The sequence below is a fragment of the Fringilla coelebs genome (genome assembly GCF_963513975.1).
Source record: "Fringilla coelebs genome assembly, chromosome: 5".
In the NCBI taxonomy this organism is placed as follows: domain Eukaryota; kingdom Metazoa; phylum Chordata; class Aves; order Passeriformes; family Fringillidae; genus Fringilla; species Fringilla coelebs.
In genome coordinates this window covers 40,748,229-40,892,407 of record NC_140033.1, presented here as the reverse complement: position 1 = coordinate 40,892,407, position 144,179 = coordinate 40,748,229, and the positions used below count along the sequence as shown (strand labels likewise).

Here is a 144,179-nt window from a genome sequence, read left to right as displayed (position 1 = left end):
AGGCTGCTTACAATATGGATTAATTATATATCAACTGTATGATACAGTTAAATAAAATATTTCATATTTTGAAAAATACTATTTAAAAATTTGTGTATCTTAGGGGGAAAAAATAATTTGCCTTATAACTAAGCCCCAGTAAAGTCACTCACTTAAAAAAATACACATTTCACAAAAAAGCTTCACAGAGCAACAAACTGAATGTTGAGACTATGAGAAGGACCACATAGAGTGGTGGTTTATTATCAAGAAAAAATAAAAGTGCAGTGCATAAGCTACTTTGTGTGGAACAGACACCACCCAGAAAGATTAGAAGTGTCACTCCCCTCTTGTTGGAAGATCAGCTGCAGCAGGGCAGGTGAGCACACTTGCAGTGAGACACACACCATGCAGGTGGTGGCTCAGCCCCAGCTCCTTGCTGTCACAGCCAGCATGAGTGTGGGATAAACTTCTCTGAAGCCAGCTCAGAGATGTCTGCCACATCTACTCATGCTCAATCAGTGTGCCCGTAGCCTTAATGAACTATTGTGATTAACTGTCATTTATGTGTCTACTACAGTTAAAAGAAATTTTAAGTCATATAACATGTGGCGTCTAATGCATTCCATATGAACATTTAATTGGAGCGCGTAACTTTGATTATTGCTAATGAGGATTAGCCACATGTACTAAGGCTAGAGCAAACGATAACGATGATCCAAGGACTTAGTACTTGACACATGTATGCAGATACCACTTCTACACTCTTTGCCAACACACCACGTGATGCCATGCTGTTCAACATATTAATTTGATTTATCATTCTGGTGGATGGAATGCAAATTTCAGCCTCTTCCTTCTATTTATGAGATTTCAACATTTTCCTTTCTTTCTACACCTTCTATATCATTCCTGTTCCCATACTGAAAAGCTTTTGTTGTCTTAGGATTTCCACCTGCACTAGATTGGGCTTTTTCAACTGAAACAAAAAAATTAAATTCTGTCCTATCCAAGTCTTGCCTGCATTTTCAAGAAAATTTTAAAAATACCCAAACATTTTGCATGTGATATTGAGGGAAAGTAGAGTGGTGTGACAAAATTAATACTTTTAAAAGAACTTAGAAGAAAAACAAACAAATGAACATGATTCAAATAACAAGTAAGGAGGAAGGATGCAAAGAAAGAAAAGAGCCTAGAGGGGAGAAAAATGTTGACCTTTTTTATCTGCTTTTCAATTACACAATTTAATGTTTATTCACATACTGATGCACTTATTTATCAATTTGATTCACACAGGGAAACCTGGGGGTCTGTGTGATAATAGTATAGGCTCTTGTGTGCGTAAATAAGGGGGAGGGAGGGTAAAATGGAATTTTGTCTCATGTTTTCTTGTTAGTTCTCGCAGGTAATCATTGAAACTGATGAGATCAAGTACTTTTGTAACAGGAGCCCTCCCACTAACATAGGGTGGCAGAGGAAGTCAAATAAAGACCAATAAGGTAAGAGAAGAACAAAGCTAAAGAGGCTTTTTTATTGTCCCTCTTCTAACATATTTATACATCTGTGTAGATAACTAAAAATGACCACAGCTGAACCAGGAATCAGAATAAAATAATGTTGACAGATCATCTTATCTATTTTACACCTTATGTTTTAGGAATAAAAAATTTCATTGATCAGATTATTGGCAGCTGTAAAGGGAACTCATGTCTGGCATAAAAGTCACTTTGGTTAAGTTTCTTAAACACAAATGTGTAATACTTATCTGGCCACGGCTGCCTAAAATGAAGGATGGATCCTTCTTTTAAATCCTGTTCATCAATGCTTCAACGGTGTCTCAGATATCCTGAGATATATTTAATAACGCTCTACACTGTATATAAGTGACCAAATTAAGTATGGCTTTTTTACTAACATTCACTCTGGTGAAATGAAGTAAACTTCCCCATGAAGGGAATCTGCATTCATTTCCCCACTGATGTTAAGATGTTCCATCTTCACTTTCATATCATCAGTAGGATATTGCTAGTTAAGCTAAAAATGTCTGACATGTGTTTTCCTGGGTGCATTTAAGATTACTTAGACCCCAATATGTTGTTATCTACAAGAAGAAATTGAAGTTCAAACACTGGAAGTAGTGAAATGGAAAACTTTTACTAAAATTAATGAAAATCACCGTCCATAAAATTTTTCTAGAAAAATCTGATTTTCAGCATAATGTTGTTAGAGCTTTGAAAGAAAATCTGAATAACAGATGATTTTTCTAGAATGTTGTACAAACTGCCCTTCTCTGTATCCCAGGTATTGATAGTATAATTAATGGAAGATATATGCATGCAGAATTTGGCCAGTTTAGGAGATATTCAATTTCTTGGCAGGTTCAATTCAGGACATATTCAATTTCTCAGAAAAGCAACTAAAAAAAACCAAAACAAAAAATCTAAAGTCAATATACTGTAAAAATAATTAAAATTAGACTGAAAGAGCAAAGCAAAGAATTATGATCTACCCAAAAAACATCTAAATTGTTATTATGGTGAAAATAAAGACATGGAATTTAATAGCAAAATTAGACTGGATTGTAGAGAAAGGTGTTGGACCAGATCACTTTCAGAGGTCACTTCCAAACTCAACCTTTCTCTGATTCAGAGCCAACCTTCTGTCTTTCAAAACAAAAGATTCATTTTCTCACCAAAAAAACCTTTCAGGTTTATGAAGTCACACAATGCACAGCATCATTATGTTCTTAATTTGTATTTGATGAAGATAATTGGTGAAGAGACTAAGCAGAAGTCTCCACAACACCCTCTGTTGACTGCAAGAAACTGACGCTTCTGCTGGAATGCAACTGAGATGTGTTTTCTCATCATATCCATTCTTGGACTCAAAACAGAAAAATCTGCAGGCTGCAAATCCTTATAATGCACACCAGAAATTCATATTTGTTCCTGCTCTTTCTGCTATAAAGCTGTAAACTTCTCAGCTTGATTTCATCCTTTTTCAACATTCAACCTATATTTTCTTCCAGCAACAGGGAGTCTGTTTTTCTCCATGTTGTTTCTTAAATAAACTCTAGTGATCTGTGTTCCACAATGCACAAGAAAAAATTTGCTTATTTAAAAGTACATTTAAAAATTATTTATTTAAAAGTACGGCAAAGCTTGTCTAATATTTGCTTATTTCATTGTCACAAGAGAAGTGCCTGTGGTGGTCGTGATGTGGGAATAAAAGCAAAGGAAAAAAGGTTATTTGTTTTCTTCTCTTACATTAACTACAACGAAATAAAGGAATTGTTGGGGAAATCAATTTATAACATTAAAATGAAAGCATTTTAAATACTTTTTCTGACTGAGTTGTGGGATAGATTGATGAATTTATAGCAAGTCAGGAGCTGTGTATTTATTGCCCAGAAGTGAAACACTTAATAATGGACATCTAGTTCAAAAGATTTGAATGCAGTGAAGTTAGTAGTCGTGTTTTTAAAACAGATTTTCATTGTCTCACTCATTCTCACTGGAAATGTTATATATATCATAGAGATGTGGTTTTACCGAAGGACAGGATTTCAGAATGTGAAAACTACGAAGAATTACCACCAGGTTAGCAAGAATATGAATTTTTATTGAATGTTCTGTGATAATTGCCTGGATACCTACTCATATACAGAAAAGTAGCCAAATTTTTCTCTGAGGAGAGGGCTACCTTGTTTTTAACATGTAGCCAAGCTATGTGTGCAAACCCTCAGCTGAAACAGCCAAAGCAAAGGGCAGTCACACCTTCATTCAGCTCCTTGTTCCTGAACAGCAAGAGCAGCAGAACAGCTCAAGGCAGCATTCTCATGCAGGTGAGCAGACCTAATTACACATTGTGCCTCCCTGCTTACCTGCAGTCTGTTAGTCTGTGCTTGTAGGTGAGCACGTGGCATTTGCACTTGTGAATGAGTACACATTTTGCATTTCTGCACACCAGAGGTGCTTGATATAAGATGATGGGAGGAGCATTTGCACTTGTCTTCTGTTTTTAAGAATCTATTAATTAGTGTTGGAAATATTAGTCAGGCTGAAGCTTAGTTGTGTCATCTGTCTAGCAGATATTTTTTGACAAAAATATGAACAGAAATGCAGAAAATTAATCTTTTAATAATCTGAAAGTACAGAATAGATCTTTTATTGGGTTGGAATTTTATAGATCATATTATCTATAGTTAAAAAATTTGGGATTAATTTTAACATTAATTTTAGGACAATCATTTTAAGTGCTTACCAATGACTTATATTAATCCGTTATCTTATACTAATGAAATTTGGTCATTTAGGAAAACGTGTAGATGGAATCCTACTAAAAATACAAGAAAAGCCGGCAGACACAAATTTAGTCTAGAAATCCCAAAGCTTCAGCACTGTTCCTTGTATCACTTGCTGTGATGCTGTAGGTAAGTCAGAAAGACCTTGAAAGGTGAGCTGACCACCTTGAATGAGATCTGTGAGTGACTGCAAATCTATGGCTGTGTGAATCTACCTGGGGCTACCTAAGATTGCGTCCACCTGCCTAAACACAGTCATGTAGTGGTTGCTAATGCAATTTGGGTTATTGCCCTGCTGTATTTTAAAATAAAAACCAGACAGCCTTACAAGTGCCACCACAGCTGAAATGGTTGTGTTCATGGTCTGAGCTGCAGGAGCACGGGGCAGCTCTGGCCCAGACACCAAACCCAGCAATATGTAACCTCTTCATAGGTAAATCACGTTCAACTGAGTAGATGACACATCAGCCAAAGACCCCTGGTTCATTATTAATCACATTCATAGAATGATAGAATCACTAAGGTTGGAAAAGGCCTCCAAGATCATCAGGTCCAACATTCGACCAAACACTGCCATGTCAACTAAAGCATAGCACTAATTGCCATTTCCAGTCAATTCTTGAACACTTTCAGGGATGGTGACTCCAGCACTCGACCACCATTTCAGTGAAAAAATTCTCCCTGATATCTGATCTGAACCTCCCCCGGCTCAGCTTGAGGCCATGTCCTCTTAACCTCTCACTAGTTCCCTGGGAGAAGAGACCATCTTGCTACAATCTTATTTAATGCAGTTGTAGAGAGTGATGAGGTCTCCCCTGCACCTCCTTTTCTCCAGGCAAAAAAGCCCAGCTCCCTCAGCTGCTCCTCACAGGACTTGTGCTCGAGACCCCTCCCCAGCCCCATTGTCTGCTCTGAACATTCTCCAGACTCTCAGTGTTATTCTCCCAGTGAGGGGCCCAGAACAGGACATGGAATTTGAAGTGCAGCCTCACCAGTGCCAAGGACAGGGACACAATCCCTGCCCAGCTCCTGCTGGCCACACTGGTGCTGATCCAGGCCAGGATGCCATTGGCCTTCTCGGCCACCTGGGCACACGCTGGCTCATGTTCAGCTGCTGTCAACCAGCTGCCACAGACCCTTCTCTGCTGAGTCAATTTCCAGCCACTCTTCCCCAACCCTGAGGACCTCTTCGCTCAGCCAATTTAGAGCATGACCAAAGCAAGCTCACATAGAATCTGAGTATTTTCTTAAGGTTGGCAGAGACCCTGCTACCTAATGAAGCTCAAGAGCACCAAAACACCAGTAGTGGAAGAGAACCGTGAAAGATTTTTTGCTTTGCATGGTGCTTTTTTTTTTTTTTAATTAATTATGTGGTAAAAGCAATGTGAAGCCGGAGACATGAAAAAAATTGGCTCCAGAATAGAAATATTCAACGTGCTAAAACAAGCAAGAAGACAAACAAAAGCAGAGTGAGGCAAAGCAGTAAACCAAAGGACTGGAGAACAGAGACAGAAGATTACGACCTTATTATGCAGTATACCTTACTATTTACTAGCAATAGTACTAGCACTGAAAAAGACAAAAAAAAAAAAATTAAAGCAACTACAATGATCTGAGAGAGCTTTCCTGTCCCTCTGCCACTCTCCCCCTGTGATATACATTCAGTTCTGATTCTGCACGGCTATATTACAATTTTATGCTAGTAGGACACTTGTTCTATTTAATGGTCTGTTGAGGTCTATAAGGAAATGGTGCAAGTTTAGCACATCAAGAGGAAGCTGTCTAGGGATCAGAGAGTTTATACTTTATCTTAGCAAAGTATACAAAACCAGAGTTGTTAGGATGGCTGCCAAATGTAGAACCAAAGAAAGTACTGCTTGGTCTTTACCATACCTGAGGGTAGCTGTCAGTCCTTGGAAGAACAGATATATCATAGGTGGCAGCAAAGTGGCTCTTGGCTTGCTGGATCTGGCCATAGCGTTCTCTTTTTCTCCATTTTGCTCTTCGATTCTGGAACCAAACCTAGAGTACACAGCAAAAGAGTCATCGGGGTAATTATATACTGCGAAGGGGTTTTTGGAAAATAAGAGATTTTGGACATTGGCTTTGAAAATTTCTGTTTATCTTAAAAAGAGGAGTTCTCCACATGAAAATTAATTTTTCACTGTTTCAATCTTGTAAATGTCACACCTGCTTAACTTATTGCTGGCTATTTTGAATATACATATTGTTTCATTTATATTCCTCAAAACAAACAAACAAAACAAACAAGCAAAACAAACAAACAAAAACAAAGACAACCTGAGAAAGATCAGTCTGTAGCAAGTAAAGAAACATTCTCTTAAATTCCCATGCCCACTGACTTGCTATGATTGCCTGTAATCTGTCTCCTAGAGAGGTGTCCATAATCTTTATCAAGTGCCGTAACAAAAAGGCAGGAAAAATTGGCACACGGACAGTAGTCTACACAGCAGGAAAGGCTTCTATAAGGAATGCTAGCTAAAAGGCCAGGAAGATAATAAAAAGTTACCATGTCACAGACAGCTTTTTAACTACTGTGATTTTAGTTTTCACTTTGGTGTTAGGTGATACCTGTTTCTTATAATGGAAGACAAAAGAATTGCATTTTCAGCTATAGAATAATTTAGATTTTATGCTTAAATTTATTCATACACATTGGTCTGTTCTCTAACATTTTGAGTGTCAAGTATTGTATCAAAAACCCTTTATATGACAATTTCTCTCTGTTACTGATAACTGTCATTGTGCCATGATCTTAATAATTTATTCTTGTCTTTCGGACAGTTTAGTTTGGACAGGTTAGGAATTATCTTGATGAATAAAGGATTGCCAAGAAAAGTAACACTGTATAAGAGTAATATCCAACTAGTCATTGTTGTTCTGGTGTAAGCAAGCTCACTGAGACTTTTTTAAGAAGTCACACTTTTTACTGAATCTTTTTTTTTTTAAGGAAACAATGGCATTGGTTAATTATCCTGCTAAAGTGATCATTAATTCATTTTGATATATACATACATGAATAGCGGGGGTTTTTATAGATATTTCCTGTATTTTGGGGTATATTTTCTGATTCCATGTTGTGGGATATTTAAAATAACACTGGTTTATTCTTGCATTGGTCTTTGGAGAACTCAACTTTCTTTTGATACTGCTTAAGCAACCAGGGCACAATTTTGCTCATTTTGATTCCCAAGGGCTTGTGGCAGATGTGCCATCTTTTAAAAGATTCAGCAATCAAAGCAAGGCTCATGCATATAACTCCTGAGTATATATTGTTAGGAACCTCGGTGGTAAATTTGTGTTATTTAAGATGCCTGAGGTTCAGCAAAAAGAAAAGGGAAGGCAAAAAAAATCTCCTGTCTCCACATCAAGGACACGATAAGGAAATTTAGACATGAAGTTCTTTCCTTGAAAAAAGACCTTGACAATCTTCTTGAAATGGGTACCAATTACTGGACTGACATGCAGCAGGAAAGAGAACAACTTAGATAAATTAGGTTCAGGTTGGCTCTCTCTGCATGTGTGCAGGACAAATATTAAATTGGATGTTGATGAAATGGTGGTGAAGGGAACTGTGGGTAAGGTATCCAGCTGATCACTACACTACACTAAATCAAACAATTTGCTTGAATTCATAGAAGTAAATGAGAAAAAGCACTTTTTTTTTTTCCTTTGACAATCCCCCAAAATGTTTCTGTTTACACCACTTTACTAGAAACTTACTCTTGGCAGAGATAAAGTAACCATTTGCCTCCACAAAGCAATGTAGAAATCTGCTGCTTGTTATCCTTGAATTGCCAGATGCTTGCCTTTAATGACGTAAGGCCTTGCAAATTGCTTAATCTTGTGATGGAATACTCTTGCTACTCTGGATAGAAATTATCAACATGTCCTTCCATATTTAGCATATGAGAATGCAAAGATCAGTTATCTTTTAAGAAAGGTAAGAATGGTAAGAAAGGTAAGAATTTATTTCTATGTTTAAATAAAATAGAAATAAATACTCTGTGAAAACCTCATATAGACATATATTTTTAATTTACTGTCTTCTTTTTAATACTCTTACCATGTGAAGCCTCTAAATCTTAGAAAAAAATGTGATAAAAAAAGTAAGAGGATACACTTGAGTATAATTTTCCCCTCCCTATTCTAGCTATTAATTTGTTCTTGAGGTAGTTCTCCACATTCCAGAATTATACATTTGTTAGAACGGTGTTTTAACAGTATGCTATCTTCTTTGTTTTAAGTCAGGACTAAATCCCAATGAGTGGAAGTCATACTTGGAAAGCTGTAGCAAATTCAGGAGAGGAATTGCGTAGAGCCTAAAGAGTTAAAAACCAAATTCCATCGGCATTGCTGGTATCACATCAATGTAACTGAACGCACAGTTTTGGAGTCTATTTGCTGATGACAATGGCAAATGTGATGGCTGCTTGAAAAGACATGAAAAGAACACTTCTTTATAAAATTAATTAACTGACTTTTTCTGAAAGTGTTTCTGATTTAATTTCAGTTTGCATGCATGTGCACTGACGTCTATTTCTCTACATGCGTGTGGGAGTATGTGTTTAATTACAAGTTGTGAAGTTGTTATCATATTCAAGTCACTAAATTAAAAAAATTAATCCCAGTCTGTAAGAATCAACAGGACAGTTATTCTCTAAATTGAAATAATGCTTATTACCACAACAGGAAAGATATCTAAAATGAACATAAACTTGCAAAGTGTGGCTCACACCCTTTTCTAACAGAAGACCTCTAAACAAGGGAAAGGCTGCATTTCCTGGATATTTAGCTTCTTTTCTCACCATTGCACATCAAAAGCCATAAATATGATTGGGATTACTCTACAAGCACATACTGAATGGATCATATTTGTACGCAGTTACGATACACGATAATAATATACTAAGTGGTCGCCAGTATGTTTTGTTACAAAAACTCAAATAACATTATTATTAAGTTATGGAAGCTTAAAAACCATAAATTTTACCTCCTAGTTTTGTGATTTCTAAGATCATTCCGTACAGAAAAGATGAATAGATTATGTCCTTGTTTTATACAGGCACAAAACTCACACACAAACATATCTATATAAATATAGGTATGTAGATATATAGACACTTATACACATTTATGTATGCCCTGTTTCACTGCACAGTCTTTGGATAGGAACAAGGAATTTGGTCACTTTTTAGACTGTAATTTTCATGCCATGACACACACAGAATCCTCTGCATCTGAGTTCTGCATTGCCATCAGTCTGAACTACATGCAACAAGTCTTTAGTGGGATCTTGACACGCAACAATTTATGTTTTCACTGCCTGGAATACTACAAGAGATCAAGACAGTTTTACTATTGATTATGTTTTCTCATCCTTTAAACAAGTGTTCAGAACTGTAACACAAGCTATTAAAAAAAAAAACAAGTTATTTTAGCACTACAGCATAACAGCTCATGTCCATAAAGAAATGGGGCAAAACGAGCTGTTTACTTTTGCTTTATGGGTTTTTGTACAATCCCCAAGAGTGTAATTTACTCATTGCTACAAAGCACAATTTGTCATAGAAAGGCTGAAATCTGGTTCCTACCTGGACTCTGGCCTCAGTGAGCTCTGTTCTCAGAGCTAGCTGTTCTCTTACATAGACATCGGGGTAGTGAGTTTTCTGGAATACTTTCTCCAGTTCCTCCAGCTGCAAACTGGTGAAAGTTGTTCTGTGTCTCCTCTTCTTACTGCTGGAGACATTGCTGTCACACTTATCACCAAGTTCATCCAGGTCCCCCTTCTCCTGCAGCCCTTTCACAGGAGACATCCTGAGATTGTTGCAATTGTCCATGGGCCTGCTCAGCTCTGTGTGAAGAGGCTGTCCTTCCACTTTAGTAATCCCGTAGTTCACTGTATACAAGGTGGGTTAACAGCTGGTTAATAAATGATCAAGGGGGAAGGAGAGGTGTTTAAACTCAGGAGTTCATATAAAACAGTTTCACAAGGAACCAGATTCCATCGTGGCAGTGTTATTTCTTTATGAGATCACTGAAGAAGAATTTGTAATATTAACTACAGATAGAATAAAAGTGCTAAGTCACACTGAATTTTAACCGAGAATGATATCTGAAAATATCATCTGAAAACGTACAGAGTGAGGAGACTGTGCAAGAGACTTGGATATTTTCACCCTACCACTACTGCTGCTAAAGTAGTTAACAATGCATGAAATCAGCCTCAGCTAGAGTTGTACAGATAAGGAATCTTAGCCCAAAACAGATTTTCATAATAGAGACACAAAGCTATTGACAAATGTGCCTTTAAACTTGGAAGCAAATGCAAAAAAAACCTCTATTTCTATGAAAATACAAGCTGACAGTGAAGTAAACTTAATAGTTGTGAACTGACACATCAAGAAGCAAATGAAACCAAAAATTAAATTCACTTTTAAAATTCAATAAATTCCATATACCTTCTTTTGCATTTGTGAAGTGGAATTGTTTCCAATGAGGTTTGTTTTGGTTACAAAATACAGGGCATTTCTGCAAAATGTTAACTCATTAAATGTTAACTCATATAATTTGTAAAAGGATCGCAGGAACTATTTGTCTTTAGGTAAAACTTGAGTGGTAGAGATAAGAAATAGTCCACAGAAGCTTCTTAATAAGAAATGAAAACATTTCTTACTTTTCAATATTTTTACTTATCGCACATTATTGGAAAAGTAATGAGATAAGTCAAAGAATTTTAAAAACCTTTTTTTTCCTAAGAAAAAGGTGGGAAAAAAGATTCAAACTGTAGAAATTAAAACTTACAACCATGCTATGTAACATAATAAGCTTGCTTTGAGATTGCCTCGCGTTCTCAAAAATTTCTTTTCTTTCAATTCGAGCTGATTGCAATGAAACACAATTTTCAGATACTTACCATCAACACAAACATAGATAGGAAATGCCCCAAAGCCCTCGAGGCATACAATAAATTAGCTAATTAAGAAAAACTTCAATGTATAAATCAATTTCCTATAGGTTTTTGTTTTTAAATTAGACTTGAAGGAATCTATCAATTTCTCACCTTTTTTTTCGTAAAAATGAAAGAACTTTCTCAAAAAAATATATATACTTCAATGACTATAAGAAGTAAAAAAGCATATCATATTGTTAGCCTTACTGCAGCTGATTTTAACCACGTTTTCCAATTTTCCTATGAAATTAGTTTTAAAATATTTTCTGTAGCGATTTTCATCATGTTGGAATAATGAGGAAGATTTTAAATGTTTTAAAAATAAAATATTCCTCATTCTCCTTGCTTATAAGCTAGAAAATTTTAATACTTGATAAAATGTTTAACAGTATTCTTTGGGGTTTTCGGGGACTGACGGGTTTTTCGGAAAAAACACCTTCACGCATCGATTGGGAGAACCCCGCTACCGTCGCAGGACGGTGTTTGAAGGAAGCAGAGATGACCAAGCTGCCTTCCGTTCCCTGCCTGGATCGGCACCGGAGAGCCGGCCGTGACCGGGCTCCCTCCGGCACCGGCACGCCGGCGATGCTTTTCCCGGGAGTTCGCGGGGTGAAAACGCCGCGGCTCGCAGCGGGGGCGGCAGCGCCCGGGGAGCGGCCGGAGGGCGACCAGAGGCCGGTCGGGGGGTGCCGGGGGTGGCCAGGCTGCGCCGGAAGGGACCGGGGGGCGGCCGTGTCCTACAGCACCCTCCGGGACCCTCCGGCCCGTCGGTCCCCCGGGCGGGCTGCCCCGGCACGGGCGGGCTGTGCCGGCGTGCTCGGAGCTGCGTTCTCGGCAAGCCGGGGGACCCGGGCCGGGGCCGGTGGGGAAGGCAGCAGCTGAAAAACTGCACTGAAAGGAAAAGAGCTCTTCAAAGCAGCCGTCTGCCTTCTCCCGGATTTCTTTTTTTTTTTTTTTTAATAGTAGCATTATAACAGTAGTATTGTTACTGTTGTTATTTTACTACGACCTGACAGCCCTCGCATGCCCACATCCGAAGGCTGCGCAGCTGCCTTTGGTCTCCCTGGGCGGGAGAATCCCTGCCCTCCCCCGCACATCTGCAGGAGGGGGAATAACCCTGGGATGACGACTCACCGTTGCTGTCCTGGCAGGGTGATGTCCTCTCCAGCCTCACATGATGCTCAGCTCTTTGCAGAGGGTTGAAGGCCTGTACGCATTTGCTGCCTGACGTTTTGCTATAAAAGGACTCATTGTCCAAAGTTTCCATAACGTGCTCCAAACTGCCTCCTGCTCCCATATAAAAGTCACTGTTCTTGCTCGGCTGGCTCTTCAGGGCAAACTTCTCGCTCAGAAAATCCATAATCATCTAAGGCTGCTTGAGAGCCTCTTCCCTAGACAGAGGCTGGACTGTGAGCAAGGGAGGGAGAGTGAGTGGATGGGAGGGAAGGAAGGAGGGAGGGAGGAAGAGGCGTTCAGCGCTTAGAGAGCTGTTTTGCCTCTGAGCCTTTGATTTGTCTTGTCTTGAAAGGGGAACCCGAAGTTGCTCTTATATCTTGAAGCTCAGCAGGACTTCTTGTGCAACCTCCCATTTCTAATGAATATGAAAATAAGCAAGCAGTATAACTCCACCCCAGGTCCCCCAAGACCTAATCCCAACACAGGAGGGAGTTCCAGGCCCATTTTCCACAGACGGATCTGTTTCAGACAGACACACACAAGCATTTGGGGAGGGTGAGGGGAGAAAGGGAGGGAGGGAGGGTGGGGAGGGAGGGAGGACAAATAAAAAGGACATTTCCCCTCTGCAACCTATTCGCATTTCTCCAGGGATCCTGGAAAGAGTAATCCCTCGCTTCCCTCCCTCTCCCCCCAGCTCTCTGAGAGGCTTAGAGCGAGGTAATTTCAGGGGCACATACCCTTAAGTAAAGGATCTTCTTTAATTGATTTGACTGATACGTCGGTAGCTGCAGTCCTGTTCTCTGAAGCTGTAAAATTAAGAACCGGTGTTCCTTCTTTATTAAACAGATCAGAAGTTTTGTCCTAGAGTTAAACAGAGAAAGAAATGTTGTAGGCAGTTGTTTGTGTAGAGGGAATGTAAACCAGCAAAACTTAAAACTAGAACTCTCTCACATCAGAAAACTGGCCTAAAAGAGAATTTGTCTGCTATGAAACAGATCTCAGTTGTTGTGTGTGTGTTTGGGGTTGGGGGTGTGCGTGCGCCTGTGCAAAGTGGTTAAAACGGACTTTTATTTCAAATCTCCTGAAATATTATCATTAAAAAACAATACTGTTTCTAAACGAAAGTATTTATTAAAGTCTTAGGCAATAAAAAGAAAACGAAATGAGTCATATACGCATGCATTCCTATGGATATTGGGAAAGCGGGTGGTTTCCACCCAATGTGTGAGCTTTGAAGTGTTGAATTCCTTGGCCTTTTCGCACATTGATAAGATTTAAACACAGGCGAGAGAGATAGTGGACTATTTCGAAGAGGCACGAATTACGGAAAAGATCTTCCGTGCTTCCTCGTGAAAGGAGTACTCTGTGAAGTAAAGCAAACCCGAGATTGCAATCACTTCAGATGAGGATTTCAGCATCGTGGGCCCGCGCTTGTCTTTTCTGCTGAGGCTGTTTTAGAACCCAGTTCGGTGGGCCCTTCCCTCGCTGGGGCGGGGAGGGGAGAAGCAGCGAGGCTTTAGTGAGTGGCTGAAGTACTGGTGCAGCACTGGCCGGCCGGAGCAGCTTAGAGACCTTTCCTGTGAACCCAGTCAAAGGTGAAGGGAAGGCCAGTTCGGGTCCAGCATATTTCCCGGCAGGCAGCTTCCCTTCCTTCTTCAGCCGGTCTCTAACTTGGTATTTTCCCGGAGAAAGGGGTTGGGGGATGTTTTTTTCAGCTACCACGGTCGAGCAGCTGTGGGCACCATCCGCTACACGCACAATCTGTCCTTCCCTGCTGCCTGTCAGGACCGGGCTGCTACCCCCACCCTCCGTCCCAGTTCCCGGCGTTACCTGCCGCCATCGCCCAGCTGGGGCTGCGGGGGGCGCGGAGCCCCGTCGCGACAGAGCGCAGAGGTGGTGCTCGGGGACTCGGGGCGGGACGGGCTTTTTTGTGGCGTGGGGGTGTCGCTTTGGCGGGGAGGGAGAAGTGGAAGCGGTTTCCGTAAGACCCGGGAGAAGAGGAATTGAAGCGGCGCGGAGGACGAGCGGCGGTGGCCGCGGTGAGCGGCCAGGTGCGGCGGAGGCCGGCTCGCTGCTGCCCCGGGAGAGAGGCTGCAGCCTGCCCCAGGGGCCGCTCCAAGAGCAGCTCCCGTCCCCGCATTTCTCATGAAAAACGACACGTTTCCTCCTTGCACCTTCTGGAACAACGCCGGCTCCGGACCCTCCGAATCCTCTCCCTGCCCCCGCATCTCCCGCGCTGGCACTTCGGCAGCGTGTTTATCACTGTGCCTTAAAAGCGCTAAATGCCCTGGGGAAGGGGGAAAAAAGAAAGGGGGGGAGCAGGGGGGAAGAGAGACAGAGAGAGGGAGAGGGAAAAAATGGAGCTCTGGATGTCTTTTAAATGAAAGACACATGCAAAGTTTTTGCAGACTGCAATCGACTTTTATCCCAATAAATGTCTCTCTTTAAAGACAACTATTAAACTCCAGGAAAGCCGAGGACAAGGAGCATCTCCTATGAACGTAAACCCCCCAAGAGCTGCCAGCAGCAGCAGGGCTCTCTCTCTAGGCTGGAGGGAGCGCGGTTGCCTCCGCGGGGATGCGCGTGTCCCGCTGGCGGCGAGGAGCCGCCTCGGCGGCGGCAGTCCTCGCTCCGCACCGAGCTGCTCCGCACCCCGACAGCCCTTCCACCCCTTCCCTCCCGGGAGGATCGGGCCACCCCGGCGGCGGCTGACCCGCGGGGCCGTGGAAGAGCCGGCCTCGTCTGGGGACCGAGATGGGGACGGGCTGCGGCGTCCTCTGTGCTCTTTACTCCCGCTCCTCTGAGAAAACAAGACCCTCCTGCAGCATCTTCCCCGCAGCAGGGACTCCTCTCCCTTATCGCCCCGTCTTTGCGAAGCTCTCCCCGCCGAGATTAGCGCCGACATTTATGTATATGAATATATATATTTGCAATATCTGAGTATTAAATATAGAGCGAGATTCCAGCTCTAACCGGGTCTTAAAATCCGTCCTTCCTCAACAGGAAACAATAAATAAATAAATAAAAATCATAGTGATTCTACATCACTGTTAGCTCCAGGGACCAAATTCTACTCTCATTTACCTCTGTGCAACCCAAAGGACTTCAAAGGGAAGGAGAGATGTAACCTAGGGGAGAATTGGCGCCACGTATGGCATTCGTTCTCCTTAAAACTTGAAAACAGAAAGCTGACTTCAGCGGGCTAAAACCATTTGAGAGGGGTTGGACAGATCCCGGGGGAGAAGGCGGCAAAGGGAAAACAAATTCTGCGCTGAGGTGAGACGGCTTTGAAAAGCATCTTTCTTCAGGGACCTACTCCCTCCGCCGGGCAGCCCCGTTATTAAGAGCTGCATGCAGATGTGCCGCTGTGTTTCCAGAGATGGAGTATCTCCCAAACCTTCTGTGAAAGGGTGTTATGTGTGATGGAGAGACGTTTCGTGACCAGAGGTGGTGTGAAGGAGCTCGCCCCTGCAGCGCATAGGAGCTCCTTGGGGAAAGCCTGTCCGCTGGGACGAGCCGGGCGCGCAAACCGCGGGACCCTGCGCGGTACCGCTGGGCTCTCCTGCGGGACGGCAGGCTGCCTTACCCCCGCCGTCCTGGAATTCCTTCCCTTCCTGAGATCCAAGCGTAGGAACGCGGATCCCGCATACATTTCAAACGTCTCGCTGCCGTCCCAGAATTTGGGAAAAGAAATGCGTGAGTGCGGTTCGGACCTCCGTTTCTGGGTCCGCAGCCCCTGCCGTTCGTGATGGCAGTTTCCAGCCGAAACAGGGCTACTGCGTGTTGAAGGCATCTCCTCACACCCTTGCGTTTGTTTAAATAAAGTGAGAACGGCAGCAATACGGGCGATGATCTCCCTTTCTAATGTCCAGGAATCCCTATCCCCTCCCGAACCTCCTCCCCATTTCTAATATCGGGTTTTAACTAAGGATGGTAGCACAAAAAAAAGATTTTTTTTTTTTTTTTTACACCGACACTTCTCTTCCCTCCAGAAGACTTAAAGCAGGAAATTTATTTAAATATTGGACGGGAGGAAATTCGCTCTACCTGGGACTCGGCTAAACGAATTTTGGGGGTATTATTCAATTCCGTTCACATACGCACACTCCAGCTGTCTGGGAAAATGGACGGTGAAGCTATGGAGATAAGGGCTGGGTGTTCCCGCGGGAGGGCTGGCCCCGCACTGAGGGGCGGCTGAGCAATGTTATAGGGGAAGAAGGGAAGTGCATATGTTTTCTTGAATGGGATCAAGCACCCCAATAGCCGCCGGGAGGGAGGGGGGAGGTGTGTGAAACACGAAGAGAACTGTCTGTCTTGAAAAACAGGTGCTCAAATAGTTCAGCATTTCCACAAGCCTTCTGTCTTCTTTGCTGAGGCTTTACCTAGGAGCTCATTTCATGTTCAGACACGGAGATTTTATTGTATGAGATGGGCGTAGGCTCCAGAGATACCCTCTGAGAAATTAGCCCCTCGGTCTCTGCCTCTCGGCCCTGCCACTGGTGTGAAGCAAAAAAAAAAAAGGTGTAAAAAGACAGTCTGTGCCTCGCTCCATATCTCTCTCCCTGTGGAATGCGGCGAATTGCAAGTTACAATCCAAAACCTAGCTTGGCTGAGTAATAATTTTCCACACATCCTGTTTGTGAGAAGAATCATGTGAAATGTTCTTATTGCCAGCAAGAAGAAGTGCATTGCTTCTCAAAGAACACTGAAAGAAGTTGAGTTTTGGGGACTGTTGGATTTCCTCCTCTTTGTGTTTTTGGTGGTGTTTTTTTTTTTTTTTGGTTGGTTGTTGTTGTTTTTTATTTTTTTTTAGGGGGGTGGGTTTTTCTTTGTTGGGTTTTTTGTTTGATTGTTTTTTGTTGTTGTTGTTTTGTTGTTTTTTTATTTGGGGGGGGGGTGGGTGGGTGGTATTTGGAGCATCACTATTTTAATCCCTGAAAATAAAGATTTTGTTGCAGATTTCCGCAGCCAGGCGGCAAAAGGTCCCAATCCAAGCCCCCTTTAACGAACTTTCTTCCTAACAGGCAGGTTTTGTTCACCTGAGCAAACACAAATCGGTTCTGGTGTACGTGGACAGCTTTAAGATTTTCCGTTCGGAGAGGAAATGTTTAATTGACACTGTTTGGAGTGACTTTACCAGAAACCTGGGATCTGTAGGTTCAGGGATCAGTGGAAGTGTAGGAGCAAATCGACTGCACTTCTACTCGGTAACTTAATTCTGCGTGGGCAGCGGAAAGGTCTATCGAGCCCCGCTCACCCCGCACAGGGAACGTGGTGTCACCTCTCATTAGGCTGGGCCCGAGCCTGGAGCTTTTCCCACTTTCCCAGCCAGGCTCGAGGTTCAGACGTTTCCAGGTCTAGTCCACAAAACAGCCCGAACGTAACGACAGCAACCATTTCACGGTTCCTGCAGTTTGGCGCTTTGACAGTACCTCAGCTGTTAGGGAGATATCCCGTATGACACCTGCACAGATAAAATGAAGATTCCATGCGCCTCAAAGGCATATTCAGGGGACAGACCAGAAATTTGGTGAATGGGAAAGTTAGGGAAGCAGGATTGCTGATTGCTGTCAGGGCTGGAGAAAATTCGACAATTTTCTTCTTGCAACAGGTAGTGACGCTTCTACAACATTTCTCTTTTTTTAAACGCAAAATGGAATGAGATAATATTTTGTGTGTTGATTTAATCTTAGCCCCATAGGAAATCTAGCAGAGATGCTCTATAAAAGCATTAATCTCTTATCTTGATCTAGTTCAAATTATAATGAATCCTACTTACATATGTGTTATAAAAACAAATCCTACACGAATTTAATCTATGCTTCATCGGACTGCTATTGTAGCTCTTTATCAAGTTTAGAAAGGATTTGAAAGTCGGGTCGTGGAACTCAAAGCCCCGTGCAGTTTGGCACCACCATAAAGAAGAGATTTGCTCCTAAAGATGCTTCTCAGCATATACGTATTTATTCCCCTCCATTCCCCCCCGCCGCCGCCGCACTTCGGGTAGGATCTGGCTCCTGCTCGGGATGTTAGGTAAGGCAAGCACAGAGCTGCTCTGTCTGCAGCCCGGAGGAGGCGGCTGTCCCCCCGCCCTTACCGGGGGACAAAGCTTCTGGCGGCTTCGGCCGAGCCGGGCTCCAGCAGCCGGAGCGGCTCTTCAGAAGCCAAATCCTCGCCCCTTCCCCCTCTGCCAAGCTTTCCAACAAATTATAGACATATTCCCAAGGCAAAAGACAAACACCGTTCTTCATATCACAGAAAGAGACGCCTTAGAAGAAAATCTAGACGTGGAAAAGCACGTTATTAGGTTTTTACGAGTGAACATTCGCTTCTCCTCCCACCCTTACCCCTGGAATTTATTCCCAAGGAGCGGGCCGTGCCCCAAAGGAGCTGAGAGCGAGTTTGTAATGAACAATTCTAAATTATCCCTTTCGCTCTCCTATCGCGACCCCACGCTGGGCTGTAGGGCGCTGAGCATCAGCGTACCTGTGCAAGGGAGCAAATAAAAAGGAAAGCCGTCCTCTGCAAGTTACCCAGCCTTCCCTGACGGCAGCTGGCTCCTGCGACAATTCCGAAAATGTAAGGGCTACATTACCGGAGCGACCCGAGGCTCTGAATGTATCGAGAGGCCTGGAGAATGTGTCGGGGGCTGCCTTGTCATCTCAGATGAATTGATTTCTTCTAAGGCATGAAATATGGGTCGACATTGTGGTTTCTAAGCACGAAGGTAAAGGAAGGTGTGAGACAGAAGGGGCAGGGTCAAAGAAATAGATCCCTGTTCAAGTTGGAGGTACTAACAAATGGATGCATTGAGCGGCTTTGACAAGGACTGCCGGTTTTCAAGGCTACCTCGTTTGAAAGAACCCTTGCTTTTTTTTGCATTTTTTCCTCCAATGCGATGTGTGCTAGATGCGATTAAAAACGTGTAATTCAGCGATGCTGAAAGCCACAGAGCAATTTTATTCCGGTCTTTCAGCACCGCCTCTGTACAGTCTCAGCCTTATTTTGTCACTTGCTGAGAGCTGCCTGTATCTTTTGAAACGCTAGCCTGCATTAAGGAGCATCTATCCCCGAGCCTTTAGACTCTCTTCCCTCCTTACCAGAAACGGCTAGATGGATACAAAAAAGAACTTAGTGGTTAACCGATACGCTGCTAATATTTCATCCACGGGCCTCCTTCCCCTCCTTATCCCCCTCCCCTTCCCCATCCCCCCCCCCCCCCCCAAAAAAAAAAACTTCAACTCTTGGAAAAACATCATATTTTAAGCTTTCCACACAAATATTGATATTGGCAAATAAAGCCAGCCCCCAGCCTTTGGTTAGAGACAGTCTTCTTTTTGTTTCTACCCTGGGCAATCCAAATTAATCCACTGTATTACAAATTGCCTCGAAATATTTAACTTTTCCTGACAAAACCCATACCCGGCATGTGTCAGTCACCATGAGAGACATTTTTCCTAGTCCGTTTGAGCGCTGGCTCTTTCTAGACTGCATCAGACAGCGATGGGCAGCGAGATGACATGACCCAGCAGGAAATTCTCTTATTTCTGTTTGCATTTCTGCTGCGGCAAGGCACAAAATGTTTAATGCTATCAAGTAATCAGGTAAAGCAAAACTGCGTAAGCCTGAATCTTTGCCTCGCCTCCTGTTCGCAGGGCAAGAGGTGCCACCAGGTGAAAGCAGGTCCCCCACTTCGACCATTTGCCATCACAGCCAGGGCATCTCTCCTGAGCAGGGACAAGTCCTTCCCACATCGCCCTGGCCCAGGCACACGGCCAGACTGCACATTACATGAAAGGCAACAACTTCGCGAGTCATTACCTGAAATTAAATACGAATGCAACCGGCGCAAACTTGAAGGGGCTGTGTAAAATGCAGGTCTTTGTTTTTCTTTTCTTTTGTTTTGTTTGTTTGGTGCTTTAAAAAAAAATTATTTTCGGCCAAATGTCGCATAGAAGTCCATGGGTGTGGACCCGCACTGGGAAATGAGGCAGTGGCTCGTGGAATGGAAGCCAGGATCTGTGCCCGTTCCCCGGACACAGCCCCTCGGTGCCGCTCCGGAGCGGGGCGCACGCAGCCGCTCCCAGCTGGCACCGGCCGCAGCCGCACCTCTCACAGAACCTGCAAATCAGAAAGTGAACTGCGGGGCAAGAGAAAAAGCCACCACAAACTGCCGCTTCTAGAGACTGCGAGGCCGATATTTTTGTTCTCCGATCTCCTAGCCGTGCTTTCCTAATCCCGCAACAATCCCTCTTTTTTTCATGTACAGGACACCATCGTTTCAAGAAAAACTGTTGGAGAACTGTATTCAATCGCACGAATAGCAAGGTATCAGACAAGCCTACGGCTGACCTGTGTTCTTGCAATGAATAACCTCTCGAACGCTCCCTACCCGGTAATGGTGACAAAACCCACACTATTTGGAGAGGACAGCTCTCATCTCATAATCGGAATGTAGCAGGAATATACAGCCCATTTTATTTCTGTACGTTCCTCTTTTTTTTCAGATCACGGCTCACAAGCACAGCAAATTGTGCCGATTTGAAACAGAGGTATTTATCCTGTATTAGAATTTAACTAGCTGTAGCACTCTCTCCTAAAAAGCTGTCTTCCATCTCAGGATATATGTGGAACACCTTGGCTATGGCTCAACTATTTGGTGGTGCTTATTTGCATTCAGGATTGAAGTAGTGCCTCATAAAAAAAAAAAAAAATTGCTAACCTCCGGTTTCTTTGTATAAGCGTAATTTAACAAATGAGTAAGTTAGGAATAAAGAAAACCCGACGCTTAGCTATTGACAAACGTGGGTTTTAGCACTTCTTAACTTTGTGAATCGCCATTTGTTGTTACCCACATAAAATGCTCTTACCTGCATTAAAGGTAATTAATTGCATTAATGCTCTTACCTGCATTACCTGTTAAAGAGCTATCAATTGCATCTCAGCCAGAAGTAATTTTTTATCTTAGATATTTGGCTTATTTAATGTTTAGCGAAAAAAACCCCCAACCGCTATATAAGCAGCAATCAATCAACTATGAAATTAAGAAAAGGTTACTAACTCCAAACAAATCTATTTAACACTGGAAGGAAGACCAGGGGAGGAACAAATGCTAGTCTTTGGCAGCTAGTTAGGCACTAACTTGTGGCAGCACCTCTCACCAAAATAACGGAGAAAGCGACCATAAGGGACAATCCACTTGTGTAAGTGACCTGTAAATAACAGTGTAGCTCACAGTGTCATTAATTTCAACTTCCAGTCCTTGTAAGGATGGTCAGTCCGGCGAAGTCAGTCAATATTTCCAGTAATAATCTCTTCAGAAATCCAGTCTCTGTTCATTTGGCATCATGGAACTCCATGACCATCTCTCCAACAAGTATTTTATTGCTAACAAACCTTCAGCATAACTTGGCACCAGAAAGTGCCTTCAGAGTGTAGCCAAGGGCGTGTGGTCAGCATTTTCCTGTCCACCTACCTTGAAAACCAGGAGAGCAGTTGTCCACAAGACCCAACCCTACTTTACTTTATGTATACTGTTATTTGCAGGCAGGCCATACCTGCCTCCTTCCCTACACTTGGCATATTTTTCTGACTTTGTGTGAGAAGAGGTGTCCCATTCCTACTTAACCACACCTGCATCCATGACCAGTTGACATCCCAATCTCATATATATATATATATATATATATGAAAGTATATGCAAAAGTGTGTATGAAATGCTATATGAATGTATAGATATATATTTCTCACACAGGCTCTAAAAACTGCAGCGACTGACACAGATTAACATTCAAACACAACAATTTCAAAATTGCCATAAAAAATTAGTTAATTTTTCACTTATGACTGTAGAAAAAAATAAACAAAACATTAAAACCCCAAGTTGCTGGGAGTTGGTTTGTTTGGTTGTTTTTTTCTCCAGCTAATACAGCTAAGTACAAACTGCTTGGAACTCAGACGTAACATCAGGCAGCTCAATATTTTATAATATAATTAAGAGTTCTTTTCCTGCTTTTTTGGGGCCATGTGGTAATAACTACTTTTCATATGTGTTTTTCTGTCAAAAGAAAAGCATTATTAAGATATCACAGTATCCCACGATATTAGTCTGGCTTCCATGAATGCTAATAGAAGGAATTTCAGTATGCAACAAGGAAAGACTGTTCCTTCATAAACATGCATTGCTGTTATCATGAGAATCCGAAATTAAAATCAAAGAGATACTAATCCAATATATTCCTCATTGCTTTCAACAATTGCAACGGAAGACCAAGAGACAGTTTTGCAGCCATGTGTCTGAGGCCAGATTTGGATGCCACCTGTGGCAAGGTTTTAAAAAATGTAAACACTATGTACAGTGGACACACCTTTAATGAATGCATGTGAGAATAATAGGGTTATTAATAATTAGAGATAACGATTTACTTAGCCACAATGTAACACTAATTCACCCTGCACCAAAACAATGTCAGTCTTATACATTGGCTATTTATACATCTGTTAAAACACGAAATGCCTTTCAGCAATTATCTTTTGAGACAGCACGGGTACTGTGTTTGAAGTAGGTACACCTGCCCTTTATTCAGCGTGAAACATTTCCTCACAGACTATTGTCATTCAGGTGTGGTGATCTGACATTAGCACCTCGTTAAGATGCAGGCTATGCCTTTTTTTTTTTTTTTTTCAGTTGCTGCGGGTGTTTTTCCTGATGCCCCGGTTGAAACAACGGGGGGTTTAAAGAACTCCTGAGCACACCTTCAGGTAAGTTGCACAGGAAAAGACAGTTCAGGGATCTGTTCAGGAGACCTCGTAGAAAGCTCTTCACTTGGCTTTGGCGAGTAACACCCATCAACAGTTCAACACATAAATGCACCTTGTCGTTTTCTTCTTTGTTTCAAATGAATGCTTTCCTACATTCCCGAGTCTCAAGCTTCATACATACAAGGAAGAGTTTTTAAAAGAGCTCATTTATATGAAGTCCCTCCTCCTTAAAGGAGAATCTTAAGGATCTTCAAGGATCTTAGAGGATCTTCAGGGAGCAGAAAAAAGGGTTGAGGTTGATGCTATCGAGCCTGGAAGACGTCTGAAGCACTGCAAAGGCAGCAGCGCATCCCGAAATGAAAAAGAGGGAACTAAAAGAAAATCCCCTAAAGACACAAAAAACCCCATAAAACTGCTTGCAGAGTTGGGCTTGAAAAATTCATGTCATAAATATCCACCACGTGTATCATCTGCGTTACCTCCCTTATCCCTGAATGCAATAAAGGTCTTTCTGCTAGCTTGAACAGAAGTTGTACCTTACATGTTTTTCTGTATTTGGTCAGACGTACTGTACTTTGAACGCTGTAATTCTAAGAAAAATGTGTTGGATACAGTAGGACCTCACCTTATTACACATTGCAATGTTATGTAATGAAAACAGCAACAAGTTTTGGCATACTTTATACCTTAATTAATGTTGGGTATATTACTTATGCAGACTAAGTGAATTATGAACCTAAAAGGCTTGTCAGTGAATATTGTCACTCCAATTTATAATTTAGTAAACTGTATATTAAAAAGTTACCATTTGTCTTTGCAAAATAAAAGGCCGTTAAAATGTTGCCAAAACATTTTATTTAGGCTGGGAGGTATTTCTCATTCAGAAACACCATGAAAACAAACAGATTAGGTCTGGTAATTTTTATACTGGAGATTTTTTTTTTCAATATAGATGTAGATACAGATATAGATTATACAGATGTAGAAAGAAGCATAAAATCTGAAATATCCCTTATTTACAGCTTTAGTGATGTGCAGTATATTATGGATACTCTAGACAAATAGAGGGGACAATCTGCAAGAAGTGTTAAGCTATGAACCTCTTGATTTTGTATTTTGATTTCCAATTAATACCTGTAACAGGGGCACACTGCCAGGTGTAGCGGCAGACATTTTGAAATAACAAAGTTTTTCCTACAAAAATTATAACCTCGATGTTAAAAGTAAAATCACAAGAGCTGAGTATTTGTTGGTGACATTTAAAGGTCATTCATTATATTGCAGATGCTAAAATCAAGCTGAACACTACATACATTTGGAAACTAACCAGGTAAGATAAATATCTACTGACATTTTATACCCTCTTGACAACCATAGGATTTCTACAGTCAGGTTAAGCAACCTGACCATAATTTTCCAGAACAGCAAAGAAATCTTTTCTGAAATAGGGTGCACTGACTTCTCAAAAGAAAATTGATAATAAAAACAGGACACTGGTTCAAACAAGCAAAATCATTTACTGGAGGCTTTCCATGAGATCAGCCATCTTTTTATTTGAAAATGAATGCAAGTATTCACAAAAATGGAGATAAATGCTTTCAACCCATAGTTAGCTAGGTATGTTAGCATAGAAAACACTTTACAAAATAACACCACGTGTTAATTTAAGTACATTTTAAAACAGGCACAATGCCAGAATTTATGTTCTTTACCGACTGAAGTTTCAAGCCCCATTACCCTCTCCACCTCTTTCTCCATCTACAGGGGGTTGTGGCTTACAAAAACAGACAAGGAAATACCAAAGACAGCCTTTTTAAAGATCCAATTAGCAACTTATACCCTTAAAGTGGAAAACATTAAAATAATGTTAGGCTTTGAAATCAGGGAACATTTTCTGTCCTGTATGCTGATGGACAAAGCATTGACTAGAAGAAGTGAGTTAGACACCCATGAACACTAGAATCAGTATTTCTTTTTCTCTAGATTTCCTTGCACCACAAAACATTTACACATGGGTCTGAAGGAGCCTGTCTATGTGAAAAAATTAAGTTGGGTTAACAGTAACATATAGATCTAATTTTACATTATCCAAGTACAAAATGAGAACCTTTTATTTTTTAATAAATCATCTAGGAAACAGAAGTATTTGAAAGTATAAAACCACAACAGGTTGCTTTAACATATTATTACAATAATTTATGATGAAAGATCTAGAGGACTACTCATCTTCCTAATAAAAGGAAAGTGCATGCTCATCATTTGTATACTGGATCAGTAAAATATTCTGAACAGACTTCTCTAAGAATGGTATTGCCACCTGTTATACTCACAATAAACTTTGCAAGCATGCATTTTATTTTGTGAGAAAATGAGATTTCAGTGTTTCAATATGTGACATACATCACATGAACATAAACCCTTATTACATTTGGACTTCTCATCCAGTTCTTATAAGCAAGCCTAAACTTAAGTCACTGTACAACAAACCTTGTAGAGTGAATCAGTTCTGCATTCTATACCACATGAACATGTAAGCAATTGAAAACACAAACTATGATAACTTACTGACAGGTATAAAATACTTTGACAAAAAATCCCACAAAACCCCAACCACTGCAACATGTCTAATAAAATAAGTCAAAAGTAGTAAACAGAAACTGGTTTATTGGTAATAAATGAAAATCCAACAATTGATATTCAGAGGCTTAAAAAGAAACAGATCTCCATATGCTGGCTGTGTTTGATTAAATCAACTAGTTATTTCCAATATTCAGCTAATATTTTTAAGCTTTTGCCTTTTTTTGCCTGCTCCCCATCCTCCACTTAGCTGCACTGGATGGTCTCGAAATGATATCCGCTCTGTATGAGATGGACCAAAACATGATTTTTCTGGAGTAGAAATATTCTTTTCTAAACAACAAAACAGACATGAAATTAAAAACCAACTAACCAAAACTCCCTAAGTTTGACTGTACCATATTCTTTTCAAGACAATAATATTTCTAGGTCTAATTAGAAAGCACACCATTTTTATAGTTACGTATCACTCACCATTTAAAAGTAATACAAGTAGTTTCACAAGGTAGTACTTTAAAAAAATTAACTCCTTATCCAAAATGACAGTAAAATTACTTAACAAAATTATCATATTTTTAGAAGTGTCATTATCTGTCCGTCTTGAACTTAAACACTTACAGAGATACTCAATGCTTTTGACTCAGAAACTCATCCTTCAAGTGGATGAAGAACTAGTTCACAAGATATATCTAATTAATAAGTTTTTGTGGTTACGTTAGACCAAATAAAAGAGAGAATTCTTTTGTTCAAAGGTCAGGAGTACTTAAATGCTGGATGGTGCCAAAGTTAAAAATTTAAGAACACATAGGAACACGTGAAACAAACACTTTCATTGTCATACATATGGATGCTTGAGAAATTTAGACAATAGTTTCTAAAAAACTCTTCAGACAATTATTCAAATAAAATAACCAGTAGGCATGACCAAAGGTATAATATTTATTTAAAAGAAATGAACATTTTACACCTGATAATATCTTTCCTTGGCATGTGTAAGAAAGAAAACATCTGTGGAAGACAATCCGAACTTCAAAAGAGAGTGATATTATGCTCACGATACAGCAGTTCATGTCTCTGAGTGTATATATATATTTTTTTTTCAGTATTTTTTAATATTTTAATTTTTTAGTACTGCTCAACAGAAAAATTAAATTTCTCACAATACATAGTGACAAAAAAGTAGGACATCATTCTATGAACCAATATATAAAACATAGCTAAAAATTTAAAAGAGTAAGAGTTCCCTTTGTTTTTGCATGGATGCTTTCCTGTAGCCTTCTAGATCTAAATGTCAGGAGATTTTCCCAGCCGACTGTTCCCTTTCTTATGAATTCTTAAATTATTGTAAATGTATCTTAATAAACAGTTCTCTCTTTTGGCAACCAAGAGCTTTCAAGTATTTTTAACATTATTTACATTCATCTTTTTATGGCTCTACATTTGTAGTCAATTGTTTTTTTCCTTAAAATATACAATTTACTCTAGATGTATCTCCTAAAGATTTAAAATTCTGATATTTTGCCTTTACAGCATTCCCAGTTTCCTTCCCTTTGGATTATTTTATTTAACACTCAAATGGTAGCAGATTTCAGTAGTACAGAAAGGCTTTTGTTAAAGAGCAAAGAAAATATTTAATCAAGCAGTAAACTTTCCGTTAATTATTTTGCCTGGGAACCATAGCATATTCACTGAAGACTGAAACCCTCAAATTAGTAAATTAAGTGGTTAGCTAATGAAACTTCAAAATAAATCTAACATGGTAATAGTATTCTTTAAATTGCATGCCTTTAATTTCAAGAAATATTTTATGAAATTGAAAACATTGTTAAACAACAAAAAATAATTACGACTGGAATTTTTTGTTAAAATAAAAACAAAAAGGAAATAGCAATAGCTATTGCACATTTACAGTGGAAACCAAAACTGGGGCTAACTTATGCTTTTTCTGTGCACTCATCTTCAACATGGTATCCACAATATAGGTAAACAAGACATACCAATTTTTTTGGTATATTCTGACAAAAAATATATTTTATTACATTATTTTTAAAACAGAATAAAAACAGATGCTAGAAAGAGCCTATCAAAATGAATTTGAAAAGTGGTCTAGTAGTGATAGAGTCAATATAGGAAGACAGGCAGTCAACCTAATCCTAATTGCCTGATCTGGATTATTTCTGAACTAACAACCTCACTTGTTTACGAACATATGTGCACTGCTAGATAGTATTTTCATGATGGATTTCAGTCACCTGTACATGTAGGGTTTCTGCCTCTCCACTTGTAATTATATACAAGGCATTGGAAGGAATATATTGTCCTTACATGAGTATGAGATATGTATTATTGTTCCATTAAAAAATCTCAAAGACCTGCTGTAGGAAAGTTTAACACATCAGAGGTTGTCCCAAAGTCTGACAGTTATGGGTTTCTTATTTTTAAAATCTTCTCTCATTAGACTTTCTAGCATCTGCTTGAAACTTTGTTATACAATTGTGACCTAGACAAACTGACGTGAAGCACAGACTGACTCTGTATTCTTTCTTTCCACCCTTTACACAGTTCTCAGCACTAACCAGCCAAAGAAAATAAAGCCATTTTAGAGAAAGATCAACTAATTTGGAATGAAATATATACAGAGGGGTTTGCTGTAAATCACTGTGAATCATTCCCTTTGTATGTCCCACCTTTCCATTTTTGAAATGACCATAGTCATGTTTGCACTTCTGATAAATCACTTTTGATATCTACTAAATATCTACTAAGAGATGGATCTTATTATCAATGCTGCTGTTCCTGTAATCAGTGGTGGAGTGATGAAAGACAGAGCTGGCATGGAGTAGCAAAAGACCATTCCCTGAAGAAGAGTGCCAAGGACTCTCAAGATAAATCACACCAGCATAATGCAGTTTGCTCACTCCTATTCAGATCACAGCTATTCCTCAGATGTTACACTAGTGGTTATTGTAACTGCTAGTGGCTAAATATTATTTCTGGTTGAAAAATTGGTTCCTAAAGCAAAGGTGTAATGAAGGTATAAGTCAAATACGAGAAAGGGTTTTGCTGCAGTTCTTTCTCCTAGAGTTTAATGCAAGACCAAACAGAAAGATTAATGAAAAATAAGAATAGAACCATGGATTCACGAAGGCTGGAAAGGACCTCTAAGATCATGGAATCCAACCACTAACCTAGCACTGCCAAGTCCACCACTAAACTATGTCTATAAGCATCATGTCCACATGTTTTTTGAAATGTTTCAGGGATGGTGATTCCACCACGACTCTGGTCAGCCTGTTCTAATGCTTGACCACCTCTTCGCTGAAAAAATTTTTCCTAATATCTAATCCAATAATGATAATCCAATAATGAATGGAATGCATTGCAAATATGGGACTTACCTGACTGATCATACATGTGTCCATAAATTACAATGCTCACTTTTACTTCATGGCTTTTGCTATTCCAGTGAAAATCTAGGTATGAGTATTTCACATGTGCTCAAGTAAGAGCAGCTTTGCACTTAAGTGTAAAGTGAGCATCTAGGTAGAACTTTGCAAGAAGTAAAAAAAAATTGCACATAAACTAAAAAAACTCAGTAGCTTTGTTGTCAATACCTGTGTTTAAAAAAGATTTTCTGATTCTGATTTACTAATGGGCAACTTTTTTTTCTTCAGAAACATTCAATAAGGACACCTCCATTAGGAAATGGTTAGAATTTTGTAAAGATCAAGGGAATGAGAGAAGACAAGAGAGTCTGGTAAGGCTGTGGCACTTTAATTGATAGACTGAATCTGGAAAGTCATTAAAAACAGTCTTTGTTAAAAAAAAAAAGTCACAAACCAGAAAACCAACCTAACTTTCTGAAAACCCTCAAAACACATAAAAATGGATCCTTATTATATTTTTTCTTTTATATTTATTGATTGGGGGTTATATTGAGGGACCTTAAATATTTATCTTACAGCATTACTAATGATGTGAACAGTTTTAGAGCATGCTTGGATTTGCAATATCTCAATTTTCCTGTAAACTGCAATATATACTGCAAATGAATGGTTTTGTTTGTGAGTTAATTAAGAGAATATTAGCATGTGAGTGAATCACATTACTGCTATCATAATTGCTTAATTGGTAAAATAAAGGTGACATATATGACATTGTCATATTTTGCTATAAAGAGGCATATATTTCATTATTATGCATAAGTACACACCTTGGTATGTGCATTTCTGATTTATGAATAATTGTAAGCATAATCACAATACTTTTAGTTCATGTTATGTTCCTTAAGTGTATTTATGGTGGGCCTTGCCCAAAGGCAACAACAGAAAGATTCACAGCATCTCAAGATACTGTATTTAGTATCTTCACTAAATAGAATTACGTGTATATATTAAATGTAAACTAACATGCTTACTAAATGTAAATGGTAACAATTACATTGGGTCTACTATATACAGTACAGATATTTTTGACAAAAACTATTCTTATTCTTATTCTTATTCTTACCATTACTTGTACTAGAATTAAATAGAACCTGGAAAGTATATTAAGCATAATTTAACAGGGTACATGGTTATTCTAATACTGACTGATGTGGGAACAAATCTTAGCCAAGAAAAGCAATTTAATTTCTGCTACACTAAAGCAGGCTTTGGAAGACAGGCTCTAACACTTATTACTGTACATTCATTTACTTGTAAGAACTTAATATATGAAGCTCCAGTACAGTCTGAGAGACATTCAGATGCCTGCACATAGCAAAAACCTATTTTGAGTATGTGCTGAAAGCTTGTCTTGGGATAATGTCACATGCTTCTATTTCCAAGCAGTCACTTTTTGGTTGTTTAATCTGTTTTCTGCTATCAATTTGTTCTGGTCTTTTTTTTGTTAAAGCCTGGGTCTTTTAACAAATGTCAAGGTTTACATATCCACTGTTTTGATAAGTAATGCAATATGTAAAATGCTTTGAATGAAATTCTTGGTGTCCAAGAAGAAAAGCTTTGTTAAAAGGGTTATGATAGAAATTTTATGATGCATAGTAGACGTCATAGGACATTTATCAACCCACCTAACATTGTATGTCTGGAGATATAATTTATTCCAAAGTCCTTACCATATTGTATTACTTAAAAGCAAATACAGCATAAGAAGGCATGGAGAAAAAAAAACCTCAACATTTTAATGAGAGTGACCAGAACGAATCCTTAGCAGCAAAGCATTTACATCAATTTAAGCTCTGGAAAGAAGGTAGGTTCAGCAGGTCTGTGAAAAAGGTGAATGCAACAATATCAGAAAGGTTAACTTTTTAATAATGTTACTTATGGCTATCTTAAAGTTGGATTTTTTTTTAGCTGCGTTGCATTGCTTTCATAAAAAGTTATTGTGCTGTAATTTTACATTATATTTCTTAATTTTAAGATAATATTTAAATATCATTGACAAGTCTGGGGATCCATTTATATGAAATACAACATGATATGTAAAGATATATCCTCTTTTTGTATGGAGATTTGAAGAAAGACTCTACTCATGTTTTTTTTTTTTTTAAGTAAATGGTGAATTTTGTTTGTGAATCTTCATGACTTCATGCTAGTAGGACTAGAGACTGGTTTTAAAATTTTATAGAAACAATGAACTTAAATATCTTTGTTTATCAAAGATTGATACTCTTCTAACTAGATCAGGCTGACAATTACATATTTGAATAATCTGAACTCTTAAATGTGACTCGGTCACATGGAGTTACAGAGATAATAATGTACAAGAATATATTATAAGCATTTAATAGTTACCATTCCACACAATTAAAATAAACATAATAAACATAGTGCTCCAAACACATTCCTGTAAAATACAACTCTTTTCAAACTACAAGAAAGACTTTCAGCACCACTGCTTATTAAAGCTCAACATTTATTTTGTGCTTCAGCTCGTTATCTATTTCCCCAATTTTGACCATGAGTGTCTGCCTGAAACTTTCCAAAATGTTGGTCACTTCTAAGAGAAAATATATAAAATATTTATACTGCGCTTTGCAGAAAATCTATCAAATAACAGAGCCTTCCTTTTAGGGTATGTCCACGCGTGGGTTGAGTAGATAGGAATTGAAGTGTTTCCATGATCAGAGAAGGAATTATTGATCCTTTGGGCTATAGTCACTAAAATACCAGTCATTATGGAAACATGCATTACCATGATATTACATGGACCTGAGCAAAGCTGTTCCTAAAGATGATGGTGCTAAGTCAGGGAACTTCAAAGCCTGCTGGTTTCATGCTGTCTGTGGCAGATGGAGAATAGCTACAGGAACCATGCAGAGGGTAACAATCAAAACTCCTACAGGAAGAAGACTGAGAGAAGAGGCAAAGGGCTGCAACTAAAATCCGAGAGAGAAATGAGACTGACTTAGACTCAAGGTGAGAGAGCCAAAGCTAACTTGGCAAATAATGCCCTGGCACAGCTGGCACAAGAGACTAGAATGACTTGACAAAGAGACTGACACAGAGCAGGGAGAAAAACATGGAGAAGAAGAAAACTGTGAATTGGCAAAGGGAAACTGTGTAAGAATAAAGATGGATTATGGGGTTCTAGTTCTGGGTTAGGAACCAGATGATTCCTAACTTTCAGAATTAACATATTAAAAGAAGTAAAAATACAAGTAATAATAAGAAAGAACACAAAGAATAAATACATTAAGAGACTGGACTTAAGAGATACCTAAACAGTACACTAAACCAGGCCATATTTGGAGGAAGTCTAAACTAGAAGATGATTGAATCTGAGGAATACTGTCAGGCATAATCTGGATTCAAAAAGAAACAGAGTGAGAGGCAAAAAAGTAATTAGACTGGGGTCTACAGAAACAAACAGAAGACTTGATGGCATATGTGAGAAAGAAGAGTGGATGGGAGAGAAAGCTTAGACTGCAATAAGTTGGAGGAGAGAAACAAGAACCATTCACAGTAAAAGAAAGGATTACAGAGCACAGCTGTGGAAAAAACAGCAATGAAAAAGAGACAAATTAGAAGGAAAAAACAAGGAAAGAAAGAGTGCCTTGGAAAAGATCTTATAGACACATCTTTACCATCCAGTAAAGATCTTGTGAAGTAGCCAAATATAAATTACTGTGCCTTTCAGTGAACTGACTTGAGAAATATTTTTGAATCTATTTAACAAACATCCCACAGCAAAGGAAAGATAAAATTCTTATTATTTACTCAAATCACAGGACAGAAATCCTTATTGTTGATCTAATGGTTCCATGGTTCTAAGTGGAACCATGGTTCTAAGTGGATATCCAAGTGAACTATAAGCCAATGTCTCAAAACAGACTTTTTTAAGCTAGTTTCTCTTCAAAAAAATCCACACTGAAGAACTCCCAAACCCTAGTAGAAGAGAATGAGGCTGGTAAAATTAAGCACTTAAAATTTAAAATAGGCCTCTGTGTATCTGTTCTTGAATTATTTTCATAATTGGAAGCACAGATGATGAAATTACATGAGATCTTGAATTATTTTTTTCCCTAGCCTGTTAAATTCAACAAAAGCAAGTTCTACATGCCTTTAAAATCTGCATTTAGGTAATTTTTAAATATGCAACCTCAAAGCCAATTAAGCAGCATCTTTTAAGATGTGATTCTGTAGTCTGTTCAAAAAGATTAGGTATATGTCGTTTGGTAGTCAACCAATACAGAGAAAAATATGCACGTATGAAAGAAATATGCATAAGGAACCCCTTGGTAAAATATGAGCACATTCACAGACAGCTTAAAAATGAGATGCTTGTTACACAGAGAGAGTTTACAAATCCTAAATGAAAGACAGCAGTCCTTGAACTAGAATATATAGACAATAGTGATGCTAAGAAGAAAGGAATAGGAAAGCAGGAAGTTTTTAATGTGAAGCTGTACCATACACTGCTTATAACAAAGTTGAAGGGTTTCTAAGAACTCTCATGAAAGAAAGGGAGGCAAAAAAATCAAGGTGGGGGTTCCGTCAAGAGTAAAAAGAATTTAGTAAGATTTCAAAAGGAACTGAAATAAAAGCTACTCTACTTTTTTCTGAGTTGGAAGACTTTTCACTGTAAGAAAGGCATAATTAAACATTAATTTATTTTCACTGACTAGCAGAATATAAAGTGTGAATTTACTGGAGAACTAGAACTGATAAATGTTTTAAAGTGGAGATATATATGGGTCCATTTTTTGAATTAAGCGTAATAAAGGAATGACAAGGTTCAGGTTTTAATTTATTTCATTTGTTTTCCTGGTAAACAGTTCTACTGATATCAGAGGCTTCCTGAAAAGCTCAAATTCAGGGAAGAGAAGTATTAAGAATTCTGGGCAGTGTTTAAAATAAAAGTTAGAAGCACAAGTCCCATTGCATTTCACTTTCAAATTTTGGTCAGGAGATAGCAGTTCCCAAGGCAAATATAATGAAAATAAAGTTTAGACTTGCAGAGAAAAAAACCCCACAAAATTGTGATGACTGTTAGACAATATAAAATACATAGGAGACTCATCTACATGTCCAACATTGCTTGGTCAGAAACAGATTAGGATGGCAGAAGGCAGTTGATCGCCACAGCCTACTCACAAATTGGATATTAGGATATGCAAAACTCCGTACTTTTGACTAGGTACAGAAAATGCTAATCCTCTAACTCTTGCAAAATATTTCTATGCCCATGCTGCAACTTAATGCTGATATAGTGCTAGTGTTCAGGAAATAATTAAGACAAAAAATACAACCAGAAATGTACACCAATGTTTATAGAGTTAATTAAAATTATAAAGAGTGGTCAGACCCCCTGCCCCCCAACCAGTCCCACCCCAAAAGATAACCTCAAGAAATAGAAAAGAAAAAATTTTTACTAGGGAGCATAAAGCAATAACTATGAAGGAATATTTCATTCCTTCTGGAACATAATATAAGTACATTCTCAGATCGTAACATACCGTCATTAACAGAAGCAAAGTCCTAAATTAGACAGATAACTATTTATTCCAGCTGAACTTTGGCTATTCTTTCTTTAGGTTATGCACTTTTTTAAACATTTGGTCAATTTAATGAACAGTTAGTTTTCCCTTTGAACATGTAACAGGGAAGCAAATCAAATACTTTTACGTAAACAAATGCTTTCCTTAAACTGAGATATACTATGTTAAAAGCATTCCTTTTATTACTTAATTAATTTAGGTTTGTCAAGAAACAGAATTAAATTAGTTTAGAATTAATCTATCCCATCCAATTTTCTCAGAAAAAATAGGAAATTTGGCTTTTAAAAAACTAAAAATAGTTTAATTCAGAATTCAAAGAACCTGCCTTTGGAAAAAAAGATCTATAGAAAGAACATAAAAGTTGGGAAGTTCACAAAATATTTCTTAACATCTTGATTTAGCCTTTCTAAAATCCCCTGTGAATTAAAACATAAAAACTTTGAAGTGTAGTATATTTTGTCTTAACAGAGACATGATAATTCATAAATTTCCCTATATATATAAAAGGTATTTTATTTCAGTATCACATGAATTTGAGCAAGAATTTTTAGTAAATATATTTAAGAATCCATTATTTTTTATTCCTAGACTTTACTTTTTAGCCTGAAAGATCTCAACAATTGATTGATACAATTTCTTAATTACAAGTTATATATAAGGAACATGTATGATACTCCCAAATAACAGCTCTTGATTCCTAACAATAATTGAATTATGAGGAACAGGCACAACTATGGATGTTGGAAAGTGAATTCAGTAATATTTTATTAACAAAGCTTGTCAAATCATTGAGGTTGAGATCTTCTGAAAAAATGGTACAAGAACTTGATTTAAGAATTTATTGAAATGACAGCACCTCTAAGGTCACAGCATCTTTATAATAATCTAATACACCTCCAGGTTAACTCAAAGGGAACACACCTACTGAATCACTGAAACAGTTCCTAGGCATCTTCATTTAATATTTCAGAAGGCCAAGAGAGACTATAGAACAAGAAAGCAATCTATAACAAATACGTTCTCAGCAAAGGCAAATTTATAATGTTTTTAGATTAAAGATATCATGGGGCTAATGATTTATTCTGATCATTGAAAAGCAACAGTCTTTGGCAGAGAGAAATAATGTAATAAATGTGTTTCTATACTGCATATGAAATGTAAAAAGGTGACAGTAATATTTGGTTTTATATGTCATAAGTGACACAACTGAACCTATCATCACTGTTTAATTTCTTAAATCCATGGTGATAATATTTATAACGACACATATGCAGAAATATATTTTAAAAGACATAAGACTTGGACTTTTTTTCCTCAGTTCCTGGATGACTGAAATAACAATGAATATGTAGGTATGGCTTAGAAGATGTATTTTTTGAAAGTAGAGCTATATTAGCAGACATTATAAACTCTCTGTCTCTCCACCCCCTCTCCCTCACATTAACGACTCTGCCAGTTGGTTGCTCTTTCCTGCTCCTTTCCTAATCTCTCCTTCTTGAAGGTATAATGCAATGATGGCACTTTTTTATTTTCCAAAGAAAAACCTGCTCCCAAGAGCCACACAGGCAAGTTCTACATGTTGAAAGAGTTCATATTAATTTATTTTTGGATGGAGGTACAATGTAGGTAACAGTCTAAACAACAGTCATACACTAATATGAATGCAGCGTATACTATTTAACTCAATTATTCAAGATACGGACACATTCTATTCTGGATACATGAATACAATGAAAATTTTGTCATTGACATCAGTAGTTTAGAGTTATCTCATCTAAATTCAGGATCTTAGCAGTTAGGAATTTCATCTAATTGAAATGGTGTGGCTTCATCACTAGCCACTGGAGAGAAACAAGAAAACTAAGGACACAATTTGTTCTTTTCTAAGATGACAGGCACAAAGACAGAATGATGGTTTTTTTCCATTGGTACAAGTAACTTAGACTATGATGATAAATTTTATGTAATCTAATTTTAGGAATGTAAAACAAGTGAATAAGGACAAACATATTGAGTCACTATATTTTTTGCTTGTGGTGAAGTAATGTAAATAAATCTTCATTCTAAAGCCTTTACAAAGTATGTCAGAAAAATTGAGATTTCAAGTATTTTTACATGTTTTTCTTGAATTCTAATTTTTTTATTGAAAGTGGAAATTCAGCATATATGAAAGCACAATCAAAAAGTAAAACTGGAAATTCATATATATAAATTATATTAAATACCTGATTACTATTTTGACAACATTTCAAGAAACTTCACTACTGAAAAAGTTTTAGGAATTTTGATAAATTATTTAATACAGCTTAAATTTTCTGTAATGTGCTTTTGGGGGGGTTATGCTTTTATTTATTTGAAAAAAACATTGTACACAAATAAGACAAATAGAGTATGTCATATTATCAGAAATAACATTTCTTCAGTTATATTACACAAAATAAGACACAAAACTTAAAATTCTACAATTTTATGACATTCAAGAATTATTTTTTTTCTATATATAGATTCTTTTGTTAGCTTCTATGGTATTAGAGTGGTAAAAACATAAGGCTTTAAAAGGCTCCTCTAATACTGAGCTATAATAAGTTCAGTGGGATCACAAACTCCTGCATGACTGGTAATCAACATGACAGAAATCTGTGCCTTGTTTTGTGATATGTATTCTGGTGCTCAGGTAACAAAACACGCATTTTCCAAAGCTCTTATAGAAATAAAATAAGAGGAAGATTAAAACCAAATCTTTTTCATACTTAAGAGAAAAGAAATTCTTCTCAGGACTCAGCCATGAGAAGGCCTACAACACATCACAGGGAACTTCCCATTAAAATCACAAGAGGAAAGTCTATTGACATTACAGTTTTTAAACTGAACTGTAGTAAATGTATGAAAAGGCTTTAGATAAAAAAGAAACAGAAAGATAAGCAGCGTATGTTATTAAGGATTCCAAGCATGCTCAGTTCTACCTAGCATTTTAAAGTGATCTTTAATACTGATATTGAAAAGAACCATAACTTACTTGAGGATCTTGCTGAGTGTCTGTGTGGCGGCTTATTTTTTTCTCTGTTCTCAGTCAAAGCACTTCCACTGGCTATGGAAACAAGGTCTAAATCCATGTCTTCTCTGCTTACAGAGCTTGCCTGGAAGCAGTGGGAGAGAATGTACACAATCATGAAACAAAATATAACATTTTCTGAATGTAGCTCACATTACTCCAAATAAACAAACAGGGCCTGTCAAACAACCTTCTTCAAAATGATACCACAATCCTTTTTTGTTGCCTAGGCTGAACAAATGCACTATGTCAAAGCATTTTTGTAAATAAGAGCCGATCTTAAAATTGTGGTTTGTGATCTGAGTCAATGCAACAACAAAAGAAAACATTTTAGTACAGTAATTTTGAAGAAAATCAATCTCGCAGAGGGCTGATGAAACCTTAAACAGCTTAAGATCATTTACTGACCAGTCTATAATTTAAGTTATAGTTGAATGTCAGAGATGTCATATTGGATTATTTCCTGCAATATTTATGCTTTATCCAGGACACGTATCACTTCAATCAGTCATGGGCCCAGTAAGTAATTTAATCTTTAAGGGTTTTGCTAATTAACCATAACCATCAGACAGCATTTTAATTATACTTTAGGCAAGAGTATTATATTAATTATAAACTTCTGACATCCAGTGGTGGTATGTTTTGACATGTGGCATGTTACCTGCACACAAATATGACAAAAGAAAAATGAAAATTGTGTTTCATTTTAGCAATGCTGTCTTGGGAACATGTAGGGCAAAGTTTAAAAAGCGACCTGCAAGATACCTTCCACTGCAAATTGCAGACTGTTATTTTTGCAGAAACTTCTTCATTTACTGAAGAATGAAATGAAAAGCTATTCAGCAACAAAAGCCGACTAACCATAATAGAGATACTGAGGGCCAGTAACAATGATGGGGAAAAACCAGACACTGCTGATGAGCAGTCCACAAAATTCCCAGCATTCCTGAGTCAGTCGGCTGGAAGTACTGAACACAAGGATTTGCTTCTCTAGACTTTGGACCTTCAGAAGTGAAGTCCAGAAAAGCAGATTCAGTCATTCCTCTCTCTGGGCTGCAGAGCTAGGTGTCTTTCAGAACTAGGTGTCTAACTGGGTATTTCTTTTACAAAAACCAATTACAAAACAAACTACAGGAAAGGGAAAGACTCTGCTAGTGGCAATGTCACAAAACTTTTAGTAGCAAGACTGCTCAACCAGGTATTGAGAGACTGGGTCTCAACTCCTTCCTGAGGGACATAAAAGCCACAGCTCCCTTTTTCTCAGGAAAGTGCTGTTACTATGAAGTTGCAGGCCATTCTGGAGGAGACGATTTCCAGACTTCCTGTTCAAACTACCTCACTGTACCAAAAGCAGCACTGCACCAATGCAGACAGGCTTTGTAGTCCAGTCTAACTTAGAGAACTCAGATGAAATGGAGACCTGTTTCATTTCCTTGTCTTTAGTCAGTCACTGTTTAATGTAAAATTCATTAAAAAGTCCATGCGTTTTCAAACCAAAAGCTCCAAAGATACAGAGATTTTACACTCTTCCTTAGTGATTGCATTCCCTTTGTGTCCGCACAGAAAGTTTATCCCTTGTTTTCTGATGCTTACCTTTTATATGTTTAATGAAGAGGAATTTAAAGTTTTGCTTTGCACAGCTAGTCTTTATTATTGCTGTTAACATCAGTATTTTATTTTCTCTTCTGTAGCAGTGCCAGGAAACTTTGAAAAATAAACGTTTTATCCTGCCAATTGTTTCTATTTTATTGACCTTAATATTTACAGTTGCTTTAAGCTTGTGAGAGCTTCCTAAGTTCAAAATCTTTAAACTGAAAGCTTTTAGTCTTTCCTTAGTAGAAATAATGCAATGATTGCGATGCTCAAAGAGATTCAAACCAATGGAAGTGATCATTCTTATTTCTACCTAACCTGTTTCAACACACAACAAAAGTCTTTTTAATGTCCCAATTCCCAAAGATTGTGGCCATGAGGACACATATTTTACACAGCTAGCCTTTCCATGGTATTATTATCCAATCCCTACCATCACAGAAACTAAGGCTTCATCATCTTGTAGACAACAATATTCAGGATTACATGCTAGATTTTACTAGGGCTATCTTGATCTCTGATGTAAAATATTTGTTATTTTATTTCAAATAAATGTAAGCGTTTTCACCCAACTGCAGTCAGACTAATACTTAAGGTTGTATTAATCACTGGAGCAAACTTAATTTGGCTTTTAAAGGAGCTGACTGAAAGTCCTCTGAAGCTAATGAAAATCTTCCCTTTTTTGTTTATGATTTAGAACCCGAATTTGGAAGAAATTTAAGATACTGGCACAGTTTTTTGTAGTATTAGACTTCCATCTGTAGTGATCACCATAGTTAACTCTTCAGACTTTCTGCCATTTTTTTTACTACCACAAACCTTTCTTATTAATTAACTGAAAATTAATATCAATCAGGAGGAATCTTTGCCTCGAACACAGCTTTGCATCTGTATATTTGTCTATTTCTAGGTAAAATTATCAAGATGTTCTGTCACCTTCAGAGATAAAAGGTAATTTTGAATTCAAGTTACATATAAATGAATGGAGATACTGATCAATAGTGAAGGGGTTAACCCTGTAGGTAACTTAAACTTCATACCAGAAGAATCAAGAAGTCTCTCCAACTGGCTATTCCACAAAATCATGTTAATTTAAAATAATTTAAACTGTAAGTCAGCATGCCTTCCTAAGCACTTCAATGGTATTACTAATGAGAAAAATCATCAAAATTACCAAGATTAACATAATAAGTTCTTAGATTTACTGCAGGTTACTACAAAGCAATAACCCCCAGTGAGAAGACTTTATTGTTTATATGCAACCACTGAAATGAAATTTTGTATCCATGAAAAAGAAAGTCTTAAATTACTGGAATGTCCACAAATATAATTTAGAAAACTTTATATGAAACTTTCTGAATGCAGGCTTATGGAACACATAAAAAGCAGGGATTGTCTAGCACATCTGAAAACTTAATGATTGATCACATGGCATAGGAATAAACTACTGGAAATGCCCAGGAATGCTTTCCTCTTCTAATGCTTCCTCTCTCTCTTTGCTGTTAATATATTTTTTCCACTTTCTTTCAGTTTACAAGAATTTTTTTTGATAATGTTTGCAGCTGTTAACTTGATTTTTATCATGATTTCATAGCTTTTAAGTAAGCTACTGTGCCAAAGCAGTAGGAGCATGTTCACATTTCAACCTTTAAGAGAGAACTCATATAAATTTTAAAACCAAAATTCTCCAGCCATCTGTGTGTCCAAACCACATCATTATTTCACTGCCTGCATAGTACTGCTTTCTGCATTAGAGATATATTTTATTCTATTTTCTATTTTTTGAACCCTCTATTGCATTTTTCTCTGCATTTCATTCATGTGGAACAGCCATGTTATTATGTGGCACAGGCTGTGACAATTCCATAACTTTGCCAGTTATGTGGGCACACCACATAATACTATTGTGGGATTGCAGCAGTGTTTTGTGGACAGAACTACTTAGTGTAAATAACATACAATATACCTATGTGCACATATGCTTACCAATAATTACATAATATGTAATTTAGATAACATTATTAAATTATGATTTGCTTGAATTACTGTTTTAGACTCCACCTATCAAACCCTGCAACAGCCGGTTGGTTCATGATTTCAGCCCTTTAAATTTAGAAGAACTGAAGAATTGGACACATTTGCCAGAGAAAAATATTTCTCAAAATCTGTCTTAAAGAAAACAGTAATAGTAACATGAAAGGCTTAAAACCATTATTTTCAAAGGTGAATTTTATGAGAGTTTATGGAATAATTTCCAGAACATGCAAATTGCATAGGCTGTGAAGCTAAAGAAGGAAGAGGCTAGATAGGGGCAAGATTGACCAGAGAACAAAATGAGGCATATGACACATAATCTAACTGGAAATACTTTTAATGCAATGTTTTACATCATGTATATGAGTATGAAATACTAATTCTGCCTAGCTTCTAAAATTCTGCCCCATTTTTTACTCTGCACAAACTTTTATCAATAAGAATATTGCTAATATGGCATTAAAATGTAAAGTCTATATATATAGAAAGAGTGAGTATGCATTGGCTTGGAGGCATCACAACTGCTTGCTATTAAAGGAACTTTTGAGTATTTCTGACACAGTCTCTCAATTTTGCAAATCTTCAAATTGTTAAATTGCTCATATTTCCCCTCCTGCCAACTTACACGACTACCTGTTTCAGAAAATCCAATTTTTTAAAATGCTGCAAAAAGAGTGAATCATGAAAAGAGCAGAGGACATTTTAAGATCTAAAGAAATATAAAAAAAAAGAAATTGTAGGAATAAGTCTGACTTCATTGAATGTTTTCAATAATGTCAGCATATTAATATACAATTCCAACTTACTGTAGTTCAATAAACGAAATTGAAAGCATATTAGAATGACTTAGGTATGTTATATACAGAATTTGAGAATATTTAAAGTTGTTTAATTTTAAAAGCATACACATTTTCAGTGAATAATGTAGTTGGTACTGAACCATATTTAATTTTTTCCAACTTTTTTTGAAAATGCAGATTTCGAAGCTTTAAAAAACACACAGTAGCATTTGATGTCTTAAAAACAAACTCAGTGTCAGATCATGAAGCTGGAACCCAAAGCACCTACATGGGGTTTGGTGCTAAAATATTTTCTTCTGATCTCCATCAGAAGATCCATCAGATCTTGACTGCCAAACAGAGCTAACACTACTGAATTATATTAATCAAAAAATTCTCCTGTTTTCAAACCAGGTGCGGATTGGAAATACCTGAATTCTGAAAAATCCCACAAAGAAACAAATTCTTACCACAAGCTGTACTTGTCTGTTGTCACATATCGCAGGATCCAACTCAGGCAAAAAACGACAGCTGGGAAAAATGTAGAAGAGAAATTTCAGTAACTCCCATGGTACTGGGCTCACTAAAATACCTACACAGATCCTTTTCAGGAAACAATCCTGCTTAATTGTTTTAAATAATTCCATGATTAAGATGTATCAGGGAAATTAATATTAACTGATAAAGTATCAGAGCGATTACCAATAATTTTTTTGTACTTGATTAAAAAAAAAATTAACAGTTGTTTATTCAAGTGATAGAATATTAAGTTAAACTATTCCAACCAGCATGAATTTTTCTATGTGTTGACATAAATTATAGAAAAGCCAGTTTTCATATTACTTTTTGTAAGAATAAAATTATTTTCAGCTTAATAAATATATAAGCTGTTCTAAATAGTCTACCAATGAAGTTTGAATGGACAGCAGTTGGACGTTTGGCACATTAAAAGATTATATCATGATCCTTAAAAAAGTCAGTACAAATACTAAGGCATAGCATACACCTGCAGAGGTAGCACAAGAATATTTAAGAAAATTGTTTTATAAATTTCTGTGTCTTCTTACTTTCAAACATTATTACCTGTTGTATTCCAGTGTTTTCATTCAATTTAAAAGTCATGGAAATTATCTTAAACAAACACTTTGAGTATTTCTCTATTATGGATCATGACTAAAAGATAAATATTTCTGCAAAGCCAGATAAATATTTCCTAAGGAACATGTTTTCCATATAATTTCTACAATCACTGATAGAAGCAGGATATATGGCATATTTTTCTGCACAAGACGGAACAATTTGCAGCCCATTTAATTATAAATATATTTTAAATGAAAATAATGATAAAATTAATATACTAAACCCATTGCTTGCCTACTGACACTTTGTTTGGTTTTCTTAGAGATGCTTGGCATTGTGTCTACTAATGACTCCATTAAGATAACTAATGCCTTATATTGAATTTATGACCAAAATACACTTACTATGTCTTCATGTTAGTTTAGGCAATATGAACCTTTCCCTTAATTGTATTGACATTTTACCTGTTTAATAACCAAAACTGAACATAGAAGGAACATGTTTACAACATTTTAGTACAGTGTAGTATAAAGATGTAAACGCTGGGTTTATGTTTTGAAGACAAAATATAAATACACACTCTTTAGCTAAAAAAAAGTATTTTTTTACTTCCTTAATCAAATATAACAATGTAGCTAATGTTACAGTTGATTTAATTATATAAAACCATAATATATATCAATAGCATTATAAAATAAATGATGAATAAGCACTTTTTGCTACACTCTTTTTGGTCTAAATCCCACTGCACTGCTAAAGTAAATCTAAGTAGTTATTAATGATAAGATTCTAAACATATTATAACTTCAATTTCAATGTGGAAGAAGTATCCATACAATGACTACTAAGCCAGTTCTAAAGGGTGCCATATTTGGGACCCGGAAATATGGTGTACTGTCTGCTAGCTGCAAAGTCATGTTTGTTTTAGAACCATTAACTTAGGTTTCACTTTACAAGACAAATTTAAAATAAAAAAAATCTAATTTAAAGGCGATGACCTCACCACTTCGTATTTCTGGAACTAGCTGCTTCATAATCCAAAAGCTGTTCATTAAGCCATTGGTATGTGAAGTCTTTTCTCTGTAATTTCTCATCTAAAGTAGCATCCAGCTGAGAAATCTTTTTACCTGGGGAGGAAGAGAGATACTCCTGTCTTTCACCATTATTTTAAAATAAATTTTCTTTAAGATTTCCTAGATAAACTTAGAACCTATGGCTTCTTGGAAAAGAAAAAAAGCAATTACTTCATTTTCATGTAGAGTCCAACTATTTAAAATCTCTTCAGCTATATTTAAGAAATACTTTTATGTTAGTTTTAATTTTATGGTTTGTTTTCTCTTTTGGGATGTAATATCAGACTTCTGAATAAATTTATTTTGTTGGGAAATAAATCTATCCTTTGTTATGAAATTCATATAGAAGTATATATTATACATAAATTGCTTGTCACAGCTGCCACGAATGTTGCTTATTGTGCTACCTCCATAATTAAAATATGCAATCATTTATACTTACAATTCAACTTTGTAATCTATAAGGTTAAAAAAACAAATCACCATTATATGCAAGAGCCGACACACGGCAATCTTATTGCTCTTATCTGTCTTTTACTGATGTGATCTATTAGGATGTTTAAGACAATTTAATGGCAATTTCTGATTTGGATTTCAAAGCAATTGCATCTATGATATTATTTTTCAGAAATTACTACCAACTTTTGGATCACAAAGACATCTAAAGATAGAAAATGAAACAGTTACATTACGGGGAAAAAAACCAAGATGTACATTTCTGGAGATACTTCAGTTTTTGGACCATTCTGCTGAATAACAGACATGGTAAGGAGCATCAGGAAGAGGCTGCTAGAATTAGAAGAGTGCACAGAGGAGCTGTCATTGTTGCATGGCAACATTCATGGATTAGAATAATTTTTTATTTTCTCTCCTCATACATAAACTTTATAGGTTAAATCTTTTTAACACCTTCAACTCAGGGCTTTTATAAGACATTTGAAAACTTTTTTCTTTTTTTATTTGTCATAAATATTTGGTTTTTTTCCTCTTTGATGTCATTTCAGATAACAGAATGATCATCTCTATTGCTAATTATTCTTTTTTTCTTTCAAAGATTCTTCTTTGCTCGCTGATAGGTGAATATGGCAGCTACTGGAAGATTTTCAGCAGGAACACTTGAACCAGCAAAGACCACTTAACATCAAGTCCATTTGCTCACTGTGGATGATTTAACTTCCAGAAACTCCAAAGGGATGGCGGGGGTGGGGACAGAGATATCAAAGTGTCATATTTTTCACTCATGTTTTGACATGATAAACTGAAGTTATAGGATATTCACCAATTCACCTTTCAAGGGACTTGGTACATTACATGTAGTATTTTTAAAATTTAAATTAAAATTTATAATTTACTTTGCATACACTGCAAAATATGCAGGTTTTGCCTCATTGGCATTTTACCTAGCTTTGCTGTGAGCTCGTTGCTTTCAAATTTTAGCTCTAAGTTAAAGTATCAAAGCTGCTTATTTCATAGTCTGAAATGCAAATGTTTTCTGTTTATTTGTCTTAGTATGGGGAGTCTCTATTCAAACCAAACCCATTCCTTAGGCTGAATGTATTCAAGGCAAAGTCCTGGTCCAGAATATAAAGTTATACATGCCTTGCTAGTCACTCACAGACTAGAACTTAGGCAGAAGAATTTATCCTTAGTGGATGTAAAGAACTCCCATTTACCACCTGAGAAAGACAGAAAATTAAAATCTTGGAAGGACAGTCACTGTATCTGTGGAAATGAGCGTGGGAGGGCTGACCAAAAAAGTCAAGCAGTGAATTACTTAATCAGTGCCAAATATTAAAAGACTGATAATTACACTGTTTATCAGCTTCCTTTATTAAAGTGGGAACTATTTATTTTTTCTAAACTTACGATATTGCCTTCCTGGTTCAGGAGTACAGTTATCTAACCTTTCCATTTTGAAAATTTATAGGTTCCAAGTCCACTGGTATCCTTATAGCTCTTCATTTGAAGACAGATGCTGATTTATAACAAGAGTAAGACACATTTTGAGTGACCTCTTAGGAGCACTTCACCTGGAGATTAAACCTTCCACATTTGCTCTCCAATGAGGAATAATCTCCCAAGAAAACATATTTAATTTTTTTCTTCTCTGTACTTACAGAAAAGTTGGCCCAGTGTTCCTATCTTTCTAAGGACAAATACGTCTTGCAATTAAAATGATTTTTATTATTTGTGCGTTCACTAAATTGTTTTTATCTTTTTCTCTATTCAAAGGGAAATCAATATAGGGGATAAACCAGTATTAGAAGTTCATGTCTGAGTCTGTGTGTCAGCAATAGCCAAAAGAAGATGAACATACAATAAGCTATAATAAAGCTTACAAAAAAATATAAATACTTCTAACTTGGTAATTTATTTTCCAAAATTATTTTTAATAATTTTCCTTAGTTGCAGTTTCAGTTTTTGATTTAATTATGTTTGAAACACAACAGTTTTTATTTTATAAATTTTTATTTTAGTTTACTTTTATTTTTTCATGTTGATTACTGAAACAAAAATGTCATCAAGGCAAAAGTACAAACAAGAGTTTTCTTCCTTAAAATTATATATGCTATTAGACAGAATATTCTTGCTTGTATTAGTGTTAATAGTAGCTTTTTTTCTCAAATGGGCAGATGATCTTGAATAATTTGTTTATAATGTTGCAGAAATTCTGTTTTCTTTCATATCCTTGCTATTAAAAAGTAGTATCCAGCTTTTTAATTCTTACCAAAAACCAAATCTATGTTATGAATCAAAACACTGCATTATCACTTTTCTCTTCCCCTTATGAACATCATGTGCTCAAGAATCTGGTGTACCAGTATCATTAACATGCATTTGCTTGGTAGCTTTCTTAAATTAGGGCTATGTTTTTTTTAAAACCTGGACCTGATTTTGTAGAAGTATTAACACTCATAGAAGTTCCAAAGAGCTGTAAGCTTTCTGCATCTTTGAAATGGATCAGACCCATAATCTTTAATTGTTATATGTGGACAACTCTAAGACTATCAAAGAAAATAGAAATACATCAAAGAAGGCATCAAAACCCAAATTAATTTCAGAAGTATTTAAAGTATCATACCCTCATTAGATTATCGCTCTGACATCAATCTTTTTGACCCCTTTTTTTTTTTTTTTACATGACACACATGTTAATAATTTAAGATTGGAATTGTCTTACACTTTTTAATACAGCAATGATTTTTAGGTGTTGCCAAACAATCATCCACACAGATACTGTGCACTTAGGCCAGATACAACGCAGCAGTCAGGGCCACCTACTGGCAATTTCCTACAAAATCTGAGCATCTAAATAGGGACAACTTAGAAAAGCCCTGGCATCTGAAATATCTTTGGAACTGCATATTACAGGAAAGTAACAAATTCTTTTCTGGGTCACCAAATCCACATGCAAACCTGTAAGAACCTGATCTTTGATATCCAGAAAAATGTCATCCTTCATTAGTCAAATCTGTTTGCTGAGTGTGCTGTGAGACAGGACAACTCACATTCTGTTTAAAAAATGGATGCTATTATGTGCTTTAAATTAGGCTATCTCTGGGTAATCCGTTAAGTGAACTAAAGAAGGGCAAAGAATCTATGAACTACTTCAGCTGAAGCGCCCTAAATTTTACATGGAGTCAGTTTTCTTTCTTTCTTTCCTCCAAGATATATGGATCTTGTGTCCTCAGCCAAGGAAATAGCTTGGCATGTGGAAGCTGGAGATTCAAATCTCATCAGCACAAGGGGTACTTGAAACCCAAGTTCCCCTGTGGCAGGACAAGTGTTGTTAACAAGCCAGCACACAAGAGGAAGGAGGGTGGTTACACAATGTCTGCATTCAGGGTGAACTCAAGTTCTGTGCCTGGAAAACACCAATCCTGGTTGTTGTAAATGACAGTTATCCCACTCTTCATCAATTCATATGCAAAAGGATGCTAAAGAACCTGATTCAACACAGGAATTTTTTTTCCAAATCTATTTGTCGATGATGGGAAGATAAAAGGTTGAACTTTAATATGTCATGCTTCTTGATAAATACATGGAGAAGCTCGCACTGTATTGAATCTTTCAAATCTGGTGTTTAGAAGGTGATTTAAATCACTTCAAACCTTGCTCCACAGGGAGTACAATACAAATAAAAGACTAAGAAACCGAAGACCTACAATGTGAAAGAAGGGCTTGGAAATTCTTCAGCATTCTAAGTTTTCCTCCCTTAATAAAAAAATCTGTGACCAGAGTTAATTTTCTCAGTATGTATTCTGGAATCGGTGTTCCTAATAAAGGAATTAAGTGGTTGAACTTGGGTATAAAATTATTGCCTATGCTATCAATATATTACATTTTTCTTCTTTGTCAGCATTGTGGTATAAATTACTGGTCAGAAATATAAAATATGAGGGCGTACGTATGTAAGTATGTGTATGAATGCATAAAATCTAAAAAAAAAATAAATTTGAGAATTCAAATTATCTACCCTGTGAAGATTTATAATTTATACTGTCTTCTATACAGTTATATAATGTGTGTATTACACATTTATAAATTACCTTGAAATGCCAAATCTAAAATCCAAATTTTTAATCTCATTTTTTCCATGTTACAACAACAACAAAAATGCCTTATTTCTGACACAGTCTATATAATATGCACAAAACAGAAAGTAAGAATAACATGAGTTGTTCCTGCTATTAAGGCAAAAAAGCAAAGTATTTGGAAACAGACAGGAAAGCCACATTAATTAAAAAATTACAACCCCCACTGCCCTTCACCCCCCAAACCCATTCGTATACTAAAATGTAAGAGAAATGATAGGAATTTTTTTTTTCTCTACAGAGAACTTAAAACACTTGTCAGAAGTGCACTTTGTCAGGAGTTCTTAAATACTGCCATCCATGACACAGCAATCACAACAGGCCCCAAACTGTTCTGGAAAAATAATGGTATTGAGAGCATTCTTTAGCATGCTTACAGGTATTCTGTGACTCTATTTATGGTGGAAATACATATGTGACTTCCAGACAGTTGGGAACATCGTGTGGCAGAAATTGGTACAGAGCTCTTACTGAAACTTAGAGCATTCCCAGATGTTTATCTACAGCTCAGGGCTGGAATTTTCAGATAATGGGGTACATACATTTCTACCTTAAAAACATTTTGTTTTTTGATATACAAGGTACTTTTAGAAGATATTTTTTCATCTGAGTGACTTCTGACTATATCGACTTCCAACTCTAGGACCAGAATGAATGAGATGAAAATATTTATAGTAGTGTCTGAGTGAGTTCACTGCTGAATAAAATACGAAATAGAACTGTATCACAAGAATGCTACCTCAAGTTATGGCCTACACAATTTTTAATGCTTAAAAAGGCTTTATCAAATACTTTATCAATTATTAATCATAAGGAGTTTTAAACATGGGAGTGCTGATCAATGTACAAAATGTCTCAAAAATTATAAAAGCAGCTACTGAAAAAAAAGAAAATTAAAAAGAGGGGATTTTCCTAAAACTTTAGCTCTTTTTTCTCTTTTTCCCAGGTATTTTGCATTTTTTCAAACTAAAAATAAGGCTTACTATATTACTATTTGATCTACAAACCTCCTTTTCTTCTCTAATGTCTTCCCCAACAAGTTAATGCTATTTCAGCAGTTATCATATTTCAGACTGTGTTCTCTCTTTGATGTTCTATTATTAGATTATGCAAAAGCTGAATCTTTTAGTTGAGATTCCTACATCACTGAAAAGTATAAATTTCAGCTTCTGAATTCAAGGAAAATAGGATTTCATACTTGTACCTTCCCATTATTTTCTGTTTTGCTACTTGTTCCTTCCCCTGCAGAATACACCACTCCTATTTATCTGTCCCTAGCTTACTGTTTAAATTCAACATTTTCTTTTCCCCACATTGAGGCAAATCTAAGTCTTATTTCATCCTCACTTTTAAAACACACCATTAAAGTTATTTCTCTCTATTAATATTCCAGTAATATCAAAGAATTTCTTCCAGGATCTCCAGATTAACTTCTTCTATTGCAACCCTCTGATCATAAAAATATATTGCAAACTACCACTCTATATTATAATGCTCAAGTCTTCTACTCTTCTTGTAACATGGTACATTTCCACTTGAATTGCTTCATAAAGCACATTTTCCTAGCACTGACATCAAGACATTAAATACTGTTCCTTCCAATTTGACCAACTCTTGCAACTTTTATGGGTTGTTATCACTTCCTGTACTCCTCCATTTACATTACATACAATTTCTTATTTATCTTTTATAAATTTTCTTCATGACAAATAGCAGTTTCACATTGTGATATTTCCTAAGACCTATGACACTTTTCTGCATTGATGTATAAAACTAAAAAACTATTTCACCTGGTATGTACAGGAAGCTGCCTTAGAAGCAACTGTTCATTTCAAATATTTTTGCTAATTTATGACTGTTTGAATATGGAATTGCTTTATGTTTGAAAAACTAAGCCGATTCTTTAAAAAACCCCAAAAACATCCCTGCCAAAACCAAAAATGAAGAAACTACAGAGGTGATATGCCATCCACATGCAGACAAAGAGAAGAGTTGCTGATGTAAACTACTACCTGCAATAAGCATGCTTCAGGATCCACTCAGACATTTACAAATTCCACAAGAACATGAAAGACTTTACAGAGCTGTACCATAATTGCACATTATTCTTTTGTGTAGTCTTCTATGAACACAGTGTTACATAGCCTATACAGTACCAGCTTCAGCCACTCTGCACAGGCAAATATCATCAACACCACTGCTGAGAAATGAGTCTGGAGCACAGCCAAGAGTTACCAAGAGTTCTTTGGATAGTCAAGGCTCTTGAAGAACCAAAGAAATCAAGAGGAGTAAAAAAATTTGGGAATAGCATGTCCAGCATTTCAATGCTTAGTTATCCATCAGTAAATGTAAGGTATAAATAAGATGGAGGTGGGTTGAGCCCATTTTGTTTATCCTTAGTGCCTACACTCTCACATAGTTTCTTGTCTGAAATTTCAAATCTGCCTAGTAAACACCCTATGTCCAGTTTTTCTCATAAACTTTGGGAATTAATAAACCCCTGAATGATGGGTGCTCTCTACTGAATAGAGGATTTTTTACTGTTGAGGAGAAAAATAAGAGATGCATAACATAAAATGCCCTTTTTTACAAAATATTTTGATAGATTTTATTTCTATCCATTCCCACTTCTTAAAATTAAATGATAGAAGCAATCAAGAACTTCAACACAAGTGTTTAGTTGCTCAGTGATGAAATGGTATTTCCAAGAAAGAAGAGATATCACTTTATACGTAGTCCAAACCAGAGGAATATCTTTCTCTAAATTCAATAAACCAAGTAAAATTATTTAAGACATAAGATCTTCCAAAGGAATTCTCAAACTAACAAGTACAAAGGAACATTTTGTAAGAGTGCAGGAGGTCTAACTACTATGGTGTTCACTATAGAGAGCAAAACCTACACAGTACAATAAATTTTATTGAGTGTGACAACCATTAGGGTAGGTTTTGTTTGTAGTGAAGATATCAAAAGTACAAGAAAGGAACAGAAATATTCAAACCCCACAAAACTTTTGTTCAAAATAAAAACTATATGACAAGAAGATACATATGCCAAGTATTAAAAGGAACAAAAAAACTGTCATTACTCTGGAGCAGCATGAATTTAGTCAGTAAAGCTGACTTACACCACATTAATAATTGTCTCATACATTCTATTAATAATTAAAACATGTAATTTCATGTCACAGCTTCAGAATTTTCATATTAAAAAGTCTTTATTATATTTACTCTTGAGAATACACATTTTTCCTAGAGAGTTATCTGAATAGAAGAATGTGTTATAAGAACTCATGATCATCAACATATATGATGTGCCAAAGTACCATGCATGATTGGTACTTACTGCAGAGTAACACTGAAAGTGAAATAATTAATTTATTGTGCTAATGTCAATATATAGTTTATTTATGAATGCCTCTCAATTGATTATCCATTCTATCCTATATCATATACTTCATATATATATGATGGATCAAAATATTGTATATTTTTCAATTTAAAAGGGTTTTGTTTTGTTTGAGCAGAACTATTTCTGGCTCAATTTCTGATGCTGACTTGAAATACCTATTGGTATTTGATGAACATAATGTGACAGCTCTGTCAGCACAGCAATTTGTAAAAGCAGAACTATTCTCCATTGTCAAATACACACACATAGTCTACACTGAATGCAAGGCTGCTGTTTAGTTTACTTCATAGCAAAACCAAGAGGTAACATATTGAAGATCAGGCCTGTCATTATGCCAAACATTGCATAAACAAGACTTGATTTAATGTTCACTGAATTAAATGGGAAAAAAGCCTCAGACTCAGTCTTTTCTTTTTCTTAAGACTCTACATCTAAAATTAGTTAATTCCAAATTGTAATACTTATATATTTATATCCAGCTTAAAAACAACCATAAACATTAAACTTTATGAGTGTCTACAAATAAATATAGACATAAAAGTACTAATTGTTCTTATTGAGTTATATTTAATTGGTTGATACATCATGGAAGACAATAAACAATATGAAATTCCAGTGTCTTGTAGATTTATGAAAAAAACCAAAAAACCCTTCCATTTGTAAAGAAGGTCAGGCAAAAAAAGCAAAAGAAAACCACAATTTGCCTAGGAGTTGCCCCAGGTTAATTCTCAATACATATGTCTCAAAGAGCTTAGTATTTGTATAGATTTCTTCATTACTTAAACTGCAATTTTCAGCTGGCAAACACATGAAAACAAACAAGAATCAAAATATTGTATATAATTATAGAGAAATCAGCACATATCCCCAGGTATGGAACTGACTTACATTGATTTTGGATCAGTTATAGTTACAATGGCACAGGTTTTCTCTATCCAGGCAGAGAAGGTTTGAATGATTTACCTACTGAATGAACAAATCAGTGAAAAAGGAATAAATTAGATCTGACTCCTGTTCTTTTACAGAATTTTGTTTAGAACTTTATTCAAATTCTTTTTTAGTGGGAAGATGAACACAAACCCCCCAGTTCTATTTATGAACATAATTTAACTGTCCCTAATCTTGAGTTTAAACAGTTTATGCTTATTGTAGGTGTGTTTAAATTAGTTTCTTTTTACTAAACTTTTCATCTGAACTTGCTACCAAACTGTCCTACTCACTGTCTTTACATATGTATTGCTATATACATACATATAAAATTTGTTTGCAAAGGAGGGAACAACCTAAATATCATGATCATGATTCCAAATAGGTGAAGTTGACTTATGCATTCTGTTTATATTTGCAATAGCTTTTAAAACAGCCTTAACTAATTAATTTAAAAGTGTAATTTGTTTTATCGGTCGTCTACCAACAGGTTAAAATAGTTGTTCACTTGCAACTTTGCTTGTTTGCAGCTGATGATCTAATCTCCTGCCAATAGCACAGGAATTTACAGAGCATTACTCTCTGATCCAGAGAGGAGTGAAATCCCATAAATTTCAATTAGGTAGGCAAACTGTCACGTAAGATTCAGGAAATTTAGCAGCTAATCTTACACTATTTACTCCAGAAGAAGGAAAGAGATGATTATATTATGACTTTTAAAACCTTTAGAGACTAAATTGAGTTATAAAAAGTACATAATCTTACATGAGAATTTGTGTACCAATTAAAAAAACCACCCAAAAAAAAACCAACCTGGCCAAACCGAGATTTTACTTGATTTTACTTCTCTGTAAACAGTCACTGTCATGAAGAAGAAATAGAATTTCATTGTCAAGATTGAGTGGAAGAAGAAAATACCCACTTTCTGCCTTATATAGAACTTGTTTTATAAGAAAGATCTTAATATAGTTTTCATACAAAATAAACAATTTTAATAAAAATTAATCTGATTGTAAAGGTTAACAGCACCAATAAAGCACTTGAAGAAATAAAGAAGTATTAAATGGTAATATTTACAGAAAAATTTTAATGTAACTACAAAAGTAAGCTCAAAGCATTATTTTGTTCAGCAAGATTTTTCTGCTCTTCTGAAATGATAATTTTTTTAGAAGCAGTAAGTTATGGTACAGATACAGAGGCTAGAAAAATGGGTACATATCTGCAATGAGAATACAGAAAATGCATGTAAGTAAATACAGAAACTTGTCTGTAACTTGTACCACAGTTCTTGAAACTTTCTTTCAATCTTTAAACTTCTCCATATTCTGGTTCAGTGAATGCACCAAGGGGCACTAATAGTGGAGAAATATCTGAATAGCATCATCACCCTCAAGGCATCCAGGTCCCAGAACAGACTCTTCCTCAGCATTCTGGCTAGAAGAGGAGGAAAACAGGAGAAAAGAATGCAATGATATAGCAAAATCGTCACTAAACCCAAGATAACTTATTTTCAATGGTATTTAAAATGTCTTAATTCTACTCACCTTCTCCTGGATTCCAAACAGATTCTTCAGCTTTCACCTGACTGCTCCTGGCTCACTACACGTTACAGTGCTCTGGGTGCTTATCAGTACCGCCTTGTTGTGTGACTGTACTAATTATACAATGAGAAAAAGGGATTTGCCCCTAATATTTCTATATTGAACAAACATATTGTATGGGAAGTTATAAAAACATACAACACTCTCATATGGGAAATAAAAATTAGAAGAAATAAATTAGTATGATGCATGGATAACACACACACTTAGTAATTTAGTGAAAGAGTAGTAACTATCTGTACAAATAAAACCCAAAAATCCCAAGCAGCCATACATGTGAAAGAAACAACTTCTAAAATTTATTCCAAGAAAGACTTTACAAACATTTGCACTTGCAATAAGTGAAAGACATTTGAAAGAGAATTTTGAATACAGTGCACACAACTCACACAGTATGATGACAGCCTAGGCAGGGTTTTAGCATATGTAGACCAGACTACAAGTAGAGTCTGACAAAACCTAAGAAGGCAGACCTGGCTAAGAGTCAGGAGTCACGCTTATTAAATTGAACTCTCAGGGGTATCATGCAATCAGAGGTCACAATCGAGGCAACAGAAGCAATGTCACGATATCAGAGAAAGGGCCAATTCAGACCTGCTCCCCGACAGGCAGTGAGGTCACGGCTCGCGGCAAATAACTGTATTAAAAGGGAATATTCTCTGCACACTTTTAGAACTGTCATCTGAACAAACAAAGCCAGGTCATTGGTAGGTTAAATCAGAACTTTCTGGCTTACTGGCACATAGCTTCCTTTCTTTTTACACTCACTGCTAATTTCTCAATTACAAAATACACATCAGGTACTAAAGCAAATACTCAGTAAATTTATCTTAAAAATACACAGTAGAGTTTAAATTCCTCCTTTTTAAAAGTCGCATTCTATCTTTCACAAGAGATATCACTGGTCTCTTCATAAAGTGAAAACTGCTGAGCTTGCTTCTTATCAGAAAATAAAAAGCATGCATGTGTTTTAGAGAAACATCTTTCCACAGTCAGGGTCTTAGCAAGCCTGATACTCAATGTGCAATTAGAAACCATTAAAAAATACAGTTATTCACAATGTACTTGTTTAATGATGAATATGAAAATGAAGTTCTTTTGTCTGGGTACTTGGATTTCTTTATCTCGTTGCCTGGACTGGGTTATCTACAACATTCCATAAACGTGCTAATTTATGAAGTTACAACCATGTTGGATTGGGAACCTGACAATAAACCTGAAAAGAGAGAACAATTCTAGAATTTCATGTAAACAAAATTGCATTCAAAAATACTGTCTTGAAATGCAGCCTTTATTACCAATATGAGAAAAAATATATAACTGCAAAATTCAGTATTTCTACCCTCTTTACACTCACAAGCCAGATAAAGTACCTGCAGTGAATACCTCAAACTAGCACAAACCTATGAATTTCCAGAAATTGTTAACATGTTTTGATAAGAACTGAACTGCAAAGTTATGAAGTAGGAAAATTTACATTATAGAAATAACACACCATAAAAGTTACATAGGCATCACTGCATGATTGTACATTTTCATTAAAATGCTTGAGTTACTTGGAATTCCTTGTAAAATTAGGTAGGTCCACAGCACATTCAATTTGGGATTATATGAAATCTATAAAAGCTATAGAACTTTGCTCTAAGAGTTAATATTGAACAGCATAAAATTTTAAATTCCTCTATTTCAATTTTAGAATTTTGTTTTGATATTTGGCTTGAAAAACGTATCTGAGCAACAACATTATTAGTTATAAAAACAGAAAGATAATTCAATGTGTGTTTAATATTAAACTTGTGAAAATGGCCTCTTTGGAATACGGTAGATTTCTGACCTCATTAATAATACTAATTCTCCACAACAACATAGTTCCCATTACAGAATAGGAAAAGAAGAAATTTCTTTCAAGCAAACTTTAATAAATTATATTTTCAAATTAATTTCAAGCAAACTTTAATAAATTATAACTTCAAATTAATTAAAAGCTCTGGTGTGAAGGCTTTCCTTGATTTCACCTCTGAAAGTGCTTTGAGTAATGCAATTATTAAAACCTATAGCTACAGGAAACATTCTTTTAATTGGCATTTAAAATGTGCCATAGATTCCAACTGAAGCAAGATCTGTACGTATAAAATATTTCTAAGGTTACATTAAATTCCTTATTCATATCATCATACCAAATGGAAATTCTTTTGCAAGAGGAACATTTGTGCAGTGTAACATTCATGACACTTTTACAGAAACAGAGTCCATGGCCTATGTTTAAAACCATTTGCATAGTAATATGATTTTAGTGTTTGAAAAACTCATTTTGGAAAGCACTTGGAATATATCTGAATATGCACTTTTAATGACCTCTTCATTAGCAACTGTTTTTTGAAGTGTAAAAAAATGTATTGGGTACTGTCAAGTGAAAGCAAAGCAAATAAACAAACCACCCCAATACTGACTGCAGTCCCCAGGCATCCAAACACAACAGCAACAAATTCAATAATTACTTTTAACAGGACATGCTAAATACAATTTTTGTAACACTTTATTTTAAAGGAAATTAACCAAACCTATTGTCCCTTACCCCCTCCAACCAAATCCATTTGGATTTAACTTGTTGCTAAAATTATCTGTCTTTTGCACTCTAAGACCTGGGTCATGACCTTACTTAGGGACAGGAAATAGTTATCAGGTCACTGAATGGTCAGATGAAAAAGGATTTGAAATGCTTCGGTACTCAGGGATCTATTCATCTAAAACGATTGCCTTATGCAGTACTAAAAGCTGTGGATCTGAATGTGGAATCAACTTGTTTACGTTTACACTGGCTGAGATGCAGATGTCACGCTACAAAAATTTTGGACATAAGATATCAAGAAGAGGAGAAAAAAGAAAAGCAAAATTGAAGGTGATGCAAATAAAACTATCTGGACTATTATATCATCTTATTCAACAATGAGAAAAAGTAGTTCCCCACCTCTGATGACATTTTGGGTGAAATCTCCCTCCTACTGAAGTCATCACTGGGTAGTTATTAGCAAAAGAGTAAGATTTTTTTTATCTTGTGTGCAGTTCCTTTTAGGTTGATAAAAACTAGTAAATTAATATGTTATGAAAGCACAGGTAATCACCTATACATTGTACAAAATCCTAGTTTTGGAAGTTTATTGGAACAAACAAACACACTCTCTAGGTTAGAGACCACACTCATATCTGATATTCTAATAAAATCCTTATGCTATCACAAATTACAACAATCTGCAAAACAGCAGAGTCAGGAACAAAGAGAAAGTACCCAGGCAGGTGAAATATGTGGTCAGAAACCTTGACTATACGAATACAGGAACTCTGAAGACTAGAACCACAATAAGAATTCATAATATCAGCTGGTATGTATCTATGGCAAGTACCTCCTCTCCAGGAACTTCAGGCAAATAGAAGTGGTTTGTTTTTGGTTTCTTTTTTTGGTAATTGAAAGTGAAAAGCAAGAATATTAATAAAAATGTCATATGTCTAGATCATTTATAGGTACTCAGACACTGAAGCGCACTGCATAAACCCACATAAATTATGTTTTACATATTTATTTTTAAACATTATTTCAGTATTGCTTCATTCCATGAATACTGAAAAAATCCTACGCTATCATTGACAGACAGGAGGCTAGAAAATTAGGCACAGATTTTATTTTTCAGTTTTATTTTATAATAAGAAACTGGACCAGTAGAACTATGTAACTGAAGCTTGAGTGCGTGCACTGTAAGGCCCCTGCAGTCCTTTACAAGTTTTCAGCGTACCGCTGTTGTGAACTGGGTTTGCACTCTGCCAGCAGAGCAGCTCTGACCCATGGAGAGCACTCCTTCAGATCAACACTGCCTCAGGCTTTACTGCTTTCTCCAAGAAGTCTTACATTTCAGGCATCAAGTTGAATTTCTTCTGGAGATGATTAACCCAAACCCATGACAGATTTTTTCCAAGATATCCAACTCCTTATGTTTATTTTATCCTGGCTCTTTTTGGATGTACTGGACACAAGTAACCTACTCATTTTACATGTTGAAGGGCTGGTGGAGAGCCATTAATTCCTTAAAATGAGAAAATATTTCAATGCAAGAGTTCTGTTGTGTGAGCTCAAACTAAATAATAAGAAACAAAGCCATAGAATTACGATTTCAAAAGATACAACCTCTTCTGCACTGCAAGTTTCTGTAACACATTTTCATTTCATTTCAGGACAGATCTTACATTCTCTGAAAGTGCATTATTTTGCCATTTTTGTCAGTGCTGTATGGATTAGAAACTGCTTCCCTAATGTGGCATACAAATTTAGAGCCTGGGAGATATGTAACAGTTACAGTTTACTGTAAACATGGCAATTCAACTCATAGAATTGCAGCAAGCCCAGATTCCAAATGTGGTTATTAATTCTTTTGACACAATGGATCAATAAAAGACAACTTAGTTTAGAAATGGAGATGTTCACAAACACTGTGATTCCTGGGAATTTATGCCATTAATATTTCTCGATTAAAAAAAGCTGATTTCTAAAAGACGAAAACAACTAACACAAATTTTCACTTTTCGTTCAGTGTCTTTTTACATGCTCTTAAATAACAAACAACAGAACATTTAAAGCCCATATAAAGATGAATACTATCATTCCAGCCTCAGTACCTTCTCTTAACTGTCGTGTAGATGTGATTTGTCAAGCATCAGTCATTTGAATCAATACAAATTCTATTAAATGTCACACATAGTTTTTAAAAAATGTATTCATATTTTATAATATAGAAAATATAAGAATCTATGTTGATCAAGTGCAACAATATTTTAATGAACTCACAGAATTAGCCAACCTTAAATTCCAACTTTCCAAAGTCCCACATTTGCACTTCCAATTATCACTAGTAATAATAATCTATAAGAATGTTTTGCAATAATTTTTGCTTGAGACTATAAGGAATTCCACAATTAGGAACTATTATAAAGCTGGAAAACAGATGACTAAGTGGATTCCCTGATATTTATCTTCAAATCATATGACATAATCACAAGCTCACTTTACTTCTTATTCTTGAAAAATAAATGTTATTTCAACTGACAATTTCTACAGAAATAAATAAATATTGGCATAATTAAAAGTCACCCGAGAATGCATAATCTATTCATTATCAAATTTGTGTTGATGAAATCAGTCTTAACACTATACCCATTACATTTTCCTTGGTCACCATGAGCATAAAATGACAGGAAATACAGTACTGCCAAATAGAACTACAGGTTCCCAAACTACAGCAAGCATATCTTGACAACACAGCCCGGTACATTTTTTATATAGTTAAACCTCCAGGCATAAATCATTGTTCACATTTTTGGGGTGAAGTCACATTGCATTGTTTTCACTTTGAAGTGTATGTTATAGATGTGTCACTGATGGATATGGATATGGATATGACTAAAAATAAAAATAGTATATATTCCAATAAATCACCTAATGTACAAAACTAAATACAGCACAATCTATGAAATTAAATAGAGCACAACCTGTGAAATAAAGTAAATCATATCCAAATAATACTTGGATAGTTTGAATGGATTTTCATTTGATCTCCTGCATTCTTCCAACTTGCTCTCCAGATTGGAATTCAGCTTCCCATCCCACTGAACAAAAATTATTTGCATAACCCACCAAAACCATTGAGGAAACTGGATTAAAGAGGGCCCAAAAAGACACACACTGATTGCAAAGCTTGTAGCAAAAAAATGTGCTTGGCCTTAGGGCTCATTCTTTGGTTCTCAGCTGCTGTACTGGGACTAAGTATTCACACTGTTGGCTAGAAAAGTATCCTTCCTCTATGTAAATGAAATTACAGAATCTGTAATTATGGACCCACAGATGGCAGAGATGCTCTGTTACACGCTCAGCCAGGACTAATTGGAACTTCCCAAGAGGAGTCAAGGATAGATTTTTCCTTCAGTTCCTGATGTACTTTACCCAAAACGGTCAAGACTATTTTTCATTAAATTAACAACTGAATAGCCTCCAGACAAAAAGTGGACAAGTAGTCATAAAGCTTTCTAAAAAATATGCTTTGATGCAAAATAGGAAATTATGACAATTATCTGTGTGCCTTATAAAGTTTCCAAAATTTTGAGATCTTTGAAATGTCACCATCTACAAACCACAAAAATATCTCCAAGAACATTCACTGAACCAGAATATTCATTAAAGAAGGCATATTTTGTTTGTCAGCTACCTGACACTAAATGAAACTCAACAACCATGATGGAAGCATAAGGTTATTCACCAAAGAGAGCAGTGTAATATACACAGTCCCAGGAAACATCCAGCAAATCATCAGGAGTACATCAAGTCAGGCTTTCATCTGTCTTCAGGTTTTTGATCAGGGTATAATTTGTTATGAGAAACAGTAAATACATATTTATACTTGCATATTCTATGGCTCACTTTACAACCAACTCAAGTTAATGTCACCAAAAAGGATTCAAATATATTTTTATTTAACTAATAGTTTTAATGTATCAACAACACTATGACCACATGCATTAAATTAATTTTAAAAAAAGTGTAACTGCATCTGACAGAAAGTATTAGGATTACAAAATGCATGTTGATGCTAGTAATTACACCAAACATTAATTGTTCATAATTTACTTTTCCTTTGAAAATATAGAAATAAAAAGTTATAAGTGCTACATTTATTCAATTATTTTACCTACTTATACTCCTGGTATACGCTTATATATTTGTGTGAGTACAGACATATGTACTGTATGTAAATACATTGACACACACAGACACAGATATATTGACACATGTATTGACACATACAGTAATGCATTGAATTGCATTCCTATGGTTTCTGCCTTCAAATGCTGCTTTCATTTTTAAATAGTAAGACCTTCTCTCTGAGAATAGTATCTCCTCATGCCATTGGCATGGTGTTTGTTACGAAGGAGTTTATTTCTGACTAAATTCTGTGTGCTGCTGTGGTTCAAATGTGAAATAATGGTCCCTGGTGGGTATTTGTCTAACATCAGCGAGCAAAGCATGATGACTCATCCAAAATTTAATAAAAATTTATGAATAAATTTTGAATATTTATGAATAAATAAATCCACTTTTGAAAATGCATTTTCCAACAACATGTGTGTCAACTTAGAGATGTATCCATTATCCTATAGGATTAAAGTTATACACAAGTTTCAAAATTTGTTAACAGCATATTGCATATCATCGTCAGAACTTTTGTAGCAGGAAAATAAGAAGAAAAATTATGACAGAACAATAATCTCAGGAAAACAAAATCATCTGATATTAACCTCATTTCTTTTCACGATTTTTATATCTCTTATGCTTTTATTAGCTTTGTCTTCTTTGTAGTCCTACACACAAAACCACAATGAAGACAAAAGACATTCATCATTCATTTTAACTAGATTTCTTCTTAAATATTCATTACCATGATGTGTTCCAGTTTGAAAATCTAAAACTGTTCTAATTGTTTCACTTCCTAGGGCATCCCCTTTCAAAAGTAGTGATTCTGTTATTTAACAGATAACACGTGTGTACTTGCTGTTTTGCTGTTGATGTTAACTTCTCCCCTCCATTTCCCAATTTAAAGAAATAAAGAAGGAATATATAGAATGTGCTTTGTTTTTTATTTAATTGTTTATGAAGAAGATGGTTTGGAGTTCAAATTTTCTACCCAAGGACTCACTATGAGTCTGTGAAAGTAAAAGGTCTTGAATGGAGGAAGTTTATTTCCACCACACAAAGGACAGGTCTGGATTCTATCGAATTAAAATACAGTGACCACAAGATTTATGGATACAGAGTGAAAACATTCCACCTTCTTGTAACAGAAAGAACTCCAATGACTGAACAGACCCAAAGAGATATTGCAGGCAAAAGAGCAAGAAACGCTTAAAAGGTAAGAGGGGGAATGGGAAACAAGAGAAGACATCTCTGATAACACAACTCTGTGACGTTATTATGCAGGTGCAAAGTGTTACTAATTCTAAATTTAGAAACTCCTAGTTCTGTCGGATGATACCTCACATACATGTAAATAAATGGTCTGTGTTGCACTCTCTAATTCACAACCTAGAATTTTCAGGACATAATGTTTGAAGTAGCAATGCCTCTGGTAGAAAGACAAATTTCTATTCTGGTCAAGCAGAAAATATTGCTTGTCTTCTTGAAGGCTCAGCAGACTGCATGTGAGCAGCCACGAGTGGCGAAGAAATGTTTCTGTTTATTAGCCTGCTAGAGGAATAAAATGGTCCTTCAAATGAAAGACAATTAAGAGCACCACCACTTTGCTTGCCTTTTGATATCCAATCTGCCTTGGTACCTTCTCTCCATAAATTCAAAAAGTAACTTCAGTAATATTTAGAATGCGTACATCAGCTTTTCCGCAAAGGGAAATGTGTTCAGGCAGGAGCAAATAAACTGGTGGCAGGAAAGCTAGCCTAAACCTACACTGAATTTAGGGTATTGAACTTGTACTCGGGCCTATCTCTGACATGGTTTTGAGCATTCTACAATTGTTTCTATTGGACATTCACTTTTTCACAGGCAGCCTGCCTGCCCTGTTTCTTCAGCATATGATGCATTCTGATGAGTATAAGCATATGACACGGAAACATATATGAGATACTGGGAAATGCTCAGTCAGGTGCAGTACACGCAGACTTTCAATAGTCAAGGTAAATTCATGCTTGGACCCAAGGCAAATAATAATGAAAAAATATTTCCACTTCAGAATTCACCAAGAATTGTTTCCAAAAAATTTGAGCATGGACTCATGAATGTGAGGCAAATCTAGGCTCCCATACAGCTAAGTTAATTGACTGAATTGCAATTCATGTAGACTCAGATTTGTTTCACACCTGTCTCAGATATGCTCTAATTTTTATCCTCATACAGTGAATGCTAATACAGTACAATTTGTAGTTTTACTTTGTGAAACTAGGAATAGATCAGACAGCATATGACTGCATCTTTGAAAAAGATAAAAAGATAGAGGTGAGAACTTTCTGAGTACACTATTGAGTTGCAAAAAGAATCAAAACAATATAAAAACATCTCTGGAGATGATTGCCTTCTTACAACAAGGGCATTTTAAACAGACTTGGCCTTAAATTAATTGTACAGAAACCAAGGAGTGTTTTAACATGAATTTCAACAGTAAAAGAGCTACATCAGTATTTAAATATTTACGAAATATTTATGAAAAAGAAATTGATATTTACATGCCGAATGTTCTTTTCTTGCCTTCTGTCAAATTGTGAATTTCTGGGGAATATTTATGAAAGTACTTCCCAAAAAACATGTTAAGGATTTTTAGGAGTTAATGTCTTGCTTCGTGAAAGGTGGCAATTTAATGAGGAATTTGAAGTGATATTTCATTTATGAAGTTTTATTCTAGTACTTTGTATTTTATATCTCGCAGACGTGCCTTGACATTTTCATGATGGAGATTTAATAATAAAACAATAATAAATAAGTTAGGCTCCATCTCCCTATGAATTAAGCTCTAGGAGCACCTCTTGCTCTCTGCAATGAATTGAAATAAAAATGTTTCACTGCTGTGACTTGAGGAACAGATAAGTTCCTTAAACTTCTGCCTTTTTCTATTTGCACATATTGTTTTATATTTTGAGTAAGCCAGTTTAAAAAACATTGCAAAACATATATGCTTATATGCATAAAATGAAATACTTTTTCATACCTTCAAAGTATCCAGCATTTATAGGCTGTGTCTTCCCTGGTGGTTTCACAGAGAGATGTTTATTTTCATTGTTTTTGAACAACGCCAGGCGCACAGCTGGGTCTAGATGACAAGAACAAGTTAAAATCAAAGGTCAGACCTGGCTCATTCATTCCTTCAAGCAGTTTTTCACCTTTTAGCCACTTAATAAATGAAAATACCTTTAAAAGTAGGTTTTATATTCACAAAGGATTACACTTTCTAAAATAAAGCCATATAAATACACATGTAACTGAGAATCAAAGTCATTGTTTTGCAATTTTAACACTGTTGATCTTTCAGCTCACTCATCTACAAATTAAAATAAACTCTGAAGCATATATTTGCAGAAAATATTTTTTGAAATCTGGATTTTAAGCTTGAAATTAAAGCAGAAATATTAACAGGGTACATATTAAGCAGTGTTTCTAAAAGCTTTGGGTTAGAATTATTCAGCAGTCTAAATTAAGACATTTATACCTAAAAAAAGTTAACAGGGTGTAGCTTATTTTTTGAGGCTACGCTTTTAGATAATAACCTAGAATTCCTCCATCTTCCATCCTAATTGAAATTAAAATTTAAATTAAAAAATGCCCCAGAAGTCTACATGCTGAAGTATGAAATCTTGATTCTTAACTGCTATTTTAGAAGTCTGCAAAGAAGTAAAGATGAGCAGATAACTGTACATAAATCTATATAAGACATGCTCCTAGACCGGCAAAAAAAAAAAAAAAGAGTTTAATTAAAAAAAGCTACACTAATGCAAAAACCACACAAGTTAGGAGAAGTGATTTTCACATGTTATTTACAATGTGAAAGAAGAATTTTTTGCTTGGCACAGGAGGAAAGTCAGAGTTTAAGGGAAACTGCACTAGAAGGAATGTGAAAATTGTGGGCACAATGCAGAATAAACTAGAGATAACATTAAAAAAAAATAGGGACTGAAAAGAATGTAAAAACAAAAGCAGATATACAATGATGAGCAAAGTATAAGAGTTTTGTAGGTATGCCATGGAGCAAGATAATATGATTAACAGAATGCCAAAGAAAAGATAAAAGAAATATGTTCAAAAGAACACAGTAGCCCAAACAGATATAGACACTTTCAGAAATATATGAGAAACAATGAGGCAGAAGAAACTTGTCTACAAAGATTACTTAAAACTGTCCGAAAAGGGTAGATATTAGTAACAAGGAGAAAAAAAGCAATGGAGCTTATCAAGAAAGTAGAAATGGAAAGGGAAGGATCTAAGTTTTCTCAAAGAATTTGCGTGTAGCAAAAATGAATATGTAAGACACTGCCAGAACAGACAGAACAGGAAAACAGGTTATGGAAAGACTCAAAGATGATTCAGACATAATACATTAAAATGACTAGTTATGTCTGGTGCTTCATTTTGAGTCCCTTACATGATCTCATTAGTGTTTAGTGAGAAAGTTTATAAGACCATGACAATACTGCAGCAAAGTAAATATCTTTCTTGATTGTCAGTTTTCTCATTTCTGAACGACCAGAATATCCTGTTAAGATGCTGGGTAACTTCTTATGAATTTTAACAACAATTTGTAAAGTTGGTTTTGACTAGCCCTCTACAGCTGTAGTGGACGCTTAAATTACAAACTAAACGAACATAAAGGGATCCTAAGAGCCCAGCTTTTTCCCAGAGAATGGGAAGATCTATTACAAGCCTAGAGAAGATCTCTAATGGGGTGTGGCACTCTAAGAGATAATGCACTAGCACCCTGAGAGATAATGCACTGGCAAAACACGTTAAGATGTTACAGCGTTCTTGGTCAGCCCACACTGCAGCAGCAAGTGGTTGACAGAATGTTCTTAATGGTGCTAACCTCTCACAAAGCAGCAAACCTGACTGGTGAAGGATGGTGGCATGTGGGGAGGGAGTAAATAAGGTCATGCCTTCTTCACAAGGCAGAATCAGTGATACCTTACAATTTGTTATCTCAAATTGGCTAAGAGCCTCTCTCATGTGGTTGTAGGATGATTATAGCTTTCAGGTTAATCCAGAGGATGCCATATTTAGAGTAATTTTAACTCACTTTCACTAGCAGAATTCAATGAAACTATCCAAGAAACAAAATAAATAATGATTAGCTCCATTAGTTTCAAAGGTGGATTATTAGAATGATTGTGATAATGGGATAAGTTCATTCACAAACTGTATTGCCAAGTTTGTGAATGAACTTATCCCATTATCAGAATTTCACTCTGTATAAATGGATAAAGTAGCCTTCCAACTAAAAAGAAATTTGTATCAGACTAGTGTTCATCAGGGTAGCAAATTTTTGGGATAGTGAATCACAGTAAGACCTGTGATTAAAATACTTTGAAATTGTATTACATTATACTTTAAAAGTTCTCCTTGAAATTTTAGATAATAGAAATTATAAAAAATATTTTAAGCATGAATTATTATTGTCTGCTGTATAGTTCTAAGATACACGGACATTCACATCCTGCACATAGATAAAAATGTACAAATACAATTTTTCATACTTTTAAGTTTTCCAATATCTAGCATACAGTGTTCGCAAAAAAGATTTCTAACTTCTTCCAGCTTTGTGCTAATTACAAAAACCAGTGCCTTTCTTCAATAAAAGACCAAAGACAAAGTGACGAAATCATATAAACCTCTTAAGACAAAATGCAATTGAAAACTTCCAAACTAATTTTGATTAATTAAAAATAATTCCTGAAATAATATATTTTTTCCTATGTGGGTCTATTGACATTGCTCAAAAATGTTATAAAATATCATCTTTCCTTATCCAAACTTCCACCCAATTCTACGAAAACACCAAGTCCAAAGTTAAACTATTCTAAAGACTTTTGGTGAAGTCACTCAGAGTCATTACTCCCAAGTTAGATTTCTCAAACATTTATTTGTGCACAAAGATAGCAGCAGCAAAGTCTCTGTGAACTGGGAAGAAGGGCAAATAATGGAAATTGCTCTTCTAAGAGATTTCCATCAAAAGATTTATCTTTGAATCTTTGCAAAATAACTTAAAGAATCTACATGGATTTAACACAGTGCCAGACTACTTGAATTTGTACCTACCTGGATCACCTCAACCACTGCCTACAGCTCTTCTGTTATTAAAAATGAGTCCTTTTTTCTTTATCTAGTCCCAAATGTAAGCAATATTACATAGATTACTTCATAATACTAGTGCTTCTCAGTCTCTGAGCGAGCTAGGGAAATGAACTGCATGTATGCTTTGATGATGAGCAATCAAATGTTTTAGATTTCACACAGAGAACTGTGAAAGGGTCCAACAGTTCAAAATCATAGAAATATCTTCCTGGATTCAGGCATACTCATTTAAATGCGGCTTATCAGATGATGATCTGTGCTCTCAATCTAGAAACCAGGGAGGTAATTTAATGTACATTCCTTGGCTGCCTCCAAATAGCGAAGTTAAGCTGGACAAACACAAGATAGGTTATGGAAATAATATGGAAGGAGTAGTTACAGCCTGATCTGGCACCACATTCCTAAGCTTCTTGTTAATAAGTGAAACTGAAAAATTAAAATATTTGCCATTCATTTTTGTTGTGCAATACCTGTAATTAGGAAAACACAAAGATAATGTGACAACTTTAAAGAGATGATAAGACAAAGTTGCACATAGCAACAGATGATTATCTGTACTGTAAATTCATTTGGAAGAAAGACCAGATTTTGTTCCATAATAGCATAGCAATTAGAACTCCAACTCATCCATGGCTGGAGTTCACAGAAGAAACTTCTATGCAGACCTCACAATCACAATGAAAGTAGCTTTTTTTCTTTTACTAAGAAAATGTAGATCAATGGTCACTCATGTAATGTGTAATAAGGAACAATAATATGCCACAAATTTTCATTCTGACTGTTCAGACAGATTATCTGTTTTGGGGTTGTGTATTTGAGGAAGATGGGTTGAGTTTTTTACTGGTTTTTATTTCATTTTTTAACTAGTATTGAATTATTGTCTAAAATTCTAAACTCAAATGAAAAATATTGGCTGACCTCTATGAAATATCTTTATCATTGTGTTCTGGTTCTAGTGATCAAGGTCCACTTCAGCTGCTTTTTTACCTTTTTAAGATTTTTTTTCCTATGTGACATCAAGTATTGCCATAGAATCCTAGAACCATTAAGGTTGGAAAAGACCTCAAAGATCATTAAGTACAACGTTTGACCGAACACCACCATGCCAATTAAAGCACAGCACTAAGCACCATATCCAGTAATTTTCTGAATGCTCCCAGGGATGGTGACTCCACCATCTCCCTGGGCAGCCTTTTCCAATGTTTAACTACACTTTCAGTGAAAAAAATTCCTCCTGATGTCCAACCTGAATCTCTCCTGGCACTGCATGAGGCCATTTCCTCCTGTTCTGATGCTGGTTGCCTGGGAGAAGAGACCAGCCTCCACCTGGCTACAGCCTCCTTTCAGGCAATTGTACAGAGCAATAAGGTCTCCCCAATGTTTCCTCTCCTCCAGGCTAAACAACCCCAGCTCCCTCAGCCACTCCTCACAGGACTTGTGCTCCAGACCCCTCCCCAGCCTTGTTGCCCTTCTCTGGGCATTCTCCAGCACCTCAATGCCTTTCTTGCAGTGATGGGCTCAGAACCACACACAGGACTCAAGGTGTGGCCTCACCAGTGCCAAGTACAGGGACACAATCCCTGCCCAGCTCCTGCTGGCCACACTGGTGCTGATCCAGGCCAGGATGCCATTGGCCTCCTCAGCCACCTGGGCACACACTGGCTCATGTTCAGCTGCTGTCAGCGAGCATCCCCAGGTCCTTTTCCTTTGGGCTGCTCTCCAGTCACTGTTTCCTAAACCTGCAGCACTGCCTGGAGTTGTTGTGATGCAAGTGCAGGACCCAGCACTTCAGCACACCTGTAGAACCTCATGCAACTGGCCTTGGCCCATCAATCCAGCATGTCCAGATCCCTCTGCAGAGCCTTTCTGACCTCCAGCAGATCAACTTAGAGTCATCTGCAAATTTACTGAGGCTGCCTTTGATTCTGCACTCCCACCCCCAGCAATGATCATGGATTTAGAGATTGAAGAGGTCCAGCCCCAACACTGAGCTCTGGGGAACCCCACCAGGGACCAGATGCCAACTGGATGGAGCACCATTCCCTACTGCTCTGTGTGCCTGGCCATCCAGACAGTTTTTAACCCAGCAAAGAGTGCACCTGTCTGAGCCAGCTTCTCCAGGAGAATGCTGTGGAAGAAATTATCAAAGGCTTCATGAAGTCCAGGGAGACAAGGTCCACAACTTTTTCCTCATCCAGCAGGTGAGTCACCTGGCCATAAAATGAGACCAGGCTGGCCAAAGCAGAACATGTTTTTTCTAAACCCATGCTGGCTGGGCCTGATCCACTGATAGGAGAACTTTTCTTGGAGAGGAAAAGGTTAAGCAAGAAGTGTAGGAGAGACAAGCTTTCAGCCATCTTAGAAGAAAAAGAAGTTAACTGAGAGGTTAATATAAAATCCACAGGATGAGGGAAATTCCAAGTTAAGCAAGAAATTTGGTATTATTGTGCCAAGACATCTTTAGGAAGCTAAGACTGCTATGAGTCACAGCCACTTAAGCACTGTGAGGTGCAATAATGTCTGCTGTATTTAGATTTTGAATTAGAATTTCTATAGAATATTATGCACCCAGGCTAAACAGGAATATTTCTGACATTATGCCAGTTTTACTTGGCTTCAAATTTTCTGGCTTCTTGCTCACACTTTTTGTATTATCATAATGTACAGTAAAAATAGTTGAAGCAGACAAAGCATATATTTCATATCAGTAAAATGCAGGCTACAACTTTCTATAACTACGTAAACAAGGATACATAACAGTAGTGGATTAGGGCATATAGCTGGTGGGACTGGTCTGCTGCAATATAAGCCTTGCCTGAATCATTCCCTATCATAAGGCTATGCTACTTTAAGCTCTCTCTCCCTTGCAATACAATACAAATTCAGTGCACTTGCTAGTATTTTCCATACTTTTTTACTGAGAAGATATGTGGCCAGACATATGAGGTAAGATACTTCTCAGTTACTTTTACATATTTAGAGTTTAACTTTGCACTTCAGCAATTCAGTCTAGCTTTTGCATCTAGGCAATGGAGAACTATAAGTGCTTTTACAGTAAGACTCTAGTGGCCTGTTTTTGAATTATGTTTTAAGAGGAAATTTCTTTCCATAAAACAATGCAGATGACTAACTCAGATGTGGGCTTCTATAATTATCAAATGGATACCATCACTGTTGCACTAGTAGAAGACAAATGTTTTACTTGGAAAATAAAAAGGAATAAATTTCCACACCTGAATATATTAAGGATCAAAGATATTCAGGGCTGTCCAGTCCAGGTTCCAACCCAGCAGATGTCTTGAAAATATTAAAAAGCAACTGTATAACTCTCTGAATGCAATCATTTGGGAATCTCAGGTCTAAGGTAAAGGACTTTGACAGCATATGGAACCAGAAATCATACTCTGACAGCAAGTTTGTTCCAAGAGGATCCATCAATATCTTATCATTACCTGCAAGTAATGAGATCTTTACACAGAATGATCAATAGCATAGAAAAAATGTTTGGGATTACATTGCAATCTCAACATAAAAGCTACAGGTTTAATGTGAAGAGTTTATAATTTATTTGTATCTAGAATCTTTAGAGTTGTTATTGCTTTGCATTTTTTCAAAGCTTGAAATTTTACTTCTAAGTCAGATGTGTAAGTAGGTATAACAGCAAAAACTGCTTCTTTATACCGTATAATTCCCACTTCTAAGTGGCTGCTGGTTACTTACTTTCTAGTGGGTATGAATGTTTATCACAAACAAAATTATTTTCTTGTAGTTAGCATACTTCAGCTACTTTTAATTAGCAAGCTTAAAAGGAAACAGTTGTAATTATAACACTGAAGACCTGGAAATTCAAAAGAAAGACCAGAAATAGTATTGCTAAAACTAAATCCTGCAACTTTCCATATGCATATCACCAAGTACAAGATGAATGAACCTCATTTCAGTGGAGATGAATGCAATAGGATGGTAACTCCTATGGGAACATTAAAAGACGATGTTGACATCTACTTAATCAGATGAATTTTAGTCTGCTTTTGAATATCAGAAGGAATCAAACCTCTCTTGTAATTCCTGCTTCAGTAAGGTTAAACTCAAAGCAATTGCTTCAGAGTGTGAACCGTCTCTCCCCAGTTTCGCTGAAATTGATAAAAGTAACCTAGCACGAGCTGTACTACACAGAGAACTAGGAAAGATACTGGCAGCCTAATGGGTGTGGTTACAGTTTCCTGATTTGGAGCTGGCTAGCCTCAGGATAAGGTGTATCCACTCTAATTTAAAGGCTGAAAAGTCCCTCTCTTCCACCAGACCCTCAGAAAGACCCTGATTTACTCCCACCTCTTTCAGAGGACATACCTGATGGAAAACATAAATATTTATGTGGAGATTCTTTTCACATGGAGAATATTTGATCAGGATAACCTTTTTTAGTATAAGATCAGAGCTGTAAGATCAATTAAAAATAGAAATACTTGTTTTCTTATTTTATTATTTACTTATTGATAATTTCCATTATCATTTTCCATTAAAAATTTCCTTATAGACCAAGGAAGGACTGACTGTCAGTGTGCTGTATAAGAAAGAATAGTCAGCTTGATAACCTTTTTACTGAAAAGGGATGGAGTGAAATATTTTCAGTCACATTTTTTGGTACTGGAAACTATGCTTTCAGTTCATCTGAAAAAAACCCTGTGATTTTAATGACTGACAGAGAAACTCATACAGGCAAACTATATAGACAGGTTATTTTTGTGCCTGATGTACTAGTCAGAAAGACAAAAAAATTCTATATGAGGTAGTGTCAAGAGGAGAAAATTTGAAACTGTAAAAACATTGGGCAAAAGGTTTTCCAATTTTTTTTTAAACTAGCAATGTACTTTGAGAATATTCCAAGCACTACATTAAAAAGCTCAACACCCATACATCATGTTGAATAATCTGAACTAAGTGAACATAAACATACCCATGAAATCCATTAGAACTACAACAAAAATAGGACAGCAAACTTGATATGCTCAATCTGACATCTCTGACTGGATTAATTACTAACATAAGACAGACAGCATATGGAGAAAAGAAGTTATAACCTAAGAAGTTTTATTCATTGAAAAATTATAGAGAAGCCCAAAATGGAATATATTTTAAAAAAAACTCAGCTGCACATCAGACACTTATTATTTTTTTTTTTTCTTAATGAGGTAAGATGGTAGGGCACCATGGAAAGCTATGAAGATTTCAATATATTAACTTTAACTTCTTATCCATATACTCTCATTTCCACAAAACATGATTTGTGGATTACATGTCTTTTTTTTCACCTATCCCTTTTATTATTTTTTTAAACTATAGATAAATTTTATCCTATTTAGTCTTAGTCATAGTTATACTTAAAGCAGAAAAACCTTACAGAAAAAAATGTTGTCTAGATATATCTGTAGGCTGTTTTTTTTCCTTTCAAAGAGCAAAATGTCTTTCAATATTTTCAACACAATACAAAAGAGTTTTGCAAAGTTATGCAGAAGAGTGTTGCTTGTGATACAAAATATAACTAAATAAGGGTGCATTTTTTAAAGACCATTTAGTGTTAGGTCCTATTGTCAACTAGGGTCTTAAATGTTTACTGTTTCTTGTATTATCAGTATTTGACTAATATGCTTATTAATATATTCCAGCAACATTTCTATTAGCATATCGTATTAACAACCTCTAAGAAAGGTTCATTGACATTAGAAGTATCTGAGAAGAACCAGAACACAATTGGATGAGGAGCTGGAGAAGCTTTATCTATTTCCACAGTAAATATATAATTAAAAAAATTAATTATGTACTTTCAATTATATCAAACTTGTTTTCATAAATAGTTCTTGCATAAGTCAAAATTTTTAACCTAAGATTTCCTCAAGAAGAAAATACAAGAAACACAAAATGCAGAAATACAAATTCCACATCTAGAAGATGAGATACATGAACAGGAAGAAATAAAATTTCTGCTTGCCATAGCTGTCAAATATTCAGCTTCAAAATCCAGTAGAATAGTTTTTAAAATCTAAATATGTTGATTTAAACTGAGTTTTTTTTACTGAATCACACTCCACCTTTATTCAACCAAAGTTTTTAAAAGAGAAATACAATACTATTTTAAGAATGGAAAAATTACACCAATATAACCATTATTTTAACTGTTGACTTACCTAAATTTTTATTACTGCATTTTTTAGGATTCATTTTATGGGCCCTCTTCAGCATTAGCTGTGCAGTAGAAATATCCTTAAAACCCCTAAGGGAAGAAAATAGCTTACTAAATATTTCACATGTATTATGTTACACCAGCTGCATATTATTGTATAATACACTTTTCAAACAGAATAGTACTGATCCACAGTATGAAACTTTCTCAGTTACAGAGATAGCTGCAATTCTTATCTTAACATTATGTTATTGCAACTTACTAAGATAGTTTTCTAGACGCAAAAATAATTACAATAACTTTTACTTTGGTAGAAAACAGAGATTCTTCAAAAGTGGAACTTAAAAAAAGAAAGCAACAACAGTCAACTACACCTATTCTTGGAAGTCACTGTGTAAATAAAAGAGCTTAACATACCATTCTTCTGATATTTTCTCTTCTTTTTCAGACATAAATAAAGACTCCTTTTTTTCTTTCCAGTTAGAAAGCTGTGACATTGTTTCCTTCCCTGACCTGGAAACAAAGTATGAGAGCAGTACTGAAAGGTAAGTAAATAAGAAACGTCTGGGGTTATACTATTTTGTAGCCTTTTTTATTCTGCAACTTGTTTGTGCCTTTTAAAGGCACTTTTGAAGCTTGGAAATGATAAAAAAAAAAATCCATTTTAATACTCCATGAAGTTTTATCTCAGAGAGTAATAAAAGTCTGCCATCAATTTGAAATGTTTACATTTCAATTACTTGAAGCATATTTCAGTCCTTTCACAGAATGCAGCTGTTTAAGAAATCCCTTTTAATCTTTATCTAGTCTTAAAGATCTCTATTTGAACATCTATTTCATAACATATATGAAAAAATAGAAGTTTTATGATTTATAGTCAAACCTAAATAAATAAAACTATACATATATATTCTTCTCTTCCTAATTATAGTAGTCAATGAAAAATAACAACTGAATTTAATACATTTGGTTCTAGAAAGTAATACATTATAACTCCAGTAATGTCACATTGACCAAAAGTAGCAAAAGCAGCAGAAAATAGCTTCTTCTTCTTCTCCTTTTTATTTTTGTCAAATGCAAATAAATTAAATACAGTTTAAAACAATATCATTTAACTTACCTGGTATGAAAATGGATTCTTTCTGCTGAGTATGAATGTGGTCTGTTAGCACACTGCCAGACTTCTTGTGGTACTAATGGCAAACTATTTGAATGTTCACTGGAATCTGAAGGCCTAGAAGACTTCTAAGAGAAAGAAAAGGAATGCAGCTGATTGTCCCCATAAGTTTGAATTTAAAATGTGCAAGAAAACCTGCACCAGGGTTTGCAGAGCTTATCACTATAACTAAAACGATTCTTAATGGTGATATGCCCATTACAGACCTTACTTTCAACTAACTGAATAGGACAAAAAGGGGACTTTAGTTACACTTAATATCCCCAAATATAATAAATTGTACATTTATAAGACTCTTTTAATTGTAGGAAACAAAACATTAGTAATACTATGCTTGTAATAAGAATACAAATCCCTACAAAAACAAAAAGCCAAAACTTCAAAGTTTATCTAGCAGACATTACAGTTCAATGACCTTCAGCTGTTCTGAAAACATTCAGCTGTTGTTATATAATGCAGATCTTAGTATTTTTAAAGTAGTTTGTCAACTAGCAATTTTTAATCCATTGCCAAATGTGCAGATGAAGCACATCATCTTTTTTTCTGCTACTGTGAAGTAAAGTGTTGAAATAAATCCAAAATAAAGAAAAATAAGCAAATGAAAGAAAATCTAAAAGAAAAATTGCATCTAGAGATGAGGAGGAAGTCTGAGACTTCTAAAAGTAATTGTGTTTTTAAGTCACTAAATTGTCATATTAATCACCTCAGAACAGCATATCCTTAAAGAATGAATAAAGACTGAGGACTAAGTTGTTTCTGTGACATGTTACCTTTGGCCGGTGCAGCTGGTTTGAGAGCGGGAGTGTTTTTGAAGGGAAACGGGTGGAATCTAGAGTTAGCCATTCCTTCTCTAATGCAGCCTGCATGAATGAGCAAAGTCAAATAGTGCACTGATAAAATCAGTTTAGTTTTGATAACTCTTGCAAAGTCTCTTTTAAATTGTCTTACATACTTCGTACATATTTTCAAGTTGTACATCAGAACTGCCACCTGCAGAGCAATCAGACCCTAAGCACCTTTGGAGCTGTTGTGCTGTACTGTTTTATTTTAAACAAATCAGAAAAAGAGTATTTGTGGGTTATGGAGGTCCTTTTTGGGTGTTGGTTCTGCATGAGATAAAACCCCTCTTTCTCAAATTCCTGTAATTTTATTCCAACACTGTTAGTAAACCTTGGTATTATAAAAGACTGCCAAACTTTGAAAAAATACAGACCTAAGATACTTAAAGGCATAAGGAATATGAAGAGCTTTGTGTGATGTTTTTGACTGCGTATTTTATGTCCAGATGTAGGTGCTTGATTCTGTCAAACTTGCTTTTGTCAAACTGAATTGGTGAGTAATTTTCATTGAAATTTCGGGTTGAAAAGTAAATGCTATATAATGCTATATGTTTTGATTACATAGTTTTATTTCTGATGTAATGGATTAAATGGGAAACTGAAATAATAGTTGGAATGAAGAGTGACAGAATTAGTTGCTAACTGGTGTCCTTAGCACTTTAAGATAGAATTCAGTTTTCTTTCATAAAAATAAACTCTAGACTTTGTTTCAAACCAAACCTGTATATGACTTGTTTTTCTTATAGGCCCTTGAGGTTTTTTACGATGTCTTTTCAATATATTCTGATAAGTGAGAGAATCAAATCACTCCCACACAGTAAGTAAATACCACTGAAGAATTTGGCTTGAGTGAAAGGGCTCAGTGATTCAGGTTCTTCTTGCTTCAACAGCAAAGAGCCTGGGGTTCATTCTTTTGGAAATGTCTACTTTTAAAACCAGACTATCTTTCTCCTATTCATAAAATATTTCAGATTTTACTGATTTCTGACCCTGAGAAATGATTCTAAGTTTGGATACCTTACTGTAGTTTGTGGAAACCGGACCTTGTACAGCACATAACATTATCCATTTTAATATATCTCCTCTCTTGGGTAGTTGTGTATGATAAGAAATCTATATAAATAAACTGCAGAGGCATGCAACAAATAAAATGTATCAGATTTTTTAACTTTAACAGTTATCTACAACCCCCTAATTTATCTCTCCTCAGTGATGTGATTACTCTTATGCTGATAACCACTGAGTGGTTGATTCACACAATTGGCATTAAAAGAAAAAAAAGAAAGCAGACTGTAGTAAAACAAATCCCAGAGGTGATAAATTAAATATGTGACATTGGTACTATTTGAACATAGAAGACTGACAAGTTCATATCTCAGCAGAGACAAAGTTACAACAATTCCAGCAGAATGGTCAAAAAGAAAAGCTATGAAAAGGTACAACATCTGATTGAAAACTTCCACTGAAAATATATATTATTCCTCTTTGTGCGCTTTAAATTTATTTCTCAATTGCACTATGCAAATCATATTTTTAATTCTTCAGATGAGAATTTTTCACTTATTTTTCAAGACTGGGCCTACAATCCAGTCAACAGTGCTGGTATGTACAGGTATATGAAAACAGCAAATTTTGGAAATTTTTCTTTCTCCTCTATTTGCAGAAGAATCAATATATATGGGAGAGAGGTAGATTTCCACTTCTTGCACAATTTAAATGCCAATCAACTTAATCCATGTGTACAGTGATGTGTACATTATTTACCTGAGTACTTAAGGGTCTTCCAGCAGCAGTGAATATTATCCAAGCTCTAATATAAAATTTCAGGCCAAGCCTCTATGCTGGCTAGTTGAATTTTTACTTCTATGATTACATAGTTCATAAAAGAAAAAAAAAAAAACAAAACAAAAAAAAACCCAAAACCAAACAAGCCCCCAAACAAACCAAAACCAAAACCAAAACAAAAATCTGAATGAGAAATAACACTCCAAAGATGTAGCCAATTTTTTGGAACAAGAATCACTTAGCACTACATTGATTAAATCCTTTTGCTTTATAGTTGTACCATAACTCAATTAAACTCTTAATATTTAAAACTTGTCTCACTAATATTTTCCTAGCCCAGCGTTTGCTATTTATTAATTTAGTACCAGTAGTGGTTTTATTTCTTTTGTAGCCTATAAAATGCAATTCAGCATCCTAAGTGTTGAAAAGAAATAACACTAAAAAGATAAAAGTATGAATCAAAGGTATAAAAATGCACAGCAATAAAAAAAAGGCAACTTATTTACCATTAAGTACATCTTTTACTCCTATAAATGTACAGCATAATCTAAAAATATACCACACCGATGTTGGCTTTCTCCAAAAAAGTAAACACAACTGATTTTCAAACACTCCCTTGCATTATGTTTTGCCTGGACATTTTCACAGCACTAAGCTCAAGAAACGTTTGCCCATACCTTCCCTATAAGTAGTCCTAATGAAAAGTTTATGACAGATTTAGCAACACCTAAGACTTAAAACCACATCTGTTTGTACAGATATTGTTCACTAAGATTAAAAAATCTGAGATGAATTACAAAGCAAACAAAACATCAGTTTTTGACTGTATGGTCTATACAAGCAGCTATAGGTGTGCTATAATTTAGCCAAATTAAGTAATTTGCTAAATGCAAGGTATACAATGTGGCTTTACACATATGTGTAAATCACACACAGTTTATTTAACACATATTAGTTCACCTGAAGATAACTTTTATACTTTTGTATCCTCTATACTTTATTTCCAGAGTTTGTTTCAAAAATATCTGTATTAATTAATTTAAGTTTCAAGTTTTACAAACACACAAAACATACACAGAGCTTTCTATTTTTTTTTTGCACTTTTTTTTTTGTTGACCCATTTGAAACAATTTTTTAAATTTTTAAACACAATCCAATTATCCATGATACCACTCTTCAGGAAGAAGGAGGCATGAATCTATCTGGCGTTAGGATTTTCTTTCTGAATTTTAATAATGAAACTTTAATATTACTAGCTATTTCCACTTATCCAACAGGATCAAGAACTTTTTATCCTGATTCATAATGCATTTTTTATCCTTTGAGACACTACTCTTACATGGTTCCTCCTTTGACTGTGCAGCTCATTACCAAACTCTGGAGGTTTAGGGATTTTTTTTTTCATGGCATAATAAATATAGCCTTCTTAATTTTGTTCCTCCTTCATTTTTCCAGTATTTACTCAATTGCTTCTTTTGGAAAATGCAGTGACTATTTACATCAAGCACTGAACTTCTGTAGTCTCAGAAACAGAATTGAATCCTACAATGAGCAAAGCGAGTGAGAATGGTTCTGCTAACTGTAATTGGGTCTGAATGAGCTGCCCAAAAATCGAGTCTTAGTGCAAATGTTATTTACAAAATCTAATCCAAGGCATTTTTTATATGCTCTGGATTACATTCTGGAGCTAAGCAAACTTTTATAATATATCATGACTATACATGTAATTAGGGCTGTTCTGAGTCATATTTACACCATGAACAAAAAACAGTTCTCAGGACAGTGTCAAACTTACACTCAGGCTTTGAAGCACTTCTACAAGTAACCGTCCAAACTGTGAATAATGCCATCACATACTGCCTTTCATCTCTCTGAGATCAAGGAGGATCACAAGAGCATAATAGAAACCAAACCAATTCCTGAAACTGCGCTACAGTTTGAAGCAGAGGACGCAAAAAAGCATTAACAATACAGGCTGAAAAGAAAGGTCAGCGTTTGACATCTAACAACTCTGTTCTAGTCAGAGCAAACATCCATCTACATCAGTACTCTGCTTCCAGAAGAACTCAGCAGCAGTTGCTTATGGAAAGAATGAAAAAAGTTGGATGTGATGAGGACAATCCTTACTTTAGTACATTCTTTTAGACCTTGGAAACTGGTGGTTTAAAGGCTTTCTGCTAAAATCTAGGCAAATATTCCTCACCCTAAAACAATTACCTATTTTCTAATGACAAATACAACTATCTGGTCAGCATGTTTGCCATGTCATCTCTATCTCTGTGGAGGGACTTGACAGCTGGCCTGCAAGCAAAGCTGAGTTAATAGAAGAAATACCAATTGATGATTTTCGAGTGTATCCATAGCAAGGAAGAAGAAAAGGCTGTCAGCATGGAAACAGATTAGAAAAGATGCATGAGAATCTTTGTAAGCTAGACTATGTGCATAAGTAGATGTGTATATGTGCCTTATTAAATTTCTGTAAAACTTTTGCCAATTATATTGATGCTAATTGCTTTGCACCAATGACTATAATAAGTTATTGTGATGTAGTTAATGACTTAAGATCATGCTTTGTTAAGAGTATATAAGCTGGAGAACATACAGAATAAAAACTGTTTTCTTCTTGGACCCTGATCATGTGTGTGTATGTCACGTCCCACCTAATGGTGACATATGTCAGCCTAGCAAGAATGCAAATCATGCATATGACTCTTAGGATGTAACTGCTGAAGTGGTGTAGATTTACTTCAAAAGGACATCATGTTGGACCCCACAGGAGCTGAAGATATCCCAGGTTTCCAAGTGTGGTGGACCTCAGATCCACCACCTAAGAAAACAATGAAACTATCTTTGAAAATCAGGGAAAACTAACTCTTATACCTCTTTCCTATCTTCTTTCATCTCCTCATTGACTCATTCACTGTTTTCAGGACAACAAAGGTTTAGTCAGAAAAAAAAATTATTGATATTTATATAGTGCATTTAATTTTACGGTATTTTTAGATAAAAACAAGTAAATTGCACAACAATATAGACAAGCAGAAGCAAGCTAGCATCCAAAACATACCATGAACTAAGAGTAATGACTGGCTCCTGATCATTATAACCTAACAGGAAGAATGGCAAGGGAAAAAGAAAAAGAATCTTCTACCAGAAACAGTATTTCCACATTAGAATTTCATAGAAATAGTACTTCAAAGCATTATTCTGCTTTGTAGAAAAATTCACTCTTCTTTCCAGTTCATCTCCCTGGTTTTATCCAATATGTGTTCCTGTACTTCTGCTCCTCTCTGTGAGGTAGGCCATTAGCATCATCCTCAGGAGGAATGACCCGTTTTCAACCAGACGTTAAAAAGTATCTGCCTTCTTCACATTCAAATTTGTTTTCAATTAGAGTAAACAAATAAATGAAAAAGAATTAATCTTTCCTTTAAGTCTTCTCTATAGCATACAAATTTGAATAAAGTTCTTCAGGCTGGTGATGTCCCTAATTTCTAGTTTTTAGTGAGTATATTTGAAGCTAAAGTCTAGTTCACTGAAAGACAATAAAAAAGGTAAAAGCAAAGACAAATGAAAGGCAAAACTTTCAACATCCTTCTATGACTATTTTAAATAAGCTTACAAATATTATTTTGGGGCAATACATTCCACAGGAAGAACTACTTTTCCTGATGTTAAACATCCTCTAGGTTAAATACTTGCTTACAGTGGGGAGGGGGAGTGGTGAGGCCGAGGGATCTTATGCTGAAGGTTAACCCTCTAGATACTCCCAGCCAGCCCACTGCACTGTCTTTCATCTGGCAGAAAGCTGTAACTTTCTCTCTTGGCTCCTGGCAAACATATTTCACTTTGTAGGATATTTCATTTAAATATCATGCTAGTCCAGGAAAACATATTTCATTTATTTTTAAACTAAACTTATTTCTGCCAAGGCCTGAGTATTTGCTGGTAAATTCTTCTCTTAAATCCTAAATAAGTTTTAACAAATTTCTTAAGAAATCACGAATTTTTAGCTCTTATAGCTGAAACAGAAGAACCAGATCACTTTTCTATGCTCTTTTGTATATTGTTGATAGACTGTGATTGAAAACTTCCTTTGAAATTAAAGATCTGAATATATTTGTGTATTTAGCCTTTTCTTTCATCCATTCCTTTGAGGAATCAGATTACTCTATGGACTAGTTTTTCTGTGAAACTCAAGTTCATGTGTAAAGCGTAGTTCAATGTTAGGAAGTTGAACATCAGCTCAGATCCAGACTTTATAAATAACTTCCAAAGCTAAGAAAATGTCAGATATGAACTTTTCCAACTGACACTTCTATTAGCTGCAATATTATTCTACTTGCACTACTACAAAAATTCAGCCTAAACTGTACAGCTTTAAATCTGTCAATGCATTTAACAACATTATAAAAAATTATAGAATCTTTTTAATTGGGTAGGTTAGAGGATACACATTTTACAGAAAATATATATCTGAACTTCAAGCAGTAGGAAAAACATGCCTTTTCTCTGAGTTTGTCTTCCAGTATTTTTCACATATTTTATGTGCTGAAGATAAATAGGTTAGCACACTAATAAAGGTTATTTTAACCTTTGGCAATGCTTCTATTTCAACCCTGTTTTTATATTAGACAATATATATACATTAGAAAAGAAATCTGGGTACAGCTGCATTCTTATGACTGCTAAAACTGAACAAAGTTTCAAGCCAAAAAAAGTAGTGAGTATCAGATGAATTCCAGAGAAACATTGCAACAATCAATTGACCTCAAGAGACTTTATACACTTACAAAAACTGGTTAATTATTAGAGAATGTTCTTGTAGGAAAATGAGAATACAAGGGGAGTTGTCCATTTCTAAGAAGGATATATTGATGATTACCAGAAAAATCATACTCTGTTAACAAAAACATTAAAGAAAATTTTATTGTAGAATGTGCTTTTTCCTAATTTTTTATAAGCTTGGAAAACTAGCTTTTCTCTAAAATTCAAATATATATATATATATATATATATATACACACACACCCCCATATATATATATATATATATATACACTTACATTTAATACATGTACCAATGTGTTAACACAAATGCAAACAAAATGAGAGGAATTTATTGTGGAAAAGTAAATGAGCAATGAAAATTTCAAGGACCACAGAAGTTTTCATTCAAATAAAAGGTTGAATATCTACATACTTAAGTCTCCAAAAATATGAATCTTATTGTAATTCATGGCAGTCATTCACAAACTAGGTGACCTAAACTTTTCTAAAAATGCATTTTTATCTTACTCCAGACAGCGTTCAAAGGAAGCTCTGTGCCCTTTCTTTGAATACAGGAATAAAAAATACAAATGTGTAAATGGTAACTTCAACTTCAGAGGTTAGACATGATTCAAGTAAGCATCAGAAATGTACGCTTGAAAAATCTTTTGAGATATAAACCTCCACCCATCTCAATAAACATCAAGCTCCTGGAACCTTCAATCCACTCCTCAAAATGGGTCTAAGACCCCAGATATTCCTTATGCCCATTAAAATGGCAGGAGTCTTCAGGACTTCCCCTCTCTGACTCTGGCGTATGACACAAATTTTTGCTCCTATGTCTCTCTAAACATTTTCTGAAGTTTTTCTCCTTCCATGAAAATAAAGAAAGAAAACTTTCAAGGGGCAATGAGCTAAAAACTTAAAAAAACAAAACAGCCAAGGAACCTCTCAACCCTACCTCTTAAATACTATGCATTTAAAGAATTTTGAAGGAACATAACCCAAATTTTTTTTATCCAGCTTAGATAATGAATACCAAAACACAATAGAAAAGAAAGCTGTGCTTCAGCTTGCAATTTTGTCTAAAGAAGGGAAGTCATGGAGAAGCACAGGGTAATAAAAAATAGACTAGTCACAAGTTTATAGCCATTTAACCTTTAACATGTTTCAAAGTTCAGGTCACATGAAAGATTAGATTCAATTTCAAGACAACTTTTCCTTTTTGCTCAAAAGTCCCTATTTCAGAAACAAGAACAAAAAAAAGGTTTTGGAAGCTAAAGAGCAAAGGAGGGCTAAGTCATAAACAAAGATTTTTTGTAATCAATGCTAACCAACCTCTAATTACACTCCAAAATCCTTAATTCTAAAGAGGTACGTCTAAATCATCTCTCAGCTTCACTTATATTGGCCTCCTTATATGTCTCTAGCACTGTCTCTTTCATTTGAAATAAATTATCCAGAAATGAATCTGTGAGTTGAAATTTGTTCATTCATGCCTTTATTCTCAACACCTTAAATCTTTTGGGACGAGTAATGATACTCTTTGGAAAGAAGCTGATTCTTTGAGATGCTTTCCTGGTTTATGAAATGATCAATAGCTATTCCTACTTCTATATAAAAAAAAAGTTTTAAAGCATTTTTCATGTCAAAAAATACTACAGTGAGTAGTAGGACAGTATTTAGCATTTAGAATTCCTTAGCTCACTCTATTCTAGGACAGACTAGACATAAACCTAAATAGTTTTTTAGCTAAATTAAGACTGTACTATAGCATATGAGGTGTTTGGGGTTTTTTACCATTCTTTGCATACACTGTTAGCAACTAAAGCATTACATGGAAACTCCGTTATGACTATACATCCTTTTCTTTGAGACTGCTTCCTAGAAAGTCAGACCCTAGCCAACAGTATTGCCCATGTATTGGACTTTGCACTTGCTCTTGTTCAACATTAAGAGGCTCTGGTCAGCCTGTCTAGCTAGCCTGCGCAGGCTGCTCTTAAGAACACCCTGATCCTCCAGCATGCCAACCACTGCCCTCAATACAGTGTCCTCTGCACACCTGAGATTGCATTCTGTTCCATCAGACAGGTAGCTGATTAAATTTTTGTACTATTTTGGTCCCCCTACCATCCATGATGGGCTCCATTAATTATGTCCGCCATTAATTATGACTGTGTAATTTTGCACCACGAAATTCAACTATTTGAGCCTGGTAGTCCAGTCAATTTGCCAATGACTTTACTTTTCCAGCCCATAAATTATAAATTTAGGGAATAAATTTAGGGAATATAGTCAACAGCCTTGCTAAAATAAAGGCGTGCAATATGCACTGCACTCCTCTTATTCATAATAATTCATAATATGCATTCACCTTGAGACAGAAAACAATGAAGGTGATGAGTCCTTGGTAAACCCACGTTAGATTCTCACAATCACCTTCTTTCATGGATTTATAAATGGCTTCTGAATCTATTTACTCCAGGCATTCCCAGAAAATGAGATCATGTTGATGTCTCCTAGTTCCCTGGATCCTCCTCTTCAATTTTCTGAAGAGGGGTGAGATGTCTGCCCTCTTCCAGTCACCAGTAACCTCCCCAGGTGCTGTGATCTTTCAAAGAGGATAGAGGGCAACCTCAAAATGATACCAGGCAGCATCCTCTTGCATGCATCCTATCTGTTCCCTTGGACTTGCATGTGTTCAAGGGGAGTTAAGCTGTGCTGCAATTGGATAACATCTGCTTTCTTCTAAACCCAAAGGATTTCAAGCTCCAGGCAATGAGACATACAGAGATTCAAGTGCAGAGGATCACAGAAGCTGACACCTCACGTTCCACTTTGGTCCCCCATGTAAGAACTGCCATTTAACTCAATAACAACATTCACTGAATCAATGGCTTCTTCTCAGAGAACCCAGACAAATCAAATAGTTTAGCTCCTGAAATTTGTAAATAGGGACTAATAAAAAGTATTTTTCAATGAAAATCTATGTATGTTTTTATTCTTCCCACCCCTCAGAAAAGAAAAAATGAGAAGAAAAATAAAACTGCTACCTACCTGCTGTGGAAGGCAAGCAAAAAATTTGGAATGGCTACGTGCCTGAGCATGGATATACAAAAAAAAAAAAAAAAAAGAGAAGGAAACTCTTGAACAATAATTTCAAAGCTGTCAAAAAGGCTGGAGTTTTAAAAAGATCTACATAATCAACCTTAGAAAAAGAACAACACTGTCTCAGGGCAAGAGTGTTACCTCCTTTGATGAACAGAGCAGTAATGGATTTCTTTTTAACTTGGTTGCAACTTATAAAGCAACTTTCTTTTTGACAAAGTATGACTAAAAGGATTTAAATTAAACTAAAAATGAAGTTTTTAAAATGGAGCACTTACTTGGTGTGCCATGTAATAATCAATATTGATGCTTCTCTTGATGAGAATAAGATGTGTCCATATGTTTATTCAGTGTAGAAAATGGTAATTTATTCAGTGGTCATTGCTCAGGGTAAAGAATAGTCTAAAAACTCATATTTAATTTATTCAGCTTTCTGACACCTTGGTGAGTTTAGACATTTTGCATTTGGCTCATATCATATTTACATCACGAAAACAACAATATTTAGATGGTACAGAAGTGAGAGCTGTGTCAAGCAAATGTGTTGTCAGATTTCATCCACCAGAGGTAAAGTGACTCTGCCTTGATCGTTTGCTACAAGGATGGACTGCTGATGAAAGGTTGCCTTAAGATCAGCCTTCTGGAGCATGTAGGCTGGAATTCTCCAAAGTCCACATGAAAGACGTGAAGATATCACTAAATACCAGGCTTATAGTTTGTGAAACATCTGTTGGCCAGACCATTCATGTCATCTGGGATAGTCTGTTTGACATCGCACAGTCAGACAGACACAAAACACTACTGCCATCAATTGCCTCTGATTGGCTTTGGCAAGGTATGGGAGCTGATATGAATATAAGAAGGTATCAGCAATGGTTCAGGTGATATAACTAGTATTCATGATACTGTTAGAAAGATAAGGCCCATTTCTCTGGCCCAATCACATGCAATACATACTTCCTGTGATATGGTGTTTAGCTTGTAGTAAAAATCTACTATTGTTCAATGGGCATAAATGAAGGTCTTTGTCAAAGACTAGGGTTTCCCCCATGCTGTTTCACAGCCTCACCTTCCATGGAACACTGGGTACACTGAGTTTATAATGAAGATATTACACTTTTTCTTGGTGAAGACTGATGCCTAGCGACTTATTGCACTGAGATATTTACAAATGGTTTAGAAAGGCGCTTGCACAGTAGTGATTTTGTAGAATGTTAGATAACACTGAATAAAATCATAATGACTGAAACCTACATAACAGTATAAAAAAAACCTAAACCATCACAACACAAAATAGTTAACTATTCAAAAAGCTTTTAAACAAGATTTAAGACATTTGTATCAGTTTCCAATAAGGAAAGTTTTTTCTGCCCTTCTCTCTCATTTCACTCACCCTATACAACACCGAAATCTGCAGTACAAAATGGTATCCAAATATTTTTCTCTTCCTTCAAGCCCTAGCATATGGGATCTCTTAGCCCAGCAATATGTACTCCTCCCCACACACTTGTTTGAGACACAGCAGATAGCCACTGATACCATGTGTCATTACTTGGCTCTGCTTCAGCACTTTGCTATAAAACACTGAGACCAGAAAGGAAGGAATAGGAAGCATAGACTGTTCCAAGTTTCTGCTGCTTGTTTCTCCAGGAGTAGGAAGTCCACATGATTTGGTATGACCCAACTGCAGAGAATGAAACTGCTACAGACACATGGAAACAGACAACCTAGTACTGAGTAATTAGTCTGGGCTAGACGGAGCAGATGCCTGTACTATATGCCTAGTATAGTTATGCCACACATTTCTCAAAATCAACTTTTCAGACAATATATACAATTGAAAAAAAAAAAAGCAAAAAAATATGATAAATATTGCAGGGTATAATTCTAGTTACAGTCATCAATGCTGAACATTGAAATAATCACTCACGGAAAAAAAATATACTTCACAGACATTTACACTGTAAATTTATCATATACACTGCTCTGCAGAAAACAGATGTCGTTATATTTTTCATCACAAGAAGTTAAGGGCTTGAGTAACTTATTTGACATCAGTCCACAGTTCAGCCTTTGAGCCTGCTGTGCAAATTAAAATGCCAGCTCGTGGTTCACCTGTCATCATCTCAATGTAAACACTTCCTGAGAATTTTTCCCTAAATCCATGTTTTATTTGATTACTGATAAACTCAGTAATAATTTGGGAAAAAAAAGGAAAAAAAGTGCGGCAACAGCAGAGGGTGATACAGTACAAATCTCTCTGAAACCAGCTGGCCTTCTTTCTCCTGCCTTCTCCATCCCTTCCTTTTCTCCCTGGCCTCAGGAACACCTGCCCAATGCAATTGTCTTGTTGACAGAAAGATGGAATTGTCTGTGTAGTTTTCAGTTAAGCAATTAAAAAACCCCAAAACCAAACATGACAGGGTTATTTGGGCCAGACAGAGAGAAACAAGAATGGCTCAACTGAATTACTGTGTGTAAAACTCTGGCCTACTGGCTGAGTAATTCAAAACAGGATATTTTCCTTCCATAACATACGAACAGATACTTCCTTCCTGTGTGAAGAAATAAAACCTTCAACGTTCTGCTTTTTATTATTTTAGAAAGAAGCCAGGGATCAGAGAACATCAACTAATGAAACTGTTTTGTATATGTATTTTAAATTAAAATTAAAAAAATCCTAAAATTTAAGCCAGATCTCTATTTTTACACACACACACACGTTTCCCGTCCACCAAATGATTCTTGGAACTTCTGCCTCAAACCCTTTGCATCCTCTTAAATAAAGCAGTAATTCTGAAAATGTACCTTAAAATAGTTGCTAAAAAGGAGAAGAAAAAAAAATAAAATTACCCTAAGTCATCAACTCATTGGCAATAATTTCATAGAAAGCCCAGCTATTTTCTATGGGGAGGAGTTAGTGAAAGAAGCCTGGTATCAGATGACCAAAGACTGATCAACTGTAAAGTGCACTGCACCAACCAACAGCATGCTTGGTTTCATAACTCCATGATCCATACAAACATCTAATTATAAATGGGACTTAGTCCTGCCAGTAGCAGGGCTACTGCATCAATCTCCTCTGCAACATTACAGTGGAAAATTGATAAATGGCTCTTGCAAAGACACAGCACCTGAATAAGCACATTCAGAGACAAGGGTTCATGAAAAAAATCTTAGTTATATCCTCTTAGGTCTCACAAGGCCACATGCTGTTAGTTTGCTTTGCTTTACCTGAAACCAGTAAAAAAAAAAAAAAAAGGCAGCCAATGAATGTGAGCAATTAGAGAAAGCAGTTCTCCAGACAAGTACATGGTTGACTCATCAACAGCTGCCTTACTAAATAATACGCATACTGTGCCTAGAACTTGCCGTATAGATTGTCTTTTGAGGCTATAAAGAAAATATTTTTTAAAGATTCTTCTTCTTGTTTACTGAATGGCAACATTGATCCCATAGACATTTTTTACTTTTTACCTAAGTATAGCTAAATTCAGTTTTGAATGTTATGTTATTCCTCAGATTCCTCTGGAGCCCACTTTTATTTTTTAGAATGGAAGCTTCTCATCTGATTTCAATTCTTCTGAAACTGAAAGAGCATTTCTAACTCTATATAACTTGTAAAAATATCTAGTAATAATTTCTGGTTATTTGGCATAACAGAGCTGCTAAGTGTGGGGTTTGTTTTCTTTTTTTTTTTTTTTCCTGATTTAACCATACCATAATTTATTACTGTATTTAAACCTCTGATCTTTTTAGCACACTACACATAAGATAATAAGCCTACTTCACCTTTTGCTTTGAGGATATGTTCTTTTTACTGGAATATAGCTGACATTGCAGTTATAGCTGATGTGGCAGTTATTTTCTAAATTAATCTCATTCCATCATGAAAATGAAAAAAATACACATTAAAATATTACTGAAATTATAATTTGCTACTGAAGTACTAAGAAGAGAAGCATTTTGGAACAAAATGAAACTGTTTCCTTATTCTCATTTGATTGCCCTTCAGCTGTAAAAATATAAGGCATTCTACAGTGGGTGTGACATTAATAGCAGAGTAAGTACCAGAGCATCTCAAAGAGCAGGAAGCAGTTAATCCAAGATAAATAAATTTAAATCAGCTATAAATGAGAAATGCTTCTTTATTTCTGGACACCCAATGTGTTAATTCTAGCCTTGGTAGTGCTTTCCAACATGATTGCTTAAGAAGAATAGTGAAGACTTTATGCTAATTACTGTGCTTACTTCAGAAAACGTGAATGCATCCACATTTATTTCTTCATATTCATCTTCCAATTCATCACTTTTAACATCTGCAAGAGCATTGGCCAGTTTCTTTCGCAAAAGACAACCCTTCCAAAATGCCTAAACAAAAAATTCAGAGCATGTTATACATAGCCATAGATCAAACCCAAATCCAGATTCTCTATGTTATCCCATTAGGAAGATAAAACATCTTGGGCCTTTGTTTAATAGCTCAATGATCTGTTTTTTGAACTTTATGTGACATTTAAAACTACAAGATAAATTAAATGCCAGCATATGTCTAAAGCTTAGAGTACTCAAGAGGCTCTCCACAAGTAAGCAGAAAGGAATCCTGCAACTCCCTCAACTACAAACCTGGGTCAACTAATTAATTATATGACAATTCCTTCAGGGACTATTAAAAACTGAAAGGAAAGCCTACACAAGAAAAACCTGAGTGCCAACAATCAAATTACTGAGAATAAAAATACAGATGTACTAAATGTCCTATGGTTTACATGCAGCAATTCTTGGAGACATCTCATGTAATTGACCTAGGTCAGTTACTCTCTCTTAATTGTCTAAGATCTCTACTTAAAAAAAATACTACCAGTAAGCATAATCATCTCTAAGAAAAAGAAGCACATCAGGAAACTAGGAAGGGTGTTAGGAAGACATGCCAAGCATAGAATCATATCCAGCAAAAACACTTCAGAGATCACAATGAGATAGATGGAATGAAGAAAACTGAATACAAGATGGCAACTTCCCCACAAATCAGTATTTGACATCATTAGAATTCAAGATGTCCCAAGTGTTTAAAACACCATGCAAAATATTCTCACTGCCATAAAAGAAGTGGTGCTGTATACCTTTAATGGCTCTGCAATGAAGGCACTAAAATAGGAAGGGTAAATCTCATAATCTGGTTTTAGATTATTATTATATTTAGAAAAAGTCTGTATAACCTCATAAATTATTGAAAATGTTACTATTTTACACACACATTTCCTGATAATAAAAAATTATAAAATTATTAAAAGTTTTAAAACTGCTTTCTTATAATTTCATTGTTGTTATTTTTCTACAGGCCTTTATAAGCATCTAGATAAAATGTCCTGATATTACTGAGTGATCAAATGACAAATATATTTCATTCAACAAAGGCAATTATCTTTTACAGATTTAAAGGAGAAAAGCAATCCTAATGACATATGCAGAAAGCTAAATTGTGAGGTAGCTGCTAACAGACATCTATGAAAGCACCAGGTCAGTGTTCAGTCATGATCTAAGAGAAAAATTACATGTAGTAGTTTTTAAGAAACAAAAATTAAAACTCTCTTACTGTACAAATTCATTCTATATCTGCCCATGGAATTCAGTTCTTGCTGCTTCTTTAAAAAAGATTGTAATAGATCGTGGCAAAGGTTTAGAGAGGAACAAAAAGATAAAGAGAATTACAGAGAAATGTGAAAAGAGACTAAACAGATGAAAATTACAAAAGGTGGATGTAAGGATGTATGTATGAGAGATCTAAGAATCTGTAATATGCACAGAAGATAAATAATAGATCACTTTTATTTTCATACTCTCTTTGGGAATTACCACGTTTGAAACAAATGAAAGGAAGCACATACTAATCACTATATAGATTTGTTAAATGCACCACTTTAATATAGAGGTCAAATACATAAGTAAGTTCAAAAATGGATTAAGTAAGTTTATGGAAATCAATTATTAATATGCTAGCTACATTTTATACTCCAGTAACAAATTTTTGCTTCTAAATCACTTTGTCACTCTTGAAATTTGTATACAAAACCTACTCTATAGAATGTTTCCAAGTTAGCTTGAAATATGGAATCAACAGAGTTGACTTGCTTCAAAATGTAGGAAATAACCCCATGAACCTTGTCAACTTGGTAAGCAAATACTGGTTACCAAACCAAACAGAGTCAAGGTGTGGACACCAACCCTTGCCTGTAGTAACCCATTCTGTTAAACTGTTATAAGCTCAGTATCTACCACAGAACAGCCCAGGCCATGGTCTGTTCCCAAGGCCAATATGGATAAAGCAATCCTGGGGTTTGGAGATGGGAAGACAAGGAAAGAACTGGATAGGTATGATACAAGAGACAGGAAGATTATTAAGTCACACAGATAACAGACACAACACGGGTTACACAGCATCCATCAGTTTCACAGCATACACAGGCCCCAGTAAGAACATGGGCAGAGTATCTCTTAAGAATAATATTAGAATTATATCAAGTAAAAATAATTCAGGGAAATACTTGGTGGAAAAAGGGAAAATTTTTTTTCTGTAAAGGGAAAATGTGTTTCTATAAAGTTTTTCGTAAAGAAGTATCTGTTTTAGAAACACCAAGGTTATGCTGATTGAATAAAACAAAAATGTTTAATTATGAAACTTAATAAGATAATAAGCAAAAATAGATACAAGATGATAATTAAACAAAACTAGAAAGATTTTGTTATTAAATTTACAAAATAAGAAAATACCATAAACCAACCTGGATTACTGTGGCGGCTTCATGTTTCTGTCTCAAAGCATCTACAAACTGATGATTCTCTGTTTTATTGCAGTCATTTTTCCTCTGAGCATGGTACTGCTGCCAAAAGGACTGGATGGAGGATGCTTCTATATGTAGGCTCATGGAGAAATAAATACATTTATGACTCACATGGCCTCACCAATACAACTGGATTGTCATATCTGCCAAACTTCAATCATAAAACATAGCACTGTGCTTTGAGACAAATGAAAAGTTGTGCTACTAAACAAGAAATTACAATCAAGATGAGATATATATGCTCACTGGAGGATATTCACACCACATAACTTCTGAATCCAATTATCTAAGGACTAATCTCCACTGGGCTCTGTTCCATGAATAATCACAGTAGAGGAAGAGTCCTCAAAGGAAGGATTAGGAGCAAAAGTGCTGTAACAATGACTGAATAAACTATTTGAGGGGTCTTCTTATTTCCACTGAACATATAAAAACAAACAAAAAAAAACCAAAAAAGAAAAACCCCCCAAACCCCCCAACAACCCCCCCAAATTCCCCCCCAAACCCCCAAACCAAACAACAAAAAAAAACCAAACCCCAAAAACCAAACCAACCAACCAAAAACCCCAAAAAACAACCACTAAGAATGAAAGAGTGATAAATACTGAAAACTGAACGAGACAGGTATTTTCAATGGAGCAAACAGGAAAAACAGTGCAATTTCATCTTTGGCTGCTTTTACCCATTAAGACTTCTGACCACTGGTTATATGTGTAAATTTTCTAATTTGCTCATTTTTAACAAGAACTAAGTACAGACTATTTAGATCTGTTCAGTGATTCCAATTTCTAAATATATGTTCAACTAATTCATACCTATGGAGAAAAAGTATAATGTCAGCTCTGCATTATGACTTTACTATCTTTCCTATCTTGGAATTCTTTTCTCCACAAAATACTTATTTCAATTGGAAAGTGTATTAAAAAAAGGACATCTAAATTTCCAATCTTTACATAATCCCTTTCCTTGTGTAGTGCATCTATTTAAATAGAGGAATACTAGTCAGTAAAAAATAAAAAATCATGCTTCAGAGGTCAAGACAAGTACAAAAATTGGTTTGAATTCTGTTTTGAAGAGAACTCTCCAAAAAATACTTACATAATTAATTCAAAACATTAATGAAAAACTAAATGAACTTTTTCAAAAATTTTTTGAAGTATTAATCTCATGCATTAGACTAACATATTCTTGCTTTCAGCTTGCAGAGAGGTAATAATGAATTGCATGGTCTTCCTTAATCATAAAATTTCTGACAATTTATTACTGCCTTAAGTACCTACTAAGTAGTTTCCTATTTACCATAAGCATAAACAGCTCAAAGAAGCACACCCACCATGCTTGCTTTTCACACTGTTCTCAAGATACCTGTTTTTGAAATTAAATTCTTATGAAATTTTAACTCAATTCTTGAAGATTTGCTGCAAAAAAACCAGCTTCTGTTTCACTTGTCTGTGCATCCAGAACTACACAAATCAGCAGCAAACACATTCCAAGAGGTAACAAACCAGTCTGCAGGAGAAAATCTAGGGACACATAACAAGTTGAACTGGCCTCTCACCCCTGCCTCTACTTTTAATAAGCAGGTTAAGGCATGTTGGAGAAGTACCAAAAGCAGGGCAGGCCATGAGCTCTTCAGTCATCACAACAGCAGAACACTGTTGTGGCCAAAATCAAGGGATTAGGATGGCAGATTTAAGGAATTTTTCTTCTTGCCTTCTAAATGGTACTGACTGTAAAGTTTACACAAATTAATCTTGAATGTCTAAAGAATAATTCTGGCAAAAACCCTTACACTGGTGTCAAGTTAATCTCCTGCAAAGTTTCTGCAAAACATTTGTCATTTGCATTCCTAACTCTGTATGTGTCATTGAACAGGTGTCTTAACATTATTTGAAGAACATAAATATCTATATCCTAATATCCCAACTGGGAGAATACCACAAAGGATTCATAATTTTTAATATGGAAGCCTAGTGTGCAACACTTGACTATAACTCTTTATTGTCTAATAAGCTTAAAAATATTATCTTACAAGTTCTGTGCCTCTGTTTTAAACAAAAAATCCTCACTCCTATTGTCTATCTACATAATCAATTTGAAAGCAACCTGACATCTGTCTTACCTCTCTGTATCATTCTCAAAGTGCTGGAGATTTCTTTCCATATCACTTGCTGCAATCACTGACTGTTGCAATGTGAGTTGGCCTGACATGTTATCATTGCCTTTGCTCTCCCCACTGTAATTAATACAAGATTCAGTGCTCTTCTGCTCCACTCTCTGATCTCCTCTATTTTTCTTCTCATGCACAGGTAGGGAGGAGTTAATGAATGTGGCCTGAATATCACCAGTAGTCATCCATCTTTTGGAAGGATCCAACGAGACCTGTTTATTTTCTGTCACACCCATGATAAAGAGGTTATTCTCCTGTAGGCAGCCAGTAGATGTTTGCTTTAAATGATTTTGAAGTGCTTCTGGTCCATCTCTGTCAGTAATGTTTAGTTCACCGTACTCATGTACATATCGATGTTTAATACTAAGTTTCAGCAACTGATCAAAATACCAGCATTGCCCCAGTACAGAATCAATAGAAGAGGTAGTTCTGAAAAAAAAAAGAAAAAAAATTTTACATGTCTGTTAGAATGCTTTAAAAAAAATTCCCTCTATTATTTCTAAAATAGCTTGTGCTTTCAAGTATGCTTACATATTTCCATAGTCTTACAGCAAATAGCAATTACTGCGATTGGAAATCCAGTTTCAGTAACTACAAATCCTAACAGATTTTATCTTTTTTTGGACATATTTAAACTATAATCACACATATTTCTTATTTTACTCAGGGTTTTCCTAAAAGAGAAGGTTTTCAGTCTTTTTAAAATAGCCATTAAACCATGCATTTCACTATTAATTTTCTGTGTCATTAGTGGCATGTGAAGCCCAAATTTTTGGAAGGTTTGAGGCAATTTTGCCTTAACAATCCAATCTTACCAGGCAACTATGAAAACTCATATAAAAATAACAGTAATTTTAAAATTTAGATAAGAACTAAAGCAACAAAACCCAAACTTAGATTCAAACCAACAAACTACGATGTCTAAAGAAAATTCAGGAAGACAAACTTTTAAGTACAGATCTTTTTATCAATACAAGGCAAAGTGCTAGACTGAAGCAAAAGAAGTCTGGATCTCATTAGTTCTTTGTGTTACACTGTCTAAATGATGAGGATAAGTAAGAGTAAATATGAACTAATTGTTACAGATTCAAATGGCTGTCTGTACTTTAGATGGTGTTTGTTCATTTTATTAGGTAGCGCGTACTTCTGGGATCATGAAAACATTTTCCTTTAATAGCATAGATAGATGCAGAGATCTGTAATCTGGTGTTAATTTCAGAGGAGTACAAAGTCAATTCTAGGTCAGCAATCCAAGGGAAAAAGTAGAAATAAGACAAATTTTCTTGTTGGTCTGGAAAAATTAGGTCCTAAAATTATAGTTAGAATAACAGAAATTTCTTTCCTGTTAATCATTCTGGAAAGGTGAAATTTTTATAAAGTTCTGGGGACTCTTTACCATTATAATTATATCCTCAGTGAAGTTCAACTAAGAACATTTCAGATTTTTAGGAACATAATCAATCAGACCCTATAAGAGTAAAAAGGATTCCAACTCTTCCACTGCTAGTGCAACTTCAGTGCTATTGGACAAAATCTGAATGGGTAAATTGATCGACACAGCTTAAGCACACAACTCACTGTGTACATTTGATTATCCACTACAAAACATTACTCCTACTCCTGTTAATACCACACATACAAGTGTAAAAATATTTAAACTGATCTATAAATTTGTTTAAGGATCTAAAATGCTACATAGTAAGAATAACAATTACTTTAAAAGAAAATAGTTACAGCATTAATTAAATTCTTTACTTAAGTATATTGAATTAGTTAAAATATTTAAAAAAAAAAGTCTGGTACAAGATCATTTTCAAATTTCTACATAAAATAATATGGTGAGAAGACCAAAAAAAAAGGAAAAAATTGAAAAAATCCATTCCCGCCTGTTTTTTTTTCCTTTCCTTTGCTTTATTTTGTTGGTTTGTTTATGAAACTTAAAATATTGCAGAAAGCCCCAGAATGTTTTATATATTGAGCAAAAAAAAATTCCTCTGAAAACTGTATCCTGAGTATCCTTGCTCATTGCAAAAAAAAAAAAAAAAAAGCCAGAAAGAAAGAAAAACAAACAACTCTAACAGTGAATCCTCTCCTTTGACAGGTGCAGGGGTATCTCAAGCATCTGTTTCATCCTTCCAGTGGCTATGAATATGTCAAGCAGAAATGGAGGGATTGAGGAAGTGAAAATTCAGGCAGGGAATGATTTTTTGGTCACCAGAGATCATAAGTTAGTTTTTTTATAGAGGATGCTTTTTGGGCAGTTTTTCCAAGCCGTGGGTGCAAAACACCATCTTGTCTCTGTGGGCATGTACCCTCTCCCTGGCAATCCACAACTATACTTTGGTTTTGCAGGATTTTTAGGCCACCCTCTGTATCAGTAGCTTTTCAGTTTAGCTTTTTCAGTCATGTTGGATCAAGTTTTAAGAAACTACAAAGGAAGCTGAAGTGATATCTCAGCGACTGATGCGCAGTGAAGTGGCATGGTGTATCTGAGGTTCTCCTGCCAAGGTAAAGCTCCAGCACACAGACACCAAAGGTCATGGTGAGGCCTGAGTACCACCTTGGTGCAGTCAGCTTGGTGGTTCCCTTCAGTCAACAGGGAAATATCAACATCCTATCAACACACTGCAACTTTCTCAGTGTCTCAACTGCACTGCACGCTTGAGACTAGACAGGCATTCCTGAAGATTGCTTATTCAAACCTCAGAAAGGAAGCTGCTGTAATGGAAAAGATGCAGGTATGGTTTACATCTTTAATTGTTAAAAAAAAGAACATACAAAGGAAGAGAGAAGACAAAGTAAGAAATATGACAATATTAAGCCTTTTGATACCACAATATTTCTTTTTCAATAATGTAAATTCATTGTTTGCCTTTCAGACCTTTTCCACTGTTATTGGTCACACTTGACCTGGAACTGCTTCTTGGTTAAGATCTGATCAAGGTTTTAAGCATAAATTGGCATCCAGACAAAACAAGAAATGGAATTATCCTATGGAAGCACCAGTATCCATAGTGTCTGGCTGCTTAGTATGCAATGAAATACAGATAAATATGGTAGCCTCGCAACAGCAAAATTTTTATGGCTTTCCAGCTTTGACCAGCACATTCCTTCATGTTCAGTTGCTGCCAGGCTTTATTTTGATCATAACAAGTGAATGTGATTTATGCCATATGCAAATTTTAGCATAACCACTCCTTTTGAAGTGGGAAAAAGGGGTAATAAGCCAGAAGAGCAAGGGTAGAATCTAGCAGTACTGTACAAACATGCTGGGCACATTAGTGGCCCTAATACTAAAGTCCAAGATATTATTTTCACAAAAAAAATATGAAGAGCAAAAAATGACTTGTAGCTCTTTTTTTTTTTTTTTTTTAACAGATACCTCGCTATTTTTGCAGGACTTTGAGGAAAGATAAAAGCATTAGAATCAGATTTTAATCTATTAGGAAATTTAGAGAAAAGCATTAGAATCAGATTTTAATCTATTTGGAAGTTTAAGTCAGGCATTTATTAAGGACTGTTACAACTTCAATCCTCACACCAATTCACAAAGACTATCCATCACTATCCTTAATTTAGACCAAAACCTGCTCAATTCCCACGCAGTGTTTGGCAACGGAGGAGTAGAGGGGAGGAATAAATCCCACTGGTTACACCTAGGATGCTTCTTAAGGATCCATGCATACATGCACAGGCTGACTTAACAGGTACAGAAAAGGACAAATTATTTATGCTAAAGGCCTTCCAGAGGAGTTTAAATCAGCCAAAATGTTGCTACTTATGAAATTTAAAGCAGCAGCAGAGGCTTGCTTGTAGAACTTTGTATAGAATTTTCTACTGCAATCACACCTGCAATGGCTGCCTGATTATTCAAACAGCATAATTTTGTCAGAATGAGACAGTAAATCAGGAAAAGTCAGCAGAACAAATCTCTCAGAGGCAAAAAGCATAGGCTTGGGAAAAAGAAGCCAGTTCTGATCAGGAATAGCAGTTTTCTCCTGGTTCTTGTAGTTAAATCATAATTAATATCCTACCCCTTCGTATGCTAGTGTGTGCTAGTTAAAGCCTTGCTTAATATCATGTTTTCCCCTACTGTGACTTTCAGAACCAAAATACATGGAATATTCACATAGTACACCTCAATTTTATTTGCAATAGTGTAGGGTAAAATCTAATGTCTTCCAGGAAACTTCTACAAGCATCATTATTGATGTTCAACTGCAATTTACAAAAGTCCCTTACAAACATGAAACAGGTCACTGTTGACATATTCTCTCCTTCCAACACCATTTATGAAATTCTTGTCATTTTCACTGCAAAATACATACAGTATTAATAAATAAAGTTTAAGTTCCACTAGCCATACAACTGCACATCTGATGGCTGAAAACAAACTGCTGCAGCAGAGGTATCATATTTTTGTACATGGTTACTTATTACAAGTCATCTAAAGGTTATGTGACAGAAAACATTTCGTGTAACTTTAAAGTCAGTTTTATTCTTAAGCATGGCAACAACAGAGAAGTTTTGGGAAGAAACAGCGCGGAGAATTTAACTGGGCAGCACTGGTGTATGAAACGGATTAGGGAAGAAAGCAGTGATTACTTCTGGCAGCTTACATACTTGAGGTCGCACCTACAGGGGCTCATAACTTAGCAAGATGTGAAACAGACAGAAGTTTGCTCTATTGCTGGCCTGTTGTTTAGCAATGTCACATTAATTCAGTCAAAGTATTGCAATATGTACATATAATAGCTATGCTGTAAGGCTTATATACAAACAAGTTGTTTAGAGTTCCTTTTATGAACTGCAGTTTGCAATGGTTTTCAAGTCATCCATAAATTTTACTTCAGTCAAAATAAAAGATAGATGGCTTTAACACACAAGAAATTAATTTTAAGACCAAATTGGATACAAGATGCTTCAATCATGTCACATTTAGGGATTTACAAGATCACAAACGAATTCTCAAAAGCTTAAAAAATCCACAACCCTCCCTTCTCTGCACCCCCTGCCCTCCCTCCACCCAAACCATACATTCAGGAAAGAAGAGATGTTTACATAATCACCTCTTTCCACTACTGTTCTTCTCAAACATCTGCAGGCTCTTACAAAAACTTCTCTTTGAAAATTTACATAGAATAATAAAAAGAATCTCAGTTGAAGGAACCTCAGGTTTAGGTCTCTGGCTCAACCTACTACTTCAAAGCTGAGTTAGCTCTCAAAGCAGACCAGGCTGTTCAGGTTTTCATCCAGTCAGGTCTTGGAAATCTCCAAGAACAAGACTGCACAACCACTCTGGGCAGCCTATTGCAATTCATCACTGTCCCACCCTGAAAAGGCTTTTCCTTATGTCAAACTGTAGTGTCTCTGACTGGAATGAATTCATTCCCATTACAGTTGCCCATATAATGCTGTTTCGATTTGTGACCAAAACTGTATTTATAAAACACTAATGTTTTGCTGAACAGTGCTTGGACAGACTCAAAGCCTTCTCTCTTCCACCCAGCAAGTAGCCTGGGAGTGGGCAGAAAGCCTCCTTTCTTTATCTCCTTCCTAGGTAAAGAACTGTGCACTCGTCCTGGTTGAATTTACAAGGCTCCTGGTGACCTGTCCTCCCATCTTGCCTGTGTCTGACTGGAAGTCCTTCCCTCCACAATGGCCTTTGAAGGCTTGTGCTCTGCAAGCACAGTAAGGGCCCACTCCATCTCCTGCTCCCAGCCTTTGATAAAAGACCTTAGAAGTACAAGTCAGCTTCCAGAAAGGAGTGGGAGCCACATACTATTCATAATTAATGGATGCTCTTAGCCTAAAAACCCTACATGTTTCTTATTTTTCATATGTTCATTCATGTAGAATTAAAAAAAATTTAAATTTTAGGAATATCATCTTTCCCTCTCATTTTGTACCATCCTGCAGAAATGTATATGAAACTTAAAGTTAGGGCCATAGATTTTACTACGGTTTGCTTACAAGTCACATCCTAATTATAAACTGGCTTTTTTTCTACCAAAGGATAATGATGAAATGTCTAACTATCACACATGGAAAAATTTTCTCAATCATAGAAAAGGAGATCTTTATTTTCTTTTATGAAAAAGGAAGGAGAGAACACCATTTCAGGATGGTAAATAGATTAGGAAATATCAGCTTCCCACCTGCAAACCAGAAGCCAAAAATCACAGAAGTGGAGAAGACATATCTTGATGGTTTAATGGAGAAAAATATGACTTTTAGGAGCCACTTACACATTACATCTGTCATAGAAAAATGCACTATATAATTTCTCCCAACTAATTGCAATATAATTCTTAATACAAACCTCTTTTCAAGTTAATCTGATTCTGAGCTATGAAGATTTTACTGCAGCTTTGTCAAAGCTGCAAAAATACAATGATGTAACAAACTTCTAGTTCCTCTAGCTAGTAACAAGATACCATGGATGTACAGGTTTACATGCAAATACAAAATAGCCAGATTCTGAAAAAAAAAAGCATACTTAAAAAGCATAATTTTCCTGAACCATCAAAGTATGCAAGGCAGAGCTTAAACTAAAACAATGTTAAAACAGCACATGCTTCACCTGCTCTGAGCAAATGTTCAGTACCTGGAAGAATCAAGAAAACTACTTTTCCAAAAATTAAAACATAAGTTGGATATTCAAAGGATTACAAGGATTTCATGAACCTTCTAGGAAATGAAATGGAACTTTGAAAGAAAAAAACATGCAATATTACCAAGTGCAGAAATGAGAAGTTTGAGACATTTAGATATCACAAAAAATTAAAACATTGCATGTGTAAGTGATAAATTACTACCTGCATGGTCTAAACTGAAGTTATTGGACAACTAACCATTGTAACAGTGATAAAGGTAGCAAGCATGACAAAATTAAACACTTGTAAACAGATCCATCTAATTCACTGCCTTAAGAGAAAAGAAGTAGAATCTTTTGCAATTATTTAGAATGTGAATAACATACACACGGAAGACAAACGCAGAAATAAAAATAGAGCATATTGTACCAAAAGCCAAATTAGACTTGATTAAGTTAAAGCTGGAAATCATATTAATATGATTATTCAGCTTTCAGAATTTAAGCTACAATTCCTGCATAGCACTATGTTGTGTGTATGAATTCATTCAACTACTACTAACTGAAGGCTTTGATCCACCTGTTTTCTCAAACTTAAAGAAATAAAACTCAAGGCCCTCATAATTTAATATCTACCTAAAACAAACAATGATTCTAAACTCTTTCTTATGCTAACATATTTCCAGGCAAAAAACCCTAAGTAAAACTCATATGCCAACAAGAACTTCAGTAACAATACATAAAGAAATATTTCTGAATGCAATTCACATAAATACGTACTCCAATGCAGCAGCCTTTTTTTTCAGTTGAATATTTTCTTCAATTTGAACTTGACAAAGTTCCAGAAAAGTTCCCAATTCTGATGCCTTGACTTTTTCAGTTGTGGGTAAAGTATGATGGGTTAAGATCTCACCATCAAGCAATTGTAAACTAGGAAGGACCTTCAACATGGAAGACCTTAGGAAAAAAAAAAATTAATCAGATTTTTGAAAAAATCCTTATGCTAAAACACCCATTTTGTTGATAAAAATCATATAACAAATACAGAACATGAAGACAGTCCTCTAAATGTTTGTATGTATTTGTCCTTATTTCATATGTTAACACATTAACTAAGAATTTATGCTTATACTAAAGAATAATATAAAGAATAAAACACAGAACATAGCAAGACTTCTTAACACTTCATTGGCATAATGAACACTGCTGAAATACTGACACCAAGAACGTCAATGGCACCAGTCTCAAATCACTACAGCTAGAATTTTACCTACACAAACCTTAATGGGAAAATGTGACACATGCATAGGCACCTGTAATTAATTTGATTAGTTGGCAACACAGCAAACTAAGTCAAAAGATTAAGACACAGTCTGATTTTGTTGACACATCACAGAAATTAAATTTTAAAACTGCACAAAATACTAAACCTTGCTAATTCTACTCCCTTTATCATTCACATATACTGACATGCTATTCGGTACGCCTGACAGGAAAAAGAAAACACTAAATTTGGGTCAGGGAAAGGAATGAGAGCAAAGGTGAAATTTCCTTGCTATAAAAATGACAGCTGTGGCCACTGATGTAACAAAAAATGTTTATGAGAAACTTAAAAAAAAAAATTAAAGATGAGATCATCAGTGAGGTTTCACTTATGTTACCAAGAGATGTAAACTGGTACTGCAATCTTGTTTCACATATTTCTTGTACCAGACCAAAGTTGTTGAAAGTTTGAAGACTGCAAAATTATATCAATTCTCAGTATTTCCTTTAACTCAGTTTTAAGTAACATGAACTCTTGAAAGAATACTAATTGTAGGCTGTAAATCCCACTATTACTGAAAAAGATAGTATTGTTTTCAAATTTTGGAATCCCTGACTATTCCCTGTGAAGGTAAAGGATTACTACTGAGCTCAGACAACATACACTAAGTTTAAAATCTGAGAAAGTCTAAGTTTAAAAACAGAGAAAGTTATATTATTCCAAAGAACAGAACAGAACATCAGTTTTTGCAAATAGAAAACTTTCCTTCTCTACTGCCCATTAATGAAGGCTAAGACCATCTCAAGTACGTCTGGAATAAAATTATGGGTTCAGATTAACAGTTCCTGAACATGTAGTGAGAAATTACCAAAGCCGATGTTGAATAGCAATACACCAAAACAGTGACATATCAAAGTTCATCAGTGATGGAAATTTTGTGTCTTAGAGCTGTGGGATCTCAACACTCATTTTTCCAGCTGGGTTTCTCCTGGTGAAGGGCTGAGTCAATACTTCATTTAGTGAAAACTTCCTGGTGAATATTCTGTCACTTAAGAGGCTCTATTAATCATTACGGAATTGAAACATATTCCCCTAGGAGCGCTCAGACTGATCTCAGGGTTTAATTTTTAGAAAGAGATTTCTTACTACTTCACTTTTGTTGGTGTTATCACTGGCTGGACATGAAAGTACGAAACCGATTGGGAAATTTTACTACTAATTCCTTTGTTGGTATCAAGGGGTTATGTAAAGTTCACTGGAACATATTGTCTGAAGTTACAGTCCATGCTGTATTCAGCAAATCCATATTTCATAGTATCCCATACTTTAAATCCTTTAGACAAATTAATCTCTTGTCTAATCATAAAAGCTCTATTGGTTTAAGTAACCTAAAGTGTCAATTCTCGTAGCTAAATTGAAATTCAGAGAGCTTTTCCCTCTAGGTTACAAGTGAAATAACACTTAGTTTTGTAAAAGAGTAGGAATTCAAACAATAGAAAGGGAAATTTAAGACATTGTCACAGTCACAGAATTTTACGAATGAAATTACCTGCAGGAACCACAGGGTGCAAATAAGTCCGCTCATTAAAAAAAATCAAACAAACCAATCTAGAATGTACTTGCACAGCTACCTTTTAAACTGCTCAAACACTTCTAAATAAAAGTTTGATATGGTTGAGCTTTTTCTTTTGATTAATAATCGTAAATCTGTACAAAAATCTTCAAATGGAAGATATAAATGCAAGGGTGGTTTCTGTTTTTTAGGTTTTAGTGTGGCCAGCAGGGCTAGGGCAGTGATCATACCCCTGTACTTGGCACTAGTGAGGCCACACCTCAAGCACTACGTCTAACATGCAAAAAATTGCACAAAAAAACCCTATTCATTTGCAATTTTACTCCTATGGTTTACAAAACTATGTAACTACTCATTTCGGAAATCATGTTAACTGCATATAATTTTGTGTATCACGTTTCTTTTCTACCCTACTCATTTTTTATATAGAGACATATCATAATCTCTAGGAGTAGCTCTTTAACTTTTCAGATCATTATTCCAGGCAATAATGAAGGGCAAATGACAGCATTACTCTTACATCTCTTTCATAATTATAAGGGCTACATATTTTTGATGTAGAGATAAGGAATCTGAAGAAGCATAAAAAAGGCAAATTTTCAGCTACTAAGGAAAAACCAAACATTCATCCTGACTTTTTCTTCTAACAGACACTACCCCTTCACTAGCTATGCAAAATGTGAACCTGTCACAGCAGCCAGACTCTTCAGACTATATGTGGGAGTGCTTCTACTCTTTAAATAAGATGGGTACAACAATCTGTCGTCTGATTTTGATTTTTTGATTTAGCAAATTAAAGTATTTTTCTTACCTCCAGTTCTTTTCTAGGAGAAGAGGATTCCCACTCAGTGACAACTCCTTTAGTTTATGGCAGCCACTAAACCATGTATGGACATCTTTAAGATCTGTAGTATAGCAGAAAGAAACCGAAATATGTCTGAATGCAGAACCGCCTTATTTCCCATAAATTTTTACATGAAAATAAAAGTTACCAACATCATACACTTCTAAAAGCAAGACTGCTATCTATACAGTATAGTTTTAATTATTATCTATAACATTCATGTTTGGAATATATTTGTATATTTTCCACATAAATGTGTCTTATAAATAGATAGGAGCAGTCACATTCAAATCAGTTTATAATTCAGCTAAGAACTTCTTATTTGAATGGGTTTCTTTTTTTTTAAGACAACTCACCTGACAAGAAGTTATTTTTGATATCTAGCTTTTCCAAAAATACAAATGAATTTAAAGGCACAAGGTCAGTTAATCTAAGAACAAAACAGAAAAGATATTTTAAAAATTAAATTTAAACAGCAGTTCATAAACAGAAAGGCACCAGAATCTTTTGCAGGTATGACAATTTAGTTCTTTATGTAAGAAAATGCCCATTTATCTATCCAAGGTGCTAGGACTAACTACTGAAATTTTAACCTGAAAATATTTCTTAGTTTTCTCAGCACCTCAGTTTTTAATACTTTCTCATAAATGGCTTTTAATCTGTTAATATTTCATTCTGTTCCCTGCATTTAGTGCTGAATATCTGAAGTCTTATAAAATTTACACAACTCAGCTGGCTTTTCTTTAGGCACCATAACTACTACTAAAGAATGATACTAATAGAAGGTCCTGATTCTGGAGAAAAAATAAAATTTGCTTGGCTTCTTTCCTCTTTCCTCATTGCTCAAACTTCTTATCAGATTGTTTATCTCCTCCAATCAGCACATTACTTCCTAGATCCTAAAACTAGCATAAGCATTGTCATGGATTTCTATTTCAACAGGTCAAGGCTGCACTATCCCATAAGATATTTTTAGTGCTTCCTCTGTCTTACTACTTCTGTCAGATTGTGTCAAATAGGTGCTGATTACTGACACATTTATGGAATTGCTCTTCTTGCATTATCAGAGCTTTTCTTGAGCAATAATGCAGCAAAGCAGCACTGCAGGCTGCAGACTGGACAAAATTCTTGCTGGCAGTACTGAAGAGTAAATGTAAAGAAACAGAGCTGACATTCATCTATACATAGGGATGGGGACTGTAAGATGTGTGCTATTGCTACTACTAAAGGATTAAGGCTCAGTGTCATTTCTTTGCTTACAAACTTGCAAGAATGACTGTTGAATGGTTTGTTCAGCTGCCAGGCTATTGCCAAAGACTACCTTTCAGATTAAAGTTTATCATAGTTCATGTTGAATATAAAAGAGGCAGGAAAAGGTAAAAATCAAGATGTGAAGAATCCCAATTATCAACTACAACTAGAATGTTTAAGCACATGGTACACCAACTACACATTTTTTAAAGAAATACATGTTTAGGTAGCATGTTTCATCCCTGTAACGGCAAGGCCCTAACGTAACAGGAGAATGGTAGCAGAAATGGCACTGTATGTGGTCAGTTTTTGACTGCTAATTTTCACTGAAAGTAGTATTTTCTGAGGGTGTAGTGCCTTTGAAAGGTATAAATCAGAATTCTTTTTGTCTGAAATATGACCCTACAAAAAAATGAAATGCACTCAAAATTACTGAGGGACAAAAATGTGTCTTTGTTGCTGAAAGGTATGACTACATTGTGTTTCCAGCACAGGCTTTAAAACTGAAAAGGCAGAGCTGAATTTCACTCTGGTGCACTAATTATTAGCTAAATGTTGCTCATAGATTATTTATTCTCATTGAAAATACAACCAAATTCCAAACAGAAAAAAAAAAAAATCGTTCCCACATTCAGTTGAGAAGTATTTCTATCTGACAACATAAAATTTTAAGAGCAAATTCAGAGAAATAGATGCAAACACAACTGAGTACTTCCATTTCTTTCCATTTCCACTGTACTTCCATTTCTTTCTCAAACTGCATCGTAAAGTTGTCCTGGTTCTAACCCTACTTAGTTCTATTTCCTTCGTGCTATGGAAGCTTTCCATGGAATCAAACAAGTATTGACTCTATTAAAGCATTAAGCCTTATATGTAGGTCTGTATATACAGTAATACAAATTTCAGCATTTTAGTTTCTCATCATCAGTCAATAATACATAAGTATATTTAATATCTGTAGCAAATATCATCACAGATATTACTGGCTAATAATATGGCTGTAAAAACCAAAAATTCATGACTATAGATTCATATATTCAGAAAACAAATGCATGAGGGGCAAAAGATAATGCAGGGTTTTTATTTATAATGAGTTCTCTGGATCTTTATCAGCATATGCTGTGGTGGATTAGAAATTGTCTGCTGGACTGTCCTTGCCTGCTGTTGGCATTATGAGAGTTAAAACATTTCTCCGTCATTCTATAGCTTTCCCTTTACCGACATTCTTTGTTAATTTTTTTCCTAAGAAAATTCAAACCAGAAAGACAAAGGACATTACTGAAAACTTAATACTACTTGACCTTGTCACATTAGCCCTGGGCATAAGAGAGATATAAATTACAAAGAAGACACAAAAGTAAAAGATATTCACAAAAAAGCAAGCTATAGCTTCCTTTTTCTGTTCCCATTTAAGGCGCTAGCAGAACAGTCAGAGATAGAGTTTATGTAGCTTATGTGGTTATATCAGAAAACAGGGTTTAAGAATAGTTGCAAGTAAGCATCACAGAAAATAAAGATTGTGTTTCTGAACACGAAGAGCAGTTACTGCTCAAGAAGGTCTAAATCCTGCTGCGCAACTGCTTTTCCCAGAAAAATTAGCATTGATGCTAATAAGCGGTTAGCAGGAAGCGGGGAAAAACAACAAAAATAAATTTATCATAATCTACATCTTTAGGTAAAGACCAGGTTGCTTTTTCATTCCTTAAATTAAAGACAGTTCAGTTTACAATAATCCCCATATTTATAAGCAGCAAATACACAGAATATAGGAAATCTGTCAGGTAGCCACTTAGCTTCTGGAATACTCTAGTAGAGAGTACTTCAAGCACATTATCCATGATGCCACAGGCTTAGAGATAAACTTATCACCAGTAAAGAATTACTGAAAATTATTTTAAAAAATCTAGAGTGGTAAGGAGAGGATGGAGAAAACCACTATATATCAGTATAGCTTTTTTCATGAATGACTTATTTCAACATCCAATGACATTTAGATTTGTTATGATGATTCTGGAAAAGTGGTCAAATACTCAAAACATCATGGCTTGCAAGGAGATCAACTCTCATATCTGAGAAATTCAGTTAAAAACACAGATAACATATATATTTAAATTAAGAGAACAATGCATGCTAAGAAAGAACCAACTTTTTAGCCTTTCTAATATAAGCTTTTTAGGAATTATATGCATCTAGCAGCAAAAAAAAAAAAACATGGGAGCAACATGTTCACAACAAATTTGATTTGGGCCAAACCATTCTCCCAAAATAAAAAGGAACTTTTGCAGATTACTGCATTTTTGTAAATATTAATTTTTTATCTATCTCACTTAGGTTATCTTAGTGAAAAGCAACTGATAGCAAAAAAAAAAAAAAAAGAATTTGTCTTATTAATACCACATTAAAACAGAAATGTTAGGAGGGATTTTGTCTTTTTGGAAGTTGAATAAAAATGGTACCGGAACAGCATGTTTAGCGTCTCACTGTAAAACTTTTAAATGAAAAAGACATTAACCAGTAGGTTGCATAATTAAATGGGATTAATAAATGCCACATGCATTCTGAACACATATTAAAAATTTATTAATTTTACACAACGACAAGGCTGTTTTCTCCTATACCTAAATCTTTATCCACAACAGAAGAAAAAAATATGTCCTTTTTTTAAACTAACTTGTGTCCTCAGCTGCTATAAAATAGAGCATGGATCTTCATAGTCCCAGTTCTGCAGAAACCAAGTCAAGAGGATATACACCATTGCCTTTGGTCAATTGCACATTGATCAAGAATATGGTTTGTATATAAAAGCCACAATAAAACACTCAATAAAAGCAGCAGTGGTGAAATAGCTTTTTTCTATCTGAAGGAATTAGTGACTATCTGCTTTAGTTTCTTGTTAGACTATAGGTTTAAAACAATTTAAATCAAATAATTTTTGGAGTTTTACCTTTGACAATTTCTTATTTATGATGCAGACAAAGCATCTCAGGAATAAAAATGTCCTGTAAATTAGTGTAAGAATTTTTGGTTCACAGTACTTCACTTTCAGAAAGAATACAGATTCATTGCATTATCATTATATTGGCTTCCTGCAATCAGTAAAGAGGAAATGGCACTCAGTGCACACTTGGAAAAAATTCACAAAATTGCACTGGCTGTAGGATAAAAGTAAAGAAACAGCTTTTCTTTCAACAGCTTACTCCATTACATTCGCTGTTTCTATGGAACATCGAGTTACTTATGCTATAGCACACACATATGGAGCTGCTTATAAGTGTACATAAAGTGAGTGCAACAGAGCAGGCTACTGAAATGCCAGGAATTTTGAGGCTTTTAATATGGATTTAAGGCTATCTTGTCCTGTTTGTCACAAAGATTCCACAGAAGTTATAGATACATCACAGAAAGAACGGGAATTGTTTGGGGGCAAGATGTGTACTTATTTTCAGCACATCCAGTCTGTTGATGCAAAAATGTGTCCTTTCTCACAGTCCAGCAAAAGGAACTCAGCAGACCAAACACTGCATCTCTGCTTGGCTACTGGAAAACCAGAGCAAGTACTACAATGGACTTTAAAAACTCAAAGGTGATGGGATAGGCAAGTAACCTAAGGTACATCTGCATGGCCAGACCAACGCAACCTAAATCCAGAGGCTGCATTTGAGCTACCCCTGAGACTGTGCTTGCAAGTCCCTAGCAAGCATGTGAGAACTTCAAGGAGTTTTGCAAACACTTTATTACACACAGGATAGCTACACTGGAGGAAGAAGAGGAAACTACAATATAGAGCCACAGACAAGGGGAAAAGATAGCTAAAAACAAGAATTAAATCAAGCATTGTGACTCAAAACCTAATGCTTAACATATAATGCTCTTGCTTAATCACAGGCAGGAAGCACTTTCTCCAAACTCTAGAAGAATTAATAAGGGAAGAAAAAATCCCAAACCCTAGAAGCCTGATCAGGAACTTGAAGATTACATTCTGTAGATATTTTATTTACATCCAAGAGTCTCCATGAACAGTACTTCACTAGAGATGTTATGAAAACAATCTGAAAAGTTATATAAAAATATTGGTTGTATATACTTAAATAATATTCAATTTCCATGAAGGACATTGCTTATAACAACAGGACTCAGTCTTATACATCCTTTTCCCCACAGGCTCCCAGACACAATTGGCTGTGCTGAACTAAATGTCACATAGGATGGGATTCTTCAGTTCAGATGTAGACACCTACACGTGGGGTGGTCATTTTGATTTTTTTACTAGTCAATGAAGATGAACAGGCACTTTTAGGCTATGATTAGTCTCAAAGCAAGCAGCTAAAAATGGCAGATGAATCTCCCTTTAAAAGCATCTATTCACTAACAGGAGAGTGAAGTAAATAGTTGAGAGTGTATTTCTATACACGGTATGTAGTATTCTGTTTGTTAAGCTGAGATCAGTCTTATTCGGAACAAAATTATCACAGTATAGAAAAAAATTGATATTAATTAAAATTAATTTTCCTATTAACATATTACAAACTGTAATAAATGTTTCATATCTTTTTTAGCAGAAATTAAATAGGAAAAAAGTGGGGGTGGGGAAAATAAGATTTTGAATCCAGGATATCTGGTTATTCTACTTCTAAAGATGAATAGATTATCTTAGATAACTAACAGAAAACTAATTACAGAATACTTAAGGGCATGATCCAGTTTTATGCTGCTTGTCTTGATTCTTCTTTATTTTATACCTTTTAAACAGAACCATAAGAGTGAAAAATTAAAGCAAATATACTTGTTTTGCAGGGTATTAACATATGTATGTAAAATAAAAAACATTCTTATTTGGCCTTTCTAACTCTAGTATTTGCCCTTAACTTAGCCTTCAAAGTCTGTTTTGAATAAGCTAGCTGTGAAATATGAAGTTTGACAGACATACTCTAGAAACAATTGCTAAAGGAAGAAAGAAACCCACCATGGTTTTAATAATGCCACAATGCTCAAGAATTATTTTCACATAATATCCAAGAGAAAAAAATTTACATAGTTAATGCTGTTTCAAATTTTCTTAGATAGAAGTAGCCAATGTAATTACATGCCTACCACATATTTTTATTTTAAGGAATATCCCAAAAAGATGGTGAAATTTCAACCATACTGAGAATTATACTTTTCAGACAAGTGTTATGTTAGTAAATTCCTCTGGATCAGTTCTGTAAGTGGAGGAATGTTTCTTACTTACCTATTTTGAGACAGCAAAAGAATCTGCAATAGAGGCAACCAATACAAAGAAAGCATTCTCAGAGAAGAAATGCTATTGTCATCCAAATATAGTTCTCTTAAGAGAACATGATTTTCCAGTCTTGGAAGCTAAATAGAAACGAGATGGTTATTTAAGACTAATATAAATTAGAGAAACAACAATGGAATATTTACCAGATGCTTTTCATAAATCATTACTAAATACAAGAAAAATTGACATTTTAAGGAAAAGTATCATTTCCTTATTACGTATGTACCAGTTGTCACACATAATCTCTATATATCAGGTGGTAAATACTGAATGTCTTCTTTCACAACTGAATAGTCAATATAAAAAATTAAAGAAGAAAAAAGAAGTTCAAGAGCCCAAGAGTCACAGCCTTACTATTTGATTCATGCAGTTATTTGCTGCTTATTGACAATGGTTTTCATCTCTTGAATTCATAGGAGAATAACTGTTAGTAAATATGAATAAGCATACGTTTAGCAAACAACTTTGCTATTTTAAATGCTGTAGCACAAATTTCAAGTTTTGGAGAACCAACATACATTAAATAAGCATGATATTTAATCATCATAATAATATTATCATCATATATAAGTAATGGTAAGGAGCAATTACTTATATATAATGGCAACTATATCATTATTACCAGACTGATATAATTATCTTACTATTATAACAAGACCTATAAGTAATAATCTTTTCTTACATTATAAACAAAGTCAGAACCATAACTAGAAAAAAAATAGATGCTATAAATGAAGGAGGAACCACAATCACTGAGAGTTCAATTTTTCAAGGACTTGGAAGTAAGAAAACAATTAAGTGCTAGCCATTTGTATCTTTGAAAAATCACCCTATATAAGGCAAAAAAAAAAATCTTACCTAAGAGCATGAAACATCCCATACCAATCAAAGAGCACACGCTCAGAATGCTGAAAAATATGACTGTTAGCAAAGTCGTATGCACAACAGCCACTAAATTCAAAGCTTTTACCTCCTGGAGATTATTGCCTTGCAACTTCAGAACTTGAAGTAGGCCACAATTCTCAATGCCTTCAACTTGTGCAAGATGATTGAATGAGCAGTCTAGGTGAATGAGAGTAGGTGTCTCACAAAGACCTTTTGTGCTGATTAATTGATTATGGTCCACAATTAATTGTTGAAGATTTTTCAGTGACTCCAGACCACCTGAAAATTCAAGATTTAAAACACGATGAAATAAAAATCTCTTGTCATTCAAGTACTAAGAAAATTCTGAATTTTCTGTACATTCTCTGATATAACAATTAATATTACTTCTGTCTAGGGTTTAAAATGAATTACTGTATTTTGACCCTATCGGATATACAGTGCATATGGTTCACAAATCTCTGATCCTGTTAATTAAGCAATAATAACAGTTCATAATCTCTTTGGTACTTCTGTTGGAAGAGAACATTCTCTTAGTGATAAACTGTACTTACTATGCTTTAGCCACTTTACAACTGCTCTGAACTCTGTGAAATGCTAACAGCCCTCTTAAAATCATCCATCAGAATGAAAACACTATGTTTAAAAGTTAATTTTTATTAGTTCATTTTTAAAGAGTTTTTTAAAAAGTTTATCAGCAAGGTTGGAAAAAAAATGTATTAAAACTTAGGCCAGCATCATCACTATTATTTAAATTAGTCTTTCTTAAGGAAGTATGGAAAAATAAATTTAACGACAAAATTTATAAGGAAAATTTAGTGCCTTTAAGAACAAAGCTATACTACTGTAGCCATTCCACTCTCAACAAATTTCCCTGCCATCTACATTAAAGAGCATGCAATCTCTACACACAAAAGAAATGCAAAGGAATTCCCATGAGCATCTGTTTCTTTCACAGAAAGCAACTGAAATCACCCTTACAACAGCAAAAACTACACTGTCTTTCCATAGTCTTACACATGCAATGACACTGATCCATCTAACTTGCTACAGGTCCAAGCAGCTTTTCTGTATCTCTGTAGTAAAAATTCCTTTGAAGGGATACGCTTCACATAACATATCTAAAATAAGGATTTTCTGATTTTACATCGGTTTCATGAATTCTTAGATAATTTAGTTAATTTAGTATTATTTGAGGGAACACTGTGTTTCATCTTTATCTCACCCAAAATTTCACAAGTTCACCAAAGGAATCTGAATGAGCTCGACTCACAGTAGTGAATCTCTTTGTGACTGTCCTTTGGAAAAAACCCTATGATTACATATTTTATTTCACAAAAAATATTATGAAACCAGAGATACCATAGAGTATTGAGATTACAGAAGAGGAGTTAAAAATGAAAACAAATTATAAGGAGAAAACTGAAGCAAAATATTAAATACTAAAACAGCAGCAAGTTAAAAAAAAAATCCCAATATAGATGTTCCAATAATTTTAATTTAAAAATGGAAAATATTTAATGAAAATAATGCAATTATCTGTGACAATTAAAGTGACATCATCTTAAATATAACACACATGTAATGTAACTTCAAAACCATGCTTTAGCAAATAAATATACAAATCTTTAATTATCCTGAAAAATTTCAAACACGTCCATGACATAATACCCGGACTGCAAGATCCTGGTCTGTATATTTCTTTCGTGCTTGGATGAAAATAAAAAAGGAACCAGCACCATCTAGTGGTCTCAGAAACACTTTCGCGTTTTTGTGTGTTTGTTCCCAAGACTTCCTTTTAAGAGCAGCTTAAGTTACCTTAAGCTTAAATTAGTTCAAGTTTAGCTGTGCTGGAAACTTTAAAAGCATTCTATGAGCCTGGAGTGGGACTAAGAAGAGAGACTGCGCACACAATAAGAAAAGGCAAGAAGGTAAAACAAAATCTGGAAGTTTCCTTCTCTGCATGCTGCACAAAGCACCCACTTTTTTTACTCTTCTTCACCTGAATACCATTCAGAACATTCTGGAATTACCACATGCAGTCCAGCAGAAAATACAAAAGAGAGAATAATGTACTACAAACAGATGGTATTTTACTAGTTTTTCTGCCCACATGCAAAATTAAATATAAGCATGAAAGTCTTCTGCACATTTCCAGAAGACATTGTCTTACATACCATGCAACAAACAAAAGTTATAGCAGCCATAAGAAAAGCATTTTGTTGACAATTACATGGTTTCAGCAAGATTCAAGGAGAACCTTTATAGGAGTTCTCAGCAATTTGCAAAGTGCAGCTGAAGTCTGCCAGCTAGGGACTCTCTCAGCTATTGATGCAGATCTGAAGTTACGTTTATGTGTGACAAAGACAACTAACAACAGAGTGAAAGCTGACAGCAAACATAAAAATGAAAAGAAAACCAAAATAAAACCCTCAAACAACAAAGCCAAAACTAAAAAGGTGTCTGATGAAAAAAAAAAATTCCTCTCTGTGCTGCCTTAAAAAGAGTATATTGAAAGCAGCATTTATGACCATCCATGGTTATGCATTGCTATTCCTCGAGCTGCCAGGGTTTTACCCAGCACTCTATGGCAGTATGGACACCCTACAAGAAGCATATTTGAAAACTTGAGTCAAAATGCTACTTTTTGTGCATGAAAATTTTTAAACAAAGCATTCATCCTCAAAATACAAGCATATGCACTTGACTTCGGTGTGTTACTGTCCCAGTAACTTAATTTGTGATCATGCATTTCTAAGGGAAATAGCATAATTGAGACTATTTCTCTTACTGCTATTTTTAAGGGGTTTTTGGCAACTCTAATTTTTCCCCTGATGATGCTATATTTCAATGACAGGAGAAAAGAATGAAAAGAGAAATCATAGTATGCCAGAAATTTCCTACAATAAGTCATTAAAACTTAAACATTATGAATGTAAATAAGCTTTACTACACAGTACTGGATCTTCCAAAATTGCTAAGGGACATCCTGCAAGATTTACACATGGGAGTGATATGCTAACTATCTATAACCCACAAATCCCCTTTTATGCATTCTGTGCAACTACTCAGTAGGAAATATATCCTGTATTATGCATCAGTTTGAACCTAAAATCCTCAAAGCAATTCTCTAGAGGGAAAAAAACCCAGATTTGAAGATGACTTTTGTGAACATTTATTTACCCACTTAAATTCATTAGAGACTAAGTAATTGTAGCAGTGCAGTGCACAAAAGAGAAAGTACTGGTGTATTTTAGTCCAGTTGGCCTGTATGAAGTTCCCAGACTCCACACGGATGCCACATTCTTAAATATCATCCACTAAAAAGATGTCATTCTTACAATAATCTTGCAGACATTTTTATCAAATGAGATCAATCTGAATAAGAATCTTATCAAGCACTATTTGCCACAATAATACAGATGAAACATTTTAACCATTTTGTTTTATTGTTCCTCCTTAGAGTACTGATGTGTTTTTACAGCAAACACTCATTTCCCAGCACTTTTATTCTCATGTATTAAAAATTTTCTTCATGAGTACTAACATTTACACATATTAACAAAAATATTTATAATATCTTCATCAAAGTCTCTACATCTACAGATTTTTTTTTTAAGATTTCCCATTTTTTGTTTACTACACCCTTGCCATTTATCACGGAACTGTATTATCCATGTTCATAGTGTTATTTAACAGTGGAACTACCTATTTACAAGTATTTTGTGAAATTATTTAGAGTTTAATAATTGTTTTTAATTATTTTCCTATTGTCCATCAGACTCAAGACAGACAACATGATTTCTATATAACTACTTACTGTGTCAGCCAGGAACACACTGGAGCTCCCTGCAGTTGCACAGCTAGGCTTTGCTTTCATTATATCTGTAGATAAGCTGAACTCAGCCTACTCTCATATTCCAGCTGACTCAGTGCAGATAATGTTAGTGGCCCTTTAAGAAAGATTTCAATTCTCTTTGGCTGACAATAGTTACCTCACCTGCTAGATGGAATACATGGCAGTAGCTAAGCCATGCTTTAAGATGCAGGTTTTTTGCCAAGTCTGCCTCCTTGGGCTTAGCAGCTGACTGGCTCTAAATCCAAGGGGTGTATAATTCTGAATATAAACTGCATAAATATTGTTATACAAATTGGAATAATTTTCTTACCAATTCGAGTGATTCTATTGTAGGAAAGTTCAAGATTTTGGAGATTTTTGCATCCATCTAAGCCACAAACTGATGAAAGACGGTTCTTATTCAGAATGAGAATACAGAGATTTTCCAGATTTGCACAGTCAATTACCTGAATGTTGTTCTCCTGCAAAAAAAGAAAATGAGAATATTAAATAGCATCTGAAGTGAAGTAGCAGAACTAAGTAAAATACAGATTGTCTTCATTGCTTATTTTTATCCTAAACTCTGAGCTAGGAGTAAGGGCCTCTTTATTTTTCCATTGAGAAAAAAAATGATGAGTCCTAGAAATGACCTTTTGGGTCCTGCTGAAATAGAACAGGAATGTATCTTGAACTTCATTCTGGCTCTGAAAATGCCCAAAGTTGAAACAAAAAGAGAATAAAAAAGAAGTTAAGAACAGAGCAGTCTCTTCCATATACATTTTTCTACCTCCCAAAACACTGGGAGACAACTAAAAACTGCATAGAAACATCATATTTACTAGATGCTAATGAAGACAGCTGTAATTTTGCTGGAATCCTATTTGCTAATAGCAAAAGTCTGCATTTAGAGGTACTTTGGTCACAAATATTAACACTGTTCTAAGCTAATATTCTTCCTCCAAGGGGTCCTGCTTTTCACATATCCCCTTCCCCAGGCTATTTTAATAATGCTTCCTCAGAGCTCTCTTTCACTGTTTTCTGTTCTTGGTCTTTTCATCTGGAAAATAGTGTTGTTAAAACACATTAAACTGAAAATGGGAAAAAAGCTGTTTCATGTAAATGGCCAAGTTCTGGAACAAAGATGCATTACAGAGAAAAAGTTTGCTTTAGTCATTAAACAGGGCATGTAAAACTCTGTGCATTAGTGAATACCTAATATTAGGCCTCAAGTATAACTCACTATATGTACTATTCCTTGAGCATGTATGTTACTAAACTTAATTAATATTCAAGGTGTATGTTGCAAAGGACTCTTCCTTCTACCTATTCTTGCTCAAGTTGAGTACCTGCATCTGCTCACTCATCAGTCAGAAACTGAGGAAACAAAGATCTATATTAATGCTAACCTTAGCCTTCTATGGTGTTAGTATAGGTTGAATCATTTGCAGCATGTAGTCTTTGTTATTTGCACTGTAAATCTGCTTGTATAACTTTGTTCACATTTGGGAGTATTTTGTTGCTATTCCTATGATCTTAAGGCTAAAAGTTATATATTCAGTTGGAAAACTGAACAATCAACTAAGGAGCAAAACTGGCAGTTCTCCCCACGTTATAACAAAAAATCAAATATGGTACCTCCACATTGATATACTTCAGGTCTTTGCAGCTACTTAGTCCTTCCAGTGCAACCAGTCCACAGCGCCTCAGAGTCAAAACTTGAAGGTTTGAACACTCAGATAAGGTTGAGAGGCTACAAGCTGGCAAATCTTCGAGTGTAAGCGTTGTGACCTACATACATTTATTGATAAGTTAAACTAATGTTTTGTATATTGAATATTCAGTGCACAACATCATGTTATGGTAATTTTCTTTAGGATGAAAAAGAGAACAGAACTACAATCTACTAATGCTTAATAAAATGCAAGCAACTAATGTTATCATTTCATATAGAAAAGAATGGCAATGATAGGTTTGATCTGTCCAATGGGAGAAGCTAGCATGAAAACAATAGTCCCAGTAGCAAAAATAATGAGTGTAGAACAGACAAAAATTGTTCAGACTAGAAGTGTGTATAGGCTAGTAAGCCTATACAGAATGGATATCAAGATGAGAGCACAGAGCAAGCATACAATAAGTTAAAAAGTGGTAAGAAAAATAATTCCTGACAACCAGGAGATGTCCTTTATGGCAAAACACTTTCTATAAGCTGATCAGTAATATCTTGTTTCTAGAAGAAACTATTCCTCTCAAAACTCCAAAGGGAGCAGGAGCTGAAATGTGGGCCTTTATACAAAGGCAAAACCTTGTTAATTTAGCAGAATGTAAGAGCTCTTGCCTTTTAAAGGGTCAATATTATCAATCCTCTGAAGACTAATACCACATCAGTCTGTTCCACAACACTCACTGGAATTCAAAAGGCATTGTCATTGCTCTTATTCTGCACCTAAGCACAGGAAGTGTCACAATATCTATTTCCTGCTCAACAATAAACAGCATTCTGCCAACATACCAAAACAGACAGTAACAAAAAAAAGTGAAAGTATGTCTCCCACTTCACTCTCAAACTTTCATATTACCAGTTACCTGTTGCAAGGTACTCCAAGGGCCACTATGGATTATCTTTTCTGTACTTAGTGGAGGCATCTTGCTAACTAAACTTTTCCTTAGTTGTCTTCTTATAGTTGCTTGCTTTCTTTGGTTTTCTTCATATATTTTAGACCAAGATTTGCATGTGTTCATCCAATTTATTCTCTTCTTTTCAATATCATCAGGAAAAATTTCTTTACTAGAAGAATCTGCTACATCTTGACTACTGTCCCAGGTGTCTCTGACCTCTTCAGTAGCATTTTCCATCAGAAAAAAAGTTTTCTTCATAGTTTCATGAGAAACTCGATCTTTAATTTGTCTGTTATTAGCATTTGGCTGGACATTTGGAGGGCTGCTGCATATGCAGTTTGCCTTATTTTCTGCCATGTTATTAGCACCAAAGTTAAGAGATTCATCCTTTGAACTATGACCATTTGAAATTTTATCAAGATAACTTGTTTGTGAGCAATTTTCTTCTACTTGTGTTACTGAATTAATGTATGAGCTCTCATTATTCACTTGAGAAGGGTGTTCCTTCTCAGAGCCTAGCACGCTTGGCGTCAAATTTCTTTCTGTTGGAATCATCCAATTATTTGTTTCATCCATCATTTCAGCATGCTTTTCTTTTGGTTCCTCTACTTGTTTATTTAGTTCCTCCTTCTCTTCTCTAATTACTTTCATATTTTCTGCCTTATTATTCTTTTTTATGTTTTCTATGTTATTTTCTACATTTTCACTCATCACAGCTTCTGCTCTTTTTTGTTCTAATTTTCTTTGTTCTTCTCTTCTTATTTGCACTTGTTTTTCTCTTTCCAATCTCAGGCTCTCTTTCTTTTTCTCATATTCCTCACGCCTCCTCACCTGTTTCAAATATTGTTTTCTTTCAAGTTCTTCTTGCCTCTTTCTTTCCTCTTCTCTCTTTAACCTGTTTTCTTCCATTTGCCTGTTCAGTTTTTCCTCTCTTTCTTTCATTTCTTGCTCTATTTCCTCTAGTATTTTCTGCTTATTTCTCATTTCATGTTTCCATTGTTTTAAAATGGGAGTGTATTTTTTACGGACTAAAAATGCTCTAAATCTAGCTTGGATTTTCACAGCTGCCATATTCTGTTGTTCAGCCAGTTGTTGTCTTTCTTTTGCTTTCTGTTCTTCCAAGGCCTTTCTTTCCTCCTCCATTTGCAACTGTAGCTTCATGAGCAATTCCTAGGCCAAAACAATTAGGATAGATGTCAACCACTTTTAAAATGCGACAGGTATTGGCACATATTTATCATTCATAAACAGAATCTAGTATATTAAGCATTCCATGATAGCATTTATTCTCAAATATTTAACAGTAACCTCACAATCTTTTGACAAACGCTCACTGTACAACCTTACCGCATGTTGCCTCATTTTGTCTCTCCAAGCTTCCTCCTCTTTCTGTAACTCATCTTCTATTGCAGCCTGGCGTTTCTGCACAACAAATTAACTTCAATGAATGCTGTACAAAACCCAGAACAACACAAAACACCTCTCTCCAATCTCACCCATATTCTTGACTTTCCAACAATCCAATTTTGAGAATGCCTGAATTTAAATTAGAAACTGAGCCACGTGTGGATCAAAATAAACAAGAGGACACTTACATAGTAATGTAGATTTAGTCATGCACTGAGAGATGCATACCTTCAGATAGTCAGCACCTACGTACTGACCCAGCTGCCACCTTCCTCTCCCAGATCTGTACTACTATCTAAGATGAAAACTAGTTACCAAACCATTCAAAGTACAGGCAGAAAACAGAAACCTGTCTGAACAACAGCATGAACAATCTCCCTTTAATTGCACTGGTATGTACTGATAATATAAAAATACTTCAAATGGGAATTTTGTTCAGTAAAGCTAAAAAATTTTTTCTGAAATTGCTTCAAAACAGAAAATGAAAGTTCAAGTCTATTTTCTCACTATTTGCAAGTAAATAGCATTTCCCCCCCTTGCCCAACATAACCCCAGTCAGGAAAAAGTCTCAATCAGACTGTAAGTTAGCAGCCAGAAAGTTAGTTAGATAAATAACTAAAAACCAGGCTGATCCAGAACCACATAACTCCTGGTGGAACCAAGATATATCAACCAAATCAAATATGGAGGATATGAAGGAAGTAGTATAAGCAACCACTTTCTTGGAGCATAAAGTCTCCCACATTTCTAAGCACTGTTTTTCATGGGCATTCATAAGCATGCTGCTCAGACCAGCATGAGAGACCAGTCATCTAGATCCTTCTGCAACAGGGAAAGTTGGATTCTATTTCTCACCTCCAAAATGTTCCAAAAAGTGTTCCTGCAACAGCAGTATCAAAGTGCCTAAACGCAGCCATGTCAATCTTTTCCTAGAGAAAGCCATCCTACATCCAAAAATGTTTTGTGACAGCAAAGAGTCAAGAAGGCCTATCAGTTTTTCTGACCTTTTGGAAAGAGAGCTATAAGCAGACATTGAACTGGCCTTCAGAGAACAAAGGTCTTTTCATTTACTAAGCCCTTCCTTACTACTGGTGACTTGAATTACCTTGCTGCTGCCAAGGCGCCACCGCTTCAGAAAGCCACAAATTACTTAACTGAAAATGTAGTGTTAATGGACCTTTCAAAATACAGTTATTTAGGCTAAATAATAAAATTCTGTGGCCTCACAAGTATAATAGCTGAGAGTTAAATTTCTTCATGTTCCTGCACTCTTTTATCCTTTATGATGCTCCAGCCACTATAGCAAAACATGACTAGATAGTCTGAGAGTGCAACCAGCCAACGTGTTGAGTCATCATCCACTGTGGCATTCATCCGTAGATGAAGCCTGAGTAAGTTTCCCAGATAAAGACAGAGACAGCAAGTATTGTAACTTTTACCGAGTGAAGAACAGCACCAGCCTTGCTGAACTGAGTAATTTTGTTTCTGATTACTTCCATTAAGATTTTAACATCAAAATGTGAAACTGGGGTGGGAGGTCCAAACTAGATAAGTATTTTCTACTAGGGCACAGTGACCATTTTTCATTTGTGATTAATTGCAGCACAACTCTCATTTCCAGTACTTTGGCTGATTTCATAATATAAAAACTTTGAAAAGGCAAAGCTTAAGGAATAATTTAAAATTTAGCATACCAAATTCATTCACTATTGATTAAAACAGTAAACACATAAAAGCCAGTGGATTACACTTAAATACATTTTACAATTCACTGGCAACACAAGTAGATAGGGTTTTGGATAGTCATGCAGTTTGACATAGCAGTTTCTTTTTCACATTAGAGCTAGAATTCAGATAGCCTAGACTGGAACAGATTGGCTTAATATCATTCATTACCTTCTGAAGAAGATCTAACTTTATTCTTTCAGCCTCAAATTGCTCCAGATGCTGCACCCTTCTAGCATGTTCTTCTTCATTCTGTTTTTCCCGTGATTCTCTCTCCGCTTTCCACTTTTTCATCTTCTCCTCTTCAAGCTCAAGTGCTCGTCTACACTGTTCTTCTACTTCACGATAGGCAAGACTTATGCTCATTTTGAGATCAGCTATTAATCAACCAAGAAAACATTTTATTTAATTTCTTCATAAGCACTGGGGAACATTAAACAGTCTTAAGGTATCTGGCAAGAAAAAGATCCGATCATTATATAGCCAGCAATATATATCTGATTTCCTCCATGTATTATATAATATATATAGGAAATCAGAACTACAGCACAAGTCCTTTCTATCGGAGATGTCTTATTATTATCCAGCACTTACTGACTCTGCAACTACTATGCTTACTCTAAAAATGTACAATTCAGGATTGCAGAGGATGTCTTCTCTGGCTTTTAGGGCTTCAGCACTGATATGCTCCAGCCCAACTCATCCAAAGGCCATGGCAAGGGAACATTCTCAATCAATGTGAACACAAAAAAAACCCAAACAAAAATCCAAAAACCAAAACAACAAAAATCTGTGGCCAAAGCAGAACCTGCTTAGTGCCTCTGAGCAGCTTTCATTTTCGAGTGGTATTTGTTGACACTAATTTCTATGATGATTTTGTGATCTTGAAATGAGATAAAGGCAAAAGTGGTTTTTTATGTCAAATCCATCAAGTATCAAGCCCTGCTGCATACTGCAATGTGAAATACTTTAAAAAAATGCTATGATACTTATGACAACAGAAAAGCAGGAAATACTGATATGTTAAAGATCAACTCAACCAAATTAATAATGTGTTTACTTACCTGTAAGAAATTGGTCATCAGTGACTGCTTCATCACTGGTGTACTGACTATAATCAGGTGTTGTAGCAAGCTGTAAGTCTTCATTTTCAACTTCAATCAGCATCTAATATGGTTAAAAATTGTTATTAGAAACCAAGAAACAAAATTGAAAAGCAGAACATTATAAAAATCTTCCAGAACAAGGATAAGCTTTTTATCATATGATAAGTACAACAATGTGAAACTTACTGCTGACTGGGATCCTTACACATTGAACAATGCTAACATATCAGTCAAAATATTGTTTGCTAGAGTAACAAACATTGTAGTATTTATCAAAATACATAATATTCCTTTGTATTTTTAAATATACTTAATATTTTGACTTGGAAAAATGAATGTCTTGCATTTGAGATTTATTTTACTTTCTGTGAAACCAAGCACTTATGCATAAATACTGTTATGCACACTGGGGAAGAACTAGTTACAGAGCAAATTTTTAAGAAGACTATTTCAAAATAATACTATGGGCACAAGGATTGCTATATTTATTTCATTGTTCTTTACTGGCAAGTAATCTATTCCTGCTCATTTATCATCTGTTCATCACATGCTTTGGGCCTATATTAATATTTGTAATGCAGCTGAAGTCACATGAAGTAATTGTGCTGTTTTAAACAATGGTCTTCTGAGAACAAAAAATCATGTTTGCAAGAGTGCTCACTAATAAAAGCCAGGCAGCAAATTAAAAGTGAATAAATTAAATACAGTTTTATATTTTTCTAAGAAAACTTCAGCAAGTTATTCAGTCAAATCCTATGAAAATATAGAAGCACTCATGTTCACAGCTCTTGATTGTCTTTGAAAGATACAGAGATTACTATGTTTATATTTTCTATAAAATAAGGGAATGTACTAGGAGCAAGATTAATAGTAGTACATCTTCCTGATCATCATAAAAAATAAGATTAGAGAAACTTAAAAGTGCTGTCATAACATAAAGATAATATTCTCCAACTATTAATAAAGGATTATTCAGTTTTGTTTAATTTTGTTGATTTTTGTGCTCAATATATCAGATAATTTATTTCAAATTTGAAAGCTTATAGACATGGTGTATTACAGTTGATGTCCTAATTGTAAAGAATTGTATATAGAAACTCATCTTAACACCCTATGGAGAGTCTCATTTATAGATCTCCTTAGGAGGCCACTAAAGCAAGTGTAAGTTATCTAGTATTTAATAGAATTTTATACCCTATAAATAATGTATAAATAAAAAGTACCTTTTCATTGAATTGTTTTGAATCTTTGTTCAATTCAGAAGGATGGCAAGAAACTACTTCATATATGTCATCTAAAGAAAAAATAAATAAAAATTTAGTTCACAGAGAGAAAATCCCTTACAAATGCTCAGTTTTGGTCTACACTGTTTACCTACTCAATATGTTTAAACTAAAATAAAGTGGGTTTTTTTTCCTTTCCTTCTCCCCCAGTTTTACTTAAATATGTATGGGAGTAATTTATCTACATTAAAAGCAGGAAATGTGCGTAACAGAAACAGACACAATGATACTGTAAGAATACAGTGATAGCAAACATGAAAGAGAATTCCACATCATGAAACACAGCAGATCATTTTCTGTGCAGAAAAACACAGCAGCACTTGCATCAGATAGGTCAAAAGTTGACAAAGAACAATGGATATCAAAATTTTTATTGAACTTCTAGTCACCAAGCCTGTTGCACTAATGGAACAGACAGTTCCATGAGTTTGGCTTCAATCTCACAGCTGACAGCAATGTTTTTTTTGCCAATTAACGATAATTTCATCCAATGAGAGCTTGGGCATCTCTCAAGTTAGACTTTAAACATATCCTGTGGGAGTCAATTGTATCTGAACCCTGCATTTCAGCTCCTACAGACTTCATTTTAGACTTTCATGAAGAGTCTGGCCAGGGCTCTGTCTCAGAGGTTAACCTTGCAACTTGTCTTCTTTAGCATTAGATGAGTTTTTTAAAAAGTTTAATTTCTGCTCCTATGTTAATTCAAGAAGACAACATTGCATGGCTTTATTCCTAGAGATTCTCATCATGCATTCAGAAGCTGATGGAATAGGTTTCACTGCATGTTCTGCTTAAAAGTTTGCATTATTTTATTGTTGCTTATTAGTCTAATGTCCACTGGCAATATGAGGCGTGCAAACATTTTAACTGTGATTAATGCTTACTTCTACTTTGCTCATCTTCAAAGTCCTGCAGTATAAGCTTTTCAGCATCTTGATTTCTGCTCTTGATAAAGTTTAAATAGGCGAGAACTGATTCTGGTAAGTCACCTGAAATCTAGAAAAACACAACCTTTGACATATATTCTACATTTTTATCTCACAGGCTTGAAAAGAGGTAAATACTTGACATAAGAGAATAAAGACTTGTTTTGGCTTCACCTATAAAGCATTGATGGAGATTTAGCAGCAATTTCCACCAATATTTTTCCGAATTCCTATTCTCTTCTCATTTTCTTACCACCCACTGAACAACTAATAATTCCAATTTTAATTACATTCTCATCCAATTTTAGTAATGTATCTTGCACTCTCTCCAGAAACACATTTCATTAAATTACTGCGTTTATAACTGTGTTGGACCAAGAAGCTAAAGAAGAAGGATAAGATAAAAATTAGCAAATACCTGTGAGGTGCAGGATCTTTTTCTTGGAATTTACTAATGTTTAAAGTACGCGCATAGAACCAATGCTTCAGTTTTCTTCATTACATAGAAAATTTCTATTCAAAATTTTCAAAAATTTTCTATTCACAATTTCAAGATTTGAAGTTTTTTTAGTTTTTAGATTTAGATTTTTTTTTTGTGAACTATTCAAAATGTCAAGATTTTGGGAGAATGGTCTGCCTTCTCTCAGATGTGCAAAATTGTGGTAGACATTGCTGACATTGTTCAGTATGTGAGTGCTTACACACTTATCACTGATGCCTTTGTCTACATCATATGAAACATGATTTATGATCAATATTATCACCCTATTATCCTACAAACAAGCAATGCCTATGCTATGACTCTGAAATATTAAAATGGCAGAAAAGGACTCAAATAAATGACTTTATTTCAGAGGAAAGCCACTTCCCAAAACAGGAAATCATCCAAGAAAGAGGACTTGAAGAAGCTATTTACATGAAATTAGTATCTGGAAATCTTATAATGAATCTCCTAAAGCAGTCTCTTGCAAGATTAAAATACAGATTGCAGTGAAGAATCATTAAAACCATCCAGATTTAATCATTCCAGCCTCAGAGGATTCGAAAACAATATCGCTGAATGCTGATATCCATCTCTCCGGCTGTCCTGTCGCCACATTTCCCCTGAAGCAGTACCACCAAGGCTCACACCTCAGGGTAGGTGTGTTGGGGCAATGTTCACTCACCGAGCTTTGGGCTTTGCAATGCCACAGCAGAGTTTCAGCTCACTGAATACACGTGGTGCTCAGCTCACCGAGTACTTACTGTCTCACTGTCACTCGAGGGTTCCTCCGACACCTCTGTGTCAGGCTCAGGCTCATCTGTTCCAAACGAAGACACACTGATCCTGCCTAATTCAATTTCTACTTCTTTTTCAATTCCTTCAATATCTTCCGACATTCTGCCTCCCACAGCGCCTTATCTGTTTTGAAAGCTACACACACAAAAAAAAAATAAAATGTAATCCTTTTCAACACAGCAATGAACCAAAATAAACAGAGTCCTCAAAATAAGGCTAAGGATATAGAAAGTTTTAATGATACCGAGAAAGCCGTGGGAAACGATGTAACCCACAGAGGTAAAAACTTGTGGATGGATGCAAGCAGGGGGAAACGACCCTCTCCCTCCTTTCGCAACCCGCTGCCCCCTGCAATGAGGGGAATGGGAGACAGTGATTTCGGCTCCTGCAGGAGAACACCGGGCACACGGAGCGCATTCCTGCCGGCAAGGCGAGAAGCGGATCCCTGCTGAGAGGAAACTACACCTCCCGAAAGGCACCGCGCCCGGGGCAGCGCGCCCACCGCCGCTTCCTGACGGAGAAACGGCTCCGCCCCTTTGCATGCTGGGAGTTGTAGTCCAGCGCTCAGAGCGCCCGCTGTCCTCCGGTTCCCCCCGTCTGCTTCATGTACCCACTCACCTGTCGTTCGGTCAAGCTCCTCACGGAGCCTCCGCCTTTTTGGCCGCCTCTGGAGACCGGCCGCTCCTCCGCCCTGAAATTCTGCATCCGCCAACAGCGGACGGTGGGGAGCTCCAGGGGAAGGACGAGAGCCCCGCGCCGCGCTGCTACCGCGGGAGCGTCACCATGGCAACGGGAAACAGCGGCTCGGACGGGCAGCGAGAGGAGCCAGACTTCGGCAGGAGCAGCCGTTTCGCGTTCTGGGGGCGTTGGGCAGCGCCCTCCAGCGGGGACGGAGCGCCTCGCAGCACCTTCCTTCGTGGTGTTGTTCGGCTTTTTTCTTTAATATTGGGGTCTGGGGGCTGTTTGTTTGGTTTTGTGTTTTTTGAGGGTATTTTTATTTTGGTTTTGGATTCGTTTTTTGGTTTTGTTTTCGGTTCGTGTTTGTGGGTTTTTTTGAAGACATGAACTGGAATTTAGTGTTCACAACAAATTGCAAGAGGCAGTTAACCAGAAAAAAAAAAAAACAAAAAAACATACTAAAGCCACAGAAAAGGTGTTTTATGAGAACACAGCAGACATCCTTTCTGGCTTCCCAGGCTGGGGCTGGGTCATGGCTGGCACTGGGGCCACCGTGGGGCACTGGACTCTGGCATGGCCTCACAGGTGCAGGGGGACTGGTGGCTCAGCATGGCCCTGCCAGTGGTGCAGGTAGGGAGCAAATAGTAGGAGTTAAAAAAAAAAAAAGAAGAAAAAAGTGTGAGAAAGGTAAATACAAATTCACAGGGTCATAGAGTGGTTTGGGTTGGAAGGAACCTTCAACATCATCTCTTCCAAATGACCTGCCTTGGGCAGGGACACCTCCCACTAGAGCAGGTGCTCAGTGCCCCATCCCTGCTGGCCGTGAACCAGTGGGGATGGGGCACCAGTGGGGATGGGGCACCAGTGGGGATGGGGCACCCACAGCTTCTCTGGGCAACCTGTTTTCCAGCCTCACCACCTTTGTGGTGTAAAGAATTTTCTTGTAGCATCTAATCTAAACCTGCTCTCTTCTAGCTTAAAACCTGTCCTCCTTGTCCTACCACTGTCTGCCTGTGTCAAAGTCCCTCGCTGGTTATTGAAAGCTGGAGAAAATGTTCAGTTGGAGAATTAGAGACTAAATAGGATTCAGTCTAGGAAAAGTTACACAGATCAGGCAGGGTTCAGATGATAACATTTTTGTGTGTTTATAAGGGAGCACATCTAACCCTGAGTCTGATGAGGAATACCAAGATGTAAAAATAGGTATAACAAAAATGAAGAGCTAAAAGATAAATTTCAGTTTTACATAGAAAATGTGCATTTTGGGGGCAATGGGAAGGATCTGCCAAAAATGGTAGGGGTTTTCCCTTCTGCTGTCCTTAGAATAAGCTGAGAACCTCTCTGAACATTTTAGGAGTGTTAAAAAATATGTGCTTCAAGAGCAACTGATTACCATTTTCTCACCAGTGTTATGGATAACCATGGTAATTAAATATTAAAAAATGGAAATGTATCCATTTGAAATCCACCCTTTTATATAATCATATCACTGGTGAACTTTTCAATGTGATAAACTATTTATTCACTCATTGAATAGGCACTTGATGCTTCTTTTGTAGTGGAGTATTGCTGTGCACATACTGAATAAAAACCATATCCTGTCTTAGCAAAAAAAATTGCAAATTAGAGAGACATTTCATAGAAATCATAGAAAGATTTCATTTCAACAAATGAAATTGAGAATTGTCAAATCTCTACTCACTCAACCCTAAGGCTGAACTTAACCCTAACTCTTACTCTTGCCCTAACACTGAATATAACCTTAAACTTAACCCCAGCACTAACCCTAACAATAAATCCCCCATCCATAAGGGTGGTCAAGTTTGGAAGGAAGCAGGAGCAGCAGTATTGAGGCCTGACTGGGACCACCTTGCCATTCATGTTACAGCCCCGTTGTTCCTGGAGCTGAAGGCTCTTTGACTCACTCAACCCTAACCCTAAACACTGCCCCAACCCTCAGAGTAACCCTAGAGCCCCAATCCCCATGGGATTTTAGAAAGAAGCAGGAGCAGCAATGTTGGGGCCACGCTGGGAATGCCTTGGCATGCCATTTCCAGCCCAAGAGTTCCTGGAGCTGTAGGCTTTTGACTCACTCCAGACTAATATTGCCGGCAGTTTATATACAGACACCAACGGGACGGGGCCACTGTGACAAGCGTCTTGAGCTATTTATTTTTCAGCATCAGTCTCATTACATGAGTATGACAATGGAGAGATGCTAACAGCTCGCTGTTCAGGCAGCAGGCCAAAGAAACTTAATGTGACAACATATCATAAAGCCATCCTAGCCAATTACATAGAGCAAAAGCATACTGACAGTAGTTCTATCCAATCACCTTAAGCACCTGTAGCTTTGGTAAAACAGTGGTGGCCTATTCTTGCATACAATGGCTCGTTTACAAGAGACAAAGCACAGAGCACTATTCATACTTAACCTTCTAAATATTTACTTAAAATAAACTTTTTTCAACTTAGAAAGCCAAACTACACAGCTCTATTGTTCTATCTGCCATGTCTTCTCTACCGCTTAGATATTCTTTCTGCTGTTTTAGCACTTCTGCTGTATCTAGAGCCTGTCTTTTTACCACCTTCCTAAAACTCTCTGATTTTATGGATTCCCACAACTAACCCTAACCCTAACCCTGATCCTAGTGACGCCTTAGGACTGTGCAGATGTCCTCACTGCCACAGGTGACACGGACTGAAGGGTGTGGATTTACCAGTTGTGGCACCACGCCCTGGTGCCCTCGCGATGCCTTTGGGATTGCCAGCGTTGCTGAAGCTGTGTGTTCTGCAGCTCTCTGAACCCTCTCTGAGCACAAACCCCAAGTGTTGCTTGTTGTTGCTGCTCAGATCCCCATCACCAGTGTCGGCACTGATTCAAAAACTGTAGAGTGAACAGAACTGTGCTGTAGCTAAAATTCTTCATTTCACAAATTTGAAATGAAGGGAAAACAATTGCATGGCATGGAATGACAGGAAGGGCACCAAAATGAGCTGAAACTTTCTGAAACCTGTTGCCTGTATCCAGAAAGTCAGGGCTAACCAACATAAGAAAGCTTCTCTGTCATAAGGATGTGGTTAAGCTGGACTTCAGGAAGAAATATATCATTTTTTGACCGTTCTCTGCAAGGTAGGATGGAAATATTCAATATTGGTAAAGATTTTCTTGTGTAGAAACAATGCAATATAAAATTTGAGTTAATTTATAAGGATAATATTTTTAATTTTTAGGTAAATGCTTTAAGATGAACTGAATTCTTATTAAAATTTCTCAGAACAACTCTTTGAAACCACATAGGTAACACAAGAGAGCTATTGCAGATTCCAGTTTTCATGTCGAATAGATAACTCTTCAGGAGTTTTTCCCTAAAAAAACTGCATCATACCACCATTTTGATACATTCTATTTTTGAAAACCAAGAAAAAGGTCAATGGCTCTTAAAGGTAGTGCAACTTCTCCAGGGAAATTGAAAAGCCTGTTGTCTCATACAGTCTATAGTTTTACAAGGTGCATTGTTGACCCCATTATTGACTCCACTCCACTACAGAGCTGGTTTGAGAAGCTTACTACAGCTCTCTTTGTGCTGAAATCCAGCAGAAGAAGTTTTATAATCCAGGCATTGAGGATCTTGACAGGGCAGGCTAAGCTTGTTTTTGCTGAATATTTTCTTCTAAAAAATGAAATTTTATACACATGTAATGCATTTTCTATGTAAAATAAGTCGTTAATGCAGGACAAATTTTGACTGCAGAAGCTTCACATTTGTCATCTCTTTGTTTCAGCTGGTGTCCTTACTATTTAGTAAGTGCACTGAGAATAGAAGAACAAGTGTATGCCAGGCTGCATAAATCTTGCCATATAAAGCTTCCAAATGTCTTTAGCGACTTAAAATAAAAAAGACCAAAACCAAAAGCAAAATAGAACAAGAATGTATGTGTACAGAGGCAATGGGGACCATACACCATCTTGCTGCTGTTAAATTTATGTTCAATGTACCAGAAAATACTCTTAAAATTCATAAAATATTATCTGGAGAAACGAAGTTCCATTGCAATTTATAAGAGTACTTAAATTTTTTTTCGTAATGAACTGAATGTATGATTGTACTTTCAGCTGTGATTCAAAACTGAAAACAAAAAAATGAAAATAAGAGGTAAAAACCAAATAAAGAAGTGCTATTTAAATATCTTCAGTGGAATTTTCTTGGCAAGAAATCTGTTTTCTTCCTCTTATTTAGCAGCTTTAAATTTTTGTTTAGATGTTCTTAATTAAAAAAACAATCCTTCCCTTCCCCTGCCCCCCTTCCCATCAGGCTCTGCGTTTCATGCTTTTGGCATTTGTCTTGTGGCTTTTATTTGACAGAAGCAATTTCTTTGGTGTTTTTTTCTCAGCATAAACAGAATTATTCTTTTGTTTTAAATGATTGCAGAATAAAAACGCACCATCCCTGGAAGTGTTCAAACCCAGAATGGAAGCAGCTTTAAGCAACCTGGTCCAGTGGCAGGTGATCCTGCCCATGGCAGGGGTGTTGGAAGTAGAGGGTCTCTAATGTGCTTTCCAGCCCAAACCGCTTTATGGTTGTGTGGTTCTATGTAATCGGCAGAGGGTGTAATGGATTCTTTTTCACAAGGTGGCAGTATTGGATTGAACTGCATGGTTGTAAGGTTTTTTTTTTTTTCTTTTTTTTTTCCCCCTCTGGAGTGTGTTTTCCATCATTGCGTGGTGTGGTTATCAAAACAGGAGAAAACATATTACAATATCTAAAATGTAGATATTTTTATAATTTATGCAATTGATTTGTTTCTTTCTCTTGGTGCACAACTTATAGATGAATCACTGAGAAATAAATCAGCTTTATTCATATTTTCTTTATATCATTTACTAGACTGCATTTGACCTGCATTTGATGAGATGATAGATCCTTTAGGCGAGGACTTGGGTGGAATGAATAAAAGTATGGCCTGTCCATATGGATATTCTTTTTTCCCATAGTGTCTATATTTTTTTTTTCCTAAGGAAAGTGAGTTTTGGGTCCCATAACAACAGATGTTCTCTTAAAGAGCAGACTGCCTTGGCTGTGTTAAGAAGTGTCAGTTCCAAACTAATGGCATAGGACCCATCCAATGCAGTAATTCTGGGAGAAAACACGTGGGCTGGAAGTAATGAAACCACTGCTACTGTCCATATCTATGCACAAATGGTTGGAATGCAGAGGAGAAAGTGGCCAGTCACAAAGAGGGAGGACAGCACTGAATCTTTAATTTATTGAGAAATGCATTTCTGTCTCCCTATAGGATCTGCCCATGTGTTCATAATTCTTGGCAAACACAAAAAAAATCTGTAAGCTTAAACTGTAATTGTTCACTGATTTCGTTGTGAGTGGTTCACATTGTTCAATTGAGAATGTTCTGTTTACATTTCATACGTAATTACCATTGCCTAAATTTATGAAAATATTTATTTTTCATTCTGTGAATATAGGGAAGAAGAAGAAGAAGAAGAAGAAGAAGAAGAAGAAGAAGAAGAAGAGGAAGAAGAGGAAGAATACCCTTTTATAATTCTGTTTTTTCTATCCTTTCATTAATGGCGTTGCAAAGATATTTTTTCGGGAATAAGTTGTGTAAGTGGAAGTCTCATAAAAACAAAAGGAAAGTAAGTAGCAGTACAAATGCACTGTGATACAGTTTCTCCAGTCAAGAACTGGCCAGTGACATATCTTTCTTGTATAAAACTTGGCATTGGATCTGTTTTTACTTTTGTATCAGCCATGGGAGTCCTTGGAGTGTTGTGGGAATCAAATGTCTGCTGGTTACAGTATGTGGAAATCAGCCTCCAGCTTTCTTGTAAAATGAAAGAGAATTTTGTGTGCATGAAAAACATGATCCTGTCTTGGTGTGATTTCCACATACAAATTTGTTGATAGAAGGATGTATTTAGATAAAGTACTGGTTCAAATGAATTCTCAACACAACTGAAGATCTTTCCATATGAAAGTTTTAAGTGACCAAATACTTGCAGTTCTATGCAGAAAAGATTTTAACCACTGTATTTATTAGCATAGAGGTTTTTAAATGCTTAGTATATGTTGAAGACATAAAGAAAAGCCTGGTCCAGAATATTGAAACTTGAAGGCACAGAGAGGTACAGTATGGTTGCGATATTGAAATATCAAAGTGTGATTAAAAAGCTGTTACCTATGTAGACTAAACTGAAGACTCTGTGTTTATATGCAATTCCTACTTTTTAAGGGAATAACACTTTTATTTCTGAAAAATTGCATTGTAACTATACATTCTTATTATCATTTTGACACCATTTTTCCTCCATCTTTTGTTTATTGTCACCCATTTTGGGAGATCTGTTTTAGACGGTGTGAAGGCTGAAGCAGAGAACTATGCTACTGATTAATTTGTTAAGCACTATGAATAGAAATTTGCACAGCAAAGAGCGAAGCCCAGGTGCTGTAACCAGGAAACTTCCTTCTTCCTCCCTGCTACTGCCTAGGCATGTAGGGTGTGCCTGACAATTTGTTAAGTGATGGAAGAAAAACATGTGTGTCATTTCCAACTTCCGTGGAACCATCTAGCATCACAGTACCTAAATACCGTGGGTGAAAATTTGTTTTCGCCAGAAATAAGCAAAATCGACTATCTTTTTATTTTGCATCTTATAGATCAAAGGAATTCTTAAATAGGCATAGGACTCAGGCGCCATTGTCTTTCAAACAAGAAATAAAGAAATAAGAATTTTCTTCAGTGAAGCACAGCCACTTAAAAATAGCTTTTGTTCTTCACTTCCAAGAAAGTCATGGCTGTGTCTTTAAGCCCAGCACAGTGAGTTGTGCTCTGCTTGAAGTCTGCTTCTTAGACTATGATGTCACTTTTCACAGGTTTGCAGGAAAATAAATTCTTTTTTTTTTGGAATCACTGTAAATAATAGTCATGAAGGATTGTACACGAGGTTCTGGAATTTTTACTGTGTTACTCAGTTATTCAAAATAATGTTTATAGATAGCTTGGCTTTGTGCATTTTTTCAGTATATGAGTTTTCAAATCCTGGTATTTGTAACGCAGATGGCAATATTGGTGCTAATAATGATGAGAAAAAGAAGTATGTAAATAAATTATGTGGAACTGCTGATGACTTAGAATTTGTTTGTGTAATTAATTAAAACATGTGTAATAGTCAGTTCTCACTGTAAACTGTATTACCATTTGATTGAAGTTGACTATTTTACATGTTGACCAGGAATAGTAGAACATGTGAAAAGCTTAATTTGAGGATTTCAGCATGGTTCAATATAGTAAATGGGAGTGCATGGAAATATATTTCCAATTTCTCCCCTGCAAAAAACTACACCCTTCCTGTTCAGGAATGTGGAATCAGCAGTGGAAGGGACAGCTTTATTCCTTGTTGAGGGACTCTCTAGGAAGTCCTTCTTTCCTGGGTACCTGCAGGCATGAAGGAAGCACTAGATGCTGAGCTGTGTCTGTTAGCAGGTGACAGCAGTTGTCCCCTGTGCAATTGATAGTAGGACTTACTGGTATCATGGCATACAAAATATACCAATGAGTGATTAACTTTATTGTTTGAACTTGTATTTTAGGTACAAGCAGAGATCTAATCTAAGGAACATGTTTCTTCAATTTGAACAACAGCAAGCCATAAATACCAGCACAGCTGTTGTCTCTAGTAACTCTTCCACTCTGAAACTTTATTCAGTCATTTATTTTTCTATGTATAGCAACTGCAATAGCTTGAGTAGTTCTCACAGTGTTGTGTGGAAGATAATCTGTACTGAATCAATGCAAGCCTGATCACTTTTCTATTCCATAATTTCAAATGCTATGGTTTAAGAAAACCTCCAATGACAGTGTTCTCATAAGGTTCATATGCTTCTCCAAAGGCAGAGTACAGCACAAATAAATTACTTTTAGCCCTTCAAAGTGCATCTGCATAATCAAATTTCTCTATCAAATGTTGATTTCTAATGAAGGAATCATACCTGCTTTATATAATGGTTTTATATTTTGAAAGATTTAAACTGTCAGGAATAATGCATTCTGGAGTCAGCTATTTGTGCTAGAAAAATTGATTGAAAAATTGAAGTTAAATTTATTTTATATCAACTGTAATTACACTTGATCTCAAACTTAATTAAGTATTGCTGAAGTATAATGATGGTTACATCATCATTAACTGTGAAAGCTTTTGAGTTTTGTTTTTAGGATGGCTATAGCAAGGAAAATGAGTTGGAGAGTTTAATTTTTTCATTGCTTTGTGATGAAACCTTTTAGTGGCCTAGGATTTCTCCTCTGCATACATTCCCTGCTACAGTGTCTCTAATCAGACACTTTGTGATGAGCTTGCCCATGTCAATTTCTGTTGAAGGTGTATTTTATCAGTCTCAGCAAAGATGCATAATCTAGGGCAAACATGAGCTGATCATTCCCCCAGCCTACAGCAAAACTTGTCCTGCCAGATTCTGTGGTACTCACAAAAGTTGGTGTCACAGTAGGTCTAGAATTTTTGGTTTGTGCTTATTATTATATGGTGCTGTGTTTATTAAAAGTATGAGAAGTAGGATTTAGTATTTCAGGACAGATCAGGTAGAGCTGAAATGTTTCCTGGCTCTCCTGGCTCCAGTTGGGCAAATCATGTGTGCCTGCCTGTGCTGTGTATGCGATTTGGTTGCTTCATTTATCCTTCCCTTTGGCATTACAACTTTCCTATTAGTGCCATGAGGTGTCCTGGGCCATGTTTGGCAAATTGATTAGAATGCTGCTGCTTGCAAGTAATCTTTGAAGAAGCCTGAAAATCAATAAAAGATCAAGGATTGTGCTATCCATCCACACTCTTACCAATATGTATATGTCAAGTGCTAAAAATATTTATTAATGGGTTCACAATCAATGGAACAACAGAATTGGTGATTTTTTTCTGAATACAGGATTGAGAGTCTGACTGAGCAGGAATCTGTGTGGAACATTCTCAATGCTGTGCAGCATGATGTAAGGGAAAAACCCCACAGAATATGACCTCTAAAAATACTGCATTCATCAGAAATATGTATCCCAGTCAGAATTTATTTAAAAAATCTCATTTAGTAAAGGATTAATTTTTCAAGATCGGCTTCTATTATCTGCTGTGGGTTGGCAGATTCCTTGCTGTTATATGGGTCACTTGATGAGATTAAGCTCTTGAAGAACTTCTCATTTCATGTAGGAACAGAGAGTTCTGGTCACTGAAAGCTGAAAAAAATTCCTGCAGCTGAAAAAGTTAATGGGAGTCCTGGTATTTTTACAGTTATAGATTCCATAAACCACCTGATCTGCTTAGGTATTGAGGCCGATGTGAGCCAAGCAGAGATGTTATGAGGTCAAAATAGAGCTCCTCCTGTGAGAAAATTCGAATAGGTTTTGCACTGAGACTCTCAGAAATAGTGCTTGAGGTCTAAAATGGTCTTGCAAATTAGCACTTTCAATACACATACTTCGTTATTACTCAAAGTATTTGTAGTCTGGCAGCAGGTAATTTGTTTACTTCTTTAGAAAAGCCCTTTAAAACATTTGGATTGTGTCAATTATATTGGAAGTAGTTAAGAATGTTTTTGAACAGTGGTCTGTTATCCACCTTTGAAATTAATTCTGTATTACGAGCTGTTAATTACAAACACTACAGTTTAACAGCTTAATATGCTTCTATAGGTCAGCTGTGAGTCCCTTAATATGACTTCTTCCAGGTCTGAGTTACATTATTTTTAATGAGTGCTGAAGATAATTGATGATTCCAGATAACTCACAAAGCATATAGGTCTAGTCTCAAGATTACAAATGCATTTGCAATGTATTTTTAAAATCTGTTCTTTGAAAATCCATTCATTGCATTCATGATTTCTCAAGTGATTAGTGGTGACCCTATTATGTCATTTGTGCAGCTAGACTATGTGCTGGTACGCTTGACTGCAGTTTTATTGGTCTGTTGTAGGAGCACAGACTCACCACCTACCCAGCTCCTGGAATGCTTGGCATCTGCCATGAGAAAGACAAAAAATATGAAGACTATGAATAGTATTTTATATATTCTTGGTGATATTTAATGAACTGCTTAAAGATGGTGACTATTTTAACTAAAACCATGGAGTTGTTGAAATGGAATATCTATACAGGAAAGGACAGCTTTTGCCAAGTTATCTAATTTTCAGAATTTAGAAGCAGTAGATCTGGAACTGACCCTTTAAAACATGAAAATGACGTGCTGTGTTTTAGCATCTCTGAGCTAAAATATGGAAGATTTTAATCCCACAAAACAATTCTAGTATTTCTGAAGATTCACCCTGATTCAGAATGAGAATTTCCTGGAATTTTCTGCATGAAAAGAATTCCATTCTCCAGGCTGTTAGATAGTTTAGTTTGCTGTTGTTGTACTTGTATTGAAGTAGGTTATTGGGAAGAGCTAGCTGATAATTATTTGAACACTGCATAGTGTTTGCTTTGTCCTCCAAGTTTGAGCTATGTGTTGAAGACAGATCAATTGCTACTAAACTGAGTTGGAAAAGGGAGATTGCTGAAGATCTCAGAGGGGAGAATTTTGGCCAATTAAAAGGAACAAAGGAATAAATAAGTATTCTCAGAATTTGGTCCATATTGAAGTTTCTGCATCCGAGTTTTTGTGGTTTAATGTGATTTCTCTTATAGATGGAATGCTATGGAAGGTGCAATGCCACACAGTGGGAAAGGAACTAAACAAAGAAAAATAATACTCAGTTCCTATGTCCATGCACAAATTACAATCTAAAGAAATGGTTTTGTGATGTCCCAAGGGATTCAACATACAGTGTAAAGAATGTAACTTTTGATACTGAACATACTTTAGAAAATAAGGGCAAAACATAATTTCCTTCAAGATCTGGCTTACAAATGCCGAAGTTTTAACAATATTCATTGTTTTGTCTCTGGTCACTTGGAAGCCTTGGTTTTTACTTGTTAGCTGTCAGTCCTGTAGGCAGTTCTAAATTAAGGATGCTTTAATAGAACAGGAGTTGTGCCTGATCAATATCACAGGGAAATTTAGAAGCGGTTTAAGAAGCATCTTGGCATAAACCCATGCTGTGCAAATCAATGATGACAGTGGAAAGCAGCAGTATATAAGGAGTACACAGTGCAGTATATAAGGAATATACAGTGCAGTATATAAAGAGTACACAGTGCAGTATATAAAGGGTATACAGTGCAGTATATAAGGAATATACAGTGCAGTATATAAAGGCTATACAGTGCAGTGTATAAGGAGTACACAGTGCAGAATATAAAGGGTATACAGTGCAGTATATTAGGAGTACACAGTGCAGTATATAAAGGGTATACAGTGCAGTATATAAGGAATATACAGTGCAATATATAAAGGGTATACAGTGCAGTATATAAGGAATATACAGTGCAGTATATAAAGGGTATACAGTGCAGTATATAATGGGTATACAGTGCAGTGTATAAGGAGTATGCAGTCCAGTATATAAAGGGTATACAGTGCATTTTCCACTTGTAATTGTGAGCAATGTCTCCACAGGTTTGTATTATTTGTTTCCAGAGCAGCTCCAATACTTTAGAGGATAAGTGGAATGAGCAAGACACTCAAATATGATGTGTTTTGTGAGACCAGTCCATGTGAGCATTCATGCATCTTAATATCAAGGGACCAGTTTGCATTGGACCACCTGATATCACCACCTGAGCTGGAGCAAAGTGATACATATTTTCCTCTTCTGAAAACCATGCAGTGTTACTAGGACCAGCCAATGAGGACAAAAATACAGTGGGCAGTTGTTGCTTCTTGACAAAGCAGAACAGTAATTAATGGGAAGTTGTCCAATGACATCTGCTCTTGTCTAGTTTTGCTCAACAGTTCTGAATCTCTCCCTGTTTCTACAAACCCTTGTCACTATTAAAAAAAAATCACTTCTAAGTATAGAAAACATTTATGTATATGTTTTATAGAAAACATTTATGTATATGTTTTATTGTATTTGCACCTATTTTAATCTACATAATAATTTGACAACTGTTTTAAAAAACAATATAATAAATTTACATTTTAACCTGAAACATACTCATGTACATTTCAGCATCCATAATTCATAACAATCAATGAAAGTTTGAAAATATTCTTTTCAGCATTTACTTGTAAGTTAATCTCTCAGCTAAACACACACAAAAGCAGAATCTGCTTTGATTAAGTCAGTTCTGGAACATTTCCGTGCAAAAATATCAAATTTTCTTAAGAACAATCAACTTAGTTCAGATAATTTAAATAATGCTATAGCTAATATTCCCCAGCAAACATCACTGATGTTTTTGCTTTCTGGCAAGTAAATACCAGAACCTATCATACCATACAGAAAGGCTCTATTCTATATATTTTAAAAGTATGTTCTTATTAGGATGCAATATAAGTTCCAAAATTGACATGATTTTTCTTGACATCCCTTTTTATGTACTTGCCTAGAGAATTGAAGTTTGAATACATAGTTTGAAAACAATGCTCTTAGCTTAATCAAAATTACTATCAGCCTACTAACCACACAGGAAAGATTACTTCTCAGCAAAAAACCCACAAAATACTGGTATTTTTACTGGGAGTAAAAATCAATCCAGTGCCATTTGGTTTTGACATGCTCTACAAATGTTTTAAATATTTCCATCAATTTTAATTAGAAGAAAGATCAAGCACTGTTGACCAACAATCTGCCATATATTCAAACACCATCAGAGATTATGTTGTCCAAAGCCTGTAAAATGAAGGGATTGACCAGACTTCTGAAAGCAAACAGCATTTCAAGGCCAGGAAGTGGTTAAAGAGTATGTAAAATCTCTCCACCAAGAGACCTCTTTTGTCCTCTGTACAGAACCTACTCCATGAGTGTACTAAATCAAACAAGACAAAACAATGAAATCTCTACTCCTACATCTATGAGAAAATTTTCTTTGACAAAAAGCATAGAACTTTTAATATCAGAACAAAATCACATGAATAATGGCAAAAAGACTTGATTGTTCACTCTACAGATACCCTGAAGGTAGGCAGAAGGCAGGAAGAAGGATTTTAAATAATATCTAAAATGGTGAGGCTGAATATTAAATCAGTGCATTTTTACTCAGACAATTAAATGCATGGCCTATTTTACCTGCTCCATATGTCCAGCTTCCTACAGATGTATGTGATAAAAATATTCTGGCTATGAAGTGAGGCAGTTCAATAATGAAAAGGTTTTTTTTTCATATTCACCTAACCCTCACTAGTGCAGATCATGACTGTCTCATGATCCTTATATACTATCACTGACACATTCTTGTCAGATGGCAAAGATCTATTATCCCCATTCAAGAGCTGAGATCAAGAACCATAAAATCATTTACTTTGGAAAAGACCTTTAAGGTTACTGAATCCAACCATATTTGTATTCATAGGGTAGTGAAACCTTTAACATTTAACACTGAATTATGTGTCACTTGAAATAGATTTCAAGGTACTTCTGTGAATGTGGACCCCACGTAGACTTGCTGGATGTTACACAGCAAATCTGTACTGATGCACAAAATTCAGCTTGTGTCTTTAGACATCGTGATCATTCTCCTTTATATCCTCTGTATTGTTATTCATAGGAGCCTAGTTAGCAGTCAGTTTGGCTCAGTCATAAGTGAGTTTGAACACTTTCTTTGTTGTTTTTATCTCACCCTTTTTCCTTTCTCAGATTTTTTTGCTTGCACTCACCCGCTATGTAGAAAAATCAGGAAGACTAATATTTGGCCAGATGAATCATGAACTCTCCTCAGCATTGCTGCGGTGCAATAATTCTCTGATCCATCCTTATGACAGTCTCTGAAATTATTTCCACTAAAATGTAGATTGGGCTTTACTTGTAGTCATAATAATATTAACATTTGGGCTTTAATATGTTTGGGTTTTGCTCATGCCTCTGGCTGTAGTAGTATGCTACAAAATGTTGTGTGTTAAAGTTTGAAGTACTATGTTATTCACTAACTGGTTAACAAATCTTCCTGATTAGCTGAATATTATTTTCCTGAATGCCTGGATCAACTTGTTCAAAGTGATGTAAATAGTACTATATAGTACATTGCACTTTGAAACAGAAGGAGCCCTTGATCAGACTTGGTTAAGAAAAAATTGTACTAAATGTTGCTTCTTTAGGCCTTCACTTTTCCTTCCAGTCCTTCTCTGTTTTGTCCTTATCTGTCATATAATTTAATCTCACGAAGTTTCACTGAGTCTTATAAATATTGGAGTCCTCAGGTCTTTTCCAAGGAGTGTTGACATGTTTTTTTCTTGCTCAATGTCTCTTACCAATAATTTAATCAAAGGGATTTAGTGGTTCAGAGCAGAGTGGTCTTGAAACCATAAAACATTATTTATCCTCTGATCAATGAGGTGACCTGAAACATCTTGGGAACAGAGGCAGGTGTAGTATTGCAAGCATATGTGGTAGCATTTTTTTATTTTTTCTCTAAAACTTTCCTTTCAGTAATCAATTTTCTGACCCTTATAAATTTGGTCTCTTCTTTTTATTTAGAATGAAAATAATTCCACTTCAAGTGCTTTCCACGGGCTGAATTTTTTCCTTAGAGAACATCAAATTCAAGGGAGTGCCTCCCTTCCTCCAAGAGTTACATTTTGGGAAATATACAATACTTCAGTCGGTGCGAAGCAGCTTCTGCAAATGTACAAATACTTCTATTCAGTCCACATGGGAGGGTTCTTCACTATTCTAGTGCAGTAAATTACCTCCAAATCTAATAAATACCTATTCCTGTCTCACTGATCTGTTACACTTAAAGTAATTAATCATGTCCCCTGTTTCAAAAGGGTGTTGAGGATGAGATTACCTGGCTGAGTGCAGCCATGTAAAGCTGGACAAATGTTCTAGTGTGTGTGAAGTGTAAGGTACTCCTGTAGAGCAGCAATTCATCCTTTTTCCTAGAATGACATCCTCTTAGAAGTACCATTATTCTGCTGGTTTGAGTGGGAGCCTACTTGCCCTAACGAATAGCTTTTACAACTTAAAATGGCTAACAGTAAATGAACTGGATTCCACTTTAATAATAGATGGTTAAGAATTCAGAAATTCCCAATTAAAGTTATATGTGAAATTTGCATTTGTCCCTAATGAACCTTTATTCTAGAACATTTGTGAATTATGTGCTCACATATTGGCTTTTCACAGTAGGCTGAAATACAAATTCTTTAAAAAGGTACTGTGGTTTGTACACAAATATTGTCTTAGGATGGACTGAAGCAACTCCTAAAGTCCTAATGAAAAACTTGGCATGCCCAAGTGAGAGGAGTGTGACTCTGTATGTAAGGAAATGCTCTACAAGACATGATAAGACCTGTATAACCATTAAAAAATCATAATTGGTGCTAAAATCTCCAGCAAACACACAGATAACTAGATAATAGGCAAATACGTGTGTGCAAGAAGATTATATATAAAATTGTCAATACTGCCACAAATACTTCTGATGCTTACCAGAAATAACTATAAAACATCACTTTTAATGCAAAATTTAGTAAAAAAGGAATAAAATTTATAGGATGGAAAGCTAATTATTCTTGGTAATGTTTTGAGATACAAAGATGGAAACAAGAATTTCTTGTCAATTTATGCAATTCGGACAGGCAGCCACTAGAGGACACAGGGAGTTTAAGAATAATGAAGGTGCTAGAAAAAAAATAAGATTGGCAGAATGCCATAAATACACACCTTACACATAGAGCACACTTCAAAACATATTGAATAAGACTGAAGCTAATGGTCATATGGCGCTGTAAGAAAATTATTTTGAGAGAAAATTATTTTGAGAGACTGTGCTTCAAAGGAATGGCATGGGAAACAACTCAGTAGCTGTGTTAAAGCTCTGTAAGCTAATGAGTGGATCCAGCTCAGCTAATTAAGAAGCTGTGTCACCAAAATTAGGAGACATCCTTAAGGGAATTATTGGTACAAGGGAGCAGGTAGAAATCATAACTGCATAAATGCTCTAAACAAAGTAAAGAGAGGAAACAGAGACTGTGGTTGCACAGTCACTTTCATTTGGCTTAAAAGCACTCCTCTGCTGCAGAGTGGTCCCACTGCCTTCAAGATCTGGCTGGGCACTGGCACCAGTTGCCATGCAGCTCTGTGAGGTACTGATCCAAGGCTCTGATGGGTCAAAAAAAAAACCCCTTCAATAAAGTAGTGATTTGGTTAAATTTTTATTTTGTTGGTTTTGTTTATTTGTTTTGGTTACTTATATTGGGTTTGGATCCTGTAGTTTGTTTGCTTGTTTGCTTGTTTTTTTGTTGGTTTGTTTGTTGGGTCAAGACTTGTCCAGTGTAAAATATATATACATTGCAGGGATTGGATTTTGTGTTTGTCCTCTCTGTACATAGGATGTTCTAAACCCTATCCTAAAATTAGGGTCCCTGTGGTTTTCTTTATATCTGCCCCCCCTTGTTATGTCCCTGAGTGCACAATGGTTAATGTTCAGTAAAAGAACACTGAATCTTACTCTCAGTGCACTCTCATGACTTGAAATTTTAGAATGGTTTAAACCTTTTGAGGATAATGAGACTGAAATTTCACACGTTGTCTATCTCTGTAATTGGTTCTCCAGTTTTTATAACATTAGATAATAAAAGGTAATGGGACCAGCGTCAGCATTACATCAAATAAATAGTCACAGTGTTCACTGTGACTAATGTTTGCAGAATTCTCCTGGGGGCTTAGGCAGAGTTCAGGTGGCTCTGAATAAATCCTAAACTGCTCGGCTTAGACTTAAATTTTAATAGGGCTACAGGTACAAGCCAGCTGACATGTAGCAATGTAGTAGGCACTTTAAAACTGCCTGCTACATGGTCACTGAAACTTTGAGAAAATTTTTGGACAAGTTAGGCACAAATTA

The 144,179-nt window shown here is 35.8% G+C and overlaps 3 protein-coding genes across 3 annotated transcripts in view; 1 reads left to right on the top strand and 2 right to left on the bottom strand.

Moving 5' to 3' along the window:
* Positions 1-12,621, bottom strand: part of ALX1 (ALX homeobox 1) — a gene marked incomplete at both ends in the record, with an annotated part of 17,850 nt that extends 5,229 nt beyond the window's left edge. Inside the window, 3 exons of the mRNA XM_084205665.1 lie at positions 6,176-6,304; positions 9,898-10,202; positions 12,390-12,621. Coding sequence (XP_084061791.1) covers positions 6,176-6,304; positions 9,898-10,202; positions 12,390-12,621 — 666 coding nt within the window. The remainder of the gene's footprint in view (positions 1-6,175; positions 6,305-9,897; positions 10,203-12,389) is intronic.
* Positions 12,622-25,962: 13,341 nt separating this feature from the next.
* On the bottom strand, positions 25,963-126,640 carry LRRIQ1 (leucine rich repeats and IQ motif containing 1; the record flags this gene model as incomplete). Its single annotated transcript, XM_084205866.1, has 26 exons — positions 25,963-26,102; positions 37,787-37,907; positions 42,699-42,759; positions 44,312-44,435; positions 64,665-64,766; positions 73,981-74,066; positions 74,394-74,489; positions 75,097-75,221; positions 75,924-76,013; positions 89,906-90,025; positions 92,437-92,575; positions 94,619-95,095; positions 102,042-102,218; positions 104,910-105,003; positions 105,299-105,372; positions 111,424-111,551; positions 112,445-112,638; positions 116,529-116,679; positions 117,833-117,985; positions 118,781-119,983; positions 120,161-120,235; positions 122,117-122,322; positions 123,010-123,112; positions 124,275-124,345; positions 125,219-125,330; positions 126,506-126,640. 26 exons carry the CDS (start codon positions 126,638-126,640, stop codon positions 25,963-25,965), a joined length of 4,557 nt encoding a protein of 1,518 aa, XP_084061992.1.
* A 6,249-nt stretch (positions 126,641-132,889) lies between these two features.
* On the top strand, positions 132,890-138,116 carry TSPAN19 (tetraspanin 19; the record flags this gene model as incomplete). The annotated part of the gene is given in 7 exon segments (XM_084205441.1): positions 132,890-133,001; positions 133,004-133,035; positions 134,259-134,331; positions 136,118-136,153; positions 136,156-136,232; positions 137,919-137,963; positions 137,967-138,116. Coding segments are annotated over 7 exon segments (525 nt in total).
* Positions 138,117-144,179: the final 6,063 nt, after the last annotated feature.